This window comes from Bidens hawaiensis, unplaced genomic scaffold (assembly GCF_021521415.1).
Source record: "Bidens hawaiensis isolate Kalapana, Puna unplaced genomic scaffold, B.hawaiensis_p1.1 tig00000459_1, whole genome shotgun sequence".
NCBI lineage: Eukaryota > Viridiplantae > Streptophyta > Magnoliopsida > Asterales > Asteraceae > Bidens > Bidens hawaiensis.
Window position 1 is genome coordinate 504321 of NW_027491031.1, and position 144179 is coordinate 648499.

At 35.8% G+C, this 144179-nt stretch overlaps 8 protein-coding genes and 5 pseudogenes across 13 annotated transcripts; 10 read left to right on the forward strand and 3 right to left on the reverse strand.

Annotated features, from left to right (window-relative positions):
* The first annotated feature begins 13171 nt into the window (after nucleotides 1–13171).
* LOC143629510 (protein disulfide-isomerase LQY1, chloroplastic-like) lies at nucleotides 13172–50841 on the forward strand. Its single transcript, XM_077098772.1, has 5 exons — nucleotides 13172–13179; nucleotides 44988–45254; nucleotides 45984–46035; nucleotides 46315–46471; nucleotides 50678–50841. The coding sequence occupies exons 2-5, from the start codon at nucleotides 45003–45005 to the stop codon at nucleotides 50697–50699; spliced, it is 483 nt and encodes a 160-aa protein (XP_076954887.1). The 5' UTR covers nucleotides 13172–13179; nucleotides 44988–45002; the 3' UTR covers nucleotides 50700–50841.
* Nucleotides 27357–34495, forward strand: LOC143629488 (auxin response factor 5-like). Its single transcript, XM_077098760.1, has 13 exons — nucleotides 27357–27822; nucleotides 29171–29283; nucleotides 29987–30085; nucleotides 30540–30596; nucleotides 30704–30856; nucleotides 31398–31482; nucleotides 31637–31727; nucleotides 31869–32033; nucleotides 32113–32235; nucleotides 32587–32662; nucleotides 33095–33775; nucleotides 33950–34140; nucleotides 34372–34495. The coding sequence occupies exons 1-13, from the start codon at nucleotides 27741–27743 to the stop codon at nucleotides 34493–34495; spliced, it is 2040 nt and encodes a 679-aa protein (XP_076954875.1). The 5' UTR covers nucleotides 27357–27740.
* LOC143629188 (uncharacterized) lies at nucleotides 34910–36222 on the reverse strand. Its single transcript, XM_077098531.1, has 5 exons — nucleotides 36200–36222; nucleotides 36010–36115; nucleotides 35606–35926; nucleotides 35397–35519; nucleotides 34910–35302 (listed from the first exon to the last, which is right to left on the reverse strand). The coding sequence occupies exons 1-5, from the start codon at nucleotides 36220–36222 to the stop codon at nucleotides 34910–34912; spliced, it is 966 nt and encodes a 321-aa protein (XP_076954646.1).
* On the forward strand, nucleotides 39966–43268 carry LOC143629498 (peptidyl-tRNA hydrolase, chloroplastic-like; annotated as a pseudogene). The gene is made up of 8 exons (XR_013152962.1): nucleotides 39966–40244; nucleotides 41134–41217; nucleotides 41577–41644; nucleotides 41737–41787; nucleotides 41872–41945; nucleotides 42396–42454; nucleotides 42540–42616; nucleotides 42999–43268. The product of XR_013152962.1 is annotated as a peptidyl-tRNA hydrolase, chloroplastic-like (transcript).
* Nucleotides 50842–52728: 1887 nt separating the features above from the next.
* Nucleotides 52729–58999, forward strand: LOC143630045 (endoglucanase 2-like; annotated as a pseudogene). Its single transcript, XR_013153086.1, has 7 exons — nucleotides 52729–52753; nucleotides 53404–53635; nucleotides 54421–54704; nucleotides 55479–55916; nucleotides 56598–56736; nucleotides 57038–57204; nucleotides 58489–58999. The product of XR_013153086.1 is annotated as an endoglucanase 2-like (transcript).
* Nucleotides 59000–61580: 2581 nt separating this feature from the next.
* LOC143629526 (uncharacterized) lies at nucleotides 61581–63212 on the forward strand. Its single transcript, XM_077098774.1, has 2 exons — nucleotides 61581–61803; nucleotides 62779–63212. The coding sequence occupies exons 1-2, from the start codon at nucleotides 61632–61634 to the stop codon at nucleotides 62976–62978; spliced, it is 372 nt and encodes a 123-aa protein (XP_076954889.1). The 5' UTR covers nucleotides 61581–61631; the 3' UTR covers nucleotides 62979–63212.
* Nucleotides 63213–63424: 212 nt separating this feature from the next.
* LOC143629533 (putative folate-biopterin transporter 7) lies at nucleotides 63425–65814 on the reverse strand. The gene is made up of 2 exons (XM_077098778.1): nucleotides 65483–65814; nucleotides 63425–64661 (listed from the first exon to the last, which is right to left on the reverse strand). Exons 1-2 carry the CDS (start codon nucleotides 65799–65801, stop codon nucleotides 63628–63630), a joined length of 1353 nt encoding a protein of 450 aa, XP_076954893.1. The 5' UTR covers nucleotides 65802–65814; the 3' UTR covers nucleotides 63425–63627.
* Nucleotides 65815–68437: 2623 nt separating this feature from the next.
* Nucleotides 68438–71563, forward strand: LOC143629198 (GDSL esterase/lipase At5g33370-like; annotated as a pseudogene). Its single transcript, XR_013152905.1, has 5 exons — nucleotides 68438–69142; nucleotides 69568–69826; nucleotides 70273–70397; nucleotides 70507–70759; nucleotides 71262–71563. The product of XR_013152905.1 is annotated as a GDSL esterase/lipase At5g33370-like (transcript).
* A 3457-nt stretch (nucleotides 71564–75020) lies between these two features.
* On the forward strand, nucleotides 75021–79071 carry LOC143629541 (GDSL esterase/lipase At5g33370-like; annotated as a pseudogene). The gene is made up of 5 exons (XR_013152973.1): nucleotides 75021–75846; nucleotides 76563–76690; nucleotides 77511–77750; nucleotides 77840–78092; nucleotides 78677–79071. The product of XR_013152973.1 is annotated as a GDSL esterase/lipase At5g33370-like (transcript).
* A 2101-nt stretch (nucleotides 79072–81172) lies between these two features.
* LOC143630052 (DNA polymerase epsilon catalytic subunit A-like) lies at nucleotides 81173–96651 on the forward strand (annotated as a pseudogene). The gene is made up of 47 exons (XR_013153088.1): nucleotides 81173–81343; nucleotides 82264–82329; nucleotides 82418–82477; nucleotides 82880–82975; nucleotides 83058–83221; nucleotides 83312–83400; nucleotides 83527–83744; nucleotides 83823–83909; nucleotides 83982–84116; nucleotides 84202–84324; nucleotides 84895–84978; nucleotides 85100–85264; nucleotides 85348–85524; nucleotides 85839–85952; nucleotides 86143–86247; nucleotides 86335–86453; nucleotides 86529–86661; nucleotides 87213–87307; nucleotides 87414–87519; nucleotides 87612–87691; nucleotides 87772–87942; nucleotides 88042–88129; nucleotides 88247–88327; nucleotides 88751–88894; nucleotides 89029–89124; nucleotides 89235–89435; nucleotides 89754–90024; nucleotides 90110–90549; nucleotides 90833–90974; nucleotides 91080–91277; nucleotides 91356–91430; nucleotides 91513–91703; nucleotides 91797–91980; nucleotides 92060–92124; nucleotides 92498–92627; nucleotides 92718–92819; nucleotides 92900–92983; nucleotides 93101–93175; nucleotides 93257–93316; nucleotides 93397–93611; nucleotides 93988–94197; nucleotides 94278–94344; nucleotides 94433–94540; nucleotides 94637–94807; nucleotides 94904–95047; nucleotides 95147–95253; nucleotides 96088–96651. The product of XR_013153088.1 is annotated as a DNA polymerase epsilon catalytic subunit A-like (transcript).
* A 3845-nt stretch (nucleotides 96652–100496) lies between these two features.
* LOC143629209 (DNA polymerase epsilon catalytic subunit A-like) lies at nucleotides 100497–105917 on the forward strand. The gene is made up of 15 exons (XM_077098544.1): nucleotides 100497–100654; nucleotides 101355–101420; nucleotides 101512–101571; nucleotides 101673–102547; nucleotides 102627–102713; nucleotides 102789–102923; nucleotides 103014–103136; nucleotides 103526–103609; nucleotides 103731–103895; nucleotides 103979–104155; nucleotides 104481–104594; nucleotides 104782–104904; nucleotides 104966–105084; nucleotides 105160–105292; nucleotides 105819–105917. Exons 4-15 carry the CDS (start codon nucleotides 102224–102226, stop codon nucleotides 105915–105917), a joined length of 1683 nt encoding a protein of 560 aa, XP_076954659.1. The 5' UTR covers nucleotides 100497–100654; nucleotides 101355–101420; nucleotides 101512–101571; nucleotides 101673–102223.
* Nucleotides 105918–106782: 865 nt separating this feature from the next.
* On the reverse strand, nucleotides 106783–111203 carry LOC143629551 (uncharacterized). Its single transcript, XM_077098794.1, has 8 exons — nucleotides 111117–111203; nucleotides 110717–110776; nucleotides 110015–110062; nucleotides 109099–109398; nucleotides 108395–108493; nucleotides 107421–107491; nucleotides 107228–107318; nucleotides 106783–106973 (listed from the first exon to the last, which is right to left on the reverse strand). The coding sequence occupies exons 4-8, from the start codon at nucleotides 109129–109131 to the stop codon at nucleotides 106863–106865; spliced, it is 405 nt and encodes a 134-aa protein (XP_076954909.1). The 5' UTR covers nucleotides 109132–109398; nucleotides 110015–110062; nucleotides 110717–110776; nucleotides 111117–111203; the 3' UTR covers nucleotides 106783–106862.
* Nucleotides 111204–116106: 4903 nt separating this feature from the next.
* Nucleotides 116107–119198, forward strand: LOC143630063 (hypothetical protein At1g04090-like). The gene is made up of 2 exons (XM_077099165.1): nucleotides 116107–116266; nucleotides 117585–119198. The coding sequence occupies exons 1-2, from the start codon at nucleotides 116125–116127 to the stop codon at nucleotides 119123–119125; spliced, it is 1683 nt and encodes a 560-aa protein (XP_076955280.1). The 5' UTR covers nucleotides 116107–116124; the 3' UTR covers nucleotides 119126–119198.
* Nucleotides 119199–144179: the final 24981 nt, after the last annotated feature.

Consider the following 144179-nt stretch of genomic DNA (forward strand, 5'->3'; position numbering starts at 1 on the left):
AATTTATTATTTGTCGTTTTGGACTTCCACAGAATTTGGTGAGCGATAACGGCACCAACTTTGCTGACAAGAATCTACAAAAGTGGCTGGAAGAACTTCAAATCACCCACACTTTTACCTCAGTGGCGCACCCGCAGGGTAATGGTGAGGTAGAAAGAGCAAATAAGAGCATCGTCGAAGGCATAAAGAAAAGACTCTTGGAACACAGATCCGGCTGGGTGGACGAGCTTCCGCACGTCCTTTGGGCAAACAGAACGCTGAAAAAGGCCAGTACGGGAGAAACCCCGTTCAGTCTCACTTATGGCACTGAAGCCATGGTCCCGGTCGAAATTGGTTTACCCTCACCAAGGGTCTTGATTCAGCCAGAAGACAATGATGCGGAAAGACGGTTAGACCTTATGCTAACCGAGGAACGCAGAGACTTAGCCGCAGTGCGTGAAGAGAACTACAAGCGACAAATGCAAAAGTACTACAACACGCGGGTAAAACTCTGCAACTTCAATGTAGGAGACTACATACTGCGTAACAACGAGGCTTCGAACCAACAACGCCCAGGAAAACTGGCCCCGGTCTGGGAAGGGCCATACATTATCAAAGAAGTTCTGGGAAAGGGCGCATACCGGCTCGAAAGGCTCGATGGCACTCCCATCCCAAGAACATGGAATGGAGCTCAATTACGCAAATGTTATATGTAGATCAATTCCAAACTTGTAAATAAAAGGCCTACAGCCACTTCTAATGGAAATGATTCTCCTTTCACAATGTGTTGATAACCTTACCTTTATACTTATGAACCACACTGATGTGCGGGTATTCAACGCATAAATATGGGAAGAAGTAAGTCGTTACGTGTGGAAGGCGGCAAAACCCGCATAAACACAAAACGGTAAAAATTTCAAAAGAAAAGGAAAACCTTCACGCAGGTCAGTCATAGGTAAACTTTGGTCATCCCACTAAATGAAAGTGCCGGTCCTAACCACACAAATCATGATAGAGGAAACTGAACTAACCTATTGACAACCGCGCGCCGAACGGTTAACTTATTCAAAATGCTTAGAAAATTTCTAACAGAAGAATGAGGAAAACCTCCACGCAGGTCAGATGTAGGAAAAGTTTAGCCATCCTACTAAGTGCAAGTGACGGTCTTACCCGCACAATCACGAATGAGGAAGCAAAACTTCAACCTATTATCTACCACGTTCAAAGGTTAACTTATTCTAAACACTTAGAAAATTTCAAAGGAAATGATGAGGAAAACTTCCACGCAGGTCAGATATAAGTAAAGTTAAGCCATCCTAAGTGTAAGTGACGGTCATACCCGCACAATCATGAAAGAGGAAGCATAAACTTATAATCTGCCACGTTAAAAAGTTAACTTATCTAAGTACTAAAGAAATTGCTAAGTTAAATCAAAACATGCGTAAAATAAACAAGGCAAGGAATTAGCACATAATCTTTATTCCATCAAAATTCAAATATTACAAAGATTGCTGGGTGCATACCCGCATACAAAAGAAGCTATACAAAAATAAAAATCTACACTAATGGTGGAAAGGGATCTTCAGGATCAAGCTTCAGGACCACTTCCACTTGGACCCGCACCATCAGTAGAGCGTGGCGGTTCAAGGAAAGCTTTAAGGATAGCTAGCCCATCATCAGCAGCAGCAACTTCGTTCACCTTCTCCACCACCGGATGCGGGAAGGCGGCATACTGGTTCACTACTTGGTCAAACAGCTTCAGTATCCACATCATACAAAGGGAAGTTGGAAGGCGGGATGCCTTTCTCAACGAACCCTAGACCAAGCAGGAAGCCGGCCTTTTCCCCACCCTCATGAGAAGCGTTGAGGGCTGCGCTCATGGCATCATCGTATGATGTGTCCGTAAAGACTCGATGCACAACCTACAAGAAAAAATACAAGTGTCAAAACCTTTTCTATGTGCAAAGAAAAGTGTAAAGATATGAAATTACGCATACCTGAGACAACGCTTCTCGAAGAAGCCATTCCTTGGTAACCAGAGCTTCCTGGAGGGCAGCTTGAGCTTGGTTACGGGCGCGTTCGGCTTCACTTTTGTTGAGGTTGGCAAGCAACACTTCTTTAGCCGCAGCCTCTTCAACGCCCTTTAGCTTCCGCTCAGTGTGGTCAAGCACCCCCCTCTGGTCCAAGATCTCTTGGAGCTTCTTGGCGTCTTCCATCGCCAAGGCATCATGAGCCTGTTGGAGCGCCTCTAGTTTGGCTTTAAGTTCCTCATTCTCGAGGCGTAGAGGCTCAGCAACAGCTTCAGCCTTGGTGGCCCTTTCAGTTGCGTTCCGAGCAGTTTCCTTAGCCAGCCGAAGCTGTTCGTTAACAGCTTGGGCAGCCTTGGAACGGGCCTCGAGACGGGCCTGAACTTCAACTTCAAGGGCCTTGAAGGCCTTCTCCTTCTCCGCAGCAACGGCGGAGAGCCTCCTATTCTCCTCCCGGACAGCCCGCGCCTGAGCTACTTCTTGGATACGAGCTGCTTTTAACTTGTCGTTTTCACGACAAAGCAGCTCGACGCGCGGCTGCATCCGGGCCAGGAGAACCCGAAGCTCATTGGTTAGCCTACCCTCCTGGTAGCTAGCCATGGCTTCCCCCAACGCACCACTGGGAGCTGCGTGACGAGCCCACTCCACGCACTCCACAGGCGTGCGAAGGGTTGTTCCTCGGCGGATGTTCCATCGTGGAACATACACTTCATTGGAATCCGACACTGCAAAAAACAAAAAGCAGTTAGGAAAAGATGATATAAAAAAAAAGGCCAAAAGAACCCTACGCACCTGTAGGGTCGACAACAGGCCGATAGCCGCCAAACCCATCACCTGAACCGAAGGGAAATCCGTCCAAGAGGTCAGGCAGATGGGAAGGAGGCAGAGGTTGGCGAGAAGCCCCAAGCATACCTGAAGGATCGGCCGTCGTTGCCGATGACGGAGGCATGGTGAAGGCCGCCGCGGTAGTAGAAACCAACGGAGGTGAACTCAGCGTAAGTGAACTCACAACCGTGGTCGCCGCTGCGGAGGAGTCCGCTGAAACAGTCACCGCCGGCTCAGTGAAAAATTCGGTAAATAAGGCACTGACAGCCGGCGGTGATGTCATCACAGTTGGAACAGTTGGCTCAACTGGGTGAGCAACTGAACCAACTGAAGCAGGCGCAGCCGCCTGGGTCATCACCTCAGGTAGGCTGACCAAGCCTACCGTCATGGGTCCGGAGGTGCTCCTCCCCGCTCCACCCTGGAATGCGGTAGCATCCACGCCTGCACAAAGAAGATAAGTATTAATGATGGAAAGCTATGAAGTTAAAAGTAAAGGAAGTTTGTACTTACGGGTTTTCTTGAGCCTAAAAGTGCGAACAGGCGGGGACGAACCCGATGGAGCCGGCCTCTTTACGCCGCTCACCGTCGTCATCCTGGGCTCTCCGGAGGTGACAGTCGTCGCAGCCTCCGGAGCAGTGGTCTTATCACCACCAGGGTTCCCCGCCACCTCCTCGCTCTCGGTCTCTGAATCAGACCGAGGCACCGGATCGGCAGTGGAGGCCACCTTCGCCTTCCTCTTCCCGCCGGCAGCCGTCTTTTTCCGCACCAACGGAGGACCATCTGCGGATTCCTCATCAGAACACAAGATTAGAGGAATTCCAGCAGATGTTTCAGCATTGAGGGATCGAGGGTTGAATAACTCCTTACCTGGCCGCCTGGCGCTCAGGATCTCGTGGCCTGGCGGGTAGACCTCCACGAACCGATCCGCCGTCTGTTCAAGGATGGGCAACTCGTTCTCATCTAGAGCACGAGTACCCATCCGAGCGGGACTATCAGCCTCCCGCGGATGCAGGAGCGACTGCAAGTCGTTCCCCTCTGAAATAAAAGAAACAAACAGTTAGAAGACAAACCTATATAAACAAATAAGAAAGAGCATACCGTAAGGAACAGAGTTCAAACCGTATTCGAGGACGATGGGAACCTGTGACGCCTCCTTCCACACCCGGCTCATCCCAAGCATCACCATCCCAGACTCCGCAAAGCGGTATACCGGAGTCTGGACCCGGGAGATCTTGGCGAACCACTCCGCCTCCTGGTAGTTGAGGGCGTGAAGGGCGGGGAGTGCTCTCCCATTCTTAAAGGTCATCGCAAGGGGGATGACGCGAGCGGAGATATAAAAAAACTCACGCTTCCACGACCGAAGACTGCGCTCGGTAGCGCAGATCTTCAACCCCTTGATCCGATTGACCAAGGTGTACCACCCCTGGATGCACCTCCAAGAATAGAAGGTCATCAACCGGTCAGCATGGGGCTCCACGCCCAGAATGAGGCACACCCACTCAAAGTGGCAGATCTTGGCGATCGCCATCGGGTGTACCTCCGTCAGATGCACGCCGTGCCTCTCCAAGACACGGTATACAAACTTCGTCAGTGGGAACCTGAGATTCCCATAAACGAAGAATGCAGCGTACACCCCTATCTTGCCCTGGGGGGCATCGTACACCGTCTGGTGTGGCTCCGGAAACTCAGGCTCGAACGACTCGAGCATGAACTTCCGGACGACGTACCGATACAGGTCGGCCGGAAGAGCACACTGGCACTCGCCAGCTGTACTCTTATCGTCCTTATCAGAAGTGGACGAAGGATTCTCGACGAACACGTCAGACTCCTCGGCAAAAGAAGACATGTTTGGATGTACAGAAAAACGATTTCAGAAGAATGCTCGACGGAATAGTGAGTATTCGCCGGAAATCGTTTAGAAGATGAAGAGAAGTGAAAGTGTGGATTGCAAAGGACCCTCTCCCCCTTTATATACTCATCGCAATTAATGCGATGAATTTAATGCGGAAGAGAGAGAAATCGCAGGTGCAATGAAACTATGACACGTGGCAATGAGAAAGCTGGCAACAGCTGTTGAAAGGACGCGTGCCATTAATTTCGCGGCCACGCGCCCGAAAATTCGCTCCCAAGCGCCTGAAAAAGCGCCTGGAATGACCATATACTGTCACGTCGCCATAACTTCCTGCACCTCCTGACACTGTCAGAAGAAACCGTCGGACGACGTCTCAACAGTTTGGACTGTTCTTATCCTTTCACCAACTCTTCGAATTTCAAAATTTCAAAAAGATTCAAAAGTAAGCGGGAAAATACCCCTTACCTTGGCAACCAAGTAACTATAAGACAGGTGCGAGTATAGTGTTAAGGCAAAACCCTTCACATACTTAGCACCCGCAGGGAATTGACGCCAGGAATACCTTGGAAGTAAAGTAACCGTAAGACGAGTGCGGGTACAGTGTCAAGGCAAAACCCTTCACATACTTAGCGCTCCGCAGGGAATTCAAACCAAGAAGGATCTTCTGGGCCATGCTTGCGGAAACGGGAATAACATCCCCGCATAGCGGGAACGTCGAGAACTATATTGTTTGAAACTCCAAGATGGAATTGGTGGTTTTAACATAATTGATCACTATGTTCAAAACTACCAAAACCTCATGGAGAATCCACACAAGTGGGACTCAACGCTCCTGACTTGCGAGGAGGTTACAGACCTACCCGCTTCATACCCAAAGATCAAGCAGAAAAGTCGGGAATTTCTGCGTGACATTAGGAAAACCGCGGGAAGAATCCCCACGGAAAACCTTAAAACTAAAAACCCTTTTCAAAACCCCTTGATAAAGTCCAAAAGTTCACCTCACTTATTAATAATTCATGAGAAGAACATTGGACTGGGGGGACTTGAAGAGGTAGGTCCCAGCAGAGCCCAGTTGGACCCGCAAGACTCACCTTGAAGAGGGACGTCTGCGCAAGGACCAACTGCTTCCGCAGGACCCACCATGCTCAGAGAAGACCTTACGCGCAGTACGCCAGCTGTTCCCGCAGGGAAAGCCTCCCAATGGTGAAGTACCCTGCTTGTTCCCACAGCTGCGGATACAAGCCATCAGGGAAGGCTACCCGCACTGATAGCAAGGCTACACGCACAAGGCACTAACTCGATACTTCAGTAATGTCACCTGAAGGAATGAGCAAGGCGGGAATACTCCCGCCCAAATGAGCCAATCCGTATGCTTCTGGAAGATCTTTTGTACTATACCTGCCAAGGTATGGGCAGAATAGACAATCTGACCAAAACAGCCCATGAACCAATCACAGGGTGACAGCTCACCGACAACAGTACGAGGAGGAGCACCCTCTAGTACTGTTTGTCACTATTAGCCGCTGCCTACTCACCGACCCTCACTGTGGGACGTGCGTAGCCTACAGTTGGTGGAACAGTGCATAGCCGGCAGTAAAGGAACAGTATACAGCCTGCCTTGTCACTATCGGCCGCAGCCTATCCACCAACCAGCATGGCTTGTGCGTAGCGTAGCCCACTGTTGGTAGAACATGGATACTATTCAGCCGGCTGTACCTTCTTGGAAACCTACCTTCGGCTATAAATACTCCAACACCTTGGAATGGTAAGGACATCATCTGATATCTCATTATCTTATCTTCTCTAGTAATCTCTTAATATACACTTATATTCAGAGCAATCTAGTCTGATTCTCACGCCGGAGGGTGGTCACAAGGAGGAACCCCCCCTTCTCAGTGACGAGCTTACGGTGTCTGTTTTGCAGGTAACCTGAAGAACAAATTTCTTTGCTGGACCTCATCCTCGTGGGAAACATCTATTTAACCCCCAGATTATCCGTAATTTGCCCGGGGTCACTTAGTGTTTCTTCACAACGGAATCTTTCAAAAATCTCAAAACAAGTCTTTCCAACCAAATACAAATTTCATATACAAAACGTAAATGTCTAAAACAAACATAAAACATGGGATCAATGTCATTCTTCAATTAGGTAGTCTTCTCTGCAATGCCAATCATGCCCTTAAGGTTCAAACATTTCTACGGTTAACCTAATGCGCATACTATAAAGCATGCACACCAAGTTAAGCATGAGAATGGTGGGACCTTAAGAACATTGCATATTGATATATGACGATTTATGTGAGTTTTTTTTTATATTTATCTTTTTCACCGAAGGTTGTGTTTTATTTAAGGTTCACATCTTGATAAAGCTATGAGATGTGTTTGATAATATACTTAGTTGTTTTAGTTCATATATTTAAAACATCAGACACGATGTTTTTCTTCATATACATAATCTTGGTGTTTTGTGTTTTTGTCATTTGTATTTTATTCATTTGTCTTTATAGCCTATCAAACAACATAAAACAATGATTAATTTTATTCACGGAGAATAAAAAACCAAATAATATAATATTAATGATTCATTTCATTACCTATATAGAAAACAGAATGCAAACTCTGGATACCTAATGATAACGTAAACGCATACTAATAAGGGAAAATTCTGAACATAGTCCTTTTTAAGAGAGAGAATTTGAAAATAGTCCAAAAAGTTTTGCATTCCCAAAATAGTCCTCCGTAATCTATCTCCTACGTGAGATTGGGATTCGTGACGTAAGTTTTGGTTGTCCTATTACACACTGACACGTGTCACTTCAAAGACAAAGTTTCAGAGAAATTTGACTTGCCCGATAGTTTTCAAGTCAAAATAGTTTTCTGAAAAACCATTGTGTTGGAATGAAATTTGTCCGTCACGTGAGGTTTCAAAGTCATAGTTATCCGCGTTTTTTTGAAATTCATCTCCTCGGACGCATTCCAAATGAATTTCGTCTACTACGTGAAATTTCAAAAAAGATGGAAAAAAACGATACTTTTTCAGTGAACTTAGTTTTGTTATATGATTTTCAAAAAAATTTAAAAAAACGATAATTTCCCAACGAATTTAATCTCCTTAGATGATTTTTATAAAAATTTTAAAAATATGGCAAGTATTAAGAATGTGGTGGGTGGTGGTGGATGATGGCGGTGGTGGTGGAAGATGGCGGTGCGTGGTGGTGGTGGATGATGGCGGTGGGTGGTGGTTGATGATGTCGGTGGGCAGTGGTGGTGGTGGGCGGTGGTGGATGATGGCGGTGGGCGGTGGTGGTGATGGTGGTGGATGATGGTGGTGGGCGATGATGGCGGTGGGCAGTGGTGGTGGATGATGGCGGTGGGCAGTGGTGGTGGTGGATGATGGCGGTGGTGGTTGATGATAGCGGTGGGTGGTGGTGGTGGTGGATGATGACGGTGGGTGGTGGTGGTTATGATGGCGGTGGGTGGATAAATTTACTTTTTCTAATATATATTCTTTTAATGCAAAAACAGATATGTTTCATCAAAAAACCATCGAATTAAAATACTTTGTAACAAAATCTATCTTTTTTAACAACACGTCTTTTTTGCAAAAATAGACGAAATTCATTTGAAATGCGCCCGAGGAGATGCATTTCAAAAAAACGCGAAAATCATCTTTTTTGAAACCTAACGTGACGGACAAATTTCATTCCAAAACAATGGTTTTTCAGAAAACTATTTTGACTTGAAAACTATCGGCCAAGTCAAATTTCTCTGAAACTTTGTCTTTGAAGTGACACGTGTCAGTGTGTGATAGGACAACCAAAACTCACGTCACGAATCCCAATCTCACGTGGGAGATAGATTTCGAAGGACTATTTTGGGAATCCAAAATTTTTTGGACTATTTTCAAAATCTCTCTCTTAAAAAGGACTATTTTCAAAATTCTCCCACTAATAAACATAATATACAACAATATATTTATTTTGGGGAAAATTCCCAAATTAGTCCAAAATAGGAGAGAGAATACCAAATTAGTCCAAAAGTGATTTTAATTAACAAACTAGTCCACCAAACTAATCGGGAACGTGAGATTGGGAATCGTGACGTGAGTTTTCGTAACCAGTCACATATTGACACGTGTAAAGGTGACGTGAAAGTTGCGACCAAATCTGTCTGAGCCGATAGTTTTCTAGCCAAAAACATCTTCTGAAAATCCATGGTTTTCGAAAGAAAGTTAGCGGCCCCGTGAGTTTTCAAAAAACGACCGAATTCGCGTTTATTTGAATTTCGTCGCCTTCGACGCATTTCGGGTGAATTTCATCTACTTCGTGAAATTTCAAAAAATTTGGAAAAAAAATGATATTTTTGCAATGAAGATTGTCTTGTCCGATGAACTTCAAGAAAGTTTTAAAAAACCGATAAATGTACAAAAAAATTTTAAAAAAACGATAATTTACCTATGAATTTTATCTCTTCCGTTGATTTTCATAAAAAATTTTATAAATCCGAATAATGTGTATTTTAAGCTTGTTATGTTATGTATTTCTTTATATGTTGTTCCATTTCAACAAAAATCTCTTGTAAAACAATGAAATTTAAGAGAGGTGATAGGATTGAAGTTGTTGATATGGGTTCCGGGTTTATAGGCTCGTTTTATGATGGCAACATAGTGTCACGGGTTGGGAAGAAGACCTAGATCGTTCAGTTCCGTTAACGTCTTTCCAATTACCACCATAACAAACGATAACATTATCAAATTCCATAAAATCAAAACATACAAGTCATCCATGGTAAATGAAGATGAGAGGATACAATTCAATTATTAATTGTATAATTAAATTTAAAGGATACAAAAAAGATATTTGTATACAAAAAACAATCGGATTCAAAATATTTGTAGAAAAAGTCATCGGATCTTATAACGTGGGCCCAATTATCACGAAAATGATAAGTTTGATATTAAAACCATCGAAAAATATGAGTTTAATATCAAAACTCATCGGATCTGACAACACTCATTTCAATGCAAAAAAACATGAGTTTCATATCAAATTTAATCTTTTTCTGACAACTATTCTTTTTATGCAAAAAAAGATAACTTTCAAATAAAAACCATCAAAATTATATATTTTGTATCAAAATCTATCTTTTCTAACAACTTGTCTTTTTATGAAAAAAAAAGACGAAATTCACCCGAAATGCGTCGCAGGCGACGCATTTCAAATAAACGCGATCACCGATTACTTTGAAAACTCACGGGGCCGCTAACTTTCTTTCGAAAACTATGGTTTTTCAGAAGATGTTTTTGGCTAGAAAACTATCAGCTCAGACAGATTTGGTTGCAACTTTCACGTCACCCTTACACGTGTCAATCTGTGACTGGTTACGAAAACTCACGTCACGATTCCCAATCTCACGTTCCCGATTAGTTTGGTTGGACTAGTTTGGTAATTAAAATCAATTTTGGACTATTTTGGTCTTCTCTCTCATATTTTGGACTAATTTGGGAATTTTCCCTTTATTTTGTGTATAAAATATTCCTAGGTTGCGGAGCCCTTCTACATTTAAGCCTTGATAGTCAACTGACTGAGTGAATTAATGTCATGTTTTACACATGCTTTTCTTTTTAATTTTTATTCATGATCCATCTAATCGCATTCACTAACCTACATTATCATCATGTCATGTCATCTACTTCCCTTAACCCAAATATTCAACTATCCAAGTACACGCTCATTAAACTCGTAGGAGTTAAAAAATAGAAACACTAGGTTCGAATCTTATTTAATATATTGCTACAGTATTGTTATTAAAACAATTATTTTTTTGTTTTATGAAATATACCGAGTTTCCGTATTTTAATCATTGTAAACCAAAAAAGATTGCAAAAATAATTTATTGATTCTATTATTAGCAATGATACTTTTATCAATTTTGTTAACGTATGTTTACCATTTAGTGTATACACCGTTGATACCGCCACAACATGCGGGTTTTGTTCTTTTATTGGTTCACCACATATTTTTTTTATATATGTTAGTTTTATTTTTGTTTTAAATATATTAATTTGTTGTATTGGTGCATTGACAAATACATTTATTGGTTTAGTTTGGCGTTGTAACCCGACACCAACCGAATCCGTGTTAGTTCGCCGCCATAACACACATGTTTTTTTGGGCGTGACGCTTGTTTTGGTTTAGTTCTGGAGTCGTAACCCAAGACCGACGAATTCGTGTCGACTCGCAACTGTAATGACTACCGTGTGTGTTTTAACAACCAACCACACGTTTTTTTACATGTATTTTTTATCATATGTTATACAAGTGTCAATACTATTATGCACGTTTACATTTTAGGTTTATTATCATTACTATTACGAACCTAATCGATAGATACCGAATTTGCATCATCGCATCTCCGGGTTTTATTATCTAGTAAGATGTTAAATTTCAAGCTCAATATGTTTTAATATGATTAATTATAAGTATTACAATATATATCAAGTTGAATAAAACTTTTCTTATCCGAACTTAAGTGATATAAAAAGCCTAGGACTCCAAAAAAAAGCCTAGCAAAGCCCAGCCCAGATAACATCATAAGCCCAATAGTACTTATCATTAGGCATGTTCAAAACGGTTTGGGACTAGGAACCGGAACCGGTTCCTAACCGGTTCCTATATTCAAAACCCCCTTTTAAACCGGTTCCAGGCTCGAACCGGTTAGGGAACCGAACCGGTTCTCTCACCCTCGGACCCCTAACCTATCTAACTGGTTCCTAACCCGGTTCCTGTACCGTAACCGGTCAAAAAACGGCTATTTTTGACCCCAACGGTCAAAAAACGGCCAAAAAAAACGGTTAGGAACCGGTTCCGGATGGTTCGGTTCCAGAACCGGTTCCGGTTCGGTTTCGGTTCCTACCCGCCACCAGTCAGAAATGCAAGAACCGGTCACGGATCATCGGGTTGAATCAGATAGGGTCCGGTTCCTACAAAAAACGGGTAGGAACCGGTTCGGGTCCGGTTCGGGTCCACCGGTTCGGTTCCAGGAACCGGTTTCGTTGAACATCTCTACTTATCATACACAAGTGGTACTCTGGTAGAGGTGAACAAATCGGGTTTTTCCTAATACCCGGGTTTGGGTATGAACTGGTTTCAGGTATGATCGGGTATTGGAAAATCGGGTAGGGTTCGGGTAGGGTATTGAGGAGAAAAACTCAACCCTATGTACCCGGGTAGGGTATGATCGGGTTCGGGTATTGGAACCGGGTATGACCGGGTATTAATACCCGGTTTTGAATTTGTAATTTTTTTATACATTTTTTAATTTGTTTAAAATTTAAATTTGCTTTGTAATGAATTAAACTACATTACAAAGACAATAAATCCACTTAATTACAAATTATTTACTTAGTAATATACATTTTACAAAAAACTTAAACATAATAGTTGTGAGTAAACATATAAAAACTCATGTATTAGAAAATTGGTATCGGGTATAACCGGGTATCGGGTATAGGGTATGACCGGGACCGAGTATTTACGCGTATAAATCGGGTACGATTCCGGGTACGGTATTGACCTCAAAATGCATACCCTATCCATACCCTACGGGTAGGGTCCGTTCCGGTTTCGGTTATAGAATATCCGGGTATAAAAAAACCGGTTCCGGGTATTTTTTCAGGTCCGGTTCCAGATACGGGTTTTTTTGCACCTCTATACACTGGTACTCAATGTTACATAAAAATTCTAAAGACACCACATCACTTATGTAGAAAGTGGTAAGCAAAATATACGGAAACTCATTGCACGTCTATACAATGGGTCTCAAAATAGTGGTACTTCATGTGTCTTTGAAATTTTGAATGCCCAGAATGAATATTGGAAAAATGCCCATATATAAAAAAAATTACCTCTCAAAATGGCCCAATAAAACATATTATTAGCCTATTAGGTTATTTACAAGTCCATTACTTCATTGGCATTTCTTATAAGCCAAGATCACTTACTAATGTTATATATATATATATATATATATATATATATATATATATATATATATATATATATATATATATATATATATATATATATATGAGTATCATTACAGAACTATAAAATTATTTAAGAACTTGAAGGAACCCATGAAAACTAACGTTTTTTATAAAAATTTTTGTATGTTAATGTTCTTTGAGATTAGTTTTATCATTTTTTATACCTATATCTACAATTACAATTTTGAAAATTAGTTTTTATACATATCTATATTTTGTTTGACACCTATGTAAATTTATTAGTACATAAATTTTACATATATGTAAACTTGTGATTAGTATATGTGATAAAAAAATCTATACTATATATAAAGCATGAGTGAGGGACCTCTTAATTTTTAAGAGGTACTAAACTTGTTGCTTTTAGTACAAACCATGATGCATAAAATAAAGACACTTTAGGGGCAATTTTATCTTTTAACAATTTTGTCTTTTAGCAAAAGCAAAATGTTACGGTTTTTTAATTTATTCAAAAATAATTACAATTTTGGTCCTTTAACTTTAATCACATTTTATTAACTTATATAATACTTACATATATACCCCCCCCCCTTATTTTAAACCAACTACCCCGATGACATTTAAACGTTTATAACTTTTTCGCACGCTAATATTTTTTTTAAAACATTATATCATAAAAACGAGTATTTTATTCTCTTTAATTTGAGTATAGTATTGTTATATCTTTTTTCATTTTAAAAACTTAACGTGTTACATGATTACTGTTAGGGCACGGAAATTTGATACTGTGGATACGTTATCCTGACATATGTTCTTGGATCAGTTATCCTTAGACAGATCCTGTCAGGATCAGTGGTCCTCAGTACTTGGTATTATTAAGAATTGTTTCTTGTGTGTAGGTTGTTATTTAATAAGTATAACGACACCAAGACTTATTCAACCTGATATCTCGCTATTGGACTTGTCAAACACGTGGTCAAATGGCTGTAACACGTTTAGTGGGAGAAGTGGCGGATTTATAGGACTTCTTGTTGTGTCACAAATAACTGAGTACTGAGGATATGTTATTCTTGAATACATGTCTGGATCAATTATCCTTCTGAAGAGTTCCAGAGCTATGTCACGATCATGGATCCTCGGTATTTGATGCTGTTAACGGTTGTTTCTCATATGAATGTTGATATTTATCAACATTAACAGCTCCAAGGACCAGGTCTGCCTAAACTTTCGCTACAAGACTCCTTTATGCACGTGTTCAAAGATATGGAGTGGATAGTGGAGGATTTGCGGATTTTTAGGACCTGTTTGTTAGTTAGTTATTAATTATTTTCTTTATATACTGAGATTATGATCGATTAGGAGATTCATTCATCACTGTATACACACACTCAGAGCATAACCAAACACTCTCTGTACACATTAGCAATTCTTGTAACATCGATCTAATCTCCACAACACTTGTAACCGATTTTTACCATTAATAAACTTGACGGTGATAGTTTTCACCGTCCGGGGATTTTTTGTGCCGGAGATTACTATAACCACGTACTATCCGACCAAAGGTTACCTCGTTGATCCTTGACTGAAGTGATTCGACTAAAGATTATCTTGTTAATCCTTGACCGAAGTCATTTTATCAAAGATTGCCTTGTTAAGTTTTGACCGAAGTAAGATTATCGTAATTAAGGGTTTTTTCCCTCGTGATCAAATCACGGTGTTCATCTCTATTTCGTTCATATAATCGTTGTTATCATTTTAGCACTAAACCTCACATAACATATTTGGATACATTATCCTTAGCAGATTTCTGTCCAAAACAATTTGGCGCCCACCGTGGGGCAATTGGTGCTATAATCCATATTAATCCCATCAATTTTTGATTTTTCATACCCATATTACTATCAATGGTCTTTCAATCAACCTCTGCTTCATCAACCATGCCATCATTGGTTTCTCTCTCATCAAGAAATTTGTCACCGATTCCTCCGCCAATCACGGGAGTACAACGAACTGCTGCTGCTGGGAGCAAGACGCAACTACCAGTCTTCCAGAGCTCAAAAGCCGCTGCTGCAGCCCCGGTGATTAATACTAACAATGATGTTTCATCTATGTTTTCGCAGGTTAAAGCATATATGGAGCAACAGAACAAGACCAACCAGAGGATCCTTCTTGAGATAGAAGATCTCAAGAAGACTAAGAGGCCAGCGGAGGATCACACTCCTCTTATGCCCAGGGTGCTAAATTTCACCAGTCCAGGATCTATGGATCAGTTCTCGCAAGGATCATCTATCCTTCAACAGGGGTCCATGGGTCAATAGGCTCAAGGACCCTCAACTTTTCAGCAAGGATCATCTATCCTTCACCACGGGTCCATGGGTCAACCAGCTCAAGGACCCTCAACTTTTCAGCAAAGATCATCAATCCTTCACCACGGGTCCATGGGTCAACCAGCTCAAGGACCCTCAACTTTTCAGCAAGGATCATATATCCTTCACCAGGGGTCCGTGGGTCAACCAGCTCAAGGATCCTCAACCTTTCAACAAGGACCATTGATCCTTCAACCAGGATCCTCCGGATTATATGTTCAAGGATCCTACAACTTCCAGCCTCAAGGATCCTTCTATCAGGGTCAAGGATCCTTAGGAGTTCAACACCAACAATCTTCTGAAATCCATGAAGGAGATATAATCCCCATGCAGACCATAGCTTATGATGGACCAACTCCTGTAGCAGACGCTTGTTACATCAGCCACTCTTCTGGAATGCCAACTTTCACGCAAAAAAGAGGCAACTTGTATGATCCTATATCCTTATATGCTAATCGTGGTTCCATGCAGGATGCAGGTATCAACCAAGCTATGGCTAAGGAACTGCAGAAACTCAAGGATATGATTCCAGCGTACCAGGGGTGATCCGTCCAATTCCTGAGATACCAGAAGGAAGCCACAAACTTTCCAGATTTGCTCCACCAATCTGTGACGCGGAGATCCCAAAACGCTTTCGAACCCCCAACATGAAAGTGTACGATGGTACCACTGATCCTAAAGAGCATGTAGCCCAATACAGGGAAAGAATGGAGATCAATCCAATTCCCGAGAGACTCATGGAGGCTTGTCTGTGCAAGGGTTTCGGATCCACACTAACAGGATCTGCATTAAAATGGCTGCTAAGTCTTCCTCCCTTTTCTGTTATTTCTTTCTCACATTTAGTTAACTTGTTCAACATCCAATTTTCTTGTAGTAGGAAATTTGAGAAGTTAACTAGTGACTTATATAGAGTTGTCCAACCTTATGATGAGTCCCTTAGGGATTTTGTTACAAGGTTTGGCAGGGAGACCCTAGAGATTCCTAATCTTGATATAGTTACAGCTGTTGAAGCATTCAAGATGGGACTTCAAAGGGGCTCCCCATTTTATAACGATCTTGTGATGACTCCATGCAGGACTTTAGATGAAGTCAGAAACAGGGCACTCAGATTCATAAGACTAGAGGGTGATAAAAGGATCTAGGAAAGATTGGGTACTTCAACAAAATAGGAGTCACCCGGTAAGAAATCAAGGATCTAGGATCCTGAAGAAGCCCCTTAGAAAGCAGCAACACCACTACCAGATGCGCACGTGATCAACTTCGTCTCCAAAGGCGCAGATATATTTTGAAGTTCCTCTCCGACAGCAGAGACCCTCGTTGAGAAGAGCGAATTGAATAATGGGGAAAGACCGCTTATCCCCACTACGTCAATAGCTGATAAAAGAATCTTCTTTGAACAAGAAGATAGTATAAGGATCCATGATCCTCATCGAGATGCTCGCATGATCAATTTCATTTCCGGAGGGTCAGACATATGCGGCACTTCTTTCTCTGCAGCTAAGAGGCTAGCCAAGGAAATAAAATTGGATGGCGGGTACCAACCGGTTATATTCACCACTCTGACCACTGACAAAAGAATCTTTTTCGATAAAGAAGACAAATCAAGCATCCAGGATCCTCGCCACGACGTTTGATTATTACTTTATTTATTGATAACCATTATGTTCGCAGGATCCTAGTTGACGGTGGTAGCTCAGTCAATATCATCCAACATGATGTACTTCAGAAGATGAACATACCAGATCCAGACATCAACCCAAGAACATCGGTGCTAGTTGGTTTTAGTGGATAAACCAAGAAAACAGTGGGGGATATCAACCTCCCGATATACATTGAAGGGTTAAATTCTTATCAAAGATTTTGTGTAATTGATAACCTTTCTTGTTGCAATGTTATTTTAGGCAGACCTTGGCTACATGGAATGAAAGCAGTGGCTTCTACATACCATCAGTGCATCAAGCTTCCTACCCCTTGGGGAGTAGTAAGGATAGACGGTGATCAAGTGGAAGCCAAGAACTACTATTCTTCGTCAATGAAGTCGACAGCCAAGCAGACTGTGGCATAGCAACCACAACAACATCCTAGGGACGTTCTGGAAGCTCGGGAGAAAGACTTTAAAGAATTATACTTCGATCCCGAGGATCCAGACATAAAGGTGTTCCTAGGATCCAGTATCCCCAGCAAGATTGAGGAGGATTTGGTATCCTTCTTAGGGCGAAGAAAATCTACCTTTGCCTTTAAGCATTCAGACATGACAGGGGCAACATATCAAAGACTGGTCAATATGATGTTCAAAGACCAGTTAGGCAAGACCATGGAAGTTTGAATGGACTCAAAAGCATGAGGATGCGCTAAAGGCTCTTAAGGATTATCTATCCTCAGCACCAGCCTTGATGAAGCCAATTTATGGTGAGCCGTTGTCTCTATACTTAGACGTTTCAGGTAATGCAGTCAGTGCTATTCTGGCCAAGGATCATGAAGGTCCACAGCATCCGGTATATTATGTAAGTAAAAACCTCTTAGACGCAGAGGTCAGGTATTCTCACATTGAGAAATTAATTCTTGCTTTGATTATTGCCTCAACCAAGTTGAGACATTATTTTTAAACACCATACTATTATTTTAAGAACTATCTATTCTGTTAAGGATATGCTTAGAAAGATAGAGTTGTCAGGAAGGATGGCCAAGTGGTTTATGAAGTTGAGTGCATATGACATTCAGTATGAGCCTAGAATAACCATTAAGTCACGAGAGCTTGCAGACTTTGTGGCTGATTTCAGTAGCAACATGCAGAAGGAAGCTGATTTGGAAGTTTAGCAACTAGAAGAAACAAAGGATCCTTGGACCCTCTTCACAGATGGAGCATCCAACGTAAGAGAAACATGATTGGGCATCCTACTGAAATCGCCACAGGGGGACATAATATCCCAGTCCATTGCATGTGCATTCCAAACCACCAACAATGAGGCAGAATACGAAGTACTTATCGCAGGTTAACTTTTAGCCAAACAAATGAGGATCAGGTATCTTCAAGTTTATGTAGATTCTTTATTGATAACTAACCACTTTAATGGCTCGTATGCTGTTAAAGGTGAGAAACTAATGAAATATTTAGATGTTGTGAAGGAGTTATCGAAATCCTTCGAAATATTTAGTATTACACAGGTACCGAGGGAAGAAAACGCTGGGGCAGACGCCTTGGAAAACTTAGCCTCATCTTTGAAGATTCCCGAGGATTTGAAGATCCCAATAATCCACATTCTCGCGCCAGCAATAGGAGAACAAGAAGTTGGGGAGATAACGAATGATAAAGAAATCGTGCTCTGGGATCCTTTATCCTCAAACAACAAAGGATCATGGATCCATCCTATCAAGAATTATATTCAGACTGGAGAAATTCCAGCCACAGAAAATCTCAAGTCCTTCAAACTCAAGGTATCCCAATATATTTTGTTAAATGATATGGTATACAGAAAATCTCTTTGTAAGGCCCCTCTCCTGGTGACCCTACTTTAGCGTCGGATTTACTCATAAACACAGTTCTTCAAATCAGAGTTTATTAAAACTTTTCGCGGAATATAAAACATCAATCATTTGTTACAAAACATTAAATCTTTTCTTTGATACCATAACACAAAACTTTATATTTAAAACATCTTTACTTCTTTCTTCAGATGCCAGCCGTTCAATCCATGCCGTGTGTCATCCTCATGCTAACTCTATAATCAGCTCACCTGCGTGCATACTAAAAGTCAGCTACGCTGAGTGAGTTCTAGTTAATCGAACGCCATACAATACATACACATACATACATATCCGTAGATACATATCCATACTTCACTAGTTACCCTTCTGTTCTACATACATACTTGCTACCATACATACATACATATCTACAATCACTAACCTCAGTCTACCGAGAGTACGTTCATAGTTCACCGTCTATACCTGTACTCAAGGTCGTGAACACGTACAAGGTTCGCAGTCCTTACCTATGTTCACCATTTATGGTACGTACAAGGATCGCGGTCCTTCCCTATACCATAGTACATCCACAACACGTACAAGGTTCGCAGTCCTTCCCTATGTTGCAACCTAATTCATAGCACGTACGAGGTTCGCAGTCCTCCCCTATGCTACAAAATCAGCACGTATAAGGTTCACAGTCCTTTCCTATGCTGACGCCTATCTACATTACGTATAAGGTTCGCAGTCCTTATCTACGTTACATATATCATCTACTTCACGTATAAGGCTCGCAGTCCTTAACTACGCCATCACCAGCCGAGTTTATGTCCGACAGAAGCTAGATGGATTTGCCATCCTAACTTACTATGTCGAACATAGAACTCACATGCCATTCGTGTACCTATATACACATACTTACATTATAACATAAGAACACTCTAGGCATTCTTTACCTCATTCATTTAACAACCATACCCCTTGTCGTTACGTGCAATATCCGAAGATCGTTCATGCCCCGACAAGTATTCATTTGAAATATTCATACATCTTCGATATATAATATTCGTACCTTTATTTTTAACCTGACAGTACGCGCAATATCCGAAGATCGTTCGCGTACCGACAAACAATCATTCATATCTATCACACATATCACATATGACATACACTTATCACTTAGGATAAATGTATTAACAACACATCGAGTATGCACACAGCCCCGAAAACATAACAAGGAATGGGGCTAGAAACTCACCTGAACACGGTTACGTTCACCGTTAATCGTAATCCCTTTCTTCAGTTGTGCACGGCTGACTGTATAACAAGTATACGTATCAAACAACTATCACTACTCATATCATCTTTCCAGTCTTAACTACTACCCACAACGAACGGGGGTCCGGGGGCAGCGCCCCTGGCAGCGGGGTCTAGGGGCGGCAGCCCCTAGCAGGGTCCAAGGGGCAGAGCCCCTGGCTGGGGTCGAGCTGACTTTAGGCTAAGTTTATTTCCATTAACTGTCTTAACACATTTTTCATTAGATTTTTAATTTATTTTCTAATCGAACTTGACTTTAGGCTAAGTTAAACCTTAGGCAAACTTAGCTTTAGGCGAAGTTGTCATCAGGCGAACTTAGCTTTAGGCGAAGTTGTCATCAGGCGAACTTGGCCTCAGGCAAAGTTACCAGTTAGGCGAACTTAACTTTACAGCGAAGTTGCCATCAGGCGAACTTAGCTTGCAGGCGAAGTTCATCAGGTGAACTTAGCTTGCAGGCGAAGTTCATCAGGTGAACTTAGCTTGCAGGCGAAGTTCATCGCTTTGAAGGCGAAGTTGCCCAGTTGCAGGCGAAGTTGTCCAGATCAGCCGCTGTTCGGTTTCTGTCCAGCATTTTGAGCGATTTTAACACCCTTGCTATGGTTCAATATCACCCACTACGCTTCCTGACCATTTTCGGTCGCTTATACACTAAAAAGCTTGGATCTTTAAACTTCAAAGATCAAGAATCATACCTTTTTGAGCTTGTTTGGATCTCGTTTAACTTGTTAACACACTAATCGCTCTCTCTCTCGGATCTGCCTGTTCCTCTCCTCGGCCCGGCGGCGGTGTAGATGGTGTGTGTATTTTTGGAGTGTGTGTGTAGAAAGTAAGGAAATGAAGATATTTTTGGGTTTAGGGGATATTTATATCCCTGAAATCCCATGGACCTAAGGCCCATTCTCATTTAACCCGTCTCCATTAATCCAACACTAGCCCGACTCATACCAACTCCTACTCTATTATTTATTTCCTGACAACCCGAGTAAACTTTCCCTCTATTAGTAAGTAATATAATTAATATCACTTTGAAATTTCGGGATGTTACACTCTTGCAGGTCCATATTTGAGATGCATTGAGGATCCTGAGATCCAAGAAGTACTCAAGGATTTTCACGAAGGAGATTGCGGCAATCACACATGTGGAAGAGCATTATTTTCTAGAATACTTAGAACTGGATACTTCTGGCCAACAATGAAGAAGGATGCAGTGGAGTATTCAAGGAAATGTGATGCTTGTCAAAGACACGCGAATATCCTTCACCAACCAGCGGAGCCTCTATATCCTATATCCTCCTCATGGTCTTTCACGAAATGGGGTATGGATATTGTAGGCAATCTACCAAAAGCACCAGGTGGAAAGGTCTTTATGCTTGCTATGACTGACTACTTCTCCAAATGGATTGAGGCAAAAGCATTTGTACAAGTCCAAGAAAGGGAAGTAATATCTTTTATTAAACGAAATATTATAACTAGATTTGGCATTCCCGCTGAAATTGTTTGTGATAACGGTTCCCAGTTTATCGGGAATAGAACCACTAACTTTTATCGGGAATAGAACCACTAACTTTTGTGACAGTTGGGGCATCAAAATGATTACTTCAACTCCGCTTCATCCTTAAGCCAATGGCCAAGCAGAGTCTAGCAACAAGATCATCATCAACAATCTAAATAAGAAGCTAGGATCCAAGAAGGGAAAATGGGCTGAAGAACTTCCTTATGTTCTTTGGGTAGACAGAACTACACCCAAAAATGAAACATGCCAGACACCCTTCTCTTTGGTGTTTGGATCAGAAGCAGTAATTCCCACAGAAATGGTGGTTCCTACTGCGAGAACCAGCATCCGTGATCCTGAAGCCAATGAAGAAATCCTTCTTGAAGACTTGGATACTATAGAAGAACTCAGAGAGCTAGCCAAGATCAGAATGGCAGCATATCAACAAAGGATAGCTGGGGCGTACAACAAAAATATCAGAATAGGAAGATTTCAAGAAGGAGATCTAGTTTTAAGGAAAGCCTTCCAAAATACTACCAATCCGGCCGATGGAAAGTTAGCACCCAAATGGGAAGGACCTTATCAGATTGAGTCGGAAGCAGGAAAGGGGGCATATCATTTGCTCACAATGGAAGGCAATAGACTACCGAGAGCATGGAATGCAGTCCACCTCAAGAAGTACTTTTTCTAATCAGGATCCCATGTCCTGAGAGGATGTATTATCCTTAGAGAATCAAGGATCCTAAAATCGGTAATATCTATCTAATTACTTATTCATTTTATATTCTTATTATTCTAAGGATAGTGTATTTTTAACATTTATTTTTTCCAAGTTTTTTAAGTAACAATGCAGATTTCAATAAGAAGTTCAATGTCTAAGAGGTTGGCCACCTCTCCCTTACATTCAAGGTACTATCCTATCTCTCTCGGCTTAGCCCACGTTTGGATATGACTCCCGATGGTCATGTCCTCTAAGGTTTAAAGGTTTTCACCTTTCTTATAAATAGAGTTTCTAAACTCTCGCCTGGAGCGCACGTTATCCAACGTATGGTCTGGGGCAGCAGGACCAGTACACGCTTAGTGGCTGAAAATTTCGTTGCTTTCGGCTATATGGAGGATCATACGATATATGGTAGACGTACCATTTCCTAAGGTTTTAGGGGTTTTCACCTCTTCTCAAGGGCCATGTCGCCAGTTTAATCCTAAGGTTTAAGGGGTTTTCACCTCTTCTCAAGGGCCATGTCGCCAGTTTAACACCAGATTATTGGGCTTGTCCCCAGAATATTTGTTGGGCTTGTCCCCAGAATATTTGTTGGGCTTGTCCCCAGTTTATTTTATGGGCTTGTCCCCAGTTGCACGGGCTTGTCCCCAGAATATTTGTTGGGCTTGTCCCCAGTTTATTTTATGGGCTTGTCCCCAGCTTAACGGATTTGATCCCAATTAATAATATGAATTATTTGCAGCGAATTTTCTAAGTTATTACTGAAGATCGAGAAACTAAGGATCCCGGATCTTAAAACTACTCTTGTAAGGAACATTAAGAGTTCAATACTTCTGGTAACTTAGGTCTAACCAGACCTTACGGTATGATTTCTGTTTATCGGTTTACACTTATTTGATTTCAGTTTATATCTTCATAGATATAAGGATTCATTATTCTCAATCTATTTTTATAAGGATCTGAGATCCTGGTTTATTTTTGCAAAGATATTTTATCCTAAAAACTTTTTACTAAAATATATTATTTATTAAAACTTTCAATGAGACTTAAGCTATATCAAACAAACTTTCAAAATAACAAGTAACAAGTAAGTAGTCAAAAGATTTATATATTAATTAAGATAAGCCACGAGGACTTATCCAAAATTCTTACCCCGGACTTCACCATACGAAAGATGGACCATCCACCCAAGTTAAACAGGTGTTACTAGTTGTTCGTGATTTGCAGGGAGAAGGATATACAGGCGGAAGTGAAGTTTCCATGGAAACTCCATTGATATATGATAATTATATCTAGCTTGTCAAATCTCATCCGTTTTTGCAGGAAGTCTGAATTCAAAGGCAAAATGACAGATGTGATCTTATCACAACCGCCATTTTGGGGGAAATTGTTAGGGCACGGAAATTTGACATTGTGGATACGTTATCCTGACATATGTTCTTGGATCAGTTATCCTTAGACAGATCCTGTCAGGATCAGTGGTCCTCAGTACTTGGTATTATTAACAATTGTTTCTTGTGTGTAGGTTGTTATTTAATAAGTATAACGGCGCCAAGACTTATTCAACCGGATATCTCGCTATTGGACTTGTCAAACACGTGGTCAAATGGTTGTAACACGTTTAGTGGGAGAAGTGGCGGATTTATAGGACTTCTTGTTGTGTCACAAATAACTGAGTACTGAGGATATATTATTCTTGAAGACATGTCTGGATCAATTATCCTTCTGAAGAGTTCCAGAGCTATGTCACGATCATGGATCCTCGGTATTTGATGCTGTTAACGGTTGTTTCTCATATGAATGTTGATATTTATCAACATTAACAGCTCCAAGGACCAGGTCTGCCTAAACTTTCGCTACAAGACTCCTTTATGCACGTGTTCAAAGATATGGAGTTGATAGTGGAGGATTTGCGGATTTTTAGGACCTGTTTGTTAGTTAGTTATTAATTATTTTCTTTATATACTGAGATTATGATCGATTAGGAGATTCATTCATCACTGTATACACACACTCAGAGCATAACCAAACACTCTCTGTACACATTAGCAATTCTTGTAACATCGATCTAATCTCCACAACACTTGTAACCGATTTTTACCATTAATAAACTTGACGGTGATAGTTTTCACCGTCCGGGGGTTTTTTTGCCGGAGATTACTATAATCACGTACTATCCGACCAAAGGTTACCTCGTTGATCCTTGGCTGAAGTGATTCAACCAAAGATTATCTTGTTAATCCTTGACCGAAGTCATTTTATCAAAGATTGCCTTGTTAAGTTTTGACCAAAGTAAGATTATCGTAATTAAGGGCCTTTTCCCTCGTGATCAAATCACGGTGTTCATCTCTATTTCGTTCATATAATCGTTGTTATCATTTTAGCACTAAACCTCACATAACAGATTTGGATACATTATCCTTAGCAGATTTTTGTCCAAAACAATTACCATTAAAAACCGGCATATGAATCGGGCGAGTTCGGCCGTTCGGGTCATGGGTCTAAAAAGTTAAGGTTGGAATGAGTCGATACAAAAAGGTTAATTTAGTTTGGGTCGGTCCGGGTTTGGGTTGAAAGGGGTCAAGTCATAACGAATTTCGGTTAGAACATTGTCAAGTGGAACGGGTTGCGGGTCAAGACGAGTTCAATGTAGCGCTACGTGCGCACCGACACCTGACTTAGCATGCACCGTCGTTGTGTGACGTGCTTACTAACACCGGTTAAGATTCCAATGTCGCAATATGAGCATACTATCATCGAGCTACGCGCGTATTATTGTGAAGTCACGCACATACAGAGACAGTAACACCGGTTACGCATCTGATGTCATGTTTGCGTGCATACCTCGCCGCATCGCGCGGGCACTCAACTAGTTTTATATAAATTATGATAAAACTACTCTTAAATAATGTTAATATATAAAAAAAATTAAAAAATTGTTTGGTTGTTAAGGGTTCCTAAGAGTTCTTAACTTTTTTAGAGTTCTTAAATGATACCAACCCTATATATATATATATATATATATATATATATATATATATATATAAGGTAGGGTTAATGTAAAAAACAATATTTTTTGTGAGAAGAATAAGAATAGATCTAGGCCCTTGGATCTATGATCTAGTGGTTGAGATTGGTAGTTTCTAAATAATTGTATTGTTTCATATTTACATTGTATAGTGTCATATTTAGGTGGTTTGTTTTATTTTAAAGCTCTTCTCACACTTCTCACAAAATATTTGTTTTTTATTTGAACTCTTTTATATATATATATATATAGAGAGAGAGAGAAAATTGTTTAAATAAAAAGAAGTTGTTTCCTAAGAATGGTAAGAACCAATAGAATTTTGACATTTGGCATTAAACCTTATGGTGAAAGAACAAATCTAGGAAACTATGTCGGTTATAATGGTGAAAGAGTATTTGTAGGAAACTATGACGGTTTTTTATAATTTTAAATCTCAACCATTGATTGATATGATCCAATGGCTATGATTTATTCCTAGTCTTCCTAGAAAACTACTTGTTTTTAGGATAACCCTCCCCTATATATACATATATATATGTATGTATGTAACTTTTTTTTTGAAACTTCATGCCATCATCGAGACCATACCCTAGACGTCACTCGAGCCCTGTATGAGGTCTGAGACGGCCCTGACATTAAACAAACATTCTTTTCAGTTATTTGTAAGGGTGTGGTGTGACTATCTCAAGTTACTTATTGAAAACTCATACAAGAGGATGACCGGAAGTAAACATAATAAGAGGAATGGGTCTCAATCACGTTTAGCAAACGAGACGGTCTTGGGTCAACTTGACGTGTTAGCAATTTGACCTCTTTACTTTTAAACTTTTAATAGAGATGTAATGGTAAAACTTCTTTGTTGATGTATTTTATGTCAAAACATAAAAGCTAAAAAAGAAATGGATGTCTAAGTTAAACCTGTCATATTAGTTTAAGTTAAATTGTTTTTTAGATTATAATTTTTTATAGTTCGTGTTGAGTTCAATCTTCAATTCATAAACATGACCCTATAAAACTAAATGTATATGTACTGTTATATGTCAACGGAAAAAGATAAGTATTATAGACAAATTTACACATAATTGACTTTGAGCAAAAATTTCATGTTTACAAGCAAACTTTTGTTTGTAGTTAATTGGTCCGTAACACAACTATTTTCTATACAATATGTCACATATGATAAGCTTCATAATATCTTATTATATCCTTTATTTATGCTACAATAAAAAAATCAAAACCACATCTACACAAACGTCCACGTGGCTTGATAGGTTGGTTAAAATTCCCATATTATGGTCTTGCACCTAAACTCTTGGTTGAGTCTTTGACCATCTTTTATCGTTAAGACTGTCTCCATAATATTAACTTAATAACATACACATTCAATGACTCAAATTAAAATTTTCCAGCTTTTTCAAAACACTAAATACTCTTATGTAAATAATGTTACAGATCCATATATTTTACATTATTACCATTTTATTTAAATTTTGTTTATCTTAATCAAATTATTTTTAATACCAAATGAAATTATTTATACACTTTTTAATTAACCTTATATAAAAACAATACTATGTTAGTCAAAAAATTAGTATAGTTTAAAGTATTGTATAAAAAGTTTATATAAATGATGTTTTGTAATAAAGTTATTACATTCTACAGATTACTATGTATAAAATTATCTAAAAGTAAAATGTAAACACGATGTATAAGTAGTTGAAGCACTTAAATCAGACTAAAAAAGTAAATGAATTTTTGAATTGGCTCTACGTCGCCCTTGTGGAGGGCGAATCCACATCAGCTACGATCAAAGGAAAGAAAACCCTAACTTGGATGATCTTATATAGACTATTAAAAGAGTTTCTTTTGTTGAACGTACATAAACAAATATAAAAAAAATTAGTTACATGAATTTTCTAAAAGATAAACTCATACTAAAAAACTGTTCACACAAAACATTTATTTTAATTTATAAAAAGACAAGTTACATTTTAATATTCTAAACTTTGTCTTAATTTATAACTTTAATAGCACTTCCTTCTTGATCTTCGTCAATCCCATTTGTCATCTCATTTGTTTTTCACACATTGAAGCTACAAATTCCATCACTTGGTACATTTTTAATACACAAAAGATAACACTTTTTTTTGTCTGTATGTGGAGTGAAAAATCATGAAATCAATATTATGACCACCTTCACATAGAAAGGTGGTTTGTTTTTCAATGGAGGACCCTAAATATATACATACATATTTATGCATGCATATATATTAAAGATAGTACTCAATAAACATAGCACTCTTCTACTTTGATAAATGTGAAGAAAAAAAACAGCCCTTTTATTCTTCTTATTTATTTTATCCAATTGTTGTTATTCTTTGTTTTAAGTAGCCCCACTTTGAATTTGCAGGTTTTTGTTCTTTGGTTTTGGATTTTTGGGGCATGCTGTTGTTAATATTCCTCTGTCATTTGTTTTCTTTAACTTGTTTCTGACAACAAATGTATGATTTTTCCAAATGAGGTGCTTCAAAACATGTTTTTTGAGTGATATCTTTGGTTGATTGAGGTGGGTTTTGGTCAGTTTTGCCCCTATGATGGAATCAATGTGATCTTTATAACTTTATTAGGTGATCATATGAAGTATTGTTTCAAAGTGTGATATGAATATTATTGGAGATAAGATTGGTGCTCAAAGTTTGTTTGAGGAGATGATATTGTTGAAGGAAAAGCAGGGTCAAACTGGTTAGTATCTTTTACAAATTTAGCAAATTTTTACGGTCTAGCTTTCACCGGTTTTCTGCCTTTAATTCTGTTAAAAACAAACTGTTTTTAACCTATATTATCGGGTAGAAGGGGGAAGCTTGTATTGTGGCCCGAGTTGGCTCCGACCACCTCCATTTTTTTGCTTAGCAGTGTAAATTTACGTATTTTTTGTCTGAAAAATTTTATATGTAGTGTAAATTTTCAAACTTTTGTCAGAAAATTTTGAGCCCGGCCACCCTGGTTTATGAAATTTTTTATACATATTGAGTCCAACCACCCGGCGTTTTCATACAAGCTTCGTCACAGTCGGTTAGCACTTAGTAGAGTATTATATAGGTTCCGTGAGTTTCGGCTCCTCATGATTAAAGAAAGATTAGCAAATTTCATGTGTTTTATGAAGCAGTTTATACTCGAATTCAAGAATACTAGATTATTCTTTGTATTTGGTTCCATAATTTAAGTCTAGCAATATGTCATAAAATGTACATTTATGCGTTTGATAGTTATTTTATTCTAATTTATGGCCATATAACAAGGTAATACCAATTTGTGCAACTTACTAAATACAATTATGATTTGTACATTGATTCTCTGTAATCTTCTTTTTCTTTCTTTTTTTCCCCTCTAAATTAAACAATGTTACAAGAGAAAAGTCATAAACATGTCCATTTTACGGTACTTCAAAAAAAAATGTATCTGCTTTGTTTTCACCAAAACTTCCCTTCAAAAAGTAAATTATCTAAGTCCCTTTTATTTTATATTTTCAAGAAAATTTTGACAACTAATTTTTTTTATAACATTGTAAGATTAAATAAATGATATATTTATATCTATATATGGCTATTATCATCATTTATATTACAATAGATCAAAATATTAATTATACCTTATATATATAGTTTGGTAATTGTTGATGGGCATGTACTAACTAAAGGGTTTCATTGGAGTGTATATATAGAGAGATAGATCTCTTAACCCTAACACAATCCAACCAAGTTGATAACCATGTCGTCTACAGGTAACATGAATTTTGATTCGGTTTTCATGTTTTGTTAAAAAAACTTGTTATAATTGTTAAAATTCATATTTAAAACTCTAGTGTAGAAAGTGAATTTTTTGTACGATTCACGTATATTCTATGTTTCATGCCTATAGAAGTAAGATACATGGACATGTTCTGATTTTAGAATTATATTTTTCTTATGATATGAAAACATTGTTTTGGTTTTATTGGGGTTGATGACGTTAGTGGCAGAGAATGATAGGGAGAGTTGTGTTTGAAAATCTTGTAGTATATGTAACAGTTCTGATTTTATCCATATTGCAGGGGTTAAAAAGACAATAAATTCAGAATTATGGCTTGCATGTGCTGGCCCATTGGTGTCCTTACCGCATGTTGGAAGCCTTGTTTATTATTTCCCACAAGGACACAGTGGACAGGTTCTTTGTTTTTTTTTTTTTACATAAATCCATTTGTTTCAAACTTATTTTAATTATATATTGAGTTTTTAATCATTTTTAAAAATGCTCTTTCAACAATATTCAGGTTTAAACATGTTTAGCTAAAATGGTTGAGTTCGGGTTAATCTGGCGGGTTTGCATGGTGGCCCACTAAACCGTTTGTTTTTAACTTTTTTTAGAAATTAAAAGATAAATTGACATAAGAGTTTATAATTTAAACATAATTATGTTATATACATATTTATTTTGTTGTAAATATGTCATGTTAATATGAAAAAATTTAAAATGTATAAAACATATGGGTCAAATTTTTGGCCTTGCGTCGGGTTGGACCTGCGAACACGACTTGTTTACTATCTCTAGGAAAAACAAGGGTATATAAGTAATTTTGCACTACCTATTAATAACCAACTACCTTTGTTCTAGCTATTGCAACTCTGATTATTTGAATCCTAAATCATTTAGTTATAGCAAACAGAAGTAGAGTAACCAAACACTTGAAGTTGAATATTGCTATGCATAATTATCTTATAGCAACTGTTTGCATTAATACCTCTATGGTCGAAACGGGACCGCAAAAGAAAACAAACAAAAATTTAAAACAGTTTACATTCTTGAGCTATTTGATGTAGACATGTTGCGTGTTTTTTTTTCTAACACGCGATCAAATTTTGTTCATTAGGTGGCGGCCACAACAAACAGAACCGGGACAACTCAAGTTCCTAACTACCCGAATCTTCCTTCCCAATTATTGTGCCAAGTTCTAAGTTCTACTCTACATGTATGTTAGTCAACGGGTCAAAATGGGTCACCTTAAATAAGTCAAAAGGTCAAAATGCGTCATCTTAAGTTAGTCAACATATCAAATTGAGTTACTTTATATTAGTAAATGGGTCAATGACTACATGTATTTCATCAAAGTTCATAAAAGTAACTTACAGGTGGCAAAACGCGTGGGTTGGGTAACGGGCCAAAAACGACTAGAAACACTTTTTGTCCAATATTTTGTTAATTGTTTTACAGATAGTTAGTGTGTGAGATATTAATATATAAACTTTTGGTATTTTAAATAACAATATAGTTACTTTCAATATAATGTTTTAGAAGGTTTTACGAGTTAAAAATACCTTTTTTACGAGTTTGACCCGTTAGGTCAACCTAGTCCTAAGTAAACGAGTCAACATTCCAGCTAATAATTTTTCTCTTTTTTCTTAATTTACTTATTACTGAAATAGGCAGATAAAGATACTGATGAGATATATGCCCAAATGAGCCTTCAACCTTTAAACTCTGTGAGTTTTTGTTACTTTGAAAAAAACCACAAATAATATATAACATCTTGCATATATTAAAAATGGGCTTTCAGTGATTAATGTAAATGATGGATTTTATAATTCAGGAAAAAGATGTTTTACCCGTACCGGATATTGGAATGAGACCGAGCAAACATCCAAGTGAGTTCTTTTGCAAGACTTTGACCCCGAGTGATACTAGCACGCATGGCGGCTTCTCGGTGCCTCGTAAAGCAGCAGAAAAACTTTTCCCACCATTGGTGAGGTTTTGTTATATGTGGCTAGATGGACGGGTCAGGCGGGTTGGGTAACGGGTTAAAACAATAGTTTTGGTATGGTCAAAATGGGCCAGACAGGGTGGACAAAACACTTTTGTCCTTTTATGTTTATTTTTTTCAATAAATTTTTAGCGTGTCAAATATGACTCAACACTTCTTTGTCGAAAATATTTAAGTTAAACAGTTTGGATAACAATTCACAGTATATTTGGTACGGGTCAAAACGGGCCGGGCTATATAGACCTGTAACACTTTTCCAGAGTGTTTTTTCTATAAATAGTTGGTGTGCAAAATACCGTTACAAAAGTTATATTATGTCAATAATAATGTATATTTTAATACAGTGATTTAGGAGGTATTATGCATCAAACAGTCAAACACTTTGTGTCTTTCAACCCATTTGTTCTATTTCCTTTCTAAGATATGTTTTTATTCACCCGTGTGACCCGTTAGAGATAAAAAAACACAGCCCAAATATACCAAGCAAGTAGTTAGAATTTTTGATTAAATTATAGTGTTTCAGGATTTTTCAATGCAGCCTCCAACTCAAGAGCTTGTTGTCCGAGATTTGCATGATAATACATGGACATTCCGTCATATATATCGAGGTGAAAATATCTCATTTTTACATTTTTCATGCTGCCATGTATGTAAATTATGGTCAATATACCAAAAGCTTAATATGAAGAATATTTTTTTATTTCCTTTTTATTGATCATGTATATATTATATAAATCGTAACACCTAAGCTTATTTATGCAGGGCAGCCAAAACGTCACCTTTTGGCTACAGGTTGGGGCATGTTTGTTAGTGCAAAAAGGCTCAAGGCAGGCGATGCGATTCTATTTATCAGGTGACAAAATGCCCGGGTTGGGTAAAGGTCAAAATGACTGGTTTCATGTTATGTGTCCAAATGGGCTGGCTGACATGGCAACACTTCTTTTCCTTTTTTTGTCAACTTTTGACCTACATTTCCCATTCAATATTATTGCAGGGATGGAAAATCACAATTATTATTGGGAGTGAGGCGTGCAAACCGTCAACAAACAGCTTCACCGTCTTCGGTTATATCTTCTGACAGCATGCACATAGGAGTGCTTGCTGCTGCAGCTCATGCTGCTGAAAATCGTAGCCCGTTTACGATATCGTATAACCCAAGGTAGTCTGTTGTAGCTCGTTTTCTTGAAGTCTAGATTACATAACAAGAACCGACATTTTGATTATCATGATTATTGTAGGGCATGTCCTGCGGAATTCATCATCCCGTTGGAAAAATACCAGAAGTCGGTTTGTGGGAATGGACTACATGTTGGTATGAGGTTTGGAATGATGTTTGAAACCGAGGATTCAGGAAAACGAAGGTACATGTATACATGTAATGTTTTAAACTTTAAAAGGTTAACATTTTTCTTAAGTAGAGATGGCTGTTTTGAATTTTGATCCATTTACTTATAAATGGGTCGATTTTTGGTTATGGTTGATGTCTATCGGGTCGAAAGTTTAATCCATAAAACGTTCTAAATCATTTATTCAAAATATTAGATTATTATTGAAATAATACAACTTTTAGTCATATACTCATATTAACACTAACTATGTTGAAAGTTGGGTCAACCGAACTAAACCTAACACATTTCTAACGGTATAACCAACCTTTCGGTTATAATAATAGACTGTTCAAATGTGAATTGATCATCTTGTTGTTTATGTAGGCATACGGGGACAATTACAGGTATAAGTGATGCAGATCCATTAAAGTGGCCTAGCTCCAAGTGGCATAATCTTCAGGTTTGTTTATCATTTATATGAACCAATTCATAACACCAAATATATTGTTTTGTCATTTCATAACAGTAAATGAAATAAAATCAGTTACTTATTAACTATCAACCAATTAAATATGAATTTTTTAGTGTTTTGAAAGAGTTTAAAATATATAAAATGTTGAGCTTTTCTATATAATTCTAAGAGAGAATACACACTTAAAATTTCATCTTTATCATATCTTACAGTCTTACACCATTCAAAGTTCTAAGAATATTATATAAACACATTTTATAATAATTAAAATAAATTCAGCGTTGTAGAAATATTATATAAGCACATAATATTTCTAATGTCTTATTAGGGTAAATATGATATTTTTTAAAGTTTGAAGTGAATTTCTATATATGACAATAACATAGCATACACATTCTCTCTTATTATTGTGCATATCAGGTGCAGTGGGATGAACCAGGATGTAGTGATAGGCAAAACCGAGTGAGCCCGTGGGACATTGAGACCCCTGAGAGTCTCTTTATTTTTCCTCCACTCGCTTCAACACTAAAACGACCCTTCAACTCTTGCTTCGTAGGAGAAACACCCGAACCGGATAACACTGTGGCCCGTCCTTATATTCAGGCCACGGAACCCATAAATGCAAACTTTTCAAACCCATCATTGTTAATCAACACGTTAACAAAACCTCAACCCATAAACAATAGCAGGCCCGTTTCACCCGTTACCCAAAAATCCATTGCAGCCTCAGAGACAGTCATACCCGAACTGCCACCTCTCGAACCCGTCATTAATCCTCAAGCTTCTGTAAACGAGCTGCCCATTTTTAATCATTTGTCGCCAATCGAGCAGCTTGATCCTTCTTTTTGTGGTGTGGTCCCCGCCCTCGGGATGGAAACATGGGATTCACATGATGATGTTTATAATGGGGGCAGTTCGGTAGTGGACCCGTCAGTCTCGAGTGCCGGGTTGGATGAGTTTTGCGGGTTTGAAGATGGTGATCACAGTGATCTTTCGGGTTATTTGGTGAACAACAGTTTTAGCCCGGGCCATGTGGATATTATGCAGAATAGCTCGTGGCCGCAAGCGGGCCCACCTACTCGTATAAGAACCTATACAAAGGTGGGTATCTTTGGGAATTGACACATTCATAAGTGTAAAAGTAATGGACTACATTTTAAACACTATACTAATAATCTAATGCATTAATATATATTTAACAAAAAGTAAACGGGTCGAATTTGTCACCATCATGCGACACGCCTATATGAAATTTTATTTTTTTTTGTTTTGCAGATTAAAAAGGCGGGATCGATAGGAAGATCGATTGATGTATCGAGATTCAAAAACTATGACGAACTGTGTTATGAGATCGAGAGGATGTTCGGGCTTGATGGGCTGCTTAATGATTCTAGAGGTTCTGAATGGAAGTTGGTGTATGTGGATTTTGAGAATGATGTTCTTCTTGTTGGTGATGATCCATGGGAGTAAGTTACTTTTAAATTTGTATCCATATTTGATAGCTACTTAATTACTTATTTATGGATGGTTGATGTGCATTATGTTTTAATGCATAAAAGATAAAACCATCCAATAATATTGTTCAGAAGATAACTATGCACACTAACAAAGGTGAGCATGGTCGTTTGATACCAAAAAAAAACAAAAACGACCATGCTAAACCATGGTTACTTCTAATCTTGATGAGTTATATGCAGGGAATTTGTGGGGTGTGTTCAATGCATCAGGATTCTTTCGCCTCGTGAAGTTAGACAAATGCGCGACGAAGAAATGCAGCTTCTGAACAACAGCACTGCGGAATTGCAGGCGCTAATTGCATGATGATATCCTTAGGAGGCCTATTTTTGTGTTATATATGAGCGCAAGTTTGTTAATGTCAGAATTTCAGCTTGTAATATTTATTACCATATATGTTCCACAAACATAGTAAGGCCGAAGGCGCATGGATTTGAGTTTTGAGAAAAAAAAAATGTTTTTGTGGTGTTATATGCATGATTAGCAGTGTCACTAAGTATATAACAAAATGATAACCTGATTTTTCGTTTATGAGAAACCTAAGATATATGTAGGAATTAGGATTACAAGTACGGTTCAAAATTAAACCTATGACCTATGTACGAGTATTCTATACGATAAAAAAATATTAAAATTGTCAAATAATCTCCGGCCAAAAAATATATTAGAAACATTAAATTATTTCCAAAATGTATTATCTTACAAAAAAAAAGTGCATTATTAAAGAAAGGGGTCTTCGTCTTCTTCGACACTCTTGAGTGCTTTCTTAGCAATTTTGTATTTCCCTATATGTTGCTTCTCATTCCCAATAACATACCTTTCTATGAAAAACTCGATTCCAGATCTAACGGATTCATATTGTGGGGACCCGCCTATACGCTTGAATGTATTCCAGACCAAATTATCTGCATACACAAAGACGGTCTCAAAAAACTTCTTAAAATGCTCTATTTTTCTAGTACCGAGTTTTGTTGTGTCGTGTAGATCTGCTTTTTTTAGAACTGCAAGCGTATGTGTAAAACTGGACACCATTTCTGCTACAAATTTTACCAGGTGTGTTGATCTCATTTCCTCCATTGATTCTAGTTCTGTGTATTGATCCCATATGCAGTACTGGAAAATAAAATAAAAAATTACATATATTGTTAAAATTGTCTTATTAAATACTGTATAAATGTTTTTGTAACAATAATATTTATTGAATTACCTGTAATGTGAACTTGTGGTTCTTGTCATGAACGCATAACTTTGAAGCCAGAACACAATAATATTTATTGAATACTTTTTCCTGCAGACCGCACTCCAAAACGACCCGCATGATCTCTCTATCCTACAATATCATGACAAACTGATATACAAAAAGACTATTATTTTTTCAAGGTTCAAATAATAAGAAAAGGATAGATAGACAGATACCTGCTTCCCTTGCAAATCCAACCTCAATAGTTTCTCAAACGCATCAATATAATCATCCGCGTTTGTAATTATATAAAATATTGCCCTTCTTGTATCTGTATTCATTCCTTGTCCAGCAGCAAGTTGACGCATTTTTTGAGCTTCTAAGCTTTCTTTATTGATTTTTTTGGTGACACTTACAATATTATTATTATTATTATTATTATTATTATTTGTAGTTGATGACATCATCTCTCCCGATAACCACCATTGACCTTTTTTCTCAGGGTCAAGAAGCTTGCTCCATTTCAATCCCCGGATTAAAATACTTTCTACCCTCAACTGTGAGAAAAAGTATAAGAATGTTAAAAAAAAACTAAAAAAAAAAGATAAGAAAGATAGATTTTCTTCTTTTTATAAATGACCTTCTGAAGCCACTTTTTGATGCAAGTATGTTGCAAGGTATCCTCTTTAGCCTTCTTTTTGTTGTTCTTGATGTCAAATATGGTTTCAAGCATGAACTCCATCCATCTGTCACGCGTGTAGAGAATAAAGTTATGGGTAAATTTAAAATCAACATAAACTATCAATAAATAATGAATTATTAATGCATACTCTTTTACTTCTAGTGTTTCCATCAGATGCAGTCTTCAGTTCTGTCACCTTGTTTTGGATGCTTACAATAAAGTTTTTCATGGTGATCGGATCGTCACTCCTCAATCTCATCCCGGAACCTAATGAATGCAGATAGCAAGTACGTATAAATCGACATACTGGTAAATTTAGACAACTCAATTAATAAATCAATGACGTATTGAAAAGCTTACAATTAAGAACTGTCAAGATAGTGGAAACATCAACCTCTGTCAACCGTGAGCTCAACATCAACATGAAGTCGTATATTAAATCACTGAAATGGTATTGTAGCATGATGTTGGATCAAGTTGGATCAAGTTTTCATACATGATGTTGGATCCACGAGTCAAACTTTTTCTTATTTTTTTCTAACCGGGCTTCTTTTCGTCTCTGTCTACGAGTTTTATCGCCTGAATCTTTACCTGCAGCTAGAAAATTATTCGTACTAACTAACTAACATATGAAGTGCAAAAAAAATATAAAATAAAAAAAAAACTTACTCATTATAACTTAGAAGAATTCCACTGTAGTAATATCAGACTGCATTTTTGAAAAACAAGAGAGGTATTAGCTGCATTGCATTTATCATGAGTGGTTCATTAGTAAATAAATTAATAAAACCGAAAAAAACTGAAGATATATAACATTATATTAATATATTGTTATGTGTTAAAGACAAAGGTGATCATGAGTCAAACAGTACGGTATATCCTTTGTTTGTACTAATTGTTTTGCAGAATTTGAGTTTTTAAAATAACAAAAGGTTATATATTTATAAGTTCTTGAAATATAATATATTTTGTTCAGGTTGTTTGAGTGCATATTGTGTATTCTTTGTAGGACTGGCCAACCGGTCGGTCAGGCAGGTTTGGGTCAGGGTCAATTCAGGAAGGGTCTAGGCAGTTAATGCGAAAAAATAACGGAAATCGGTCAAGGACGGATATTTGAGATATCGGTTATCGCGGTGAGATATGGGACGGATATATATATATATATGTAGCATATTAAGACTAATAATTCAGTATACTCTCCTACCAATAACAAAATTAACCTTTTGCAACTTGCAAAATGCTAACAATCATAGCAAGTAGGAACAAATTAAGACTTAAAACACTAACATTGAACATATTAAAATGATTTATTAAGACTGAAAACGGGAATATGGGTGATATATTGGTCAATATTGTCGGTACCGATATTCTGATATTTCGAGACCGATAACCAATATAACACCAATATATTGGTTATTTCGGTTCAGGTCAGTTCAGTAAAATAAACGTGTTATGATCGCCGGCTTTCACGTGTCCAAGATTTAACTTTCTGATTAATTACGATGTACAAAAGTTCAATCAGGATATATAGTTAGCTTATACGAAGGTCAGGTGGTGTCACACGATGGTGTTGGTGTGCATAAGATTGCTGGAACACTAGTGTGGTTAATATGTTCAGGAGGAGGGTGTACGAGCCAAATTAAATACTGAGAATTAGGGTTCAGGGTTTATTGTAGAGGATTATGTTTGTTTTGTCAGTTGGTTATGTAAACGATTTGATAATTTTGATTTTTGACTAGTTTAGTTATAGGGACCGAGCTCGAATTTTGTATGGAAATCTCTTTTACGTTTTATGTTTTAACAAGCCTCGTGCATTTAGTTTTATATCATTTGTAATTCCGTGTATTAATTTCACACTCCACAACCGTGTTTTGACTCGTTTAAGGTATTACACAAACTTGAGCCGAGCTTAGGCTCGTTTATGTTTTCTCAAAATATATAAAGAAAAATAATTAAAAAAAACGTATCTATACTATATAATAAATAAAAGTTTATAATGCCACATGGCATCATACAAATGCATTCTTACAAAATTTTCCCACCTCTCTCTCTTATTAAATATATTTCCATTTTTATTAATAATTTTATATTTAACTTTTTTTTTCCTTCTTAATCAATTATTTTCTCTTTCTTATAATCATTTTTTAATTTAAAATTTTAATATATTATTTAGTTTTATATAAATATGTCGTATTAGTTATTAGTATTAAGCTTTTATAAATAACAAATTCTCACGTTAATTTAGATAAAATGATTAATTTCAAATAAAGAAATTTTAACTTTATGCTTGTGTTGCAATGAAGATTAATAAAAGCTGAAGTCAATCACTATAAATGCTTTGATTTGTTTTTGAGACAACATATTTTAACGCATGGTAGGTTATGTGTTTCATTATTTAAAGTTGAAATAAAAAACAAAACGAAACTACTAATTTTGATATGTAGGTTAAAATTACAAATATTGTATATAAAAAATATTTAGAGATTTGTGAATTTTCAACAACTTTTTATTTCCATATTGTGTAATATGCAATTTATTCAACCATATATTATATCTTCATATCATTCGAACATATTTACATTATGTTATTATCTAAACAAATTTATTTATTTTAACTCGTGTTTTACATGGGTCTTAATGCAATATGCCATTACACATGAGTGATCCTTACAAAATTTTCTCATTTCTCTCATGCTAAATATATATATTTTCTTTCTTATTAATAGTTTTATATTTTATTCTTTTTTTTTTTCAATCTATTATTATTGAGTGAACTGTGGTTTTCGTCCATATAGTTTGTCGAAATCTACGGTTTTAGTCCAATAGTTTTCCCTCATCTCTCTCATATTAACTTAACTATGTTGATCCATACAAAATTTTCTCTCATCTATCTCGTATTAACTACATTTCTCTTTTTAATATTTCATTTTCCATTTTTAATAATTCCACCTAATTTAAAAGAATTAATACCATCATAAATATGTTAATTTGTTTAATATGAAATGTATTGCATTAGTTATTAAAATTAGATTTTTATAAGTAACCAATACGAAACGGGTGAGTTTATTTAACCGATTAAAGTATCAAACATTGTTCATGTCAAAACAGTTTAAGATTATAATAAGTTTTGGTCCACGAGTTGGTTTAAAAAAGTTTCCATTTACAACTAAGTTTTGATATAGAAAATAATAAAGAAATAATTTATGATTTATGAATTTTCTAACAACTTCTTATTTTCACATTGCGTAATGTGTAATTTTTTTAAGTATAATATATCTTTATATATGTGATACATTTTTTTTTTATTTCACGTTATGTTATTATTTAAGAAAAATTATTTATTCTAACTCGTGTGCTACACGGGTAACTAACCTAGTATATTAATTAATAAGTGATAAACGAGTTGAACTCAAACTCTCGTAAGAGAAAACGAGCCAGACTCGCGCTCTGTAACATCCCGCATCGGTTGGGGGGAGAAAAACAAAGTAATCTTTATAAGAAGGTGGATATCTTCTCTACCATAACGCATTTTTGACGCTTAATGATAGTGGATAAGAAAAGAACTTTATAGTTAAGTATGATCAAATGAGAGTGGTATTATGATGACTGACCTCCTGGAAAGTTCTCTCGGGTAACCATAAACAAATTCGTTAGACTACGTTGATACGTCCGGATCAAAGCAAACAATATTAAGTCCTGGTCTTGGATTTTATGTTTATTTCGGTCTCGGGTCAGTTAGGGCTTATACTTGCTCGTGTTTAAGCAGACCGGTTCAGAATTTTTTGGGCTCAACATACCCACCCACCCACCCTTTTGTGGTTTAAATTATTGTCACAAATTCTATAATAATATTCCTTTATAACCACCATGACATTGCCACCGGAATCCTATCATCACCGTCGTTACCGTCACCATCATCCACCATCTCCACCTTTAACCGCTGCCACCGGTTATTCCTCTCATCCTCATCTTATTATTTTAAAAATAACATTTCAATGCATTCATCATCTTCTTCATCCACCGCGGCAGCTCTTAATTCCGGTGCGTCTGCCTCCGGTACTACTGTATTACCATCAACGGTTAAGGAGGATAATAATAATAATATTATTATTAATAAGCCGCCGAAACAATATCCGTGGCTGATTGTAGGGCTTGGAAACCCTGGCAAGCTGTATAACCGCACACGCCACAATGTTTGTACTCTCTATATCTATATACACATGTATCTATTAGGTTACTTTATGAATTTGGATTGAATTATTGGTTTTCTGTTGAATAATTGTGAAATTACTATGGAATTGTTGAATTTATTTAGGGCATATAGTTATAAGGTGGGAACCGGAAAGGATAATGATGAATGATTTGTCTAAGTTAGGAATGTTTGCTTGTTACCATTTAGATCGGCTCGGAGCTTTTATCTGAAGCTCGAACCTGGCTCATGAGTCGTTTTTCAAGCTCGGGCTCACCTCGTTTATTATTTATTAATTAAGTTATATAAAGGTTTTAATTTTTATATATTTTGAAAAAAACCTTAAACGAGCCAAAGCTAAGCTTGTGGCTGTGTAGTGTGAAATTAGTACATAGAAGTCTAAAAGAGCTAAAATTTAAAAATACACGAGGCTCGATGAGCCCAAATTGTCTTCTCATACAAGGCTCGAGTTTGAGCTCAATAACTATACAGGCTTTAATTGAGGCTTAGGCTCGGCTCCTATCGAGCTTTTTATTGATCTGATCTCGAGTAGCTCGTGAGCGGCTCGGCTCGTTTGCACCCCAAGGTACCGACTAGTGATCAATCGGGATTAGTCGGGTTGCATATGTAATATTTTTAAACTATACACATACACACAGTTATATATAATATTTCAAAATCAGTATCAACTTTTTAAATACTTCCAAGATTTTGACCGAAATTTGACCAATTTTAAGCCCTTATCATGACTGTAGCATCAAACCATTAAAATTTTAATCAAATTAGTGTAGCAAAATGGCTAGCTGTTTATGGTAAATAATTCAATAAAAAAGATGCTTTTGATATGATTTTGGATGTATAAGTAATATTAAGTATGTGATTGAAACTTGCAGGTTGGTTTTGAGATGGTGGATAAATAGCAGAAGCTGAGGGTATCTGTATGAGCAGTGTTTCCTTTAAAGCTTTTTTTGGCAAAGGTATGTGATTGATTTCATCGTTGTTTTTATAATATGTATGGTCTATAAACATTTTCTGCATTTCTCATAAGTTATCATGTCAAAGTTTGACATACAAGCTCAAAGTTACTTGTTACAATACGGACAGGCAATTACAAAACTAAATGTTTTCATGAATTAGAATCTACAAGTATCCATTTTCTTAAAATCAAACTAAAGCGCTTACTAAAGCCTTGATCTAATTGTTTATGTACCATAGTGTTATAAATGCATAAACTCATTCTTGATGATGCATTAGGGATTTCAGTATTAGATCTCTGACATTTGTTTTTATTATTATTATTATTATTATTATTATTATTATTATTATTATTATTTAGGATGTATTGGAAATACTCCGTTGATTCTTGCTAAGCCACAAACTTTCATGAATGCTAGTGGTGAGTCTGTAAGTAAGCTCATCTGATCATACACCGGTTTCTGTACTTCTTTTCTTTTTATTTTAAAAAGGTTTATTAACTTTTTGATCTCTTTAAAAAGGTTGGAGCAATTGTTTCCTTCTATAAGATTCCACCAAAGCAAGTACTCTTGGTAAACTCTCTACAATGTTTTTGTTTTTTTGGTATCATCTTTTTATATACTTTAAACTCATGAGTCATGATACATGACTTGCAGATTTATGATGACTTAGATTTGCCTTTTGGAAAGTTACGGTTATTGCCAAAGGGTGGACACGGGGGACACAACGGGTAAATGCCATCACACCATTGCCTGCCGTTATAGCTGTTTGGTTTTTAGTTTAGATAAGTTCACAAGTTTCAAGTTAAATAATTAATATGACGATCTAACCCAGAATACAAAATACACATGATTAATAACTATACGAGACAAATGGGCCAGTCGAGCGGGTTGGGTAACGGTTTAGAAAATTATATGCGCATGGGTTGGATCAGTTCGATCGGTGATGCTTTTTATGTTATATATAATTACAGATACTATCAATAAAATGATAATCCAATTTTAGTGAAAAAAAAAAAAATTTAACGTAAATACATGGATGACCTTTAAAGCACTCAACTTGTTTCGTTTTTAGTTAATATCTATAATTGTATTCCTTCTATTATTATTATTATTATTATTATTATTATTATTATTATTATTAGTGTTTCTTGTTACTAATGATGTTTATGTTGTTGAAGGATGAAGAGTGTGATCAATCACCTTAAAGGGACACGTGACTTTCCTCGTTTAAGAATAGGTTATTGATCATCTTTAAATTATTTTTACCAATTATCTTTAAATTATTAATATATTATTTAGTAATGAGTGGCTGTCATCTGTAGGCATTGGGAGACCACCTGGCAAGATGGAAGCTGCTAGCTATGTTCTTCGAAGATTTAACAAACAAGAAAGTGAGGAGGTAAGTGACATACTGACATAGCATTAAAAGGTGGCAATTTTGACCCGATTATATACAGATGGGTTTGGGTCATATATTTTGTATAATGGGCCACACGTGTGAGATTAAAAGTTGCAACTAGAAAGAAAAACGAAAAACGGGTCAAAACTATGTGAAAAGTATAATAATGGGTTGATCTTGGTTTTGTTTGATCTTTAATGGGTCAAATGGGTTCAGTGGGTCCAGTATTGAAAGTCAGTTGAAATTTATGCATACAATACAAGTGGTTTGATTTGGGGTATACTGTAACGGGTTAAAGATGTAACTACAAGGGAAACATGTCAAACGGGTTGAAATCATGCTAAATGTATATGAATAAACATGTCACCGCGTGTTTTTACAGCTGGATTTTACATTTCAAACTGGCATTGAAGCGATTCGGATTCTTTTACTCCAAGGTTTTGATAAGAGTGCAACATTTGTGAATAGTCTGAAGCCCGTGAAACAGATTCAATAATATGTTTACTACAAAAAGATAGACCCTAGAGCATTTTGAGATGATTATTATTTATCAACATTTTTTGGACCTATACCACAACTGTGCATTGTTAGGTATATGATTAAACTATTATGGGAATGATGAAATTGATTGGTATTAGTACATGCAAGTATGTCAAATAATCTCTTATCAAATGATAGGGAATAATGTTTACTTAAATGTTTTATGGTTTCTTTGCCTGTTTGAAAACGTGGCCGACCCATGTTCCATGCCTTTTGCTTTTAACCGTGAGAACCCGTTAGAAAAAACTAACGGGACCTAGTATACATTCCGCCAGCATGTAGTCGTCATAGGGATATGCCCTATGCCTTTGTGGTTATATTTTAAATTCGAAAGTATTTATTGAACTTGAGGATAACCAATGGACAGTAGCTTGTAAAAGGCTACCGCAATGCATGAATCATGGACGATTAACGGTTGTCTCATCATCTTGCCCGGCAACTGTCCCTTAAAAGCTCTAGAGTCGCAAGTGGTCACTCTTTTCTTTCGTCCAAAATTATAGACCATACATCCTTCTCTTTCTTGCGCTTGCAAATCCTGCAAGCTTTGGCCACAGACTGTCCAGGTTCACGACTCCACGACCCAACCACCTCACACGTTCTTTTTCACATCAAATTTCTGGAGGTTGGCAGACGCCATTGCAAATGCTCTAAAGGTTTGACTTGAAATTTTATGATGTCCATGTGATTCGGTTGAGTTGATAAACCATCAACGTTGCAATTGGCCTGATTTTATAAACGTTGTACTTATAGTTACAACATTTTATAACTATATAATTACTCAAATTCGACTAAACATCCCTTATTTATATAAAATATAAATTCTATATGAAAATAATTATTTATTATATGTTACTATAACTAAATTTAGAAACAAGCTATACAAACACCAATGACAAGTCATACGGCTGTATAATGTGTAGAATAGGTTATATGGTCTGCATAAAATAAAATAAAATAAGGTTTTATACGAGCCGTTCTATGTACCACATCCTGGCTGAGAAAGAGTTACGGGACTTACAGGCGTGCAAAACAAAAATCTATAAATGTATGCCGACACCGGACGAGCATACTATATGGAATGATTTTCCATTATCACATTTTCATCGTTTAAGGTGGTATGCAAAAGTTATATAACTCATATAACCTTCCTGTCCGTATAACTTTACTGAAACTAATAAACGTGTTTTTGCAAAAGTTATACGAGCGGTATGGTATAGTGGCAATTTTAATTTATAATACGAAATATCACTAAAATAGCCAATTTTAACCATCATTTTTCAACTTTAGCAATGGTTTTGAAAAAATTCCGATACAGGCACTCTAAAACTGTCGTCCGACAGAATTTCTAATAGATACGACGGAATTCGTTAAAGAACCCGTTTACCTATAAAATCTTGCCACGTGTCAACATATTAATGGATACGACAGAATTTTTTCCGTCTCGTCTCTCTCAAATTCCGTAGGATCCGACGATTCTCTAATGAATTCTGTTAATACGTGGCGAGATTTTACAGGTCAATGATGTTTCATCGGCAGTTGATCGGATCCGATTGTAAAAAATGACAATTCTGTGTATTTTTTTTTCTATAATCATGGGTAAAGTAAAAAAAAAATGAGTATGAAATTAGTTATTTTTTTGGATTTTCGTATGCAAGGCGTACGTGGTTAATAAAGCCAGCCAGCCAGCCAGCCAGCCAGCCAGCCATCCAAAGCCGGTGTGTGTGTTTCTGGTTGAAAATTGGAGTGGCCCCACATGATCCATATTACATACATACATACATTACCTTCAATGTCAATGGCGGACGAACAGATTCTGCTGTGTGATGCTAAGATAGGTAAAGCAAAAATGTCATCCGCAACTTCTCTTCGTTCTCCTTTCATTCATCAGCCATTGAAGCTCTGTTCATCTTCTTCTTCTTCTTCTTTATTATGTTCTCAACAACCTCACTTGGTCTCCTTCAAATGCAAACGCTTTCCTCACCTCATCAAAGCAGCTGAGCTGGATCAGAACACCGTGGTGGCTGTTGCCGTTGGAGTCGTCAGCGTTGCTGTTGGAATCGGCATTCCGATTTTCTACGAAACGCAGATTGATAGTGCCGTATGCTCTTTTACTTTTAACTTCCTTCTTCATTCCTTTTAATTTGATTTTCAACTATAATAATCTCTAATATTGTTTGCTAAGATTAACGAATGAAAATGTGCCATACCAAAAAATATTATGATTTAGTTATTAGCCATATGGAATGTCACAATTGTAGGTGAAAAGTAAAAAAAAAAGAATTTATAGATGATATGATTTACTACGGGTGCAGACGAGCCATACTCGAGCTTCAAATAAAGTTATCAAGCCCGACTGCAAAGCTGAGCTTGAGCCAAGCTTTGGCTTGTTTAAGGTACTACACGAGCTCGAGCCGAGCGTAGGCTCGTTTAAATTTTTTCTCAAAATATATGAAAATAACTAATAACGTATAAAACTTAATTAAATTATACAAGCCAGGCCCAAGTCGAGCCCGAGCTTGAGCTCTTGGAACTCAAGCTTAGTCGGGCTCGGCTCGATTCGTTTACACCCCTAGTAGGAACAACTGATTATCTGATTATGATTCTTCAAAAGTGCAATAACCGTTGAAAAACGCACATCCAAACACTCGTTAAGAGTCTCTGTCTAGTACGTTGTGTTTTGTACACTCATGAAACATTTAAATACCTGAATATGTGAAACTGATGCTAGATACTATTGAAACAAAATCTGAATTAATTATATATTGAATTACAAAACTTATTGGCATTGCATAGACTATTCTTGTATAAATGTATATATTTACTGCAGGCGAAACGAGAGAACACACAACCATGCTTCCCCTGCAATGGAACCGGAGCACGTAAGTAGTTACTCTAGTTTTTCTTAAACTTTTCATTTCTAGTAAATTTATCAAGTTAGCTTATATAATAAACTTTGAATTATCTTTTTGAAGATTCATATTACATAACAAATGAATAATGTATATTTATGTATGCTAATACTGTGAAGTTATGTACTTCTCATCACATTGTAAAATCAAATATTAATGAAACTTATGATCTCAAATAATCATTTAACATTTGTTGCATATGTTCATATGTTATTCTAATTTTGATAGATGCCATTTTTTTTATAACAGAATCATGCAGATTTTGCACAGGAAGTGGTAATGTAACAGTTGAGCTCGGAGGTGGAGAAAAAGAAGTTTCTAAATGCATAAACTGTGACGGTGCAGGTGCTTTGACCTGCACTACATGTCAAGGCAGTGGTATACAACCCCGGTACCTTGACCGCAGGTATGACTATTGACTCGCCCAAAATATGTCATGTGTAGTTTACATATTAAAATTACTTTCAAGGTCAAAAAATTGCCAAAAATTGTGAATAGCAAAATGTCCCTAAGTTGAAAGCTTTTGTTACTTGTAGAGTTGTAGAATGATAAAAATGCATCTTAATGTAGTAGAAATAGTCAACTATAAATGGATTATCAAAGCATATTAATGTTGATTCAGAGGCATTCTTGTTATTTTAGCACCAGATGTGAAAAAAACTGTAAATCCATGGGCATTTTATCATTAGATAATTTTATGCAAAGTTTTTTTAAATGAAACCAAATGTATACTTTGTGGTCTCTAGTAGAGGTGCACAAATCGGGTTCAACTGGAAAGCCCGAACCGGTTCGAAACCGGTTTTTTCACACCGGGTTGTAAAATGGCACCGGTTCCAATCAAGAACCGGTTCGGTTCCCGACCCGAACCGATGCCCATATATGCTAACTTTTAAGAACCGGGTAGGGTATGAACCGGAACCGGTTTTTACGTAAAAACCGGTTCCACCGGTTTTTTTTGAAATTTAAATATTATAGCCGTTAGGAACCGGTTCCAACGGCTATATAGCCGTTTTTGACCGTTGGAACCGGTTTTTTAACTATAAATAGGTTATTTTTTTACTCTAAATAGCAAGGTTTGTTTGTGTACTTGTTAAACCACTTCCAAAACTATAAAACACACTACAAACCACAATTAACCTTAAACCGACAACAAATGGCAACTAATGATGACGTTGTTATGGTGATCGAAACAACAAGATGCCCCGATGTTTGGGTTCATTATGATTTGTGTCTCATGACCGACTCACATGAGTTGGCACGTTGCAAATATTGCTCGAAGTTTCTTAAAGCAGGGTCCAACTCGACATTACGAAAACATACGAATAAGTATTGTCGAGAGAAAAGAAGTTTGGATGCTAAAAAAACGGAAGTGGGAGAGTCGTCCGGCTCTACAACCCAAAAATAAGTATTCCCGGATTAAAACGACGGACTTTGTTTTTTATGTTTAGTTGTTATGTTTAGTATCGTTTATGTTTTAATAATGTTTGTAATAGTTATTTTTTAAATAAATAAAATGTTCGTCGTTATTAAAAAAGTAACAAAAATTAATCATGAGTAACAAAAGTAATTATAATAAAACAAATCAAAACTAAATATTAGTTGAACAAGTTACAAATAATTTTACCAAAACAAATAATTACAACTCTTCTTCGTCTTCATTCTCGTCTTCACCCTCGTCTTCGTTATCGGAAGAAACCCCGTCCTCCGCCTCCTCATCATGAATATGACGCTCTATTGGTATTTCGTCTTCAAAGTTCGCCTTGTGTTGTACACGATCCACCGCATCCAAATGGTCCTTTAGGCAAATGCAAACCTCTAGAGACTCGGGAGTTAGTTTTGTTCTTCGCATAGATAACACCCTCCCACTAAGAGAAAAAACCGATTCGGAAGCAACCGTTGAGGCTTGTACGGCAAGCAAATCACGAGCCATGGCGGATAGAATGGGAAATTCGTTTTGTTTACCTTTCCACCAAGCCAACAAATCAATATTGCGAATTTCGTCGACCGTTGCGCCCTCAACATAGTTTGCTCCACTATATCGACCAAGTTCGCTACTTGGTGTGTTTCCTCTTTGCCTCTTAGATGCCGATTCACGAATCCCATTCATCAAGTTTATAAGTGGGTCATTGCACGGCCTACTAGTTGTTGTTTTTTTCACAAAAGACGATCTCGTGCTTGGACCATACATTTGAAAATAATGGTCATAAAGGTCTTGAAGGTTTTTGTTGAACTTGTCCTTCGCTTCCGTCGACAACTTCGGGTCAATCTCGTGCATACCTAAGTTGTCGAATATTTCTTCAATCGTTGTTTCAACCCCATTAACATTCCAATAGGGGTTTAATGCGGCGGCACAAGTAAAGACCGGCGGTATGTTTTCAAAATATTTTATGAACTTTTCTTTCATCACCGCAACAATATTTTCGAAGAGTTTGTTCTTCTCCGCAAAGCTTTTAAAAACACAAGACATATAGTACAATTCTTGCAAAACCCAACAACTAGTAGGGTAATAGACTCCCGATAATTTTGTTGTTGACTTTTTGAACACGTCAAGATACTCCAACAAATAACCGACTTGGACCCAAACACTTTCCGGAAACATATCGGCCTCGCGTTCTTCAACAAGATTGTTATGAAAAGCTTGTAAAGTTTGGCGTTGGGCAAAAGCACACTTTAACATATGACAAGTTGAGTTCCAACGGGTTGGAACGTTCCAATTCGGCCCCAAATACTTTCTTTCAACCGACTTGCAATAGTTCTTATATTCAAGATGTCTTCTTTTACCACTTTTGAAGACATCTTGTAACATAAGTCTAAAGTATTTTAAATCATCACAAATATTTTCATTGTCAAGACCTATTTGAACAACCAAGTTGATGATATATGCAACACATCGGACATGAAAAAATCCCCGAAACAAGGTGGTGAATATTTAATGATAAATTTTTCAGCCGCCTTAGTATTGTTTGAAGCGTTGTCAAACGAAATCGAAAATATTTTATTTCTCAAGTTGTAAGTCGTTATAACTTCATCAAGTAATTCAAACAATTTTTCGGCGGTATGTGGGAACGGGAAGTTTTCAAAAGCGATGGTGCGTTTCATCAATTGCCATGTCACCGGATCAACCCAATGAGCGGTGACACATATGTATGATTCGGGCAACCCGTGTGGTGCCGACCAAACATCGATAGTTAAACTAACCATGGCTTCTAAAGAATGAAAAGACTCGATTAACTCTTTTTTAGCACACTCCCACAACCTGATACAATGACGTCTTAAGGTAGTACGACTTACATGTGTGTATCTCGGTTGTAGAGTTTCGCGAATCAACGACGTCAACTCCGGGTCATCAAAGTGGTTAAACGGCAAACCTCGTTGAATAACGAACTTTGCCATTCTATCTTGAACTTGAGTCGTGTTGTAACGAAATAGTGTACCATCTTTACCCAAGTCAATTTGATCGGTCGCGCCAATCCCTTTCAACGCCTTGCAATATGGCTTCTCGATGTGCTTTCTCAAAGTAGAGTTGGAATCGTGCTTTAATATTGAACCACATAGTTTGCAACGAGCCTTTTGATAACCTTCGTCATCCACAATCAAATCCCAATTCTTCCATATGTCTTGGTTGCGGTTATGGTTGACTACCGTAACAACCCTTGGGTCCTCCGTAACAGGAACGGGGGCAACAAAAACACTCTTCTTAGCCTTCTTGTTAGTTTTTTTGATGGGTGCCATAATAATATTTAGTTGGATGGTCGGGTAACGGAACGGGTTTGCTAAAGGAGTAGTATTTTAGTTTGTTTTTGAGTTTGGTGGTGAAATTAGTGGTGGAAAACAAGTTATATATAGGTTTGGGCATCAAAAACCGGTTCCAACGGCTATATTACCTTTGGAACCGGTTCCAACGGATCTATTGTCTCTCAAAAACCGGTTCCAACGGCTATATTACCGTTGGAACCGGTTCCAACGGCTAATTGGTGGCTAAAAAACCGGTTCCAACGGCTATATTACCGTTGGAACCGGTTCCAACGGCTACTTTGACTTTTGTTTGACTCTTCAAAAAAAAAACCCGCCGGAACCGGTTTTTCCGGGTACGAACCGAACCGGTTACAATTAAGAACCGGGTAGGAACCGGGTTGGAACTGATACTAACATACAAATATGAGAACCGGGTACGATTTTCGGGTACAAAAATACCCAAACCGGGTATTGTACCAACCGGGTTGGAACTGGAACCGGTTCCGGTTCGGTTCCACCAGTTAGGTTCCGGAACCGGTTTTTTTGTGCACGTCTAGTCTCTAGAAGTTGTTGAAACCATTTTTTGTCCAAAACTATCATTTTTTATATATAAATACTTAAATATAGTTAGTGTGTTGAATATAATTTTAAAGGTTATATTATTTCAATAATTGTATATTTTATTTAAGAAAGAGAAAGCGTATATAAAAATTACACTTTGGGCGACTTTCAACCAGTTTCTCAAAAAAAGATTTCTAATATATTGGTTTGACCTGTTAGAGATAAAACGCAACCCAAATCTATTTATTCATAAGTAAATGGGTCAAAACTGATACCTCATATTGTAACTCATGCAAATTGTGATTCACATCTCCAGGGAATTCAAGGATGATGACTAGATGAAATCTTTTTGGGGGCGGATTTTGGATCATAATCAGAGGGTAATTAACCTTATTTACTGTAAAGATGAATGAACATCTTTGTTTCTTCCATTTTCTCATAAGAACAAACATAATATATATCTCTCTTATAAGCAGCTTTGTTGTCATTTTTGTAAATTTCCTGAATTTGTACAATTCTTGTTGAGTTAATAACTATTGCTCATTCATTTTCTACGTCTTATAAATTGTAAGTAGGAGCCTTCGGTATTCGAAAAATTCGAAATTCAGGTTATGAACTTGTCATTACAGTTACACTTTTATGTTTTGATGTGGCCGTTAACGGTATGTTTTATTTAGTCAATTTATGGTCATCAAATCTTCTTCCTCATGTACGTGAATTTGTATTAACTAAAGTAAATTAACCAAAATCATACTTTTAAATACAAAAATCGTACAAAATACAAACTTTTCATGACTAAATAAAAAACAAATGTATAATTATCAAATAGGAGCCAAAATGTACTTATTCTAAGTGTATTATTATTATTGGATCATAGATTATGTTATGTTGTCATACAGGAAAATGAAAAATAGGAAGCCATTTATGTTATAAAAAAATGGGGCTCGTTAGTGAACCCAGAATATTTATTGCGAGACAATGAGTGGTGTGGTGGACCTCGTGAGCTTGTGGTGATACACTGATGTATATCACCCGTTGTTATTCAACTGATTGGCCAGAGAATTAACCGCAAATAATCCTTTAATCCAGAGATACACCTTACATAATTTTAGTGAAGAAATCAAAACTTTTAGTAGGATAATCATAAGGTTATATTCTTTATTGGTAATAGCTATAGGCTCGTACTCATTTTTTAAATTAGATTTATGTTTAAAATTCTAACAAATTTTGATAAACGGGGGTTAGTGGACTTTCTTCTTGCATATTATATTATAATACCTAATAATATTGCAATTTGAGTGTTCGTGTCACTGTCGCAGTTAGTTTTCACATATATACATATGAAAATTAATAAATAACAAAAGAAATAAGTTGAGGAAGTCGTTAGGTGTAAATGTGTAATACAGTTAAAGCTTAGCAGGACCGGGACTTGAATTTTAATCTTCCTTGGGCCAATTCAATACCGTTTTTTGTTTGTGTTTTTACAACCTTTTTCATTGGCAATTTCGGTCTCTTAAGTTTAACATAACGAACTGAACTGATACCAATCCAACTACGTTCCCACTGTAACGTGCTGATTGAATACCTTTAGTTCATGATAAATAATGCATCCATGGACCATGAATCCTCCGTCCTCCAATCAGGCAACTAGTAACCCTTGCATATTTAAGCCTTTATAAATTTAAAAACCAATTTAAATAGTTTCAGTATGTTTAAATATTTATACTTAAGTCGTCCTCAAAGCTGCCGATGAGCTTGTAGTGGAGTCGTAACAAAGAGACTTGGTGTTTCATATGACTCATGTCTTGTCTTCATCATTTAGTTTCGACGGCACCAGGTGATGATGAGAGACTAGGCGAGTAGGCGGCTTTCACTAGCTGGATCCTTGAACTAAACGAGTTTTACCTCACCGCACTGTCGTATCTTCAAGCGAGTGTTCCCGGGCATTGGTCTTAGATTAGAGTTTTCCCCGGATCGAAAGATAAGCGTATCCCGATATAATGAATTTAAACAGTAACTCATTTGAATGATTCGTTGGCCGTTAAAAAAAAACGTCGGTCCTCAAAGGTTTTGGACAGATAGTAACGGGCCACCATGTTGGGTGTTTAGTAAACGTGAGTCGAAAGCAACTGGCAACCAATAATTTAATCTAAGGTGTCAAGTGTAATCAATAATCAAATCACCAAACACACACACATCAACACAAATTGGTAAATAAAATCCAAATCACAATCGCGCCATTTGTCGGTGCACATATATTTTCTATATTAGCGTCTGCAACTACAAGCACCACACATACATCCAACAACTACCAAGAACCTTCACTAACTCTGACTCTAACTCACCACATTGACTTCAATTCTCTTCAGATCTGTACATTATTATCCTCCAGGTACGTCAATTTGAGCAGAACTCATCCATTTTAAACCCTAATTATTGTATTACATTGAATGTAGGGACGAGACCGGTACCTTACCCAATCTATTGGTACGGTACCTATACTCGTTACAAAATGCCAATACCGGTACCGAAAATGAAAAAGTAACACGACCGGTGCCGCATTTATAAAAAAAATAACTAACATTTTCTATAAAAATTGTGTCGGTTCGGTAAAGTATCGGTATGTATCAATACTCGTTACTGTATATAGAAACCGAATTAAAAAAAAAAAAAAAAGTAATCATGCCTACAGGTTCCGATACCAGTACGTCACTAACATTTTGTAACGAGTACCATAGAGATGAGATCCGGTACCGGACCGAATCTATTGGTATGGTACCGGTACTCATTACAGAATGTCAGTGTTGTATTGGTACCGTTATCGAAAATAATACGGTACCAATAAGTTGCTTACATTTTGTAACGAGTACGGTAGGGATGAGATCCGGTACCGAATCAGGTACTCGTTACAAAATGTGGTACTGGTTTAAAAGATACTGATACCAAATTTCTGGAAAAATAATCGTACCGGTACTCAGTACCAAATGTAATGCATTGTTGATTTTTAGTTCAGATCTGAGGATTTTGCGGAATTAATTTCAGAATTTGGAGAAAATGGGAGAGGAGAAGAAATCTGGAGGATGCATGGGGTGGTTTATAGTGTTGATTGTAGTCGGAGCGATCGCAATAGCATTAGGGCTTACATTGAAAAACAAGTTTCACCACGGTGGTGATGACGGTGATGCTCCTCCGGTTCCTGGTCCTCCGGGAGCCGTCACGCAGAAATACGGTGACGCTCTCAAGATCGCTCTGCAGTTCTTTGATATCCAAAAATGTAAGCTTACGGATTTTGGAAGCAACTTGTTTTTGTGCTATATATTATTGATACACTTCACTTATTGAGTATACAATGATTACATTGTTGATTTGTTGACATTGCTACATAAACTTTAACTCCTGTTTTGTTTGTATGTTTATAGATCTAGATCTTAACTATGATTTGATATCATATTTAACTACTAAAAGTGAGAACACACTTCATGTATTAGAACACACTCTATGTTTTGCTAATCATAACCCTTAGTACTTTTAATTAAATTGTTTCATCTACAAGAGTGAATCTCTCTCTCATGATTAGCTTTCCTCCTCCATTTTTTTAAGATGGTATGTACTTAAATTAAGTTTGTTTTTAATACTTTTTAAAAGGTTAGTAAATGACTAAATGGTCATGCTCTTAATCATAGTCCTAAGGGCTATGGTTGGAAAAGCCGAAAACCTTCAAAATCTGTATATGATTGCTGTAGTGTTTGTAAAAATAGCTTGTAGTTGTGTTTTATAGGTGTAAATAGACATTAAGGGACACACACATAAATCTTATTAGATTTGTGATTATTATAAAAGAGTGTTTGGTTTAAAGCTAGAGCTTTGTCATTCAAAGAAAAGTATTTGAAAGTTATTTTGAGTAGCCAAGTAGCTTACTTTTTTTAAATAGGAGCTATTTTTTTAGCATTTAAGTGTAAGCTCTCTGAAACTTCTTCCCAGGCATACAATGATGGAAAATTTTGTTACACATTTTTCTTATTTATATTTTTGGATTTTTATTCGTTATTTTTTTTGTAGCTGGTAAATTGGAAAACAATGAAATATCATGGAGAGGTGATTCGGGCCTACAAGATGGAAAAGAAGCAAAATTGGATCTTTCAAAGGGAATGTATGATGCTGGAGATCATATGAAGTTTGGGTTCCCAATGGCATACACAGCAACCGTTCTTTCATGGGCCATACTTGAGTATGGTGATCAGATGAATAAAGCTAATCAATTGGATTCTGCTAAAGACTCACTTAAATGGATCACGGATTTCTTAATTAATGCTCATCCTGAACCAAATGTGCTCTACATTCAGGTAACCTCAATCTTCAAACTCATAATATAACTTCACATTTCTATTTGCTACAGGTGGTAGTTTTGACTCGTTTACTTTATAAATGATCTATTTGGGTATGTTTTATATTTAGCGAGACAAAATGTCAATTAAAAGTTTTAGCTTGAAAAGAAACGGCTTGAATGGATTAAAACTCACCCAAAGTGTGTTATAATGCACAAAACCTCTTAACTCATATTATTAAAATTTTCAAACAATGTGGTTCATGCACAAAACCTCTTAAGCTCATATTATTAAAATATGTAACTTTTTTTGGAGAAAAATTGTTCACATTACATGAACCTATCTTGAAAATAAATTTGTTAAGAGTTGGGTTTTAAACAGGTTCAAATCGTAAACTAGAAGCCACATAACCCGTATACTAAATGGTTTGTGTTTAGGTTGGGTTGGGTTGTGGCTAAACAGACTCGAACTGTAAACGGGTCAACCGACATAACCGTATATTAAATGAGGTGTGCTTGCTTTGGGTTGTGGTTAAACGGGTTCGAATGGTAAACGGGCCGATCCACATACCCGTAAATTAAATTGGCCGTGCTTGGTTTGGGCTGTGGTTAAATGGGTTCAATCGTAAACTGTTCAATCCATATATGATATACCTGTATAATAAATAGGTCATGTTTGGTTTGGGTTGGGTTGTGGTTAAACGAGTTGGCCCGCCATACTTCTTAACACTTTCACCTGCTCCGAATTGACTCTTTCTGAGTTTCTGACTCGTTTTAAGTTTCATTTTTTCAGGTGGGTGATCCAGATGTTTATCACAAATGTTGGGATAGACCCGAAGATATGACCGAAAAAAGGCCTCTAACACAAATAAACGCATCGACCCCTGGAACAGAAGTTGCAGCAGAAACTGCAGCAGCAATGGCATCTGCATCATTAGTGTTCAAATCATCCGATTCAACATATTCAAGCACACTTTTAAAACACGCTAAAGAACTATTTACATTCGCGGATCTACATAGAGGCTCCTACAGTGAAAACATCCCTCAAGTTCAGCAATATTACAATTCAACTGGTTATGGTGACGAGCTTTTGTGGGCTGCCAGCTGGCTTTATCATGCAACAAAAGATCAAACGTATCTTGATTATGTGATTGGAAGTAATGGTGAAACTTATGCTAATTGGGGAAGTCCTACTTGGTTTAGCTGGGATGATAAACGACCCGGGACCCAGGTAAAATTGGTTATCCTTTTACTACCTTTACGATTTTACCCTTGCTTATGAATGGATCTATTCGCGTTATGTACTTGTGTTATATGACTATATCTAACGGGCCAAAAAAAAGGCAACTGCCCAAAGTGAGTTAAAGTATACACTTTCCTTTTCCTAATTTTAGCAAAACTTTAGATTAGAAGCAAAATAGAATCCAACTTACATTTTGCTGACGTGTCACGTATTTATGATTTGTGTAAATGTATATTCCACACGGCATTTGATGTGAAATTTAATATTGTTTTCGAATTAGTTTTTTTGGAGAAAACATCATTTCTTCAAATATGTAGTTAAGCTTTATATTTACTTTTATAATTTTTCACATAAGCATCTTTTGTGCATGTGGCACTTGCATGAATGAGTGCCACATCAGCAATTTACATGTAAAATCATCTAAAGTCAGTTATTTTGCACCTAATATAAATGCCGGTTACTAAAACCGTAAAAAAAGTTAAAAGTTTAATTTCTGGTTTTGCCAATTTGCCCAAAGGAAACCGGTCAAAAGTTGCCTTAAGTTTATTTTACTGCATGAAATTCCCTAAGTCATTTTATTCAGTTGAAGTCGATTATTATTATTAGCATAATATAATTTCCACATCATATCTACTAAATTATAATAGCGGAAACACATCAACTCTTCAGGTTCTTTTGTCAAGAGTAAGCTTCTTTGATTCAAAAGCTGCTACCGATTCAAGCCTCAAAAAGTACAAAAAAACTGCTGAGGCCGTTATGTGTGGCCTCCTGCCAAAATCCCCAACAGCAACAGCAAGCAGAACCAGAAGTAAGCATCTCCTTTCATTTATACCATTTTCTGCCACAATCACTCCAAATTACGAAAATGCCATTATTTTATTTTTTTTTTAACTTGGGGGGCCAGTTTTTACATATAACTTGTTGACACGTTACGTTACCTCATCCAAGGTGACTAACTGTCTTTCCAAAAGTTTTAAGGGCGTCTTCGTCATCTGATCTTTTTGGCCATTGGGTGGCTTATAAAGTGGTTTTATTAAAAAAAGTTGAATGCTATACAGTATCCTTTTTTCCCTTTTATTTATATATTTATCTGACCATTAAAAACACAGGTGGTCTTATATGGATCAGTGATTGGAACGCTTTGCAGCATCCGGTAGCTTCTGCCTTTTTAGCCGTGGTTTACAGTGATTACATGCTTACATCACGAACCCGAAGAATCCAGTGTGATTCAGCCTCTTTTTCAGCATCAGATCTTAGGAAGTTTGCCATGTCACAGGTAAAGTTGTGTTTACAGTGATTACATAATATTTGTTTGTTTTGTCCATTTTTTTAATAAATAGCTGATACATTAGATGATCACAAAAACTCTCTACTACAATAATAATCTAGTTTTTTAAAGCAAAATGATTAGGAGAATCGTAGCATGAAAAGTAAAAATCTCGGTTATTTTCAGCCCATCTGATAAAAATGTTATAAAATATATTGTGCAAATATAAATCTGTAATTTTCAGTAAAATGATTTAAGAGTTCGGTAAACATTTAAATGCACTTTAAGCTGATCTTTTTTTTTATCTCAATTACATATATGTCCTAAAATCTCTAATTTTATAATATGATATTAATCCCTTTCAAACACTATAAATATCATATTCACCGATTTCATAATGAATAAAAATAAAATCAGTCTCTTGTAACTAGTTTTTTTTTTTAACATTACGCACCGATATAATTCACAGTTAACATGATCCTTTTCGTTTATTTAATGGATTTGGTAAATATGCTATTTTTGCTGTTTTATAATGTCAAACACGACATTATGAAATTTGAAGGATATGCATGAGATTTGAAACTTTCAGAAGGATATATACATATATGATTTAGCTTAATTTTACACACACAATGATAAACATCATTCTTTCATAACCAATTATATACTGCGAGAATCACATAAAGCATCATCATCATCATCATCATCATCATCATCATCGTACTCAGTATATCCCACCAATAGCAAAGCTATAGTAGGGTCTGAGGAGGGTAAGATGTAGACAGCCTTACCTCTACCCCATAAGGATAGAGAGGCTGCTTCCAGTGAGACCCCCGGCTCGATAGTAGTTTTGCATCAAGCCTTGGACATAAGGCACATAGCACTCAATCATCGGGACACCGGCTGATCGGTGCATGTACCCTTGTCTTTCGGCTATCAACGCCACTACATGATGCCTGATTAACCGTCCGTCACTTTTAACGTTATTTTCACGAGATTAGTAAAATAACGTCAAAATTAGTGCAATTTCACTGTTGCCCACCCGAGGGTTCACACATATATACATCATATGTGCGCACCGCAAGCAGGGCTAGAGAATCACATAAAGCATTAGTACTAAATGCAATAATGATGTAATGAGATGTTTTGGTTCTGATTTGAACGCCTCCCTACCTATATATATACATACACACGCACACATATATATACATGCGTAATTAGACCTATTTATATGCAAATATGTCGAAATTTTTGTCTCTGTCTGGTACTGATGTGATTCTATTTTTGCATTAGGCAAACTATGTGTTGGGAGACAATCCAATGAAAATGAGTTATCTTGTCGGATACGGTGAAAAATACTCGCAATTTGTGCACCATAGAGGAGCCTCCATACCCGCTGATGCAACCACCGGGTGCTAAAGGCTGGCAATGGCTCGATTCAGACCAGCCTAACCCTAACATTGCAATGGGTGCACTTGTTGGTGGACCATTTTTAAACGAGTCATTCATTGACTTACGTAACAACTCTATGCAAACCGAACCGAGCACTTACAACAGTGCAGCCATGGTTGGACTGCTTTCGGGTTTGGTTACAACCTCATCAGTGTCTACATCTTTCACATGATTGTACCATCTTGTTTGTATTATAATTAATATTGTGTAACGGAAATTGTTTGCGTAGGGGTTAGTAATTTCCACGTCGGACGTATACAACTTATGTGATGAGTGTAGATACTGCTAGGTGCCTTGCTTGTTAATGTTGTCACTTGGTTTTTGAGTTGAAATTATAAGCTAGAGTATGAAATTGAACTTTGTGAGCGATTTTGATTGCGTGTGTGAAGCCGCGAATGGTTTTAAATCAGTTGTGTTCGCGAATGGGTTGCACTTTGTTTTGGTATTTTGTTGATGTATGTTTGAGTTCGTTTTAATCACTTTGAAACCGAATATTAAACACCCCTAACACCTATACATGCATTATGCATTTCTAGTCAAATGCATATTATTATTGAGACATGTGGTTTCCCTTGTGAACTCATACATAACACATGCTGCATATCACACTCAACCAATGACCAATGCATTTATATATCCATTCCAGACTTCCACCACTAGCACCGCGCAGGCACGAACCACCATGTCTTCGTCCTCAATGGTTGCCTTGCTTCTTCTGTTATTCATCACATACATTCCCTCCCAAACCATGACCCAACCCAACTCCCCAATAACCCCCACCTTTGCCGAATGTGGGCCCTGTATCATTCCCCTAGCAATGTGTGCACCATTTGTCCAAGGTGTAGCCACCGATCCGTCTCAGTCATGTTGTGATATTTTGAGGCGTGTGAATGATCAGCAGCCACGGTGCTTGTGTCTTTTGCTTAATAACTCGGTTTTGAGCTCCGCTTTCCCTGCCAACACGACACTTGCTATGCGTCTACCATCTATATGCAGTGTCCATTTCGACATTGTCTCGTGTACAGGTTGGGTTCGTCTTCTTATCATAATACTAGATTATTAGTGTCTAGGCAGGGTCGTGGTCGACGGACCCTGGCCCGACACCCGTTAGGTCCAAAAAAAATTTAAATTTATTTTTTTTTTATATATAAAAAAATTATGTATTTTTGATGTTTAAACTCAATTACTTAACTCATTTGAGTCTACTTAAAAAAAATAAAAATTTGCACAACCCAAATCATAACCAAGTCCATTAAATTTAAAATTTTAATTGTTAAAACCAACAAACCAACCCTTTTAATTGAGACCCAAAAAAGTTTTCGCCTTCGACCCAATTTTATTTTATTTTTTACAATTCTCAGATACGGCCCTTTGTCTAGGGGTGTCCATTTTGTTCGGTTCTATAGTTGTTGATTATAATCACCGACATACTAACAATTTTGGCTTCATGAAGGTGCGCCTTTACCATCGATATCGCCTACTCCACAAGTTTCTCTAGGCTCAACCGCCAGTTCTACAGTTGCTTGTAAGTAACTTTAAAAAAAATAGTTTAGTCACTTAAATTCATAACTTAATGGTTGTTAATATGAGATAATATTACTCTTATGTGGCTTTGTACACAGCTTCTCCTATGACGAGGATCAGTCCGAAATCCGGGTTTATGGGATTAGGGATGAATCATAACCAGGCCATGAGGTTTAAGAGGTCATCAAGGTTGAGGATGTTGGGCATAGTGACTTGCATATTGACTGTTGTTGTTAACACTTTGTAGCTTTAAATCATAATATGTTAGTTCCAATAAAACAACTATGGCAATTCTAGTTTAATCTTATAATTGTACTTAATTGGATTCTGATTTTTAGATTTATCTCATATTTTGGCTTATTTGTTGAAGTTATTACATATTATTTTATTTATTTTATTATTCATGATGTAATGATTGTAATCATCCTCTAAGTTTTCTCAAGTGAGTCTAACCATGATGCTTCCAACCAAACTCTTACACATAAGGACGTTAAGGGGCCTTAGGGGCTAATATTACCTTTGGACACTACTGCATTAACAGAGCAAGGGGCTCAAAGAGTTAAAGGCGTAAGTCAAATTTAACCAATCAAAATCAATTGAGCAAGGGCTTAAAGGTGTGGGACCACAAACAAATTCAACCAATTAAATTCAACTTACTCACATCCTTCCTTATATAATAATAAAGATTAAATGCTAATTGTGTTGTTGTTTAACAATTAAACGTTTTACATGAAAAAACTTAATGAGAACTTGTGTCTACGTGATAGTACGTGTTTTTCACTTTTTAGTTAAATTAATACACATAACATAAGACCATGCGTAGTCAAAAACTCGACGTTCGTTGATTCATAAGGTCCAAGTCTTCATAAACACAACCTCTTCTTCACAGGTCCATCTTCGTGACCCAACCATAATTATTGATTGGGGTTTTAATCTCTTTTTTCATATAAATTGATGGGTATTTGTTTGGTAATTTGAAAAAAAAATGACGATAGTATTAGATGATGAGAAGATTTTTGTATTGTGGTTTAAAAGTGAAGACGGTGTTTGTTAGTTTATATAGATAAAACGTTTTTGTTTTTTTTAGTATAGCCCAACGCTATTTGAACGCTATTTAAAAGGCCATTTGAACGTTGTCTCCACAATGTTAACCACCAAAACTCTACACAAAATGTTGGTGTGGGGGGGGGGGGGCGGTGTTCCCTTATTTTTTTGAGCCCAAAACGTGCCACTACGGCACTACGCACTGTACGCACGGTTTAAGATAATTCGACTTTTGAGAAAATTAAAGCTCAGGTTAAAAATTGTACATTCTTTTTAACTACATGGGTAAACAATGTAAAAATTTAATATCATCTTATATTACTCCAATTACCCCCTTTTGTTTATCATTCAAATTTCAAATTCAAATCACAAACTATCAAATTAGGGTTTCAAGTTTCAAAATTAACCAAATTGTCATGGCTTCATCTGCAGATATGAAGGGGTTTTACAAACAGAAGAAGAAGAACGCAGGGATCACTAAACCTTCGTCTTCTAAACCCAAACCGAAGGCGAAAGCCGCTGCGAGTTTCGGAGCGGGTGCTGCACAACCACCTGCTCTTGTAGCCCATGGGTCTCTTGATCTTCAAGGTAAGTAATTGAGTAAATTGATTGTATTTTAAGTTAATTTTTTTATTTGGAATTGGATCGTGTTTTTGTAGTTAGGGTTTCATGGTTTTGCATTTATGTTGAATATTATAGGACGAATTGAATGCCGTATTATAACTTACAATTTTAATGTATTGATCGATTTCATTTACTCAAAACTGATCAAAAACTGTCAAAATGCATCCGTTCGTTCTACGGGTTTAATCGAGTCAGCTCGATCATGGATTGTTTTGAGATTTGTTTCCAAAGCTCGAGCTCGGCTCGTGAGTCGTTTTTTCAAACTTGGGCTCGGCTGGTTTGCTATTTGTCAATTAATTTATATACAGTTTTTATTATTTTTATATATTTTGAGAAAACCTTAAAAGAGCCAAAAGCTCGGCCGGCTCGAGCTCGGATAGTGTGAAATTGATACATAGAAGTCCAAAAGAGCTAAAATTTCAAAATACACAAGGCTCGTTAAGGATCGACGTGCCTAAACGATCTCTCCATACAAGGCTCGAGTTTGGGTTCGATAACCAAATGAGCTTTATTTGAGACTCGGGCTCGACTCGTTTTCACTTCTAGCCTTGCAAATTAATCTGTTTGAATGATCTTATGCAACTGATAGTATTAGCTGTATAGGTTAATGTTGTTTTTCTAGTTTCGATTACAAGAAACCTGAAATTAAAAACATATTCCGAGTTGAAAATAACTTTGATTTACATTCTGACAATTTCACAGTTTTGCTTTTCTGGTGTTCCAAACTTTTGAAGAACTGTTTTATGTGATAGCAGAAGATATAATTGTTTATACGGTGTCCCTCTATACGTGTGTGTGTGTGTGTGTGTTGTGTATACTTGTTTGATATGCAGTATTCAAGTTGTTTTGCCAAATCCATAGCGTTTTATAGACTGATACATATTCAAAGTTTTTATATGTAACTTGTTTTTCTGATGTGAAACATTATTGAATTAACAGAGAATCGCGATGCAAATGAAGAGGTTTTAAGGCAATTCGACATGAACATGGCGTATGGGCCATGTGTTGGGATGAAGAGAATTGACCGCTGGAACAGGGCTTCTACGCTGGGGTTGAGCCCGCCTGATGATGTTTACCTTTTCTTGACATCTGCTGCAAAGGAGGTTTGTGCCGACTCCTTGTGGGATGCTCGTGTTTGACCTTTGTAACAAGCCAACAACAACACACGTATATCGTGCGCGCACTTGGGCTTTGTTGTCACAATCTAAAAACCTGTTTATGTGTTGTTGCCCTGTACAGTTTCTAGCTGTATAGGGTTGTTTGTTATGCTATGCTAGTTATGTTATGGACCTATGGTTAATCTTTATGTTTTAAGCCAAGTATCAATGCTTTTGATTGATCATGTTTTCTACATAACTTTCTATTATGGTTAATTTGATTGATCCTGTTTCTACACAACTTTTTGGGTTATGATCGTGTGATCGATTGTACAAGAATAGGTTTCAGCCGATGAAAATCGCAATCGGCCACACGATTTGGATTTTTGTACCATATGGTTCAATACTACGTCTTCTTCCCATAAATGATGAGGCTCGCTGAAGTTTAAAACAAATAATATGAAACCGCATATTGTATACGCCTTACGCGCTGGTTTAGTCGTGAGAAAGATGCAAACTCATTGAAATATATATAATGCAAGGCAAAAACACAAAATTGTAGGAAATTGTATCAAGATCAATGGTAAATTCATACATAAAATATCTCTATGAAATGTTACATGCACTAGGAACTAATGGGACATTATCTCATACTCTTTTGATAATATCTTTTGCAAGAAGTCTTTCGACTTCAGTTTTTTTTCTTTTCGGGTTCGGGTTTCATGCCCTCAGGGATACACGAAGACCAAAAAAGAGGCAAAACTGTGCACACCGCCTGGATTACGAGTCCTTTCTTAAAACCCGAAAAATTGGTTACTGTGACTCCTACATACGACGCTAGTGCCACACCAAAGTATCCACTTACAATAAACGCTAATGCGACGGTGGACATTAAAAATGCCATCAAAGATCCTTCACAACCCGGTGGACATAGTTTTGCCATTAGAACATTAAAAGGTAGAATCTTGAACATATATAAAACCTCAAGAAATCCAGAAACAAACACTACATACACCGAATTGTGTATACCCAACCTACGATAAAACCCGTTTACGAATAACGCATCCGACAACATCAAGACCGCCAATGTTCCTTGAATCGATGAAATTAGTTTCCGTGGTGGGATAGATTTCAAGTATCGGTTATACACAACACCCCATAACAACATTGTTACTTGACCAAACACCTTTGAAACACCGAGAACCGAGGATTCAATGCTTAAATATTGTGTTTGGTAATAAAACATGCTTCCTGTTAACGCGGGAATCACAGCATAAGATGCTGCAAGCCATAAAATAGGCCGAAGAATCTCTGGTCTTTTTAATACCATAAACAAATTTGAAACTTGGGTTCTGATACCATGTAAAGAATGCTTCTCCGGTAAGCCGAGTGATTTCTCGCTTATGGAAATTGTGATAAAGAACTGAAGAGTCAATATAAACCCGAAGACCAAAAACATGGTTTGTGAGTAAAGCCGATCAACAAAAAGACCACCAAGAAAGTTTCCAGAGATGCCACCGATTGATGCAGCGACCCACGCAAATGATTGGAGATCCGAATCATTCGTGGGTGGTTTTACACATTCGGTGACTACTGCATCATTTGCAACTTCAACTATTGAAGCACCAAGGTTTCCAAGAAGGAGATATGTGGTGATTGTGAAGAATGAAATGGTTGAAGGTGGTGCAGATGCAATGGCAAACCATGATATAGCTTGTAACAAAGCTGCAAAATATGATCACAGTAGTGTTCATCATATTACGTATTATTGTCATAACTTGTCAAATAAGATACGCGTCGTTAAACTTAGTCGATTGTATGTATCATGTATGGATGTCGTAACAACAATACGACACGACACATGATATTTTTTGGGCCTTCTAGTTGGTTTTAAGAACGAAACATGTGTTTCTAGACATTTTAAAAGTGTTTACAAGTAGTAACACTTAGACAAAAGCTGACATTCGAGCTTTGGAGTTTGTTGTTGGGAATCAAACCCAAAAATTATGTCAGCTTTTGCTGAGTTGTCCACTTGTAAATAATTAGAAAAGAACACTTGGTAATTCTTTAAACCACCTTAAAAATCCAAAACTTAGACGTGTGTTACCCATATATATATAAAAAGTGACATGATATTATAAATGTTGAACAAAAGTGTGTTCATGCTTATGACAATATCGCAAACAGTGAAACTTCATTACAAAGAAATTCTAATCTCATTTCGTTTCAAATAGCCGTCCTAATAGAAGTCAGGCAGTCGTTTTGACCATAACTATCTAAAGTCTGACCGTCTATGGTCAGAACGGACGTCTATATATATGCTGACCAACCTCTCTGACCAATAATTTTCAAAATTTGACCCTCTATTGTCAGAATGTTCATCCGGGATATTATTCGAGCGGTTGTTCTAACAATAATTTTCAAACTTTGACTTTTTGTTCAAAACAGTCGTCCAATGTTTTTGGACACGTTTAATGATGTGAATCAAACAGGGATGGTGTAGCTATAGCGTGACCCAAGAAACAAAAACGATCGATATATCATACCTCCACCAGCAATGTACGGAATCCGATGCTGCCCGAACAAATAAAACGAATCCGAAACAAGACCATAAAACGGCTTCGCAACCATCGGAAGACTCGCCGAATTCTGCAAAATCTGCAACGTGGCCGGATCCAACCGGAATCCGTCTTTGAGAAAAAAATTCACCGCCATCCATGGAAAACACCGAAATCCTTGCACCCAAAACCCTAATCCTAACAACATATCACGACGTCGTTTTCCCGATTGTTTATCGTACTTGTTACATGAATCATTGCTTGTTTTGGAGATTGATTCGATTTTGATTCCGGTTTCCGTAGCCATTGTTGTTTACTTCTCCACCGGCGTCGACCGCTTCCGCCGGATAATAAAGGTTCAGAAGATGGTTAGATTGGTTGCTAAATTGGATCAAGAGAATTGGTTTTTGTTGAGATACAAGATGATGCGTGCATGGCGGAGACATGCATGAGTTTTTTTTTAAAAAAAACTGATTAATTTTAACATTTACACTACATTCTTGAGTTTTTTAGTTAAGGGATTACAAAAGAAAAGATAAGAAAATTTTTCTTTTTCATTCTTGAGTTTTTTCATTAAAAGAGAAGAAAAATAATGGAAGGAAAAGTTAGCCTTTTTTCCTTCAAAACTTTCCTGTCAAATATGGCCAGATTGTGAAGGAAACTTTATATCTCATTACCATATTACCAATTTACCTTATCTTAATTCTCTCTTTTTCACGTTGCTATAAGGACATAATTGTAAAATTATAATTTTTTTTCCTATCCTTTCCTTCCAATCTAACTCAAGAATGTAATAAACATTTTCTTTTCTTTACTTTTATTTTAACTCGAGAATGTCTTTTAAGTATGTAATTTATTTTCTTTTCTTCCTCTATCCAATCTTATCATTTCTTTTCCTTGCATTTTAAACCCGAGAATGTAGTGTTAGTAAAGCTATTCATTTATCTTAACATTAATAACCTAATATACATCAAGAAAGTACATGTAGGTGTGTGTATAGTTTAGTTTGGGTCGGTTTAATTTTAGTAAAAATCAATTTTTTGTTTTGTTTAGTATTAAATTGGATTTCGGTTATTTTTGTTTCATTTTCTTTTTTCTATATTTGAGTTTGAAATTTTTGGGCAAGAAAAAAAGAGCGTGAAATAATGAATTTGAGCTAAAAAGAATTAGTGAGTACCTAATTACTATATTTTATAAATTACTTAAAAATAAAAAATGAAATTAAGATATATAAAGTTGGTTCACTTTTTTTCGTTTTTACTACATGTTAAACCAAAACCGAACTAAAAGTTCGTTTTTTTTTTTAAAATATAAAACTAAAATGTCGGATTTTGTATTGGTTTCGCCTTTTTTAGTTTGAAAATGAAACAGTACCCATTAGTCTCTCTAAGACTAAAAATCTCAATTGTGATCTCAAATCACGATTGATGATCAAGTGATTCCTCGTGCAACTAATGTCAAGTATTTGTAATCGTTTGTTTATCAGGAGGACGGGGAGGTGGATAATGACATGGCCCACTGCACTGTGGTTAGTCGGTGTAAGTGGAGAGCATTCACTAGAATATTGTGCGTTAGAACGTTCCCAACTAAATTAAAGAGAAAATTTAAGGTTGTAATTACTATGTTTTATGTGAGAGGCTGTTGGGCCATTAAGAAAACACGTGGATGCAAGATGGAGGTAACAGATATGTGAATGTTATGGTAGATGTGTGAGTACACAAGAATAGACTATAAGTACTCTCAGGAGCGGCTAGTATGTTAGATAAGATAAAGGTGAGAAGAAAGGGTCAAAATGCGCTTAAGCAACCTATCTTACTAATATAATAATTGGAGCCTAACTAAGCCATGTAACTACAAAGTTATAGCTCGAAAACCGTCTTCGTATTCTATGTTTTTAGTAAAGGCCTTTTCTATAAAGTTCATGCTAGCGTTTACGTTTTTGTTTCCTTAAAATAGCTTACATTTTTGTTGGTAAAGACATGCCTCGTGTTTAAGTCGGAATGAGTCCCTAGGAGTCAGGACCACGAGGCATTGCCTTCCGCCAACGGGGAATTATCAAGGATCATATTTGTACTCCACAATATAGCTTAATGGGTTGATTTAGAGCATGTTTTTTTTTCTTTTGAGCAAACCACGAGTTTTTGAAAAACTCCAAGAGCATTCCATTAATATCTTACGACATAGAGAAAAATGCAAATAGATTATACTGAAATTGAAGAATTTTATAAGCAATTAATTATTCTTTGTGAGTCGGATAATACTAGTCTAATACATAAGGTAGTCGGTCATTGTTTAATTATGTTGCAAACTGACTAATCAAATAAAAATTACAAACATAAATTTGTGTGATACAAAATTTCGATGTAGTCTTGCGGTACGGCGCCAATTCGATACTATTAGTGGAAAATACTGAAACCGACTCGTATCAAAACCAAAACTGATTTAGTTAACCCGGTTTCATATACTGGTCAACCGACTGTTGAAATGCTGCTGATCTTAGGTTTGACCTTTACTAAAAGTCAAAGTGACAGTTTGGCCATACTAATTAAGTGTATTAAAATTAAAATTTATTAATTACTTTCTCAATCTTCAAAAGTAGGGTGACCATTGACCATGGTGGCAAGGTGTGAAACCAACAAAATGGTATTTGTAGATTCTCCGTGTAAGTGGGGCCGGTTGACTTGTAGTCTACAGATAATTAATCTTTTCTTTTTTCTGTAACTTTATTAAAAAATTAATGCGTTATTACAATAATAATATTACAATCATCTTTAGAAAAAAAAACAATTAAAATACACGTTTTGACCCCTTTTGTTAATGAAATTATACAACAATGAAACATAATGATCTTACCCTTTTAAAAAGATAATAATAAAGATTTGATCATATTAAATTCACCATTAATTATATCAAATTAAATTCCATGTTTTCATGACTCCAAAATGCTTAAGATTGTAGTATTATGATTCTAACCATCTATATAAACCCATAAGCCATTCTTGTTTTCAATCGCCTCTCTTTGATTTGAAACTCGTCTCTCTTTTCTTCTTCATCACAAATGGCTAACCTTTGGTTAATGCTTGTTTTATGCTTAGCCGCAAGGGTTAGTGCCACACTCGACAAGATTGTCTTTGAACCCCGGGGGTATCATGGCGGCGACAAGGTTATCTTCAACCCTGGTGGGACTCATGTTCCACCTGAGGGAAGTCCTTCACCATCCACTGGAACTCCAGTTGCACCAACAAGGCATCCTGCTAGCCCCACAAAAAAGCAACCTCCGGCATTTTTTGTGTTTGGAGACTCGTTAGTTGATAATGGTAACAATAATTTCTTGATCACGGCTGCTCGTGCTGACATGCCACCTTACGGCATCGATTCTCCAGCTCATAAACCTACCGGCCGTTTCTCCAACGGCCTTAATATTCCAGATGTTATCAGTTCAGTATTTGTTTTATCTCTTTTTTAGATTAAATAAATATATATACTTAATTAACCAAATTCTTGTTAATATTTTTGTCAGGTGAGTATATCGGATCCGAACCCCTTTTACCCTATTTGAGTCCTCAACTCATGGGTCAAAAACTTCTTGTTGGAGCAAATTTTGCTTCCGCTGGAGTTGGAATACTAAACGATACCGGATTCCAATTTGTAAGTCAAAGTTTTATATTTGAAAGACCAACAAATAAAGCCCGGCTACCGGGTAACCCAATGACAAAATGTGACCTATACACCAACGATCACAGACAATATTGGGTAGCCCAAGCCCACCATTTTGACATGGATTGCATTTATTAATATATATATATATATATAATTTATATACTCTAGTTTTATATATTTCGTATATAAACATAAATTCCACTAAACCTTTATTTGATTTAATTTATATTCAATTTTAGAAATATAATAATATGTAGAGGTTAATTTCAATTTTTTTTTTCATTTTTTAAAGAAAATTAATAATTACAAAGTTTAATTGCAAATATTTTTTTCCTTATATACATACATACATATATATATATATATATATATAAAATACTTAATTAATTGTTAATTGATTGTTTGTTTTGTAGATGAATGTTATAAAAATGCCATTACAACTCGAGTACTTCAAAGAGTACCAACAAAAATTAGTTTCTTTGATTGGTGAAGAAAAGGCTAAGCAAGTTGTTAATAACGCAGTGCTCCTCATTTCCTTAGGTGGCAACGATTTCGTGAACAACTATTTTTTGTTTCCCGGCTCGGCTAGATCTCTATCAAATCCTCTTTCTAACTACATTCCCTATCTCATAGACGAGTATCGCAGGATCTTGGTGGTACGTTTTTTTTGCTGTTATACATATAACACATTGTTAAGTATATTGTTTGATGTCACTATTTAATTGCATAAAGCGCTTTTATAGAAATAAGGATAGAGGAAAAGAATTAAACAATTTTTTCATGCGAGTCGTGTCCCCTAAAACATCTCACTTTTGATAATGTCTTGAGTTACCAACAAGGGACAGAGTGAGCCATGAAATATTGGTGGGACTTTAATTTGTAATTGTCGTCGTTCTTTTTCTCCTTTTTTTTGACTCATTTATAAATTTGTATTGAAAGTAGCATTTCAAAAAAATTCAACCCGTGAAATGAGTTTTTTTCCTTTTCGTGCTTTTTAGAGATTTTTAATATTTGCATTAAATATGATTAAAAAAATAGTATTTAGTTATTTACCTAATACATAATCATTAATATGTGATTTAGTATGTATCATTTTATTAACTAAATTTAACTTTTAGTCTTTATAAGGTGTTTACTTTTTGGTCAAACCTTTTTTTACTCGTTTTTATCGTTGACTACATACGCATATGTGGTATGGGTTAAACTTGTATCTATAGACTATAGTTACAATTATGTTGTGCTTGTAGTTGTTTTGGGATAATGAAAGTTCGCGATAACAAAAAAATAATAAATTTGATCATGAGCATTTTGTGAATTGAAATATAGTAAAATTTCATCAAATTACAATGTAGAAACTCTATGAATTGGGAGCAAGAAAGACAATTGTGATGGGCCCGGGACCGATTGGGTGCGCACCAGCAGAACGAATGCAACATAGTTTGACCGGTGAGTGTGCCGAGGATCTACAAGAAGCATCCGCTTTGTTCGAGCCTTTACTCAGCCAAATGGTTCAAGACCTTAATGCCAAGTATCAGGCCGAAAATTTTATCGCTTCCAATAACAAACTCGTCCATGAAGATTTAATCAATAATCCTACGGCGTTTGGTAAGTATTAATCTTTTTGACTGGTTGAATAACGGGCCAAATATCTAAATTAAATAAGAATAAATCCGATCCATAGGCCCTTATCAAGTTTCATAAAACAAATACAAAAATAAAACGTTTCGAGATTTTAACCCTTTTGACACATTTTGTTTTAAAATTGTGAGTAAAACATAAAATATTATATTGTTACCATTTTTATTTTTTTTTTGTAAACTGGGTAAAAATTAAAACCCTTTACTTCTCTTTTATAAAGGGTCACTAAAACCCCACATACAATAACAATAATGCCAAAAAAATAATCTAATTTATTTAAAATAAAGATTTATAAACATGTGGTGCATTTTAAATACATTTTCCTAAGAATTTTCATTTTAGTTAATTTTACCATTTTTTTCTTCATTTGGCATGTTAGAGAAACATATAACACAAATATCAACTAGTAAGATATCTATAATATTTTTTGTATTACCTATAATATCTCATATAAACAACAATTATGTAGGTTTTAAAACATCAAAGGAAGCTTGTTGTGGACAAGGACCACTCAATGGGATGCCTGGGTTTTGCTCGGCGACTTCAAACTTGTGCAAGAATAGAGATGAGTATGTATTTTGGGACGCGTTTCATCCAACCGAACGAGCATGTAGATTAATTGTACAACAAATTATGAACGGTACACAGGAGTACATGAAACCAGTGAACCTTAATCACATGTTGTCAGTTGAATCTAACATGTGACCTTGTATCAAGTGCCCGGAAACGAGGAACATGTCTTGATTTCAATATGTTTTATGTATGGGACGTTATTATTGATGTGATACACATTTCTTATTATTATTATTATTATTCAAATAGATTTTCACCTACTAAGCATTATTTAAAAAAATCATAGCTTCATATCTTTATCGAAAGATGAATATTGAATTATCAGTTGATAAAAGTTATATGATTTGCAGTAAATGTAATGTTATAATCGCAATCAAGTACGATAACTCGGTTGACCTAATATGGAGTTTCATACTTACTAATGTGTTGCGGTAAGGATCTGATTTGTCAGTCGGTAAAAGTCCCACAATTTGTAGTAAACTTATAGCTAGAAGACCGCAATTGGTTTGTTAACATAACATGTAGTTTCATAACTTTTTTAAGAACGTCAAACTAACTAATTACTTCAAAATATTTCGATAAAATCCTGCAAGATTTTAACATTCTACCTCTAGTAGGAGCTAGGATAGAGCGAACGTAACTAATTACCACCACACTCCATTGACCCTCACGGAACCACAAATTTACATATATATTTTTGAGTTTGTAACGATCTAATTAGTCGGACAATAAAAGTCTTATAAGTTGTAATAAAATTAACATTAGAATATCGCAATCAGTTCAGTTAACATAACATAGAGTTTCATACTTGTTTTCTTTTTACGACAAATTAACTGCTTCAAAATACTTCTATAAAGTACTTATGTGTGCACCTCGTAGGATTTAAACTCTCTCTCTCTCTCTTTAGAGAAAAGAATAAACATTTTATCGCTACACCATGTCATGTGAGACCACGAAGCTTTGAATCTATTTTTGTGTGTTTTAAGGATTACTTTACATTTAAAGTGGGACCAAAAAGAAAGTTGGTGGGACTGAAGGAAGCACAGTTACTATGTCGGTGGAATTTATTACAAATGTTATGACAATATATGTCTTGTAGTTGAGAGTTCAAACTGATAATGTAAAAATTAAATACCTTTGACTACTCGAAGTTATATGTACATATAGAGTACATTGTATCTCTAATACACTTCTAAGTTCCTAACTATAACATTAACTTTCATTGCTTTATTTCAACAGTAAACGGGATGTGCTTGAACTGACGAATTTAACTTGTTAACAATATAATTAATTACAAGTAAACTTGAAAATAATTAAATTGTCATTTAAATTATATTTAGTTGCTATGATACTACACTTTTGTTTTTGTAATTATAAAATTGTATTTGATAATGTTTCCTTGTATTCTCATTAATTGCAACCTTATACAGCTATATCAACACTAATGCAATTTACATTTGCGATGATTTATTTACAAACCCTAAATGATACCACCTGGCTACACCATCATCAAAAGTCTAAACCATAGTTATTCGTTGTCACCATTAAACATTGAGTATTCTTCTTGTAATCTACTACTCTAATAAAATAATACTACTATGTGCCACTTGTCACTCTCTCAACCATACTCACATTTTTAAACCCATTTTGTTATTTGGATCCCTTGTGGGTCATTACCCAACCCAAAATAGTCTTGTTCTTATATTTATATATAAAGCAAGTTTGTTCATGTTTATTTATTTATTTATTTTTTCTTTTTTTATTTTAACGTAATGTTTATCCTTAAGTAATAAAATGAAGCAATTTAGCTATAGAAAAAGAACATGCCAAATGAGATTGAAGTGGTCGGAACATTGCTTTATTATTATTTTTTTAGCACTTTTAGGTATATAAAATATAAGTCGATTAAAATACTTTATTCTTTAAAAATTTTCATTATATACATTGACTACAATATCATAAATTTGTTTATCGACATACTAACCATTTAAAGTTATTCTTTTGGTTTGTTTTGGAAGGCTAGAATCATGTTCTTCTTTTCTTAGCTATCATATATATATATATATATATAACTAGCTTTTATTCCCTGTAATACGAGATTGTTTTATATTATTCATTTCTAATATTAATATATTTTTTTGGATTTTAATTTTATTTATTGTAACGAAGTTATTTATATAATTATGATTTGATGATGAAAGAGTTTCGCAAATAAATGAGATGTTATAACCCGGTTTAAAAAAGATATATGAGTTTGGTGAGATCTATGGCCCGTTTTTTTTACTAAAAAATTGTTTCTTAATTATAAATAGTATATTTAAAAAAACCGGGCACTAATTTTTAGTATATTCCTATTTTATAGGATTTTCATATAAAATATTTGATGAGATTAATTTTTAATATAATGAGATGTTATAACCCGTTTAAAAGGTTATCTGGGCTTGGTGAGACCCTTACTCGTGAATTCAGTTTAAATGCAAAATAAACCTTCATTTACAAATAAAGCAATATGGTGGTTTGAGAGAATTTAAAAATATTTCGTTTATGTATATTTAAGATTAAGATTTAAAAGAAAAGATCAAATAAGAAATTTGATTCTCCTAAGAATGCTAGAAAGAAGGGTATTTTTGTCTAATAACTTAATATTGAAAACTCACTTAATTTAATTTCAAAAACCCACTTAATTAAAACCCACTTAAATTTTCACTTATCTCCTACAATCACCACCGCCCACCGCCACCACCTTACCGGAAAAGTCTTCGGAAATTTTGCCGGAAAATAAAACACTATGAAAAACACAATGAAAAAGACACAATGTAAAAAATACAATAGAAAAAACACTATGAAAATAAAAACACAATGACAAAAACACAATGCAAAAAACACTATGAAAAAATAAAACACAATTGTATAACACAATTTTGTAAAACACACTTTGTAAAAACCCACGAATTTTTATATTTATTTTTATAAAGCAATATGGTACTCATATAAAAGATAAAAAAAACACTCGTTTTTATGGTGAAATTGTTTTGAAAAAAAAATGTCGTATAAAAAAGTTATGGACGTTTTAAGATGATGGGGGAATTTGACATGTGTCTTGCATGTGGAGAGAGAAAGTCAACAAATGTGTTATCCCTATCATGCCTTTACCTTTGTTTTACACTTGATGACCTCTCTAATATAATCTCAACCATTCAATTTTCAAATGAATGGACAAGATTATTTCCTATCCTTCCTATGATAACTAATCTCCTTATTATAACTCAACCCTAAGATTTAATACATAATCTTGTTTTACTATATATGGTTGGCTTGTACTTAAAAGAACCCATGTTTTCACACGGACATCTATATCGCTTTGTCAAGATTTACAGGCAGACATTGACTAATTTTGATTATTGATAAACTAGGTATATTGACCAACACAACCGTAAACGTATTGTACAAGTAATTTTTTCTTCTTAGTAAATATTTGTGTAATGTTTTTTAGTAATTCCTATAATTTTTATATAAATTATAATTTTATTAACAATATATGATAATTGTGTTGTCGATTATATTTTGATTAATATTTAAATTTTAAAATATTCACCAATTCCCCGTGTAATACACGGGGCTCAACCTAGTTAAGTTATAATGCAAAACCTTAATGGGCAATGTCTCTCCCTGTCTTCTCATACATATGTTAACCATTAAACCTTATTGTAATTAAGTTATAATGCAAAACCAAATTAAATTGTTTGACTAACATTAAACCGCCTACACATGACCATTATTATTAAATACGCACCATACCCCAACTCACATATTGGCATGTCAACCATATTAAATAGGTTGACATGTTTAATCTGTTTACTATAATAACTCATCAACTTGTTGACACATTTACAAGTAGTCAGCTAATTTGATTTTTTAAATAAACATGTTAAATGATGTGTGTTCTGATTACATGGTTTTAAGTGTATTCAAATTATGATATACGCCTTTAATTCGTATAAGTTTACAAGTAATGTTCATTTCAACAATACAAGCCACGTTTGTGACCTCATGAGGATATGTCAATATTAAATTTGATCTTATCAAGGTATGAAATGTGGTAGTTTTCATATTGAAACAAGTGTTTCTATAAGTAGTAAGTGACCTCACCCTTTGAATACTTTGTGTATATATAGACTCACTTGGTTCATTTTCTAAGTGTACATAATATTGCTACACAATAATGTCTACAATTACACTTGTTATCATTTTCACATTTCTTACTTTCAATGTAGGGGCCGATAACAACCCGCCTCCTAAGCCGAACGTCGATACCAACCGCCGCTTGTTTTTGGTGTTTGGCGACTCTTTAGTGGACAATGGAAACAATAATTTTCTCGCGACATCTGCACGAGCAGATTCACCTCCTTATGGAATTGACTATCCCGGCCATCGTCCTACTGGTCGTTTCTCTAACGGCCTCAATTTACCTGACGCCATTGGTTAACATCCCAACTTCATTTTCTACTCTTTTTTTTACTTCATCACCAACATGCTAAAATTTATAGTCATTTAAAAAAGAAAACAAGACATGTTTATGACAATTGACAACTCAAAAAAAAAAAAAACTATTTCAGGGCTTTGACTTTTCAATTGAGATGACGTGTATATGGTGTTCTAATCGAACCGAATAAGGTCTTTTTATGTTCATCTGTTATGTTTTTTATCGAATAAACGAACGGTTCATAAACGATTAACCGAACAAAATTTCTTGTTCGTGTTCGTTTATCAAGGAAATGAACTTGTTTTGTAAACGGTTCATGAACACAAAAGAACGAACACTCATGAACAATTTGGTTCGGTTACCAAGTTTATGTTTTTTTAACATTCATATTCACGTGTTAATTATATATTTATATTTATCATGCAATACTCATGTATATTTTGCTTTATAGTTAATAATTTTGATTTGAATCAATAAGGTAAGATTAGAAATTTCATTAAAATGTATCAAAAACCTTTCATGAACAAGTATTAACGAAAATAAATATGCGTAAGCTTACACAATTGAACGAACATGGTCTCTGTTCGTGTTCGTTCATTTAGTTAATTGAACGAAATTCCTTGTTCGTGTTTGCTCATATATTGAACGAACAAACATAAAGGAACTTCACGCCAAACAGTTCGCTGAATGGTCAGTTTGTTTATATGATTTTAGGAGAATTAATCGGTGTGGGTCCAATATTGCCATTCTTGGATCCGGCTCTATCGGGTCAAAATTTGTTAAACGGAGCGAACTTTGCTTCTGCCGGGATTGGTATCCTCAACGACACCGGAATACAATTTGTAAGTCAGTTTATTTATTGGTACCACATGAAAGTTGTAAAATAATTTTTAGTAAGTTACTTTTAGAAATTTTATATTGTTACATGATGAATAAATACTTATTTTAGCTTTTTATATGAATTTTAATGATTTATTTTGTAGGTAAATGTTAATTGCGGAACTCGAGATAACTCAATTTAAAAAAATAAAAATTGTTTCGTTGTTTTCATATGTTAATATTTTTTTTCCAAAACAAGAAAGTAATATAATTAGAAAAATATGTAATTAGCAAGAGTGAACAGTGGTTTTCGACCACGTGGTTTGTTGAATTTCGTCATATCAGTCAGAATTTGCTCGTCTCTAAGGTTTCGTTTTCATTGCAATTTTCCTCATTGTTGTTAACATGTTTTTGACTGAAATAACATATTTTAACAAAACACAAGGACAAAAGTCGCAATAAAATCGAAACATTATGGAAGAAAATTGCAACATAGATAGAACCTAAACGAAAATAACAAATTTTAATATTTTAGATTAAAATAGCAAATTTGAACAAACTGTATAAACAAAACCGCAATTCACTCTTAGCAAATTTTACATGTACGCAATACTTCATATTACATTGCAAATGTGTAATTTATGAGATACAAATATGTAAGTACTTTTTTTACTTTTAATTTTTACACTACTAAATAATTAAAATAAATGAATAAAAAAAATTTATAATTTATTTAAATTTAATTCTCTCAAGCTCTCGCAATGACGAAAAGTTTTCAAGTTTTTAGATTTTGTCTCCCTTAGTTTAGCTTTAGATATGGGTTTTTATCATTTATTTTTGTAGGTAAATATTATTCGGATGCCGTATCAGTTAGATGACTTTCAGACATACAATCGTTTGGCGGATCTGGTCGGAACTGAGAAGGCGAAAAAACTGATCAACGATGCGTTGTTTCTAATCACGTGTGGAGGCAACGATTTTGTGAACAACTATTTTTTGATCCCGAACTCCATTAGGTCGATTCAATATAAAATTCCTGATTGTGTTCCATATATCATCTCCGAGTACGAGAAGTTATTAATGGTAATAAATTATCTTTCGTCTATGTACAAGTTATTTATACTTTTAACAGTAATTAACACGCTAGTTGTTTATGAAAATAAATTGCGTAGAGGCTTTATAACCTTGGAGCTCGTAAAGTATTGGTGACAGGAACCGGGCCACTAGGTTGCGTGCCCGCAAGCCTAGCACAACATAGTAGGCAAGGCGAATGTGCGGCTGATCTCCAACAAGCTGCGGGTTTATTTAACCCGCAACTCATCAAGATGGTTAGTTCACTTAACAAGAAGATTGGAGCCAATGTCTTCATAACCGTTTAAACAAATCTTGTGAACTTGAATTTCATATCCAATCCAAAAGCTTTTGGTAATTCCTACCTCTATACATATACTCTCAACATTACTTATTGCTAGGAATAGGATGTGGATTTATGGCTAGACGCGAACCATGAAATTCATTGGCTTAGGTTTAGTTTAAATAGGTTTGCGTATGCTTAGGGTGGAACCCGTGGACACATGTAACTAAACATGTCGTGTCTAGGTCGTCTTGGTTGGTTCATGGGTTGACATGTTTATTTTAAATATAATTATAAAGAAAATGTTTTATGTGATAAGTTAAACATTGTCAAAGTTACAAGTTAAAAGAGAAATGAGAATCATCGTTAAACATAATTGTTTTACATAAATTTGAATTTTTGTTGTATCTTTAAAATTTTAGTGTACAAACATGAAAAACGAATAAAAAAAAGTTAGGTTGAAGGTCGTGCTCGTGTTAATCCACAGACACTTATGTTGTATTCAGATTCATGTGTTTATTATTATTATTTTTTTTTGCTTTGTGTCGTGTTCGGGTTTATGTCAAATTTTCAGTTCTGCGTCAGGTTCGACCCGCCAACATGACTCATTTAACACGCCGTATCAGCTGTAATATTTGACTTGCTTGTTATGCAGGATTTAAGACATCACAAGAAGCGTGTTGTGGACAAGGACCATATAATGGGCTAGGACTTTGCACGCCATTTTCGAGCATATGTACAGACAGAAACGAGTACGTGTTTTGGGATGCGTATCACCCGTCAGAAAGGGCAAACCGACTTATTGCACGAGAGATATTCAATGGTACAAAGTATATGCACCCGATGAATCTTAGCACCCTCATGGTTATGGATTCTAACGTTGTTTGATTACTATATTTTAAGCCATATATGTGAGTACGGTGTTAGTGTTTTTTTTTTTTCAACTTTTCATGTCAATAAGTTTGTTTTCTTACGTTGTTTGTGTAACTAGACCATATTGTCTTGAATCAAAGCAATAAGTTGTATGTCATCTTTCACGTTACAGTTAAAACAATATATGTAAAAAATCGTATAGCCGCCGATAACTCGAATTGACTAGTTCACTATATATGGGTCTGACCAAGCCGATCTTGGAACTTGTCTAAGCTCAAACTCGGCTCGTTAATTCAGGAGAGTTCGAGACATTGGCGATTTGGCGGATCGGATCCAATGCATTATTAAGGGGGTGTTTGGGATTCCTTATTTTACTTCCTTATACCTTATTTAAGGCATAAGGTATAAGTTACAAAATTGTAACTTATACCTTATACACTCACAAAATCCAACTTTCCCAAACACCTTATAACTTATAATCCATAAGTTATAAGCTATAAGGAGCAAAAATAAGGAATCCCAAACAGCCCCTAAGGGGGGGCTGAAAAGCCCATAAATATTTTAAATTCATATTTAAGCCCATTGATAGGTGGTTTTTTTATTTCCTAGGGGCCCACCATATGACGTTGGGCCAGTCTTCAAGTTCAAACTACAACACTTTTTATCATGATAACTATTTTATGTTCAAATTTACTTTTTGTGTATAAATTTATTCGTTTCATTTATTGAAATAACTTGTATGGTTATGCTAATTATCTAGTGATTATTCTTTTATGATTAGCTTCGAGCCTGTCTGGTTTCATGATTTGCACCCAGCGCTATAACTCACCCATATCAATCACATTACCAAAAGAGCGAGAAAAAAACATTCACACTCCAAACTCCCCTACCTTCATTTCCATCTTTTTCAGAAGAAAAAATGTGACTTATTATATTATTGAAAATGATAAAATGAATGGGTGTAAACTGAAAACATAGCCACAATTATCCACCTGACTCCTTCCCATATAATAAGTTACTAAAAGTTTATTATATTATTGAAAATGATAAAATGAGTGGCTCCAAAGTTTAATTTTCAATTTGTATTATTCTTTATTCATTTACATGATTATTAATTATTTCATTAGTTGAGCATATCAGCTAGTTTAATGAATTAGTCTTTAATGTGGGGAGGCATTATCTCGCAATAAAATATTATATGATTTTTTGTCGTTTATTTGTAGAAACTGTTTTTTTTTTATTTATGATCTGTATATAGCGTAAAAAAGTTGGTTTTTTAATTTTATTTTGTTATGTGTTTGAGCTTATGATTAATCTAAGATTTCCGGCCCCCACTACGAATATGTTCAGGTTCCGCAATTGCACATATCCACAACACACAAAATGAAAGATGATAATCGAAGAAGAGGAGGCTCGTTCTGACCCACAAGAGCTCGTTTCGAGATATTTTTTCAAAAACCAAGCTCGACTCGTGAATCATTTTAATCTCAACTTCGGCTTGTTTTATTAATTGTCATGTAATTATAATTATCATGTGCAGTATGATATATACTACTTAGTTACTTTCTTCATATAAATATCAGGCTCGCTAGTTGTCTCAGGCTTATTTATCAAACAAACTTTTATAAGAATCCAATTCAAATAACCAACGAGCAGCCTCGACTCATTTACACCCGTGGATATCATATAATCCACCTAGGGATGATAATGGGTCGGGTTTAAGTATTCCCAAACCCATACCCGATTATTAAAGTCCGTCTCAAACCCGTCGGGTTTTAATTGGGTAGTTACCCGTCGGGTTATCGGGTTTTGATAAAATACCCGTCGGGTATACCCGACTCAACACCTCCGGGTTTTAACAAAATATAACTAATCGATTACAATGATGGTTACCATAAAGATAAAATATCTTAAATAATTGACATAAACATGTTTCGACAAATATTATATTTATGCTATCGGGTAATCAGGTATATTAGAAATCCCAAACAGACCCGTGAAAAATTTTAAAAGACGTCCCAAACCCTAATGAATCAGGCATTATCTGTCCCATTTATATTGGGTTTCGGGTTTACCCACCTTTCGGGTTTCCACCCGTATCTTTACCATTTTCTCCTTTTGGCCCCAATATCACATTACCAAAAAAGGGCGGGAAAACATTCAGACTCCAATCTCCCCGCCTCCATTTCCATCATTTTCCTACTTCAACCTCTAACTCTAACCAATCAATTCAGATCTCATTCTCATTCAAATCAACCACAAACACACAATAATAATAATGAAGGATGATAATAATCGAAGAAGAGGAGGTGATCGCAGCAGAGACACGAAGATCTCTAAGAAGCAGAAGCTCATTCTCTCTGCCGACGAGAAGCTCGAGTCAAAGTTCGGCTTCGATGTGTTCTCCGAAGGCGATAAGCGTCTCGGATGGCTACTCTCTCTCACCTCTGTAAGTGTTTACGGTTAATTTTATTCAATTGATGTTTCGTTAATACTCGTTGAATTGATTTCGATTCTATTGTTCGGATACCTAATTTCAGTTGATGTTTAGTTAGAATTCGTTGAATCGATTTCGGTTATGTGTAGTAGTAAGTGTGCACAGTTCTATTGCGCTAAAACCTAATTTAATTCGACCTAATTTAAATTGATGTCTTCGTAGAATTCGTTGACTTGCTTTCGGTTATGTGTATAGTAGTAAGTGTTTACAGTTCTATTGCTCGAAAACGTATTAAAACGTAGTTTATTGATTTTGATTATGTGTAGTCGGCTAGTCGCAGTGTGTACAGTTATATTGTTTTAGAATCTAATTTCATTTGACCTAATTTTAATCGATGTTTTGCTAGAACTCGTTGAATTGATTTCGGTTATGTGTAGTCGTAAGTGTGTACAGTTTTTATATTGCTTTAAAACCTAATTTCAGTTGATGTTTCGTTAGAACTTAATTACTTGATTTTGATTTTACGTAGGCGTAATTGAGTACTTAAAACTTAATTTCATTACACATAATTACCTTTGATGTTTCATTCGAACTCATTATTGATTTTGATTTTGTGTAGTACAGTCCTATTGCTCTAAAACCTAATTTCAGTTGATGTTTTTGTTAGAACTTGTTATTCATTTCGATTTTATATACAGTTATATTGCTCTAAAACCTAATTTCAGTTGATGTTTTGTTAGAACTCATTAGAATTGATTTTGATTATGTGTAGTACAGTTCTATTGAATTAAAACCTAATTTGAATTGAAGTTTTGTTTGAACTTATTGACTTGATTTCAATTATATGTAGTTGTAAGTGTGTACACTTCTATTGTTTTAAAACGTAATTTCCTTTGAAGCTTCGATATAACTCTTTGATTTTTTTTATGTAGTCGTCATTGGAGGATCAGGATACACAGAATGTGTATAGCTGTGTTGATTTGTATTTCGTCTGTCAGGTGATTTTTTTTTTGTATAATTTGGGTTAGAAATCCAGAATTGATATTGTACACGAGCGTCTTCTAACTGTATTTGATTTGATTATAGGATGGTTCGACGTTTAAAGTCAAGCATAAGTTCAGACCTTACTTTTATGCTGCTACAAAGGTATGTTCATATGGAGATTGGATCTTTGTGTATTATTTTTTGTGTTTATAGCAGTGTTGTAGAACTCTCTAGGCGCTAGTCAGTCGGTGGGGTACCGACTAGTGATTAATCAGATTGGAATTTTTAATGTAACTGTCAGGATTTTAATTGATATATTATGTGCACATTTTTTATGTAATTTTCAGTTACACACACATTTTTGTATGTAAAATTTTGTAACAGATAGGTTTTAACACATCCTTGATCCATTCAAGACTGAAATCGCCGGAAATGGTCGGAATTACGGTCGATTAGGACCGATTAGCGATAAATGTCATTGACTAATCGCTGATGTTTTTTTAAAAACATTTTTTACAATTATGGGTTATAGGTTAATTTAGGTCTTTCTGTTGAATCTTTTAGGATACTATGGAAATGGATGTTGACGCATATTTAAGAAGACGATACCAAGGGCAAATTGTAGACATTCAAATAGTGGAAAAAGAAGACCTTGATCTAGTAAGTCAGCACACTTTGATTCATACTTTTTATAATATCAAATTGTCAAACTGGAACTTAACTTTTTTGATTACAATGACAGAAAAACCATCTTTCTGGACTACAAAAAACTTACTTAAAGATATCGTTTGACACGGTACAACAACTTATGCAAGTAAAGAATGAACTGATGCATGTGGTTGAAAGAAATAAAGAGAAGTCAAATGCTGCAGAGGCGTATGAGTCCATAAATGCAACAGGAAAAAGGTATGTTGTATCTGTTACAATATCTCTATTTTTCTGATTAAATAAGTAACCACTCCAGTTGTGACATGATTTTGATTACTGGGTTTACAGCAAAGTGCGATTTCAAGATTGGGTAGATTGCATTACCGATCTAAGGGAGTACGATGTGCCTTATCATGTCCGTTTTGCCATTGACAATGGTGAGATATATGCATACATACATAGATACATATATGCATACACACATACACACATGTTTTCATTCTATAATTAATTATGAATATTGTATATGTCACTTTCTTTCACTCTGAAATTCTATCTGCCAGATATAAGATCCGGGCTGTGGTATGATGTAAATGTGTCAAGTGATGGAGTTTCTTTAGAAAGGAGACATGATCTTCTCCAACGTGCTGAAGTTCATGTTTGTGCATTTGATATAGAGACCACAAAGCTTCCTTTGAAATTTCCAGACGCTGAGTATGATTTAGTTATGATGATCTCATACATGGTTGATGGTCGTGGATATCTGATTATTAATAGAGAGGTGAATACATTATTTCTTTGCTTTCGTGTGACGCTTGTAAGTTCATTATCTGATCTTATTTTTTGCAATTGCTTTTAGTGCGTTGGTGAAGATATAGAGGATCTGGAATATACTCCAAAACCTGAATTTGAAGGACACTTTAAAGTCACAAATGTGAAGAACGAGGTGTGATTTCTCAACATTCTTTTACTTTTAAATTTCATGCTTTAGAGCTTAAAGGTTTATGTTTTTATGCAGGAAGAACTGATCAAATTGTGGTTTTCTCATATGAGAGAGGTGAAGCCTGGTATTTATGTCACATACAACGGAGACTTCTTTGATTGGCCATTCTTGGAAAGCAGGGCAGCTTATCATGGGTTGAGAATGAATGATGTATGCTACACACTTTTGTTAATATAATTGAAGATGGTGTTTTATGTACTTACTATTAACAGCAATTAATCTTTTCCGCCTACAGGAGCTTGGCTTTCAGTGTGACAAAGTTCAAGGTGAATGTCGTGCTAAATTTGCATGCCATTTAGATTGTTTTGCATGGGTCAAACGTGATAGTTATCTACCTCAAGGGAGCCATGGTTTGAAGGTTCTTATTCAGATTTACTGTTTTCTTTTACTATCATATGTCTTCTCTTCATTTACAGATATTTGAATTCAATGCCCAAACATGCTACCAATGCAATGAAAGTTACAAATACCTAATTAAAAACATTAGAATATTTTTAAGTAAGATTGAAAAAAGTACGGAATTCATCAAATTGATAAAACTTAGGGAAACTTTAACACAAGAGGATCAATAAACATGCTGCCAATACAGTGAAATTCACAAACACCTAATTGAAAACATTGGAAAACTTTTAAGATTGAAAAAAGTAACAGAACCCATCAAATTGATAAACCTTAGGGAAACTTTAATACATAATGATCAAGTCATACATGCTAATGGAAAATTAGGTATTTTAATGTCCATAATCAGTTATTGTTTATTAGGACAGCACAAGACTTGTATGGTTTACATACATAGGATACACTATATATATATATTTGTGTATGCATGTTTTTTTTCTCGCCCACTAAACACACACCCACACACATCTATTTCGTTTGGAGATATGTTGTTAGGTGTTAATAAACCTTTTATTTATTATGATATCAGGCTGTCACGAAAGCCAAACTGGGTTATGACCCCTTGGAGGTAAATCCTGAAGATATGGTTCGTTACGCAATGGAAAAGCCTCAGGTACACGATTAGTAGAAATGATCTTATTATCATCTGTGTGATTCCTGATTTTTGTGAAGAATTTTAAAGTTAATTAGAACGATTCTTACATTTTTATATTTGGAAAACTCTGTCATTACAGATGATGGCATCCTATTCAGTATCCGATGCTGTGTCAACATATTACTTGTATATGACTTATGTTCATCCTTTTATATTCTCCCTTGCAACTATAATACCAATGACTCCTGATGAAGTGTTGCGTAAAGGAAGTGGGACCCTCTGTGAAATGCTTCTTATGGTCCAGGTGTGTGATCTGGCTTTTCATTTTTTTAATGCACGTGCTTTAGAACTTATAACCTAATGTTTTGCTCTTTAATATACTTGTAGGCATACACAGCAAATGTTATATGTCCTAATAAGCACCAAGCTGAATCAGAAAAGTTCCATAATAATCATCTTCTTGAGAGTGAGACATACATTGGTGGCCATGTAGAGTGTTTGGAAACTGGTGTTTTCAGATCTGACCTTCCAACTAGTTTTAAACTTGATTCATCTGCTTTCAAGGTATTTCTAATCATCAATACAATTTTTTTTTGTGGGGGGGGATGCTTGTTTGGATTTCTATTTCCAATAATGATTCAGTTACAACAGTGTCCTTGCTTCATTGTTGCACTGTCTTTTCTTCATATTGTTGATGCTCTCAAATATTAGCATCATGGAACTTAGAATATATAATGTTATGTGACTAGATTATGGCAGTAACTATTATTCTTATTATAATATTATTCTATCCATCAAATATAAACAAGTTGAAGTTGTAGTCCTTTTAGTAAGATATTTAAGGTTGTGCAAGAAGTTTGATTTATGTCTCTTTCCAGCAACTTATCGAGAATCTTGATCGTGATCTTCATTATGCTATTGAAGTGGAGGGTAAGATGGATGTTAAAGAAGTTTCAAACTATGATGAGGTGAAAAACGCTATTATGGACAAGGTATTATCAGAACCTGTTTTCTTTCCTGTTTATTTACTAGTTGTGACAAGGCTGGGAAATAACAAAAAGTTTCATGGAACATTGAGTTTCAATAGTTGCTAATCTTGTTGTATACTGGTCAATTGAAGTCTACAAAATGTTTGCCCTTGTAATTATTTTGAAAAATTTCAACAATTTGTATCTGGTGCAGCTTATAGCATTACGAGATGAACCTACACGAGAAGAATGTCCCCTTATTTACCATCTAGATGTTGCTGCAATGTATCCCAACATTATTTTGACAAACAGACTTCAGGTTTGCACATGAATAATTATTTAGAAGTTAAATTGCATATTAAGATAAAACTTTTTTACTGAAAACTGTACTTTTGTGCAATGTCAGCCACCATCAATAGTTACAGATGAGGTTTGCACTGCATGTGATTTCAACCGTCCTGGTAAAACTTGTCTTAGGAATCTTGAATGGGTTTGGCGTGGTGAAACATACACAGCCAAGAGAAGGTACCTGAATTTACTCTACTCTTACATGCTACTTGACTCTAATGGAAATCTACTAATTTTAAAATTGCTTATCAGTGATTACTATCATATCAAGAGGCAAATTGAATCTGAGTTTGTGGATGGACCCCAATCTAAACCGTTTCTTGATCTGCCTAAAGCGGACCAACAGTTGAAGCTGAAGGATCGTCTAAAGAAATACTGTCAAAAGGTATCGCAAAACTTATCTTTTTTAGTGTGACGTCTAATTTCAATTTGACCCATTTTTATACAAATGTGTTGGTTCTGATTGTCTTTAATCTTTAATGGGGTCAAAACTTAAACGTGTAAAATATAAAAAGAGTGGGCTAAATAGGTAATAGATCATAAGTCTCAAGATGATTTTTTATGTATAAAATATTCTATAAACTATTAGATTAAGTTTTATAACAAAAATATGTTTTTATAATCATATTTGACATACAAATTGTTATCAGACAAAATCTTAAAGTTCTAGGCGAAAAAGTGTTGTAGGTCTATCCTACTTTGACATGCATTAATACAATCCTTTTTCTCAAACCTGTTTAACATGTTACCCAACGCTTCTTGATATGTTAACAGTAAAAAGTTGAGAGAGACACAGCTTTTGGTTGTACATAAAGCTTTTCTGGTTCATTGGTTGTACATAGAGCAATGCTTCACAAATGAGAAGTTGCTTTTTCAAACTGAGCTGACCTGCTTATTTTCTGCTTCTAATGAGAACATTTTCTGCTCCTATTACAGGCATATAAGCGGGTGCTTGAGAAGCCCACCACTGAAATTCGAAAAGCAGGGATTTGTATGCGTGAAAATCCGTTTTATGTTGATACTGTTCGAAGGTAAGCATTTTATTGAGACACAAGATTCTTGTATTAATATTATTTTTGTTTAAGTTTATTTATGTCTGTATTATGAGATCATAACCTGTTATTTTGTTGTTCAAAGCTTTCGTGATAGACGATATGAGTACAAAGGGCTCAATAAAGTATGGAAAGGGAAGTTGTCAGAAGCAAAAGCTAGTGGAAATCCTATAAAGATTCAAGAAGCACAAGTAATTCTATCTTTACCGTATCTGTTTTTGTTAATTCCAAATTTTCTGTATTGAGTGATGGTATTAATTAGTTATTTACTACAATATTGTAGGATATGGTGGTTCTATATGATTCACTACAACTTGCTCACAAATGTATTCTGAATTCTTTCTATGGATATGTCATGCGCAAGTTTGTTCTTTTCACTTAATCTCATCTTTTGTTTCCATTTAGTTTTCTATCTAATTTTAGACAAGATGATTTTGTTGCAGAGGTGCACGATGGTATTCAATGGAAATGGCAGGAGTCGTTACATATACTGGAGCAAAAATAATCCAGAATGCTCATTCACTTGTTAAAAAGATTGGAAGACCTTTGGAATTAGATACAGATGGTATATGGTGTGCTTTGCCAGGGTCATTCCCTGAAAATTTTACTTTTAGGTAAGAGTTTTTTTTTCCGCATCTCATTATTGTGATTTGCTGACGTGGCATAACATTTTCAGATGTAGTTTTTAACCTTTTGAAATAATTTCATTACAGAGACTCAAAGAAGAAGCTTACAATCTCATATCCATGTGTTATGCTCAATGTTGATGTGGCGGTAAACAACACAAATGATCAATATCAGGTTTGTTGGATCCTATATATATTTCCTTTTCTTTTCATATTTATAGTTCCTCCACTATTTAAGGGGTTTATACTTTTTTTATATTGTGTATGGCTCTCATTTTTTGGTTTTCATCAGACTCTCAAAGATCCTATCAACAGAACATACACAACACACAGTGAATGTTCAATTGAATTTGAAGTGGATGGACCATACAAGGTAAAAAAGTGCAATCTTGAAAGTAGAGGTGGCGTTTTTAACCCATATATTTGTAATTGGATTGATTTGAGTTATAATGTATTTCTATTAGGTCAAACAGGTAAAATAGTATTTTTTTAGCCAGTAGGAAACCTGTCAAAAGGTTGAAGGTCACTCAAAATGAATTTCTGTTATATATAGTCTTCTAAAATAGTTTATTATAGAATTAGATTATTATTGAAATAGTTTAAATTCCTTAAGCACACGACAATAACTGTTTAAAAAAAAGTTAATTTCTTGGACAAAATGTAATTCGAAACAGTCCAACCTGTTCAAAATGCTCAATCTTTTGCTTTCTTTACTAAAAATGACAACCTTTTTGTCAGTTAGTTGGATTAGTCATGATATTAAATTTTGACTTTTTTGTACTGTTTATGAATGTAGGCTATGATTCTTCCTGCTTCCAAAGAAGAAGGAATATTATTAAAGAAGCGGTATGCGGTGTTTAATGAAGATGGTACTCTTGCAGAGCTTAAAGGTTTTGAGATTAAGAGGAGGGGTGAATTAAAGCTCATTAAAGTTTTCCAAGTAATATCTTTATCTAGTATCTTTGTTTTTGACTTAACGGTTTCCTTAATTATTTCTTTTTTGCTTCGACACATTCACTTAACTCTATATCTTTTTGTGCTTCGACACATTCACATAACTCTATATCTTTTCAGGCCGAGCTCTTCGAAAAATTTCTTCACGGGTCTACCTTAGAGGAATGCTATTCTGTAGTTGCTTCTGTTGCCAACCGCTGGCTTGATCTTCTTGATGTATGTAAATCAAATTTCTTTAAGTTTTATGCTTATGTTATATATATATATGTGTGTGTGTGTGTGTGTGTTTATGTATATATAATATCACTGATGAGTAAACATTTTAGAATCAAGGGAAGGATATTGCAGACAGTGAATTGCTTGATTACATTTCGGAATCGAGCACTATGAGCAAGTCTTTAGCAGATTATGGTGAACAGAAATCATGTGCAGTAACCACAGCTAGACGTCTTGCTGATTTTCTTGGTGATGCTATGGTTAAAGATAAAGGCCTACGTTGCCAATATGTTGTTGCATGTGAACCACGGGTAAGCATCCCATTTGGCTAATAGCAAAATGTTTGAATTGAAGTAATCTTTTGGCATGCATTTGGTAATGTTGATTATTTAAATAATGTGAGGAAAGTATTTTGATTAAAAGCTTTAAAGATGAGATAATATAAGCTAAATAATTGCAATCTTTATCATTATACTGTTAATGGAGTCTGCATGCTTTGCTTGATTTTGTTTCTTTTGTTAATATTTTATTTTGACTCTTAAAAACCTAATATCTGTTTTGTCTTTCTTTTTGATATTTGTTGATTTAAAAGCTAACTACTGTGCAAATGTCAATCTTAATGAGAACAGGGGAACCCAGTGAGCGAACGTGCTGTTCCTGTTGCCATATTTGAAACTGATGCAGGTAAACTCTAGACCATTACACCTGTTTTTTTTAAAACTTAAAAGTATGCTAATCTTTCATGTTTCATTTGCAGAACTTATGAAGTTTTATTTGAAAAAGTGGTGCAAAATATCATCAGATTTTGGTATTCGTTCGATTATTGACTGGTCATATTACAAACAGAGGCTTAGCTCTGCTATACAGAAAATTATCACTATTCCTGCAGCAATGCAGAAGGTACAGTGTTTATTATAAACATTTGATGCAGTATTGCATATCTTTGGCATGTAATCGTTAATTTTTGTTTTCTTTTCTTTTTTAGGTTTCAAACCCTGTTCCAAGAGTAGTTCATCCTGATTGGTTGTACAAGAAGGTTCGTGAAAAAGAGGACAAATTGAGGCAAAGAAAACTGGTTGATATTTTTAGTGCTGTGAACAAGGAAAATAAAGATGATCTGAATAATGATGCGAATGGAGAAAATCATGAACCAAATGAACCGAACGTTGTGGATTTGGAGGATTTTGGGACCAATGGTAAATCTTCTGGTGTTGGACCTAGACCTATTGTTCGTTCTTATGAAACTAACCATAAGACAAGTGGTCAACGGGCTGATAATGGTCAAAGTAGGAATCTGCCAGAATCATCACCACAACCTGTTGATGTTGATATTGAAGATATAGACAAAAATCTGGATTATCAAGGATGGCTTAATTCGAAAAAACGAAAGTGGAAACAAGTTCGTGAAAGAAGAAAGAGACAAAGGTACCTTATTAGCACTTGCAGAATGGTAATGGGTCTAAATGGGAAGAAACGGGTCGAGTTGGGTTGGGTCAACCAACACATATTTTTGTCTGTTTTATAGAGTGAGTTTAAATTAACCAGTCATTAATTACAACAAAAGAAGAATTATATTACAACCATAATCTAAATCTTTGAATAGAAGCGATTGCGGAGGTGGACACTATGGGCATATTTAATCACCTTGTTTTATGTGACTCATTTGACCAATAGAGATAAAAGACAACCCACATTGATCCATTGGCAGGTTGGACACTTGGGATGAACCTAGTCAAAGAAAAGGAGCTACTGGTATTCCTAGTGGTGTGGCAAATAGGAGACAAGCTGGATCCGGGGTCGGTTCGTTATTTAAAAGGCAGGAACAAGCCCTTATAAACAGTCACTGGCAGGTAGTTAAACTTCTTTAATTATTTATTTATTTTTTTATTTATATTTTTTTGCTATTTGAACTTTCTTTTTACCCATTATACATCTTAAGCCTTATTTTTTACCAGATAATTCAACTTGTTCCAAGTTCAGAAAATGGACAATATTTGGCTTGGGTTGTTTGCAGTGGAACCATGCATAAGATTCCTATTAATGTTCCCAGAGTATTTTACCTAAATTCTAAAGCTCCAGTGACTGAAGAGTTTCCTGGAAAACTTGTGAACAAGAGTCTTCCTCACGCCCACCATCGCCATAACTTGATTGAGGTATATTGTTTGTAATTAAAAAAGAAAATATGATTAATTTAGTAACTTACGAAGCTTATTGATCGGTACCATTTGTAGGTCATAACTGATGAAGATCAGTTTAGAAAAGAAAGCAGGAAACTTGCTGCTCACCTTGCAGATCCTGAAGTGGAGGTTCGTATAAATTAAATAAAAATAGTTTAGAAACTCTTACCAAACATGCTTGTTATATGCTGCTTGTCCAATTACATTTCAGGGGATATACGAAACAAAAGTAGAGCTTGATTTCAACTTCATTCTTCAAACCGGATGTGTTTGTAAAGTGAATGAATCAGCTAAGAAACGGAATGCAAAAGATGGATATAGTTTAAGTGAATTGCAAATGAAAACCACTACGGAATGCTCTTATCTAGAGTCATCAATTTCTTTCTTTTACTTGTATCATGGGTAAGTTGCTGTTTTTTTATTGTTTAGTTTGTTCGTCAATTGACATATATAACAAAAAAAGAGTATTTTTTAATTCTCTCCATTTCTTTTCAGCATATCCGAACCGCGGGGTATATATCTATTATATTTTCCTTCAAGGTCAACCATTCATGTGGTAATGCTCAGTCCCGTCCAGCGTAAAGAGTTGACACCACATATATTAGAGAAACTCTTCCGTGAAGCTTGCCAAGCTTTATCAGTCGAACCTCCCATGCATAGAGATGCTTTCACTTTTAAGGTCTTGGTTTCACCTTGCTGTGTCAAATGCTCGTTTTTTTTAAATTTCTAAATAAGTTTTATTGCGTTGAAATATTCAGGTGGACTATGTTGCAAATCCTAAGGATGCTCAGAAAATCTTACAAAGAGAAATTACTGAATTCAGGTATTACATCTTTTATATATCATCACTAGAGGTGGTAAGATAGGCGGGCTGGGTAAAAGGTGAAAACAGCTTCCGATACGAGTCGGGTTGGGCTGGGCTTGCTCGTAAACATTTTTTTTTCTTTTTAGTTAGATCATCATTGTGTTACTTTTGATTACAAAAACAAAGTTATTGATTTAATAATCCAAAATTTTTAAAACGATTTAGGCAGTTGTATTCTTTAAAATTGGACTTGCAGATACTTTTGGCCGACTTACCTATTTTTTATTTATGGGTCAAAAGTACCACCATCAGATTTTTAAACATAATACAAAAAGGAAAAAAATATGCAAAAGCTGTGCTTTTATAAAAAGAACTTTTTAACTGTTCACAGATCTGAACACGGGCCTGCAATTGCTATACTTGAGTGCCCGAATGTTGACTTAATGAAGTCCGCTGTGGAGGCTCTTGACGATTTCCCGTGCGTGAACATTCCTTCAAATGCACGTGATAGTCAATATCAGGTAATTGACTAGTGGTACAACCTGCTTTCAGTGTGAGCTGACTTTTTGTTGGATCTAGGTTAGTTAATTTTACTTTCTTTTTCCATGTAGGCTCTTGGCTGGCAGAATGTAGCTGCAAAAATTGGTATGCGTCGTTGTGCCACGTCGTCCCGTTGGTTAAATGAAAAAATATCTCTTTCCAGATATTCCCATGTAATCTTTAGTTCATGAGTATATCTAATTTGCATTTCGGTTATTTTGTTTACGAGTTTATGACTATTCTATTTTAACAGGTTCCATTAGGCAATATTGACGTAGATTGGCGTATACAGACCACAGATATCTTCTTTGCAAGAGAATTACGTTATCAGAAACAGGTTGTCTATGGTTCACATATATACATTTTCATGATTAGTAGCTTTTTTGTATGTGCTTCGAAGATTGAACCTATTTGACGGTTTATATAAATAAGAGTTATTCATAACATTTTGCAGATGCTTTGGGTATCAGATAATGGTATTCCAGATCTTGGAGGAGATGATGAAGAAGAAACTTGTTACTTTGATGAGGTGTGTGTCAGAATTACATAAACTATTAGGCCAATATTTATGACTTTTTGATAATCTTAATTGTTTTTATGTGGGAAACAGGTCAATCAACCTGTTCTTGTTTGTGAGGGTGCTTACCGAAAAGTGACGGTTGAGCTAAAGGTCTGCAATTTGTTGATGTAAACTTTAATCTGCATAAAAAAATTCAAGATTTGTTAGCAATAGTTTTCTAATGTGTGCAGATTCACAATCTGGCTGTTAATGCTTTGCTATTAGAGTTAGACCATGATTTGACTTCTGCTTCACACGAACTGTCGGATTTGGATGAGGCCACACCATGTGTACTCGCATTTCGTGCCCTCCGAACATTGATTCAAAGATGCCTTGCTGATGCTGTTTCATTAGGCAATATATTTGCTGATGAATTGTTGCAACATTTATACAGATGGCTCTGCAGGTACCATCACTTTGCGTTTTAATGGTGGCAATAAGACCCATTTTTTAAAGAATGAATTGATTTGGGCAAGACTATATTGTATAAGGGTTCATTTGGGCCATTTCCAATCAGTCAATGGTCTAATTTGGGTCTACTTAAATTAGTCAACGTGTCAAACTGGGCAAGACTCATTTCAACCCGAATTCATTTTGGCTAGAACCCGTTTTGACCTGAAGACTATTGATGCTTTATAAAAGACTTGGACCAAATTGATTTTTTTCTAAAACGGCCTTTTTTACCTGAACCAGCCTGATCTGTCCAGTTTGCTGGGCATGCTGCTTATTGACTTCACTAACTACTTATATCTGTTTTCACTTTCTTTTGTCTTGTGATTCAGTCCACGGTCAAAACTTCATGATCCAGCTCTTCTTAGAATGCTTCAGAAAGTCATGCAAAAGGTGCTTGCACTTCTGCTATCTGAAATTAGAAAATTGGGTGCCTCGATAATATTTGCCAATTATTCGAAAGTGATAATCGACACCGGAAAGCCAGACTTATCTGCTGCGCAAGCTTATTGTGATACTTTACTGGAAATTCTACAAAAAAAGTTAGTAGTTTGCATTTTCTTTAACTTTTAAAGCAATATTAAGTTTATTTGTATTTATTTATTTATTTTTTGTGTTTTAGCAACTTGTTTAAGTGCATGGTGCTTGAACCCACACAATTCTGGCATTCACTGCTATTTATGGATCAGGTTAGCTAAATTACATCAATTACAGCAACTTTTGGTGCTCCATTTATTTGAGTGTAATGAGAAATTACCATTTTACTCTTGTCTACAGTACAACTATGGTGGAGTTCAACCTAAATCAGATCAAACGGACGATGACTCAGAAGTGGCGATAGCCTCACAATGGAATATTGCAGAAAACCTGCCTAATGAGACACAGGTAATTGACATATTTCTTATCATTAACATGCAAAAATTATAAATTATATGATTGTCAGTTGATACCGTCATACCAATTGATCTCTTTTTTTCATAGGATCACTTTAATTTAATAGTATCTGAGTTTTTGTACCACCCGTGGGAATTTGCACAAGATCAAGCCAATAAAAGAGCAAATGTAAGAGATGCTGACTCATGCACTCCATCAATTACTGCAGCAGCTGCCGAAAGTATCCAGTCATGCATGACTAAACACATTCAGAAGGAGGTCAAAGTTTAAAATATTAATTTTAGTATTGGTGGAATTCACGTATATTTTGGCTTTTTTAATCATTAGCAACTGTGTTTTTAATTTATTTTACAGATTATACCTGACTTTACAAAAAGACTAATGAAAATAGTTGCTGCTCTTTATAAGAGAGAAAAAGGCAAATCTCATGCACTTGAATTCATTAAACACGTGTGTGCTGTGCTTGCACTAGACCAGAATGTGCAGGATGATATTCGGGTATACTTTGTTCAATTTTGTTTTTTTAATGTATTGGTCACCTGATTTTTTTTTATTTGCAAATGTTATTATTTCGTTAATGTTTAAAACAAACTGCAGATCATGAAGAGGAATCTGTTAACATTAGTGCATGTAAGGGAGTTTGCTCCAGAGGCACAGTTTCAAAAGTGTTCGATTTCGTTTACTCTACCAGATGTGATTTGCAGGTAATATAATAAAAGAGTTTGTTTGATATTTTTTGCACTGTATCATAATTGGACTGCTCATTGACTGATTTAAAAACTAATAATATAATTAAATTAAAATAAGAATTAACTTAAAAATATCTATTTTGTTTGTATAACTAATTTAAAAACAAAATATGAAACAATTTTATCTTTTGGCCTGGATTTGCATGTTTCTTATAAATAATAAATAAAAATTTTTTATCTTGTTTTTAGTAAATTCATAAGTTATAGTTAATTTTATATATAACATAATGTGTTTGGATCAAATACAAATTAAATTAACGTGCTAAACATGTTAATCAAGTAGTGTAATTATAGTGTAGTGTAATTACAGCATAGTGTAATTACACTACGATGCAATTACATAATTACACTATTTGTGTATATAATTACACTACTTCATTCACACAGTTAGCACGTTAATTTAATTTGTACGTTTTCTTTCTTTTATATATATAATAAATATTTATTATATAAATGTATATTTAATACATCAATAAAAAAATATATAATAATAGGCTTTTTCAGCCTCACAATCGGTGGGATTTTACTGGGTATGATTGATTGATTGATTGATTGAAACTAGCTCGATCTTGATAAGTGAAGCTCGGGCTTGAGCTTGTTTATTAAACAAGCTTATTTTAAGGCTTGAGCTCGGCCTCGAACTCATTTAAGCTCGTCTCAACTTTGAGATTTTAACGAGCCTGTTTTCGAGTAGCTCCTGAGTCATCTTGGCCCTTTGACAGCCCTATTGTCATTGTTTGTGTGCACTGTCAGTGTCAGCGTATCTAATTTAAATCACCATTTTGGCAGCTACTGCAATGACTGTAGAGACATAGACTTGCGCGAGGACAAGGCTTTACTAACTCAAGAGTGGAGATGTAGTATTCCGCAATGTGGTCAACCTTACGACCGCGAGAAGATGGAATACGATCTTCTTCAAATAGCGCGCCAACAAGAGTGTGTTTATCATCTTCAAGACTTGGTTTGTCTAAAATGCAAGCAGATAAAAGCTGCACATTTGGCAGAGCATTGTGCGTGTGCTGGAACGTTTGCTCTCAAGGAAAACGCTACCGAATTTAGAGGCAAAATGGAAGTATTGTTGAATATAGCCGTGCATCAAAAGTTTGAGTTACTTAAAGAATGTGTTGCTTGGATTCTAGAAGTAAATTTAAATACAGATAACTGAATCTGTATGACCTTCTCAACTGGGTTCGCGTTAAGAATGTAAGTAACTCGAGTTCAGGTTAATGTCTAAGGTATTGATTATGTAGTTTTAACTCCTTAAGAGTAAGAGAGTTAACTGTAAATCACATTACCATAATTCTTTTTTCAGGAAGATAATTTTGTTGTATACTTATTTTACTCAAATTAGCCGTGTTATGTGCGAATGTTTTAGTCGTGTCAAGTTGTACTAAGATAAATAGTTTGTGTAAACTGTAAAGTTCTAAGTTTGCCCCATCACAAGTTATTCAAAAGTATGTTAAATCTGCAATTAGAGGAACTATTTATGTAATGTACTGAAAACAAATCTATTAATTTTTAGAGTTATATTAATATCTCATTAAATCTTGAACATTCCATCTCTTGTATTAGTTTTTCTAATTGTAGAAAATTTGAAATGTTGACATAAGATTTACGCTATTTAAGTTTTTTTTTTTTTTTTTTGTGTACAACAAATTTCATGCCCACATGTCAATTTGTAATTACTTAAAACTATTAAAACGACGTCTTTCATGTAAATTATACATTTGTTATCTTTTTATTGGTTTTTTTTTTCAATAACACGTAAAGTTAAGCTAGGAAAATTTAATGATTCAAATGATCCTTATTTGTCGTTTGTTAATTAAGAGTAAGAAAAAGGTACATGAATAGAATTTAATTAATAATTACCATTAAACAAAGAAAATTATACTTAATAATCCAAACTATATATAACATTCTTTGAACGACAAAAGAGAATATATACATTCAACACGTCCTATAATCCAAACCGTAATTCAATAAATGATAATAATAATAATCTATACTCTCAACATGCACAATAACATTTTTAACATTTATTATTGTTGCCAAGTACAATCTCATTCTAATGAGTAATGAAATGTAAATGTGTTTGCCCGTAATGAATAACTAACTAATTTCTATTTTAATCAAGCTGTAAATTGTTTTAAAAACGATATAAAATAAAAGTCAGGATGTAATTGTTGTTGACAAGTTGTAATATTATATACCAAACATTAGTAGTTCGTCATCAACATGAATTACTATCAATCATGGTTGTAAAAATCAGATTATTTCCCGATTAATTGATAGTTTTCACCCCCACCAATTAATTGTCGATTAATCGCTATTCGGTCAAAATCAAACAAAATTGAAAATTTAAATGTATAAAATAGGTATGTATGTGTGTGTGTACACACACACACACACACATATATATATATATACTAGCTTCAGGCCCGTGTATTACACGGGTAATTGATGAAAATTTTAAACTTTAATCATTAAGTGAAATACAATTAACAAAATGATCATATATTTTATATAGTTACAATTTACATTAAAATTACATAAATTACATAACTAAGATTACAAAAATATGTTCCGAATAGGTAAAACCTTAATTTCTTGTACACTACATTTGTGATTTGTGACTGTATTGGTTGGTAAACATTGTTTATCACAAATTTAAATCTTCAGTTCATGCATGCTTGTAACTCTTGATAAGGTAACATACAGATATGCTTATAACTCTTGATATAGCCACGTATAGTTTTAAGTGTGACAAATAAGATTCTTCAAGTACATATCGACCCTAGTTTTAAGGATAACATGTCCATGAAAATAAAAAAAAATATTCATACACGTTAAATATCATAACTTTTAATCAATTAATATAATGTCATTTGGGATCATATGCTCATGTCTTTTCCAAAAATATGATTACCAAAAAACCAGATTACATTTACTTTGATGGTATAGTCATCTTTATAAATTTAGAATTTGAAATTTATTGATCATGATAAATTTGGTGTCATTAATACTCTATGTATGACAATTTTTTACTTGATTTTATATTTTACAATAAACAATTGTATAATCAAGCAACATATAAAACCGGAAATTAAAACATAACATAATGATTTTTTTTCATTTCATATTAATGGAAAATGACAAAGACATACTGGCCTTAAAAGTCATGCTCAAATAACAGTGATTAGTTCTATTACTATTAATGGGTGGCTCCGCGATTTCTTATGGGCATAGGCATCCCAGGTAATTCAGTCTTATGGTTCTTCATTATCCGCATATGGCCTTTTTTTCCTAGGTGCTCATTTTGTATGGGCTTTCAGTTTAATGTTTTTATTCAGTGGACGTGGTTATTGGCAAGAACTTATTGAATCTATCGTTTGGGCTCATAATAAATTAAAAGTTGCTCCTGCTACCCAACCGAGAGCCTTAAGCATTGTACAAGGACGTGCTGTAGGAGTAACCCATTACCTTCTCGGTGGAATTGCCACGACATGGGCGTTCTTCTTAGCAAGAATTATTGCAGTAGGATAATGGCTAGGAGGATTTGAAAGACATTATGGCATTAAGATTTCCAAGGTTTAGCCAAGGCTTAGCTCAGGACCCCACTACTCGTCGTATTTGGTTTGGTATTGCTACCGCGCATGACTTCGAGAGTCATGATGATATACTGAGGATGATCGTGAGACTTGCCAAAAATCAAAATTCTTGATCAATGGAGGAACACTGAGTTAACAGAATATTAGACGATTTAAAGTTGCATAAAGTGAATGTAGTGATTCTTATTTATAATAGTTGAAAGTATTAGATAAGGAATGGTTAATTTTTGAATACTAATCCTGTGTTATTAGTTAGTAGTATGGGAATTGTTGGAATAGTTTATTAATCGATATATATATATTTAAACAACTTATAGGAAAAAAAAAAGCAAAGATTTCGGATTTTTATGGAAGCATGGCAAATGACTTTTAACCGGGTAAACTATTTTTTTTAAGTTAATGTGAATATATGTTTCTGAAACATTTTTGTCTGAGTTATAAAAGAAAATATTGAAAACTAAATATTGATTTTCTTATTGTTAAAACCTTTTATACTACACAAAAAAGTCATATAAATAAATGACATATACTTCATATAGTATATCGGTATACATATGGATTATAATTATGATATTCAACTTCAATAATTTAATGCTAAACACCAAGATATATAATAGGTATTCTCCATGTTTGAAATATTTAAACAAGACGTTTGGAGAAAATTAAGAAAATATACATTTCATGAGTTCAAATGCATATGAGAAAATTTTAAATCCAAATTTGAAACCAATCTTATATAAAATATTATGCATTGTTGCTCAAATCCTAGTTTAAAAATAATTTATAGCTTACCAAAAAAATCCAAATTCTTCAACAATGATGCACATTTATTTTCTTTAATTTGCAATTGCATGTGACTTTCAAATTTTTTTCTAACAAACCTACAACTTAAATTTTAATATTTCCTTATTTTTCTTATTTCACCGTTAGTGTTAATGAATGAATCAATTAAGATTTACATTTAATAAAAATAAACTTGAATTCATATATTGAAATGACTTAGGGCTTAAAAAATAAGGACTATATATTGAAATAAGTTGGAAAAGAAGCGAGGAAAGCTATGTGAATGACAAGTGTAAAAAATAGATAGTTTTTTATTAGAATAGATAGATGTATATTAAATTAAAACATTACATATAACTATATAAGTTCCAATCTGATTAATCCCATATAATTCCGATTGAATCGTTAGACCTACCTCACGTCAAACTATCGTCTAACGATTTCTGTAACACTGCATTAATCAATAACTTTCACTTAAAATGATTAAAATCCAGTTTGTCGTATACTAAATATTATCTAAATAAACGAAACTCATATTTTTTTTTAATTAATTTAGTATCACTTTATTTAATTTAACTATATATAAAATCAAAACCAAAAATATTTGAAAATAAGGAAGACACGTCATATAATTTAAATAAATATTTATAATATCACATTACGAAAACCAAAAGAGCGGGAAAACATTCACACTCCACCAATTCCATAATACTATTTCCTAATTAATCCTATAACTTCAACCTCTAATCAATTCAGATCTCATTCAATTCAATTCAATTCAATCAATAATGAAGGATGATTATAATAATCGAAGAAGAGGAGGAGGCGATCGCAGCAGAGACACGAAGATCTCTAAGAAGCAGAAGCTCATTCTCTCTGCCGACGAGAAGCTCGAGTCAAAGTTCGGCTTCGATGTGTTCTCCGAAGGCGATAAGCGTCTCGGATGGCTACTCTCTCTCACCTCTGTAAGTGTTTACAGTTCTACTGTTAATCTGAAACCTAATTTCAAATGATGTCTCGTTAGAACTTATTGAATTGATTTTGATTTTAATTTTAATTTTATGTACGTAGTAGTTGTAAGTATGTACAGTTAGTTATATTGCTCTAAAGCCTAATTTCAATTGAAGATTTGATAGAAGCTGCTCTAAAACCTAATTTCAAATGATGTTTCGTTACAACTTATTTACTTGATTTTGATTTTATGTAGTCGTAATTGTGTACCTAAAACTTCATAATTTCATTTGATGTTTTGACATTTCGTTGACTTGATTTCGGTTATATATGTGGTTGTAAGCGTGTACAGTTCCATTGCTCTAAAATGGCTATTTTCATTTGTTACAACTCTCGTTGAGTTGATTTCAATTTTACTTAGTCGTAAATGTGTACAGTTCTATTGCTCGAAAACCTAGTTTTATATGATGTTTTGTTAGAACCTTTTCAATTGATTTCGATTTTATGTAGTCGTAAGTGTGTACATTTGCTCTAAAACTTAATCTCAATTTGATGTTTTGGTAGAACTTATCGACTTGATTTTGATTATATGTAGCTGTAAGTGTGTACAGTTCTATTGCTCTAAAACCTATTTTTATATGAAGTTTCGTTATAACTTATAACTCGTTGATTTGATTTATTTTTTTTATGTATTTGATTTATTTTTTTATGTAGTCGTCACTGGAGGATCTGGATACGCAGAACATGTATAGCTGTGTTGATTTGTATTTCGTCTGTCAGGTGATTTTTTTTCTTTTGACTATTTAGGGCTAGAAATCCAAAATTGATATTGTACACCAGTGTGTTATACATGTAATTGATTTGGTTATAGGATGGTTCGACGTTTAAAGTCAAGTACAAGTTCAGACCTTACTTTTATGCTGCTACAAAGGTATGCTCATATGGAGATTGGATCTTACTGTTTTATTTTGTGTTGTGTTTATCGTTTAATTGCCATCTTCTATAACTGTACTGAATTGTTAAAACTTGCAGGACAATATGGAAATGGATGTTGATGCATATTTAAGAAGACGATACCAAGGGCAGATTGCAGATATCCAAATAGTGGAAAAAGAAGACCTTGATCTTGTAAGTCAGTATGTAATGATTCACATTTGTTTTTATAATATCAAATTATCAAACTGGAAACTTAGCTTATTTGATTATAAGGACAGAAAAATCATCTTTCTGGACTACGAAAGACCTACTTAAAGATATCGTTTGACACGGTACAACAACTGATGCAAGTAAAGAATGAACTGATGCATGTGGTTGAAAGAAATAAAGAAAAGTCTAATGCTGCAGAGGCGTATGAATCCATAAATGCAACAGTAAAAAGGTATGTTGTATCTGTTACAATGTCTCTAGTTTTTCTGATCAAATAAGTAACCACTCCAGTTGTGACATGATTTTGATTATTGGGTTTACAGCAAAGCGCGATTTAAGATTGTATAGATTGCATACTGATATAAGGGAGTATGATGTGCCTTACGATGTCCGTTTCTCCATTGACAATGGTGAGAGGTATGCCTATATATACATAGATGCACATATACATGATACGTGTATACACTAGTTTTTCATTCTATAGTAAGTGCCTGTATTCTTTGTATATCTCACTTTCTTTCACTCTGAAATTCTACCTGCCAGATATAAGATCCGGGCTGTGGTATGATGTAAATGTGTCAAGTGATGGAGTTTCTTTAGAAAGGAGGCATGATCTTCTCCAACGTGCTGAAGTTCATGTTTGTGCATTTGATATAGAGACCACAAAGCTTCCTTTGAAATTTCCAGACGCTGAGTATGATTTAGTTATGATGATCTCATACATGGTTGATGGTCGAGGATATCTGATTATTAATAGAGAGGTGAATACATTATTTCTTTGATTTTGTCTCACACTTTTAAGTTCATTATTTGATTTTGTTATTTTGCAGTTGCTTTCAGTGTGTTGGTGAAGATATAGAGGATCTGGAATATACCCCAAAACCTGAGTTTGAAGGACACTTTAAAGTGACAAATGTGAAAAACGAGGTGTGATTTTCAATATTTTACACATTTAAGTTTCATGCTTTAGACTTACAATTTAATTTTTCTGTTTTTATGCAGGAAGAACTGATCAAGTTGTGGTTTTCTCATATGAGAGAGGTGAAGCCTGGTATTTATGTAACATACAACAGAGACTTTTTTGATTGGCCGTTTATGGAAAACAGGGCAGCTCATCATGGGTTGAGAATGAATGAAGTATGCTGCACACTTTTGTTAATTACAATTGAAGATGATGTTTAATGTACTTATTATAAGTAGTGATTACACAATCTTTTTCGCCTACAGGAGCTAGGGTTTCAGTGTGATAAAATTCAAGGTGAATGTCGTGCTAAATTTGCATGCCATTTGGATTGCTTTGCATGGGTCAAACGTGATAGTTATCTACCTCAAGGGAGCCATGGTTTGAAGGTTTTTATTCAGATTTACTGTTTCTCTTCATATACATATATTTGAATTCAATGCACAAATCAGTTACAAATTTACTTATGATTTTATTCAAGAAATAAAAGTTCACAAACACAGACACCTAATTAAAAACATTGGAAAACCTTAAAAATAAAAGTTCACAAACACCTTATTAAAAACATTGGAAAACCTTAAAAATAAAAAGAAGCAACATAACCCATCAAACTGATAAAACTATAATACAAAAAGATCAGCAGTCATTGTTAACGAAAAGCTAAGTATTTCTATGTCAAATAACCAGTTATTATGTATCAGGACAGCACAAGACTTGTTAGGAGATATGTTGTTAGGCATTAATAAGCCCTTCTTTACCTTCTTTATTATGATTTCAGGCTGTCACGAAAGCCAAACTGGGTTATGACCCACTGGAGGTAAATCCTGAAGATATGGTTCGTTTCGCAATGGAAAAGCCTCAGGTACATAATTTGTAGAAACGATCTTGTTATCATCAATATGATTCCTGATTTTTGTTAAGAATTTCAAAGTTACTTAGAACGATTCTTATATGTTTATATTTGGAAAATTCTGTTATTACAGATGATGGCATCCTATTCAGTATCCGATGCTGTGTCAACATATTACTTGTATATGACTTATGTTCATCCCTTTATATTCTCCCTTGCAACTATTATACCAATGACTCCTGATGAAGTGTTGCGTAAAGGAAGTGGGACCCTCTGTGAAATGCTTCTTATGGTCCAGGTGTGTGATCTGGCTTTTCACCTTTCTAATGCACGCGCTTTATAACTTATAACCTAATGTTTTGCTCTTTAATATACTTGTAGGCATACACAGCAAATGTTATATGTCCTAATAAGCACCAAGCTGAATCAGAGAAGTTCTATAATAATCATCTTCTTGAGAGTGAGACATACATTGGTGGCCTGGTGGAGTGTTTGGAAACTGGTGTTTTCAGATCTGACCTTCCAACTAGTTTTAAACTTGATTCATCTGCTTTCAAGGTATTTCTAATCATCAATACCTTTTTTTTTTTTTTTGGGGGGGGGGGGGGGGGGTGCACATGCTTGTTTGGATTTCTATTTCCAATTATGATTCAGTTACAACAGTCTTCTTGCTTCATTGTTGCAATGTCTTTTCTTCATCTTATTGATGCTCACAAGTATTAGCATCATTTGGAACTTAGAATATATGAAGCTATGTGACTAAATTATGGCAGTAACTATTATTCTTATTCTATCCATCAAATATTAACAAGTTGAAGTTGTAGTCCTTTTAGTAAGATATTTAAGGTTGTGCAAGAAGTTTGATTTATGTCTCTCTTTCCAGCAACTTATCGAGAATCTTGATCGTGATCTTCATTATGCTATTGAAGTGGAGGGTAAGATGGATATTAAAGAAGTTTCAAACTATGATGAGGTGAAAAACGCTATTATGGACAAGGTATTATCAGAACCTGTTTTCTTTCCTCTTTATTTACTAGTTGTGACAAGGCTGGGAAATAACATAAAGTTTCATGGAACATTGAGTTTCAATAGTTGCCAATGTAGTATACTGGTCAATTGAAGTCTACGAAATGTTTACCCTTGTAACTATTTTGGAAAATATCAACAATTTGTATCTTGTGCAGCTTATAGCATTACGAGATGAACCTACACGAGAAGAATGTCCCCTTATTTACCATCTAGATGTTGCTGCAATGTATCCCAACATTATTTTGACAAAAGGTTGGCTCATGAATAATTATTTAGAAGTTAAATTGCATATTAAGATAAAACCTTTTTACTGAAAACTGTACTTTTGTGCAATGTCAGCCACCATCAATAGTTACAGATGAGGTTTGCGCTGCATGTGTTTTCAACCCTTCTAATAAAACCTGTCTTAGAATTCTTGAATGGAATTGGCGTGGAGAAACATACACAGCAAAGAGAAGGTACCTTAATTTACTCTACCATTACACGATACTTGACTCTAATGGAAATTTACTAATTTCAAAATTGCTTATCAGTGATTACTATCATATCAAGAGGCAAATTGAATCTGAGTTTGTGGACGGACCCCAATCAAAACCATTTCTTGATCTGCCAAAAGCTGACCAACAGTTGAAGCTGAAGGATCGTCTAAAGAAATACTGTCAAAAGGTATCTCAAAACTTATCTTTTTTAGTGTGACGTATAATTTCAATTTGACTCATTTTTATACAAATGTGTTGGCTCTGATTGTGTTTAATCTTTAATGGGGTCAAAACTTAAACGTGTAAAATATAAAAAGAGTGGGCTAAAAAGGTAATAGATCAAAAGTCACAAGATTATTTTTTATGTATAAATTATTCTATAAACTATTAGATTAAATTTTTATAACAAAAATATGAATGGTTTGATATGTTTGCAGCGTTACCCAACTCTCTGACCTGCTTGGTTTAAAAAAAACACCCTTCTTGCACATGTGGGTTAAAGTAGGTCAAATTAGGATGAAGATATTATGAATGGTTTGATATGTTAACAGTAAAGAGTTGAGAGAGATGCAGCTTTTGGTTGTACATAAAGCTTTTCTGGATCATTGGTTGTACATAGAGCAATGCTTCACGAATGAGAAGCTACTTTTTCAAACCGAGTTGACCTGCTTATTTTACGCTTTTAATGAGAACATTTTCTGCTCCTACTACAGGCATATAAGCGAGTGCTTGAGAAGCCCACCACTAAAATTCGAAAAGCAGGGATTTGCATGCGTGAAAATTCGTTTTATGTTGATACTGTTCGAAGGTAAGAATGTGTCGCAAAATGGAAGTATTATTGAATATAGCCGTGCATCAAAAGTTTGAGTTACTTAAAGAATGTGTCGCTTGGATTCTGGAAATAAATTTGAGTACAAATAACTGAATCTATATGACGACCTCCTCAACTGGGTTCGCGTTAAGAATGTAAGTAACTCGACTTCGGTTTATGTCTTGAAGGTATTGATTGTGTAGTTTTAACTTCTTAAGAGTAAGAGAGTTAACTGTAAATCACATTATCATAATTCTTTTTTCACGAAATTAATTTTGATGTATATTGATTTACTCAAATTGGCCATGCTATGTGCGGGTATTTTAGTCATTTTTCCTTCTATATGTTTAACAATTTGTTAAGTTTGTGAAAAGTTTTAAGTTTATCACGGCACAAAACATAATAAAAAGAATATGTTAAACTTGTATTCTAGAGGGGCTATTATGTATTAGTTTTCTTTAATTGTTTGTAGAAAAAGTGAAATGTTAACATGAGATTTATACAATTTAAGCCTTTTTACAACAAATCTTATGTCCATGTGTCAATTTTAATTACTTAAAATTATTAAAACTGTGTCTATCGCATAATTACGCGTAAATTATTTATACACTTGTCAGCTTTTTATTAGTTTCTTTTTAATAACACGTAAAATTAAGCTAGAAAAGGTCCAAGCGATTTTTTTAGTTTGTTAAATAAGAGCATGATGAACAAAACATATAGAACAATAATGGAAAACTATAAAACACAAGTAAAACAATTATAAAATTATGGAAAACTATAAAACAAAAGTAAAACAATTATAAAATTGAAAGTGAACACGTTATCACTATAATATACACTGCTCAAATATCGAGTATCACTTGCATATTTAGCACGTAAAATAGCGAAATTAAAAGAGCATAAAACACGTTATTAGTTAAAGATGACAAGATTATCAGGAACAATCTCACTTCTTTCCGGATTTAAGTTCTCTTGAAAGTAAGACTAGCCCAATAGTAGCAAAAGCAGACAAAACCGTTGATCCATAAAAGAGAACGAGTAAGGTTCCTCGCAAAGACTGCAACATGCATACAAGATGGTTAATACAGGTTATGCTTGATCTCTAACGGGTCAAACTGGTCAAATGGATCACATGGGTCAAAAGTGTAATTTTACTAAAAAAAATGTGAATCATTTATTAAAAATAATAGATCAATACTAAAATAATCTCATTTTTATAACCAAATTATAATGTTGGATAAGAAGTGTTTAACCAACCCATTTGACCCGTTTGACATTTCTAGGGTCAACTTATTTATTAAATTTAAGCACCTGGCCGATCAACGAAGCATTGTCATTTGCATACTGGAATGTGCTCTCTGGTATGTTTTGAATGCCTTGACATAATTCCCATGAAATAATCCTACATTTATATAGTTTTGACAGTTTAAGATCTTTTAACAGCTTACAACTGTTTCTTGTTACAAGTATGTAATATAATATTGATTAAATGGTAGATAATTACCCATAAACAAAGCCAATCACTGCACCGATGTAAGCTTTCTCTCGTGTTAGCTCAACTTGAAGCTCACCAAACTGCAGAATAAAATATAGTTAATTCAAAATCATCACTCTTAATATCAGCTCTGAAGATTGCAACCCTTTACTTATCACTAATACTTTCAAAGGTCACCCACAACATACTTTCAAATGCTTAAAACATCATAAAGTATTTTGTGCAAAAAGTTGAACTATTATTAAAACAACAAAAGTAAAAAATATGTGTAGGGACATAATTTACCATTTGGCCCATTACTCCAAAATGTAAAATAAAAAGGATACGAGCCAAAAATAACCGAAGTGTATTTTTGGTGCGTAAAACCTCCTAACGTTATTTTATTCTAGAAGTTAAATTACTAGTATAAAAACATAAATTTTGTAACTATACTTGACACAGTAACTGTTAGTTTTATATTAAAAATTCTAGACAAAATCTGCTGGGGTGTCGAACCCAACCCGGGCTGACCCATCTTGCATCAACTAAATGCGACCTGACCCATTTCAACTTGCACAAAAGTTACCCATTTTGACCCGTTACTCAAACTTTATATAAAATGCGTCAAAAGTCCCTAATTTTTACTTTTATTACAGAAAGTCTCCTTACCATTTAATTCAGAATGTTAAATTATTGTAGATTAACATAACTTTGTAACTTCAAATGCAAGCTATATTTTCTATTAAAAAAGGTGAAAACTTTAGAGCCTCGGGTCAACCCAACCTGACTTGTATAAAACAAATTACCCATTGTGACCAAAAGGTTTCGCGTGTCGACCAGACCTGACCAAATGACTTTGACTTACAAAAAATTACCCATTTTGACCCATCACTCAACCCCCTTGTTTGACTTGCATATTTTGCCACCTCAAACTTTTATGGACCAGAAGACTCTAACTTGTTAGTTTTCCATTTGGTTTGCAAAATCATATAATAGTATAATACCTTGAACATGCGAGTTTCGCCTTTTGACTCTTCATTGACTTCTTCAGTTACTGGAGTTGAAGACAGAAACTTCCCAGTTGAAATCATAGCCTTGGAAATCTACACATAAAAATAACAAGTGATTTAATAAAGTGACTTAACGGGCTGTATGAATTAATATATGCTTTGGGTATCTTTCGACTTGTTTGACGCATTTGGCTTGTTTCCCTTTCAACCAACACTTTTTTCTTCAAATTTAAATATTTTCTTTTAAATAATTAATGTGTTATATGATTAATTAAACTCTAAGATTACAACTAAAAATTAATCAATTTTACAAAGTGATTTAACAATACATGAGGTAGCATGCACTAAACATAAACCATGGACGGTTTTCGGCCATATGTACCAAAAATAATAAAGTAAAGTTTTCAATAAACAATTTAGGAGGCAGTATGCAATAAACATACACTTCGAACGGTTTTCAACCATATGTACTAAGAATAATAAATTAAATCTTTCAATAAAAAAATTAGGAAGTAGTCGGCAGTAAAGATATATTTGATCGGTTTTAAACGTGAATGTCCGGTTCCTCTTATTGCTTTTAAATAAAAAAAGTCAGCCCAAATCAACCCATTTATTAGTAAAATGGGTCAAAGTTGTCCAAATCAATCCGTTTATTAGTAAAACGGATCAAGCAAATAGCTAAAGTTTTAGCAGGTTACCCTTTGTAGTTCACCTTGACCATATTGACCCATTGACTGAAACCGCCTTCCAGCAGAAGTCAAACGTTTTCCGAGTGCTAATTAGCAACAAATAAAATATAAATCATCTTAGAGGGAAGTCCTTATGCTAATGGACTTATTTGCAAAGCTTTTGCTTTTACTCTTGCCTGATTTCTTGTTGCTGGACAACGAGTCGACCAACGAAGGGAGATTGTTGACCAAAGCTGTCGAAGTCGATGTATCCGCCGACTCCCAAGCCCGAGATATGTTTAGCAATATCATTCCCAATTCTTGTCCACACTGATGAAATGTCAAGAAAGTGAATTCACATAATCATATGCTCTTTGTTTCATACAATTTTGACTTTTAAAGTCAACTCCTTGTATATGATATCACACAGTTTTGACTTTTAAAAAAATTTCATTTTTTGGTTTGAAAATATGAGGTAACACACAAGTGTAAGGTTAATCATCAACTTCATTTTCTTATTTTAATTTTGTAAAAATATCATTAAAATACACTTTAAACAAATCATAGGTTCTTCAATAGTCAGAATATGTTGTTAATGGTTGAACACTTCACTAAGAGGCCAAAAATTGCAATACTCATTATCATTTTTGTAATGTCAAGAAACTTATAAAGCCAGATATGAGCATGGGTCGGTTCAGTTCGGTCATGTACGAACACTTTTTGGTCATTTAACATATTAATTACAAAAACATAAACGACGTAAAGGTTGGTTATAATATCGGTTCGGTTCAGTTAATCCAGTCATTTATACACATTCAACCTCAACTCAACCATAGAAACTGGTTATCAAAAAAATCATAACTGACCCACCGTTTTCAGCCTTTACAGTTTAGTTAATTGGTTATAATAATTCTTAAAAGTAAATGAAAGATAAGAAACTACTGACCTGTTCCATCACTGGTCCATTCGAGAGATCGAAAGCAGCATCATTCAGCTACACAATTAAAACTCAAACCGGTAACAACTTTATACTGAGCCAAGCTGCTAACAAGCTACTCAAGCTCGGATCAATAAGAAGCTCGAAAATATTATCAAGCCCGAGCTCGAGCCTTGTAAGGGAAGCTCGTTTAGGCTCACCGAGCCTTGTGCAAGGTTGTTCAAAAAGCTTGAATTAAACTAGCTAAAAAACTTGATTTGAAACCACCTGAGCCGAGAGCTGGCTCATTTTTGCAACCGGGCTGATCTCGACCCAAGCTCGGCTCGTTGGCTCGATCTTAGACTTGTTTAGCTTCAAGCTCGAGCGGAGCCGAGCTGCCTCATTTAATATCGAGCTTGATCCCACCTTGGCTCGACTCGTGAACAGCCCTAGCCTTGCTAATTTTAAGTTTGACCTCTTTTGGACTTCTATTTATTAATTTTACAATGCACAGTCGAGCTCAGACCGAGCTTTGGTTCGTTTAAGGTACCACACGAGCTCGAGCTAAGCTTACGCTTGTTTTAAGGTTTTTCCTCAAAACATATAAAACTAATTAAAAAAGTATATAAATTAGTTATAAATAATAGACGAGCCTAGCTCTAGCTTGAGCTCTCGTAAGTTAAAATGAGCCGAGCGAGCATAACACAATATTATTCTGAGAGTCTCACTGACGTCTAGACGAAGATCACGAGGGAGCTGTGAAAAGTAATCAGATGGAAGCTTAAAACTATCCTGCAAAACCACAATATAAGTAATAAGGATAATAAGCATTTGGTATTGAGTGCCGGTACCGTACAGATAATATAAATTCGGTAACATTCGGCACCCACTTTTTAAAGAATTCAGTAATGGTATTTTCAGCACGGGTAAGCTAAGATGAACAATTTGTAACGAGTGTCAGTACCGTACGGACATTATGAAAAAGTGGGTACAGGCACTCGTTATAAAATGTGTATTGATAGCTTACCCGTAATGAAAATACTGGTACTGAATTTCTGGAAGAGTGGTATGGAATTTATCGGTACTAAACGTAAATGTAAATAAAAAAAAGGGTTAATTCATAATTACGTACGGCGACTTCTTGAAGAAGGAGTTGCGGGTCGAGGGATTTGGATGATTCGGTAAGGGCTTTTGTGGCCACCGAAAATAATAATAATAATAAGGGTGGTTTACTATTAGTGAGAATTTGGTTGTTTGGTTTATAATGATAATTATTATTATTATTATTGCGAAGAGTGAAAGAGGAAGAGTGTGGTGGAGGTGGTCGAAGAAGGAGAGAAGAAACCATTTTCTGGTGGTGGAGTGTGTGTTGTTAGCCACTCAAAATGTGACTGTTTTCTTTGTTTTGAATCTTTTGATAATTATTATTATTATGTGTTTTAAACAAATATTAAAAAGACAAAGTTATCCCTATTTTAATGGTAAACAGTTAGATGGGTAAATAATTTAGATGGAAATGGTAAGATTTGTATACAGTTGTCACTATACTTTAGAGTTTAGATGGAAAGGAGAAGTGCTACCCATGACAGTCATTAAGATGATGGTTGTAAATGAGTCGAGCTAGAAGTTAAACTGGTCAAAGAGCGAGCCAGTGAGCCGAGCCTCGGCTCAGTTTCACAAATGGGCCGGCTCGACTCAAGTCGTTTTAAATAAATTTTTTTACCTAGCTTTGTTCAAAGCTTTTATCGAGCGAGCTACGAGCCACAGACTTTTTATATAGCTCTTGCAAAATGTATATATAAGTATTATTGTTCTTTTTGAGGGCGAGAAATGGAATCTTATTGTAGACGGTAATATGAATTTAGGAGTAGGATTAGTGGTTGTATAAGTTCGTCGTTCTAAAAAGATTTGCAATTGTCTACGGATGATGCATACTAGTCGTGGAGAGAGAGATGTCATGCTATCTGGTCATGACTGTTTGTATATGAATAATATGGATTTTATGATAGAAACTGAGAGAGAAAGGGTATGTTGTCTATGAAGGAAGTAGAAAAGACTTATGACTTATGGGAACTAGGAAGAAAAGAGAGCTAGAGGGTTTGTGAGACGAACGTCTAAGTAGACTAATAAGTAAGCGATTCATGAGATGTTCGCGTGAAGATACTTTTGTATTTGGGATAGTGAGTTTTCATACTTTCAAACATGTGAGATTAGATGCAAAATACTATAACATATCAAAATCATGTTAGTTTGGTTAATATATTTTGTTCACAATGTTTCTCATAGCATGTCTTTTTCTTGTTTGATGGCGTTATCATTTTCAAGTTCATCAAACATTCTGAATGAAAGAAGTTTTAGTTTGTAAAATAAAATTATAATGAAAGGTATTTATAGTTCGTAATTAAATGATATTGTTTTGTTAATCAAATAACTTTTTAATATCTAATTTAATACACTAATTAAATGGATACTTAACTTGACTCTAACCAGTGGCGGACCCAGGATTTTCGGACAATGGGGTCCCATTTTTTCGATGTTCAAATTTTTGGGCCTATCGATGTCCGGGTCGGGTCGAGGGGAAAAACATAAAAAAAAGCAATATCATAATAAAACACATAATACGATGTGATTCGAAAAGATAAAAATATATATTACAAATTCTTAAAGATGTTTCCTACGACTTTTCATGTTTTAAAAACGATTGCAAGTAGCTCTCTTATTATATAACAAATGCAAGTATCATTCATATAATTTCATCTCTGATCGCTTTGATTAACATGATATGCACACACTTGCATATAATTTAAACGAGCCCTTTTATGTTTATATCTATAAAAACATAGCTACTTACGTGTTTATTAAAATTTAAACAAACGTAAATAAACGAACATTAATGAACGAACAAAACGCGTATTTGTGTTTGTTCGTTTATTTAAATGAAAAAGAATTTGTTCTTGTTTGTTCGTTTATTAAATAAACGAACTTTTAACTTAGCAGTTCAATAACGTTTGTTTCGTTTACAGGCCTAGATGTCGGTAGCTACAGAATGCTTAAGTTACCATATTGTCCCTCCTCTAACCGACTAGCCACTGCTTTACCTAATATAGATATTGCTTTGGGGGATAAAGTATGACCATTCTGATAGTTGTCTGGTAATCAATTAATCATGTGTTGTAATTTTGACATTAAAATGGTTACTATCAAGCAAGTGCAATAGAAAATATAGTGTTTGGGTGAGCCATATTAATACTGTTTGATTTTGGTTTTGCAGCATTAAGGTGTAGAAAGCCCAAAAAGCGGTAAAAAAACTCGATGCCCGAATTTGGATATGATCAGCAACCTTCCTCAAAACATAATCAAAAATATTTTAAGTCTAATGCCACTTCGAGATGCACTGGTCAAATTACTACCATCTAATTCTGGTGGCACACAGTTGAAGTCTAAACTAATATTAAATATGATTTAAAAAAAACAAAAAAAAACAACAAAAACCGGACCTAGTGAGGATCAAACCAGGGACCTTTCAAAGAAATATAAGGGAACTTTTCATCCAACCAGTTTAACATTAATAGTATAGATTCCAAGTTATAATTTTTATGTGGTCTTTTAAAAATTTAATATACCGTTTCTAGTAAATTTTTTAAATATATTGGTGTCCCGGAACCCCGATCCATACTACGTGAGTCCGCCCCTGACTCTAACCATTATTAATAATATCCCATATTGAAAAGCTTGCATGGGGTCTTCTACCCACCCAACTACAACTCTTAATGTGTGTTCTATATCACAAGTGAACATATACATCTTTTGATCATTTGGATTCTATGGTTGAACACGTTACTACCTTTTATAATTGCAATAGTTTGAATGCACGTGTCTACGTTCGTTCATACACGTCAACAAAAATACCTAAATATTATTTTGTAAAGACGTTGTTAGCCAGAAATCCTTGTGAAGAAAAAAACAATAAAACAAAAAAAAACTTCCAATACTATAAAACTTGACACAAAATATTGATTGCAAAGCCTCATATTTAAACTAACAAACTTTATCACCAAACCATTCAAACCTATCTTGGAAACTATAACCTAATTTGAACTAACATTTACCAAATTATATTGTAATGATGAAAAAAAAAAACACACAATAAAAACTAAAAATAGACTAAAAACTCCTTATTCTCCAAGTCTTTTATTTCATATAAATTTAACCTATTTTTATCATGTTTTGACTCGACTTAAAATATCAGCAATAATTACCTCTCTAATCTGGATGCGAGTCATGATAATTGATTGTGTTGTTTCAATACCCTAGCTCGAGTCATCGACCATTTATAATATATCAAATATAAAAATTATTAAAAAGTTAAGGTAAAACTGATTCGTTCTTTCTAGTGTGGTAGAAAGCCTGAGTTTTTTTTTTAATTTTAGTAAAAACTCCGGTTCAATTCTCACATATAACACGTTAAAAAGACATAGTTGGCAAAATTTGAAATAATCAAAAGTGGAGCTAAATTGAAAGAAAAATGAGTTAAGACGAAAGTGACAAAATGTCGAATATCAAGCTTACAATTCCACATATTTTATTAGAAATTAGTTAATAATTGTGGTACTCAATCATCAAGAAATTATATCCAATCGGGATATAGGGAATAACGAAAGCATATTCCAGGTCAAACTTGATGTCTTTAAAAAACATCATTTATTTTAACTTTTAAATACTTAAAACAAATAAATACTTATTTAGAAAGTCAGTTAATTTCTCAAATAACATTATTTAACTTCAAAAAAACTTAATAGTTAAGGGGAAAAAACTTAAATCGAAAATGAAATCATTTTCAAGTGAACTTTATAGTTAGAAAAAAGTTGGAGTAAAAGGACTCAATTAATAATAAAGGAAAGAAAAATAGACTTAATAATCCAAAGCTATATATAACTCATTTTTTTAAGACAAAAAACAATACATACCTTTAAGATAACCAATAATCCAAACCGTGACTCACTAGATGATACGAACTTATACTTTCAACATGAAAAATAACATTTTTAACCTTTATTATTGTTGCCAAGCACAATCTCAGTCTAATGAGTAACTAAATGTGTTTGCCTCTAATAAATAACTAACTAATTCCAATTTTAATTAAGCTGTAAATTATTTTAAAAACTATATAAATAAATGTCAAGACCAGAGATGAAGTTTATTTTACGTCGGTGTATGATTGTTGTTGATAAGTCGTAAAATTACTATCAATCATGGTTGTAAAAGTCAAATTACTTCTCGATTAATCGATAGTCCTTATTTGGTCAAAATCAATCAAAATTGAAAAGTTTAATGTATAAAGTAGGTGCGTGAGTGTGTGTATATTAAAAATTACATATAAGTTTTAATCCAATTGAATCACTAGATCCTACCTCACCGTCCAACCAACCACCGCCTAACAATTTCTACATCATTGCTATCAATCAATGACTTTAGAAAAAGCTAAAACTAAAATATATCACGTTTAAAAACCTATATAGAAACATAAAATAAAAAAAAAGATAGAATACAATAATCTTTAACTTACTTTAAAGTACAAAAATACCTATATTTACAAAATTGATCCATGAAATCACATCTCAATATCTCGGAATTATCAATACATACCCAACTAATAATCGGTTCACTGGAAAAAAAACATATTTGAATCGTTAATCGATCGATTTTTTACTTTTCTTCACGAAACTCGTTTTGAGCGTTTAGTATTTTTGGCTAAACGTTTTTATATTTTGACTGAACGTTTTGTTTTTTACCTTTGAGGTTTTTGTTTTTGCCTTAAACGTGATTCCCGTGCATTAAAGAACGTTAAAAATTATCGTGCGTTTACCCGACCTATAAAATAAAAACGAAAAACATCTATAAGGGGGGAAGACACGTCATGTTGATGAAAGATGGAAAGCGATGATAAACTTAAGTTACATTACATTACATTACGTTACCTAACACACGCCATTATTTAATTACTTTCTATCTATTGAAGTTGCTGTCGTCTCACTCAAACAAACAAACAAACAAACAAACACCCCTTTGTTGTTATTGTTATTTAATCCACCATCAAATCAATAAAACTTAAGTTTTTCTTTTTCTGGTGGTGATTAAGGATGTTTGGATTTGAGTCTTCTTCTTCTTCTTCTTGTTATTGTTGGTGCAGTGACCCAGATGTTGTTGCTGAATTAGACAATCTCTTACCCCAACAACCAAAACCCTTTTCTCTTCCAGAACCTCTTCCACAATGGCCACAAGGTATTATTATTATTATTATTTGTGTGTGTTTTGGTTGAATTTGATTGAAATTGTTGATGGGTTTTGATTATTGATCCAGTTTTGGTAATTCAACTATGTTTCTGTGTGGTTTGACTTTCTTAAGTTACTTAATTGGATCATAAATGCATAATAATCCATATGGGTAAATCTATTTCTGTTTGATTCTAACATTTATTATTATTATTATTATTATTATTATGTTTATTGTTAGTGTTGTTGGTTGAATTTAAGCAAAATTGTTGATGGGTTTTGATTATTGATTGAATCTGTTTCTTAATCTGTGATCAATTTTGGTAATTTAACTCTGTTTCTGTGTGGTTTGACTTTCTTAAGTGGCCTAATTTTGTGTTAACTTTTTACCTACTATCATAACTGGATCATAAATGCATAATATTCCATATAGGTGATTTAGTTTTTTGTTTTTTTCTTAACTTAATTTGGATAATTGGTGAGTTATGCAGTTGATCAAAGTGTTGCAAGGGTCCAATTTGATTGGATGTAGTTGAATTGCAATCTTTGTTGATCAAATTTGACTTTGACTTTGACTTTTATGCCAAATTTGTGCATTTTTCAGTTACAGATTCCGTATCGACTTTTAGTTTAACAAAGCAGATATCTTTCAATGTTTATAATGTTAGTGTATAGAATTCATAGTTTCATAACTAAAACAAGTTCTTAGGAATTTGGAATTAATCTTTTTTAGATAAACTGCCTTATCAACTAGGGTCAACTATAATTCTGTTGAGTAAAATGGGAAGTCAATAGGAAACTGAAGTAGTTTGACTTTCTGCAGTCAACTAATCATGATATTGATCTCAAAAGTGATAAAATAAACAATTTTGACTTGTTTATACCAATATTAATCATGTAATGCTTATTAATAAGATTTTCTGATTTCATGTTATATAATTATTTAAAACAGACTCGAACCAGACCGAATATGTATCATGAATATGAATTTGGTTGTCACCTTTTCAAATCGGATTTGCATACGAGCGAATACCGAATGCGGTTTCTAGTCAAATTTGTGATTTCGAACCGATTCTACCCAACTATCCGAAATCGAACTTTACATATATTTTTAATGTTTTATAAAAATGTACACATCTATTTTATTTAATAAATATTTTTTATTTTATTTATTTCCTTCATATTTTAGTGTATTTAAATCAACCCGAAATTGGAAATAAAAATCCGAAATAATAGTTTCGAGTCCATTTGAAATTTGAAAGTTTGACCTTTTAAAGTCAAAGTCAGACTCGGTTCATCTTCATAATCCTCAATATCTGCATTGCAGGTCAAGGTTTTGCCACAGGAGTAATAAACATAGGAGAATTAGAGGTCGCAATGGTTAAAGATTTCGAGGTTATAACAAGTTACACCCCGAAAAAATCAAAAAACAGCATCACATTTTATAAACCGGTGTCAATACCCGACGGTTTCATCACCTTCGGTCACTATAGTCAGATAACCAATGAACAGCTTCGAGGCTACGTACTTGTTGCCCGAGATCCCGGAACCACAGATTCCGAATCCCCTCCTTTAAGCTCGCCTCTCGGTTATGATCTGATATGGAATTCCAGCAATGTTTACATTTGGCAACCGGTCCCACCGGATGGTTATCGGGCTTTGGGATTTATAGTCACCATTGATGAAACCGAGCCCGATGTTGAAGAAGTTAGATGTGTCCGGGATGATATTACTGAAAATTGTCAAGTTGATGATGTCATACTTGAAATATCTTCTAGTTGTAAGGTTTGGAACACGAAAGCGTGTAAAACGGGGATGTTTTGTAAAGGTGTTACTGTCGGGACGTTTTTTTGTAGTACGGGTTCGGGTTCGAATGACGAGTTGGATATTTGTTGCTTGAGGAATACAAATCCTAATTTTGAAGCAATGCCGAATTTGGAGCAAATCAACGCGTTGATCGAGCATTACGGCCCCACGGTTTACTTTCATCCCGACGAGGTGTACCTCCCGTCGTCAGTCCCGTGGTTTTTCGAAAACGGCGCGCTTCTTTTTAAGAAAGGAAAATCCGACGGGATATCGATTGATTGTAACGGGTCGGTTTTGCCACGTGGCGGGAAAAACGACGGTGAGTTTTGGTTGGATTTACCAGAGGACGAAAACGACGATACATTCGTTAAACACGGGAATCTCGAGAGTGCCGAGCTTTACGTGCACGTGAAACCCGCATTAGGCGGTACGTTCACCGACATTGCGATGTGGATATTTTGCCCATTTAACGGCCCGGTCACGTTTACGGTCGAGGTTTTAAATGTGAACATCGAGATGAACCGCGTAGGTGAACACGTGGGCGATTGGGAGCATTTTACGCTCCGGATAAGCAACTTCAACGGCGAGCTTTGGAGCGTTTATTTCTCCGAGCACAGCGGTGGCGAGTGGGTGGACGCGAGCAATATTGAGTTTATCGAAGGAAACAAACCGATCGTTTACTCGTCGAAATGCGGGCACGCGAGTTTTCCAAATGCGGGGACGTATATTCAAGGGTCAAGTAAGCTTGGGATCGGGATAAAAAACGACGTCGATAAAAGCGACATGTTTATCGACGCGAGTAAACGGTACCAGATCATAGCAGCGGAGTATCTTGGTAATGTTGTTTTGGAGCCCGACTGGCTGCAGTATATGCGGGAGTGGGGGCCCACGGTGTTGTATGATGGGCGGTCGGAGCTGGAGAAGCTTATCAGCCACCTTCCGTTTTTCATTCGGTTGACGGTGGAGACGCTTATCGATCTATTTCCGGTCGAGTTATACGGTGAGGAAGGGCCAACAGGGCCTAAGGAGAAGGATAATTGGTATGGAGATGAAAGATGTTAAAAGTGTTTATATGTTCATGAATAATGGTTGCATGTTTGTGTACTACTATTAATTCATGTGTTGTGTTGTGTTGTGTTGTGTTGTGTTGATTCTATTGTGTGTTGGATCAATAATTGATTAATGAATGATATATTGTTGTAAAATAGAAAAAGAAAAGAAAACATGTTTGGGTCATTACAACATGTCAATGTAGAGGTGGCAATATGCGTGGATTGGGTTAGACTACGAGTCAAATGAAGGGTTCGGGTTCGGGTTCTTTTTAGGTACTTATAGAATACGTTTGTTTAAATACTTCTGTTTCCCACTTCTATTTTAAGTTTTACACTTAACAAATGCGTTTGTTTCTCGTTTTTGTTTCTCAACTCTTAAATCATTATTACTATTACTAACTTTTTCCGCTTCTTTTTTCACCTAATAAATGTCTTTGTATTCGCTTCTTTACATTTCTAAATTTGTGTTTCAAATATTAAATATCTAATTAATGTTTCTTTATTCAACCCATGTAATACTCGGGTTTCTAGCCTAGATGGTTAATATATCATTTTCTTTTGAAGAGTATTTCTCTAGTTATTTGCACTTCCGCATTGCACGATATGGGAGGATTGCAATTTTGTTACGCGTCACCTATCCACTCCTGACCCACTAAGCACAATATGACAACACCAAAAAATCCGCTCACCTATGCTGAATTGGACCACTAGATGTCGGATCTTCGTCTAACAAGCATGTTCCATCAGGCGATGAAAATATTGCTATATAGACATTCGTATATGGACTTGGCCCTTATATGTTAGTAGTATTGTAAGAAGAAGATCACCCCGATTCGAAAGTGGTCTAGGTTTAACTCGATCTTGAGTTGCAAAGTGAACCCTTAGAAGAGGCTTTACGGTTCCAAAGTCAATGCCTCATGTACTTTACTACAACGGATCAAGTCAAACAGGATCATTACATATTTACATATGTAATTAAGTAATATGTATAAGAAATTGTTTTGGTAGTCTCTTAATGATTCAACTAATAGTCCACCTCTAAATCGGTAAGCACCAAAGTGTTATTTAATCACTAATTTATAAACATACTGAATAGAGCTTCCAAATCATTCTAAGTGATTTCCCAACAACACCAAATGTATATATCATACACATATGTTACCTACCTTGTACGGAAAAGAGATAATATTTGTAACTTATGTTTTACTTTATTATTATTAATTAATTAATATGCGAACATAAGTTCAACTGTTTTAGTATTTGGGGGACGTGGAGGATGGAATGGATGACCTTTGGAAAAGTGGCTATAACATTTAAGTGCGCATGGTTTGGATATTAGTTGGATCTACACTTACAAAATTAATTATTAATTAGATAACATATATCAAGGAATACCACTATGCATAAAGCTTAATATATTAATAAAATTATTGGCTCATTTTATATTTCATAGAAACATCCAAACGATTTACAATGAAGTGGCAGGTAAGCGGGCAACAAGCTGCGCCGCAACCCCTTTTAGATAGTAAACCCAATCCGACTAAAAACAAAGTTTTGATTCTTTTCAAAAAGAGAAAAAAACCAACAACAATATTTATGTTGGATTTTTAGTACATAAACAATTAAATAGAAAATGGTAAAGATCACAGAATCTATTTTAATTTACATGTTACTTTCTATGAGTAGTGGATAGTTTGTACATCCACAAATGCCGACGTGGAAGGAGGGAATCAAACTTGAAACTTGGAGGAGATAAGACAACGGGAGAACATGCGTCATGGTTAGGGATGAGAGTGGGACGTTGTGACAATCGTCAATTTCAGGTTAACTTCGGTAACTCAACTCCGTCAATTCAAACTTAAGATCATTGAATCTATAACGCACACTTCATTACATTTAAACTAGGGTTTAAATGACGCTTAACACTTACTACATGTGTAGTCTTTCGGGAATTGCACCGAAACGCAAACGAGTTGACGCAAACGATTGGTGAATAAACGAAAAACGTCAAAACAATAATTATGTGATAATTATGTGTTAGACTTACGTGTTATGTGATAACATAGTATAAAACGCTAACTCAAGATGCAAACTAGTTGATTTAGGCTAGATAAGTAATACTTAGAAGTTGAGGGACTTGAATGTAACATATTATGTTTATAAATAATACTAAACCAAAACCCTAAAACACTTTTTCTTTTCTTTCTCCCCAACCCCGATCGCGGCAGCCTCTCTCTCCCTCTCCTTGCGATCGGCAGCCACTCACCACCACCATACCACCCTTGTTTGATCTTGGTTTTCACAATTGAAGCATCCTACACTCGTTTCTAAGCACATCTCACGTTTCCCTTGGTTTATTTCTGCGTTTTAAGGTATAAATATGAAACCCTAACTATTGAATATCATATTAAGTGTTCCTATGATTGATTATGTATTGGTTGTTGATATTGAGGATCATATGTGATTTTGAACGGTGAAAGATTGATGAATCGTTGATTGTTTGTAAACCCTAGAGGGTTGCTACTGATTTTCTATGATTAATTATGTGTATTACATGTTTTGGGTTATGTCGTATGCTTAGGATGCATGTTAGATGATTGTTTAGGCTTGCTGAGTTTTTGACAGCAGTGATTGTTAAGATTGAATGATGTGTAACTTGTTGAGTATAAAAGCAAACTGAGCAAATTATGAGTCTACAAGGTATAAAAGAAGAGGTAGTGTTACTAAAACGTGGGAGGAATATAAGTGCAATAAAAAGAATTCTTCCCTAAATCCGTTTGTCCCACCATATGTTAGACAAACGGGTAGTAATGCAACCTTGACATCTGCAACAACTTTTGAGACGAAAGTTCAAAACAGAAGTTGTTTCAGATGCAATAAAGTAGGACACCTTGTTGCTGATTGTCCCCTAAAACAGAGAAAATTTAGAGGTATGAGGCCCCCAAATTTCAGTCATTGGACTAATCCAAGATTTAAAAGAAATCAGTCTCATTATTTCCCAGTAAACTACCAATCCAACAATTATAATTCAGCTAAGTTACTAAGATTTGGATGGCCTCATAGACAGTCCTCTAGAAGATTTCCTCTCAGAATTTACAGAAACCATCCTCAAACTGACTTTAGGCAACCAAAGTACTGGATGCCGGACAACAGATTTAATCGACCCAAGACCAGTAGGTCTTGGGTCCCCAGATTTTAATCTATTTCTTTAATTGTGCAGGAACAGTCAAACAGAGCTGTAAACAATATGTGGATTGTTGACAGTGGCTGTTCCCGGCACATGACTGGTAACAAGAAATTGTTACGTGACTGGAAATCTGTTCAAGGAGGAAGGGTTAGTTTCGCTGGAGAGAGTGGAGGTAGAATCAGTGGTATTGGAACTGTGACGAATGGAAGAATGAAGTTAGAGAAGGTGAATTTTGTGGAAGAGTTGAAGCATAACTTGTTGAGTGTATCTCAGATTTGTGACAAAGAATACACGGTGCATTTTACTAAAAATGAGGCAATCGTTCTTTATCCTGGTTTCAAGATACCAGAGGCCTGGGTGGTGATGAAAGCTCCAAGAGAAAAGAACACGTATGTAATGGATATGAGGTCAACTGAGATGACAACAGAAGAGTCATGTATTCTGTCAAAGGCAACGGAGTCTGAGTCAGAGTTATGGCATCGAAGAATGGGACATATACATCTTCGCAAAATGAATTACACTGTCAAGAATGGGCTGGTTCTTGGAGTTCCCTTGAAGAATTTTAACTTTGAAGATCAATGCTTGTCGTGCAAGAAAGGAAAACAACACAAAAAACCTCATCACTCCAAGAAGGTTAACTCAATTGTCAGTTACTAGACCTACTACACATGGATCTCTTTGGTCCCGTAAATGTAAAGAGTCTAGGTGGAACGTCATACTGCTTGGTTGTAACCGATGATTACTCTCGATACTCTTGGGTATACTTTCTGAAGGCAAAAGATGAGACAGTTCAGTTGGTAATTAACTTGATTACCAAGGTTGAAAATATTGTTGGGAGAAAGGTTAAGTACATCAGGAGTGATAATGGTACAGAGTTCAAGAACTATCATATGGAGATGTTCTGCTTACAGAAAGGGATAGAACATCAGTACAGCGCCCCGTATACTCCGCAACAAAATGGAGTAGCTGAGAGGAAGAATAGAACGCTAATCGAAGGAGCCAGAACCATACTGGCAGATGCTAAACTTCCCGTGGTGTTCTGGGCTGAGGCTGTTGCCACAGCCTGTTATATCCTTAATCGTGTTTTAACTGTTAAAATATTAAATAAAACTTTTTATGAACTTATGCATGGTAGAAAGCCAAACTTGAATGGTCTCGAACCTTTCGGGTCCCCATGTTCGATATTAAAGACAAACTCTAAATTTAATGAAAAAGCCGATGAAGGTATTTTAGTCGGATATGTTGTTGGGACTCCCAACAGAAGAGTCTTTAATTTATCGAACAACAAGGTTGAGGTGGTCTGTAACACTGACATTACGAGTTACAAATCACCAAGGCCTAGCATGGGACCTGCTGAAGCTTTCGACTATGATAAACTATTCAAATCTTTTAATGTGCCTTACTTGGATTTTGCAGAAGTTGATGAGAAAATTGCTTCACAGATTCTGTATGACGAGGAGGAAAATATTGTGCAACGTCCGCAATACGATGAATGTCAAACAACCTCGTCAAGTGCCGTTGATACTCCTGCTGCCTCCACTGAAGAAGAATTATGCAATCCATTTCACTCTCAACATCAATCACACACTGATGAACTCTCTTCAAATTTTAAAAACAATCTGGAAGTCGGTCCGGTTCAGACTACTGGAATTCACAAAAATCACCCTTTGGAGAACGTGATAGGTAATCTGTCTGACGGTGTTCAAACAAGAAGAAGTTTGGATGAACACACATGTGTTTACGCAAGCATTAAAGACACGGGTATCATAAATGAATGCTTGTACACCTGCTTCATCAGCCAGATTGAACCGAAGAATTATCAAATGGCTCTAAAGGATAGCTCGTGGGTTGAAGCCATGCAAGAAGAATTAGCACAGTTTGAGAAGATGGAAGTATGGAAATTAGTTGAAAAACCACAGAACGTAAATGCCATCGGTACAAAGTGGGTTTTTAAATGTAAGAGGGATGAGAAAGGGATAATCATACGGAACAAGGCAAGACTGGTAGTAAAAAGGTTTAATCAGCAAGAAGGAATCGATTACGACGAAGTGTTTGCTCATGTGGCAAGATTGGAGGCAATTCGACTATTTTTGGCATTTTCTGCACACAAAGAGATGAAGGTGTTCCAGTTAGATGTGAAAAGTGCCTTTCTTAATGGTAAAGTCGATGAGGTGGTGTATGTTGAACAACCTCCGGGTTTCCCTGACCCGGATTTTCCTGATCATGTGTACAAACTGAGTAAAGCTTTATATGGGCTACATCAGGCCCCTCGTGCCTGGTACGCAACCTTGAAAAAAGTACTTGCTTGAGAATGGGTTCGAAAGAGGAAAGATCGACAGCACGTTGTTTGTCAAGAGAAAAGGGGGAGATTTTCTACTCGTTCAAGTATATGTGGACGACATCATCTTTGTTGCATCAAAAGTCACCATGTGTCAGGAATTTGAAGCAGTCATGAAAAAGAGGTTTGAAATGAGCGCCATGGGCGAATTAACTTTCTTTTTGGGATTGCAGGTAGATCAGAAGAAAGATGGGATGTTTATTCATCAAACGAAATATGTCCATGATGTGCTCAAACGCTTCAAGATGGACAATAGCACCCCATTTGACACTCCAGTTTGCGTCAACCACAAACTGGGTGCTGATTCTGAAATTGATGAAGACGTTGATCCCACCCAATATCGAGCAATCATAGGTTCTTTAATGTATCTAACTGCATCTAGACCTGACATTATGTTTGCAGTTTGTCTTTGTGCTCGTTTTCAGGCAAGCCCGAAGGAATCTCACATGAAGGGAGTGAAGAGAATATTGCGGTATCTCAAAGGCAAGCCTAAGTTGGGATTGTGGTACACGAAAGGGGGAGAACTGGATTTGGTAGCTTACACAGATTCTGACTACGGAGGTTGCAATCAGAACAGGAAGTCAACAACTGGTGGGTGTCAGTTTCTCGGAGGAAGATTGGTTTCGTGGCAGTGCAAGAAGCAGACCTCAGTAGCCATTTCAACCTGCGAAGCAGAGTACATGGCAGCATCAAACTGCTGCTCCCAGGTTCTATGGATACAATAGCAATTGCGCGATTATGGTCTGAATTTCACTCAAACTCCTATTTGCATTGATAACACTGCTGCAATCTCAGTAACTAACAATCCCGTCAAACACAGCAAAACTAAACATATTGACATTCGTCATCATTTTATACGGGATTGTGCTGAGAAGAAATTAATTATGCTTGAAAAGGTTGATTCTTTGGATAATTTTGCCGATCTTTTTACTAAAGCGTTTGACCGATCCCGTTTTCAAAATCTTGTTGAGCTTAATGGGATGATCAATCCCGAGTAACCTTGTTTTCCGTTTTAAAAGAAAAAAAATCACTATCGCTTAAAATTATGTCGGTTGCTTAAGTTTGAAGGACACATCTTCGGATATGTTTGGTCCTTACTTCTACTAGTAGATTATGAGGATATCCATTAACCAGATGACTGAAAGTGACCGGGGCGGTTTATGATGGGTTTTTATTCTTTCGCTGAAAAATAGTCGTTCATACTTAGTTAGAAGGACACATACTCGTATGTGGTCGGTCCAGCTGATCCATTGGATCTTCAGGATAGCCGTTTACCTGAAGACTTTGACTTGATCGGGGCGATAGAAATTTAAATTTTTTAGGGAGATGATATAATTTTTCAAGTCTATAACTTCATAAGAAGTTTCTATACGATGTTTAAAAGAAAATTGATCCAACCTCGGAAAGTGACAGAAAAACTGATTCTGTGTGCTCAACTGGTGAAGTTATTAGGCCTAAAAGACTCTAGAACAGCCATTGTATGTTATGGTAGCTTTATATGGTGCGTAAAAGTAGAAGTGATACAAACTAAATCTCCTCGATTTAATGTGGAGAATCATTCTGAGTTGTGCATGTCTCCATATACATCTTTCCGAATGATAGGCAGAAAGGTGATTACCCAGTCATACACGAGCCCGTGGGTGTTCTGATTCCCGAGAAGATAGTGTCAAGTACCTGCAGTGATCCAGATTCGGGACTTGCAGTCGTCTATAATTTGAAGCTGTATTAATGTCTTTATTTAAATATATATATATATATTGTTAAGCCTTCTGAAGTTAATGTTATTTCAAATATCAAGGAAGAGGCAAGAAAGAGAACGGGAAGAAGACTCTAAAGATCGATGTGTGCTTACTGTTTAATCAGACGCTACGGGTCGAAGTCAACTCGGGGTGACTTGGGGAAAGCCAATTACGCTTTGAGAATAGATAGAAGGCATCACAATCTCTCATGTGATGTCCATCTAAAGTTTGAGCTTAATTGAACCTAATCCGTATCACAGAAGCGATGAAAACCATACTAAGTTTTATACCTGCTTACAACCTGTTTCTTTATGTCATAATATCGCTGAACATGGATCTATGTGACAGCCACTTAACTAGTATGATTCCTGTTCGGATCTTTTCTAAAACATGCAGGTTCTCGTCAAGACTGAAATTTGATCCCGTTTATTTTATTACTAAAATTTTCATTGCCTATTTTGTTTTATAGTTTAAAACTTTGTTACTTGGTTCTTTGATCGTAAAGTTTAAATCTTTAACGGAGGATTTTAAAAGGCGGTTGCATTTTGATCAATTTTATAAGGTTCTGTTTGTAAATTAATATAGGCGAAGTTACTGGTAAGCCACATAGGCGAAGTTGTCCACCAGGTTGTCTATAGGCGAAGTTGTCAAAGGGGCGAAGTTAACCATAACTTCGCCCATGTTTTTTCAAAACTATATAAGGTGTAACAGTGGTCAACTTGGTCAAATTTTTCCAAACTATTATCACTCGGCGAACTTATACCCACAAACTTCCAACCCTCGGCGAACTTATTCCTTGAATCGAACCTCTTTATTATCTGTTTTTTTGTCCGTGATAAAGGTGTGTAGGATCGGTGTAACCTGTAATTCATATTAATGGTGATAATCAGAAGCCTTGGTGATCCGATTTGTGACATAGTTTGTGCAACCCTTTAAACACTCGATAAACTATCCGTTTTTACTGTGTTTGTAACCCATTTGGTCTTCTAGATCTCAATTGAACTATCTTTTCATGTTTTCATTCTCAAATACTCCAAAGAAAACCATAATCGGATCTCTGTAATACGACGATTCAGATGGAGGCGAAGTGAGGGCTTAGGCGAAGTTGTACTCAACTTCGCCATATGTTTAACTTCGCCTCCTCAAGATTATTTTGTTTAATTAGTCTAGTTTGTTCTCAGGCGAAGTTAGGGATTAGGGCGAAGTTGTACTCAACTTCGTCATATGGCTAACTTCGCCTGCACTTGAGAAGTTTACCTAAGTGTTCTGATCTGTTTACTCAGGCGAAGTTGGGTTCTGCGAAGTTAAACATAAAATATATCATAACTTCGCTCATGGTAATAGGCGAAGTTATGATCTGCTACATCAATGTTCTAACTTAGACCGTTTGTTGTGCAGATATGGCTGCTGTAGCAGGGGCTGGTGGTGCTGGTGGTGACAACAACCGACAGTTCTTTACGGGTCACAACATGTATATCACTTTGGATCCGGATGCTAGTGGTATAGACGACTATCGTGAGATCATTTCATTCCTCGTTCGCTCACGTATTTTTCACGCCATCACGACTACTCTCCCTATATCACTACCAAATATCGAAGACTTTTGGCGAACGGTAGAATATGACTGTAGAGTTGATCCTCCGGTTATGCGCGCTACAGTGAACAATCAGGAGGTACAGTTCTCGGCAGATCAAATAAGGGTCGCTTTACAGTTCGGGGTTGAAACTACAAATGATCCAACAGATTTTCCGGCTCCATTCAGAGATGGCGTGTTTCTGCGTATGGGTTATTCGGGTCCGTTAGGTGACACTCAACGGAGAAAGGGATTTTTATTAGATCAGTGGCAGTTTCTGATGCACGTGATGATAGTGTGCATGTCGGGTCGTAAAGCTGGTACAGATGGTATGGAGACAACGATGCAATCAGCAATGACTGCCCTGACTTACAACAAGCCCTACAGCTTTAGTCAGATGGTGTTTTATGAAATTGATCGTCAGAGATTCCTACAGATGATTCTGAATCACGTAGCCCCTACGCTGCCTCAACGACGTCCTATCCGTTATGTTGAGAGTATAAGTAAGTGAATTTTTGCGCAATGTAGGTCATCAAGTACTCGTAGCAAACCAGAACTTCGTCCGCGACACACTGCTTTGTTTGGTTATTTGGTGAATCCTGCTTATATTGCTCCTCCAGGAGATGAACTGCGTGACCCGGCACCGCAACAGACTAATGTTCCTCAACCACCTCCTGTGGTTCAACCACCACCTGTGGTACAGCAAGCACTGCCTGCTGATCCTGTTGCAGCTCCGGAAGAACTGGTCGATCTTGAAGTCACCTTTGGAGGGCAAGGGTTCTTTGCCATGGAACAAATTGATCCAGCTGCTGAGGTTCGGGCCCCAGTAGATGAGGCATCTGGTGTGAATGTTTCTATGGTCGCTACGTCTGTGGCGGATTCTGAGAGAACCGACTCCGACTCCTCCACTGACGATATTGCTGAAGCACAACAGATTTTGGTCAGACAAGAACGAATACATGGCAAGAGAAAAAAAGACTCGGATGATAGTGAATCTGACTATGAGGAGGAGTTAGACAAGTTGATATGAAGATCGAAGAAGGTCAGAGCTGGTGAAAGTTCAGGAGTTGGTGAAAGCTCAAGGGTGGTTCGTTTCTCTCCACCCTCGTTATCTGGTATGACTATGGTTCCTGCTTCTATGACTGTGACAGTACCGATTACCTCAAGTGTTTCCGTGGTGACCACATCGTCATCCTTTGGTGTTCCTCCGACCACGTTTCAATTTACAACACCGGAGATAGTCTCCTTGCCATCTCCTAATGTCACTCCATCGGAGGTTGTTGCAAGATTTGTTGAGTCAACATTGGTTGCTACTGCGGGGATGCCTGTTTCAATACCACCCGCAGTTGCTTTTCAGACTACTTCTGATACTCCAGCTAGTTTGGGAATTCCTCCACCTTATGCTCAAGACATTTCGCACATGCGTTTTGATTTTGATGCTACTTTGTCTGATTCTGAAAGGATAGCGGCTCTTGAACGGGTAGTTGCTAAACAGTCAAGAATCAATCTAATCCAGACTCAAGCTATCCAGCGACTTGTAGCAGAAAATCAGATCCAATCGTCCCTCTTTGTTGAACACGATAAACTATTTGATGCTCTAAAACAGTTCTTAGCATCTCAGAGGGATACGAGCTGTAAGGGCGACGAGTTGAGAACCAAGAAGAGACAAGATAGAGACGATGATCCCAATGCATCGAAAGGTGCAGGTGGTGAGTTGCCAAGAACTGAACAAACTCTTGGGACTTCCATATCTCAGGGGGAGTCAACTGGTACATCAGGTGGATCAGGTGGTGAAAATGTCGTTGTTGTTGATGATGAGGAAATGTTGGGTGATGATGATGATTTAACAGATGATGTGTTAACTATTGATGAGATTGAAAAGATAGGAGAACAGATTGTGATTGTAGTGAGATAGAAGAAGGTGAGATTGTGGATGATAGTGTAGAACATGATATTCCAGATTTTGACAAGGTGAATGTGAGTCTAGATATGGATGTGTCAGATGAGTCTGAGTGGGAAGAACAGCCGAGATGGAAAGAAGGCTATGCTCAGTGGTTGGTTAAGACAAAGAAGCCAACGGTTCCAACAATGTTCAAAAAGAGTAACAATATCAAGGGGTATGCTGAGTCAAAGAAAGGTATTATTTGCTGGCTGTATGATGAGCAGTTAAAGTTATTTGTGATTAAACGCTTTGATGGGATTCAGTATTTTAAGAGGACTTTGAGATCGCTCAATACCTTGCCTGAGTGTGAGGTGAAGGATTTGGCTAAATTGGGATTGATTAATAGGAGTGATGACAATATGGCTAGAATAATTGGGAAGATCGTGTGGAAAGAAAGCGTGAAAGAGAAGAAGTTTGAGTTGTTAAAGCCTCAGAAAGGGAAGTTAGTTGAAGATAAGGAAAGGGGAATGCGAGCTGATGGCAAACCTTGGATGGTGATGAAATATAAGCCGATTCGGTGTTTGAAAGAAGTGCCGATGAAGATAATGCCCAAGGATGTTTTAAGAGTCTCAAGTGGTGGTACGTTGATAGTCAAACAGCTGAAGCTGTTATGGAAGATGAGGACGAACAGGAGATTCTGAGAGTGTATGATCCAATGCACTTGGTAAATTTGTCTCAAGCTGATTTGCAGGTACTAAACGATAAGAAGATATTCTACATTCCTGCGTGGAAAGATCAAGCCAAGAAGTACCAGAGGGTGGTCTCTGTCTGTGTAAGACAGGGCGTTCATGCTTGAAGACGGGTGACACGAGATTTTTGGGATTACTAGACACGAGAATGAAGATAGAGATATGAAGCTACTGCCAAGGGGGAGTCTGTTGGTGCATAATGTCAGTAGTTCAGTATCTTGTGTTTTGTATGTGTTTGTAATTGTTTTAGATTGTTTGTTTTGGTTTTGAATATTGTTTTGCATAAGTTCGCCTGGGATGTAGGCGAACTTGGAGGATAAGCAAAGTTATGACAACTTCGCCTAGTATGTTAGGCGAAGTTGTCGAGGTCTATTTATACCTCTACTTCGGCTTATTGAAACAAGTTTTTTCGAACATGTGTTAGTGATTATCGATATCACGTGTTGAAGTGTTGCAATACAATCGAGTTTATTAGTATTGTGCCGTGTGTTTGTTTTATTGGTTCAACGTATTATCTATCTTACGCTCGTATCGTATTACGTGGGGATTCCGCACCCTCGTGTTACGAGATATTCCTGTGTGATCCGGCTGGGAACCTACAAGAAAATAAGTATTATATAAACGACTTCAAAAAATTGGTAGCCAAATCCATTGCAAAGTAGAGAAAATATGTATTATGAAAATAACTTCATATAGTCAGTAGTAAATTCAATACACAACTTGAGAAAACACGTCTCATATAAATGATTTCAAAAAATTTATAGTAATATCCGTAGCAAAATCAAAAAAATAAATATTTAAAACCTAATAAAATAAACTATAGTTCAGATGCTATGGATACCGACTGAAATCGCGTTGGTTCGCCGCTGCAATGTTCGGTGTTTTGTTCTTTTTTTAAAATTTTTTTATGTTTTTTGTGGCTTACTCATTTATGTTTATGATTTAGTGCCGTTAATGCAAACTTCGTTATCTCAAACATTTATTTATGCAATTTACTTAATTAGGATTAATTAAGTGTGTCGGTTATTGCACAAACATTCACATAGCGGTAATTCGGTAATTACTGAATCACTCGAATCTGACCCCGAACGTTGGTGAAATATGAAAATAATATCTCAGGCATATGTTTTTAAATTTATCTATGTGAATTACATGCCAAATGATTATGTGTTTAATTCATAGCTTGCTTCATGAAATTGCTATCCATTGCGTGTAAATTGTACGTGTTTGGCTTTTAAAATATAATTTTTAACAAAAATATCAATGAGGCTCTATTTTATTAGCTTGGGTTAGTATTTTATTCGTAATGTTTCGTGATGATCCGGCTTGGTGTTAAAATTGCTCATTTTAGTTAAAACTCGTTTAGTAAGGGACTATTCATGTAAATGTTGATTAAAATAATATTAAAACAAAACCCCAACCCTAATTCCCCCTCCCACGATCGACGATCTGCCTCCATCCCTCTTTATCGATCCAAACCACCGACAAATCGTAATCATCTTTAATCAACCACAATTCTTGCAATTGGTGGTGTCTTCGAGTGATTCTCGTCATTTCTAACACTAGATGGTAAGTTTTATGCATTGGTTTCATGTTTTAGATTAGTTTTTATAAAACCATATATGATAAATCTCTGTAATATTGATGATTATGATGTTAATTGATGAATTAGAACCCTAGAGATGACATAAACATGTTAGGGTTTGAGTTTTGATGACAACTGTTAGCTGACAGATCTGTTCTCGTTGATTTTTTGGTTTGTAACTCTATGATACTTTATTGTTTTCGATCTATTCTTGATTCCATGATGTTCTTCTTCGAATCTAGTTTCCAGAAAGTTATTATTTGTAATTTTTAGGCGGGTTTTGAATGGTTTTTATGATTTTACAAAACCATGTATCAAAGATGATTCGGGGAGTCGAGTTCTGGTCTGTGTTCCCGACATCATAACTATTTTATGACAAGTCTAAATAGGTTTGTTCCACTTCTAGAACTTCACGTTTTGAGTTAATATTTTAACCCAATTGGTCTTGCTTGATTTGGATTTTTATTGTGGCTTAACCAAGTCAACACTTTTTTTGCGCAATCTGCTGAACTGTTTGTACCTATATATAGTGATTGAATTATTTTGAATTTTTTATGTAAGATAAAATTATAATAAAAATATTTTGAGAAACCTAGTCCATTTATATTACCATTTTAGAAGTTTCATAATTTATTTTCATTATTTGCTCAAGTATTAAAATACACATTTGCATGCTAAAATCTGTCTTGTGAATTCTGAATCTGCTCATGTGTTTTGTGATGAGATGCTTGTTTATTTGGCCAATACATGATGTATGAAACATGTTAGAATTAATTTTCACTTGTGACATTAGTATAATTACCAACCGGTTATCCGGTCAAACTTGTTGCATTGTGAGTCATTACATTTACTTTTTGGTTGTTGTTTATAAACTTATTGAATTGGCTGGTTTCTTTGAATAAGTTGTATGCCTTTTTTGATATAACAGTTTCGATTTACCAGTTTGACTATTACTTTCTTGACGGATTTTGATATTGATTCGTTATATAGGATATGACAGCTTATATAATATGCTTTTAAGTTTGTCTAAGTCACAAACCTAAAAATAAGATCTCCCATCATCAGGTTTAATATTAGTAAAATGACACATGGTTCTTTTGTTTTACTGTGCTTTTGAGGTCCACTTTCTACGATTCGCCCCAACTTCCCGAGGTGTGTTTGTTGTTGTTCGATATAAAGGTACGTCTAATTATAAATGTCATTGTTTAGTTATGTTTAATAGGTTTTGTATCATCGAATGCTAATTTTTTTAACTTATTATAGTTTTATTTGTATGTAGTTTGTCGGTATATACATTATGAATGGTAGTAAGGATAATCATGGTGTTAAGTCTCGGGAGCCCATGATAAAGAGCGGAGTTGGAACGAAAAGATAGCTGAGTTGGAACGAGAATAAAGAGCGGGTTGGAACGAAAAGCGGAAAAAAAATGTCGAGTTGAAGAAAATTGAAGAAAATGAGAGATTATATGCTCAAATAAATGAGAAAATTGAGCTATTGTCATGAAATCGGCTAGAAATATTTTCACCAAGTTAAGATATATGTGTTGATGTTGCAAAACTAAATTTTAGTTTTTATTGTAGTACTTTTGAATATTTTATGTTATTTGGTTTGGATTTTTATCTTTGATATGGTATTTTATAAAATTTGATTATATTTTTTATCTGGAAAAGTGAAAAAAAATATTAAAAAAATATTGAAAACTTCTATACAAAATCTATAGCTAAATATGTAGCTAAAACCTTCATCAATCTGTTTCGAAAGAAGGCTAATTTATGTAGCTACATTTATAGCAAAACTCAATCAAAATCTGTAGCTAAATTTCATAGAAAAAACCATAGCCAATTCCCGTAGCTAAAATTGTTGCTGAGAGTCGGTAGCAAATTCCGTAGCTAAAAAAATTCTGTAGCAAATTTATGTAGTTATTTGTTGTAGCAAAAATGCGTAGCTAAAAGTTCGTAGCTAAAAAAACGTAGCAAAAATCTGTAGCTAATATTTCATAGCTAACAATCCGTAGCCAACAAATTTGTAGCAAAATCTGTAGCTAATGTAACTAAAATAACGTCCCGTTTGGTATCTAAAATCATAGCAAAATTCTGATTCCGTAGCAAAAACTCGTAGCAAATAAGTTAGCTACGAGACTTGTACCTACGGACCAAGTCCGTGGCAAATCTCGTAGAAAACCCTGTTTTTCTATAGATTTGCTACAGATTTGACCATAGCAAATACCTCTTTTTGTAGTAGTGACTATTAAACATGTTATTATATTAATGGTATATTTAATTTGGATGATATTGGTTTTTTAAAGTTCCAGGTGGTGAAGCAAAATGAGTTTCTTTTGTTAGAATATTTAATGAAGTTGATGGTGGTTTAATATGAAAGAACATGTTTAGGTCTTTTTTTGATTTTTTTGGGTGGTTTGGTGCACACTAACTGTAGGTTCCCAGCCGGATCTACACAGAAATATCTCGTTCTTTACGTAGGTGCGGAATCCCTACGTAAGACGATACGAGCGTAGAAGCGATATACGTTAAACACAAGCAAACACACGTTACAATACACAAAAGACACGTTGTATTGCAACTAATAACACGTGATATCTCAATCACCAATTACACGTACTGAATCGTTCTATACAAAAGAGCCGTAGCCAAGCTTATATGGTTATCGACAACTTCGCCTAACATGTTAGGCGAAGTTGTTGATAACTTCGCCTGTTCCACAAGTTCGCTTATAAGAGGCGAACTTGTGAGACAAGTTAACAAAACATTAATACAAATCCAAATAACACGATTACAGACACTAGATACTGAACTACTGACATCATGTACCAACAGACTCCCCCTTGGCAGTAGCTTCATATCTCTGTCTTCAATCACGTGTCTTGTAATCTCAAAAATCTCGAGTCACTAGTCTTCAAGCATGAACTCCTTCTCTGACACAAACCGAAACTACTCTTTGATATTTCTTGGCTTCTTCTTTCCAAGCAGGAATGTAAAATATCTTTTTCTCGTTCAGCACCTGCAAGTCTGCTTGAGACAAATTCACTAAGTGCATAGGATCATACACTCTCATCAACTCTTGTTCATCTTCATCCTCCATCACTGCTTCAGCTATTTCACTATCAACGTACCACCATTTCAGATCTTTGAGCACATCCTTGGGCATTTGTTTCATCGGCACTTCTTTTAGACACCGGATCGGCTTATACTTCATTATCATCCAAGGCTTGCCATTTGCTCTCATTCCTCTGTCTTTGTCTTCAACGAGCTTTCCTTTCTGCGGTTTCAACAGCTCGAACTTTTTCTCCTTTATGCTTTCCTTCCAGACTATCTTTCCAATGATCCTAGCCATGTTATCATCACTCCTGTTTATCAACCCAAACCTGGCTAAGTCCTTCACCTCACACTCAGGCAAGGTATTCAACGACCTCAACAATCTCTTGAAATACTGAACCCCATCATACCGTTTAATCACAAAGAGCCTCAACTGCTCATCATATAACCAGCAAATAATCCCCTTTTTCGATTCAGCATACCCTTTGATGTTGTAACTTTTCTTGAACATAGTAGGGACCGCCGGTTTCTTAGTCTTTACGAACCACTGAGCGTATCCTTTTTTCCATCTTGGCTGCTCTTCCCATTCTGTCTCATCACATCCCGTATCTTGAGCCAAATCTGACTTTTCAACTTCTGGAATTTCATGTTCAATGTTATCCTCCACAATCTCTCCCTCTTCGACTTCATTGTCAATCACAATCTCAGCCCCTATCTTCTCAATCTCTTCCATCGGTAACACATCATCATCACCTATAACATCATCATCCAATACCTCCTCAGCATCCACAACCACCACATCAACACCCCCTGAACCACCAGCTGCACTCGTTGACTCCCCCTGAGATGTGGAAGCCCCAAGAGCTTGTTCAGTTCTTGGCAACTCTCCACCTGCATCTTTCGATGCATTGGGATCATCGTCTCGATCGTTTCTCTTCTTCGTCCTCAGCTCATCACCCTTACAGCTCGTCTCCCCCTGAGATGCCAAGAACTGTTTCAAGGCATCAAATATTTTACCATGCTCGATCAGGAGGGACGACTGAATTTGATTCTCTGCAACGAGGCGCTAAATAGCGTGAGTCTGGATTAGATTTGCTCTTGATTGTTCTGCCACGACCCTTTCAAGCGCTGCTATTCTTTCCGAGTCGGATAGGGTTGCATCGAAATCAAACCTCATATGTGAAATGTCTTGAGCATACGGAGGAGGGATTCCCAAGGTAACCGGCACATCAGAAACAGGTGGAAACGTAACCGCAGGTGGTATCGTAACCGACAACCCTGCAGTGGCAACAACCGTCGACTCAACAAACCTTGCAACGACCTCCGATGGAGTAAGAGTTGAAGGGGGCAAGGACACAATATCCGGAGCCGAGAGCTGGAATGTAGTGGGTGGGATGCCGAAGGAAGATGAGGTAGTCAACACGGGAACACCCGAGGTGATCGGCCCTGTAACTGTCAATGATGTAGGGACGATAGTCATACCAGACAGTGCGGGTGGAGAGAAACGAACCACCCTTGAGCTCTCACCAGCTCCCGAACCTGCACCTGCTCTTTCCCTTCTCGCTCTACGAACCAACCGATGTAAATCTTCCTCAAAATCCGAATCACTGTCATCGGTGTCTCTCTTTCTCTTCCCATGAATTCTTTCTTGAGCGATCAAAATCTGTCTAGCTTCAGCTACGTCATCATTTGAGGAATCAGAATCAGTTCTTTCAGAATCAGCCACTGTCGTAGCTGCCATATCCACACTTGAAACCCGTGCAACCGAGACCTGTACCTCTTCCTCTGGATCAACACGTTCCATATCGAAGAATCCTTGGCGGCCAAAAGCAGCTTCAAGATCAACGTGTTCCTCCGGTGCCACAACAGGTGCATCAGGCAGTGATTGGTGTACCAACGGTGGTGGTTGAGGTGCTCCTGCCTGTTGCGGTGCCGGATCCCGAAACTCGTCCCCACGCGCTGCAACATACTCCGGGTTGATCAAGTACCCAAATAACGGAGTATGTCGAGGACGGAGCTCAGGTTTACTTCTAGCACTTGAGGATCTACATTGAGCGAAGATTCTCTTGCTAACACTTTCCACATACCGAATCGGACGGCGCTGAGGTAACGTGGGAGCCACGTGATTCAAGATCATTTGAAGGAATCTTGGATACATCAAGAACCTCTCATGCGCCACCGCTCGTCTTTGACGGTCTATCTCGTAGAACACCATCTGACTAAAGCTATAACGCTTATTGTAACTCAGTGCTGTCATCGCCAACTGCATCGTCGCACCCATTCCATCCGTACCGGCCTTTCTACCCGACATGCACACGATCATCACGTGCATGAGAAAGCGCCATTGATCTAACAAGAACCCCTTTCGTCTTTGAGTATCCCCCAATGGACCAGAGTAGCCCATTCTTAGAAAAGCACCATCTCTGAATGGAGCCACGAAGTCTGTAGGATCATTTCTCGTTTCATCCCATACTGCAGAGCAACCCTTATCTGCTCAGAAGAGAACTGCACTTCCTGATTGTTAAACGTTGCACGCATAACTGGGGGCTCTACTCTGCAATCATACTCAACCGTCTGCCAGAAATCTTCTATATTAGGTAACGAGCTGGGCAGGGTTGTAGTAATAGCGTGGAAGATACGCGAGCGGATAAGAAAAGTTATGATCTCGCGAAAATCATCAACACCGCTCGCATCCGGGTCCAAAGTAATATACATATTATGCCCCGGGAAAAACTGACGGTTGTTATCTCCTCCTTCGTCACCACCTGCACCACCTGCTCCCGCTACAGCTGCCATATCTGCACTACGAACGGTCTAAGTTAGAGAATCGTCAAGTCAAATCACAAGTTCGCCTATTACCATGAGCGAAATTATGATTTATACTGTATAGGCGAAGTTAGGGGTGGGGCGAAGTTGGAAACAACTTCGCCTTAACTTTAACTTCGCCTGATAACAGTTAATTAAAAATAAATAAAGAGCCAGGCGAAGTTAATGATAACTTCGCCTAACCACAACTTAGCCTCTTATTCTGTTAAACAATTAAATCAACAGGCGAAGTTAAGCGTTAGGCGAAGTTAAGGATAACTTCGCCTAAACTGTAACTTCGCCTGAATCTGAAGCGGCAACAGATTAGACGGCCAAACGAGGTGTCTTTGGTGAATTTGGAGATTGAAGACTTTACAAAACATGTTTTTAAGGAGATCTAGACGATCATGTTGATTACGACCACGTAAAAACAAGTTTGAAAATCGGGTGTTTAAGGTTCGTATGAACGGGGTCCTAAAATGGACCAAAACGACCTCTAAATAACATGATCAACGCGAATTATACGTTACCCCGACCCTACACACCTTTAACGCGGATTGAATTTGAGAAAAAGTAACAAAGATTGATTCACAGGTTAACTTCGCCTAGGGTGATAAGGATAAGTTCGCTGGGTTTTGAAAATAATAATGAGTTTGACTTGAAAATTTCATTATATAGGGTAAAAGTTATACAGGCGAAGTTAGGGTTAACTTCGCTTACCCCTTAACTTCGCCTGTTTTAGCAACTTCGTTTGATATGAATGTTACATAACAGACCCTTATAATTTGAACATTTTGCAATTAACTTTTAAAACTTCCTTTAAAGAGTTAAATGATATGATCAAAGACCAAGTAACCAGGTATAAAATCATAAAACGACATAAGTAGAATAAAATATAGAAATAAAGTACACGGGATCAAATTTCAGTCTCGACAGGGACTACCAAGTTTTAGAAAAGATCCGAACAGGAATCATACTAATTAAGTGACTGTCACACAGATCCATGTTCAGCTGTATTATGACATAAAGAGACAGGTTGTAAGCAGGTAAACACAACTTAGTATGGTTTTCATCGCTTCTGTGATACGGATTAGGTTCAATTAAGCTCAAAAACTTAAATGGGCAACACCTCAGAGATTATGATGTCTCATATCTATTCTCAAAGCATATTTGGCTTTCCCCAAGTCACCCCGAGTTAACCTCGACCCGTAGTGTCTGATTAAGTAGTAAGTACTCTTCGATCTTTAGACTCTTCTTCCCGTTCTCTTTCTTGCCTCATAATTGATAAGTATAACATTATAAGCTTTAGAAGGCTTAAGTAATTATTTTTTTTTTAAATAATAAGATTTACACAGCTTCGAGTAAACTACTGCAAGTCCCGAATCTGGATCACTGCAGTTTCTTGACACACCATCTTCTCGGGAATTAGAACACTCACGGGCTCGTGTATGACTGGGTAATCGCTTTTCTGCCTATCATCCGGAAGGATATATATAGAGACATGCACAACTCTTAAGGAGTTTCCACGTAAGATCAAGGAGATTTAGTTAGTATCACTTCTACTTTTACGCACCATAAAAAGCTACCATGACATACAATGACTGTTCTAAAGTCTTTTAGGCCTAATAACTTCACTAGTTAAGCACACAGAATCAGTTTGTCTATCACTTTCCAAGGTTGGATCAATTTTCTTTTAAACATAGTAAAGAAATTTCTTACGAAGTTATAGACTTGAAAAATTATATCATCTCCCTTAAAAAAAAATTTTAAATTCTATCGCCCCGTTCAAGTCAAAGTCATCAGGTAAACGGCTATCCTGAAGATCCAATGGATCGGCTGGACCGACCACATACGAGTATGCGTCCTTTTAACTTAGTATGAACGACTAATTTTCAGCGAACGAGTAAAAACACATCACAAACCGCCCCGGTCACTTTCAGTCATCTGGTTAATGGCTATCCTCATACTCTACAGGTAGAAATGAGGACCAAACATATCCGAAGATATGTCCTTCAAACTGAAGCAACCGACATAGTTCTAAGCGATAGTGACGTTTTTTTTTTTTAAATAAAATAAAAAAAACGCGGTTACTCGGGATTGATCATCCCATTTAGCTCAACAAGGTTTTGAAAACGATTTTTGTCAAACGCTTTAGTAAACAAATCAGCGAAATTATCTAACGAATCAACCTTTTCTAGCACTATTAATTTCTTCTCAACACAATCCCGTATAAAATGATGACGAATGTCAATGTGTTTAGTTTTGCTATGCTTTACGGGATTGTTAGTTACTGAGATAGCAGCAGTGTTATCTATACAGATAGGAGTATGAGTGAAATTCAGACCGTAATCACGCAATTGCTGTTGTATCCAAAGAACCTGAGAGCAGCAGTTCGATGCTGCCATGTACTCTGCTTCACAGATAGAGATAGCAACTGAGGTCTGCTTCTTGCACTGCCATGACACTAATCTGCCTCCAAGAAACTGGCACCCCCCTGTTGTTGACTTCCGATTCTGATTGCATCCACCATATTCAGAATCCGTGTAAGCGACCAGCTCCAAGTCTCCCCCTTTCGTGTACCACAACCCCAGCTTAGGCTTGCCCTTGAGATACCGCAATATCCTCTTCACACCCTTCATGTGAGATTCCTTTGGGTTTGCCTGAAAGCGAGCACAAAGACAAACTGCAAACATAATATCAGGTCTAGATGCAGTTAAATACATTAAAGAACCTATGATTGCCCGATATTGGGTGGGGTCCACATCTGCATCACTGTCTGAATCAGCACCCAGTTTGTGGTTGACGCAAACTGGAGTATCAAATGGAGTGCTGTCCTCCATCTTGAAGCGTTTGAGAACATCTTGGACATATTTAGTCTGATGAATGAACATCCCATCTTTCTTCTGATCAACCTGCAATCCTAAAAAGAAAGTTAGTTCACCCATAGCACTCATTTCAAACCTCTTTTTCATGACGGCTTCAAACTCCTGACACATGGCGACTTTTGATGCAGCAAAGATGATGTCGTCCACGTAGACTTGAACCACAAGAAAGTCTCTTCCTTTTCTCTTAACGAACAGTGTGCTATCGATCTTTCCACTTTCAAACCCATTCTCAAGCAAGTAATCGGATAGAGTTACATACCAGGCACGAGGGGCCTGATGTAGCCCATATAGCGCTTTACTTAGCTTGTACACGTGATCAGGAAAGTCTGGGTCAGGAAAACCCGGAGGTTGCTCAACGTACACAACCTCATCGACTTTACCGTTAAGAAACGCACTTTTCACATCTAACTGGAACACCTTCATCTCCTTGTGTGCAGCAAATGCCAAAAACAAACGAATCGCTTCCAATCTCGCCACAGGAGCAAACACTTCATTGTAGTCGATCCCTTCTTGCTGATTAAAACCTTTTACAACCAGCCTTGCCTTGTTCCTGATAATTATCCCTTTTTCATCTCTCTTGCATTTGAAAACCCATTTTGTGCCAATCGCATGCACATTCTTCGGTTTTGCAACCAATTTCCAAACCTCCATCTTCTCGAACTGGGCTAACTCTTCTTGCATGGCTTCGACACACGAGCTGTCCTTTAGAGCCATTTGATAGTTCTTTGGTTCAATCTGGCTAATGAAGCAGGTGTACAGGCACTCGTTAATGATACCTGTTTCTTTGATACTTGCGTAAACACAGGTGTCCTCATTCAAGCTTTGTCTAGTTTGTACACCATCAGACAGATCACCTATCACGTTCTCCAAAGGGTGATATTTATGAACTCCAGTAGTCGGAACCGAACTGACTTGCAGATTGTCTTCCAGGTTCGAAGATAGTTCATCAATGGGCGGTTGTTGTTGAGAGTGAAAAGGATTGAAGAATTCGTCTTTAGAAGAGGTAGCAGGGGTGTCGACAGCTGTTGACGAGGAAGGTTGACATTCATCATACTGCAGTCGTTGCACAAAATTTTCTTCCTCATCATAAAGAATCTGCGTAGCTATTCTCTCATCAACTTCTGCACAATCCAAGTAAGGCAAATTAAAAGATTTAAAAAGCTTATCATAGTCGAAAGCCTCAGCGGGTCCCGTGCTTGGTTTTGGTGGTTTGTAACTTGTGATGTCAGTGTTACACACCACCTCAACCTTGCTGGTCGATAGATTAAAGACTCGTCTGTTGGGTGTCCCAACAACATATCCGACTAAAATACATTCGTCGGCTTTCTCACCAAATTTTGAGTTCGTCTTTAATATCGAACATGGGGACCCGAATGGTTCGAGACCATTCAAGTTAGGCTTTCTACCATGCATAAGTTCATAACATGTTTTATTCAATCTTTTAACAGTTAAAACTCGATTAAGGATATAACAGGCTGTAGCGACAGCTTCAGCCCAGAACACCACAGGAAGTTTAGCATCGGCCAGCATGGTTCTGGCTCCTTCAATTAGCGTCCTGTTCTTCCTTTCAGCCACTCCATTTTGTTGCGGAGTGTACGGAGCGCTGTACTGGTGGTCTATCCCTTTCTGTAAGCAAAACATCTCCATCTGGTAGTTTTTGAACTCTGTCTCATTGTCACTCCTGATGTATTTAACCTTTCTCCCCACGATGTTCTCAACCTTGGTAATCAAGTTAATTACCAACTGAACTGTTTCATCTTTTGTCTTCAGGAAATATACCCAAGAATATCGAGAGAAATCATCAGTTATCACCAAGCAGTACGATGTTCCACCTAGGCTTTTTACATTCACGGGACCGAAGAGATCCATGTGAAGTAGGTCTAGAGTACAGACTATTGAATTAATCTTCTTGGTATGATGAGGTTTCTTGTGTTGCTTTCCCTTTTTGCATGATAAGCATTGGTCTTCAAAGTTGAAATTTTTCAAGGGAACACCTAGCACCAGCCCATTCTTGACAATGTAGTTCATTTTTCGAAGATGTATATGCCCCATTCTTCGATGCCATAACTCGGACTCCGATTCAGTTGCTTTTGACAGAAGACATGATTCTTCTGTTGCCATCTCAGTCGACCTCATGTCCATAACATATGTATTCTTTTCCCTTGGAGCCTTCATTACTATCCATGCCTCTGGTATCTTGAAGCCAGGATACAGTACAATCGCTTCATTTTTGGTAAAGTGCACAGTGTAATCTTTGTCACAGATCTGAGACACACTCAGCAAATTATGCTTCAGCTCTTCAACGAAATTCACCTTTTCTAACTTCATTTTGCCATTAGTCACCGTCCCAATTCCAGTAATTCTACCACCACTCTCTCCAGCAAAACTTACTCTACCTCCCTGAACAGGTTTCCACTCGTGTAACAAGTTCTTGTTACCAGTCATGTGCCGGGAACAGCCGCTATCCACAACCCATAGATTGTTCGCAGCCCTGTTCAACTGTTCCTGCACGATTAAAGCAATGGATTAAAATCTGGGGACCCAAGACCTATTGGTCTTGGGTCGATTAAATCTGTTAAAAGGCATCCCGTACTTTGGCTGTCCAAAGTTAGTATTAGAATGATTTCTGTAGATCCTAAAAGGATACCTTCTTGTAGATTGACTATGAGGCCATCCACACCTTCGTGAATTAAATGAGTTATAACCAGTAGTTTGATTGTTAACAGGGAAAATCTGAGATTGACATCTCTGATTTCTTGGTTTATTCCAATGTCTGAACATTGGTGAGTTAGCATTCTTACCATTATAACGATTACCGTTAGGCTTATTCTCAGTTTTAGGAGGCCTCATATCTCTGAATCTTTGATTTAGAGGGCAATTAGCAATCAGGTATCCTATTTGATTACATCTGAAACAACTCATGTGTTCAACTTTCATCTCAACAGTTGTTTCTGATGTTGAGGTAGCATTACTACCCGTTTGTCTAACATATGGTGGGACATACGGGTTTAGAGGAGACTTCTTTTCAGTAGGCTTATACTCCTCCCCACGTCTTAGTAACACTACCTCTTCTTTTGTCTCACTAGATTCGGATGTCTTGTCCGAATTTAATGAGACAGAATTTGGAACAGAAATCTTAACACTCGAAACAGGCTTAGTCGTATCTTTTTCACTCAATTCAGGTTTTTTAATTGAAACTTTGACAGGAACTATCTGACTAATCTCAACATCAACAGATTTCTGATTACTAGGATCATATGTATAGTTA

What these genes read in the sequence shown, in the direction of transcription:
- LOC143629488 (XM_077098760.1), top strand. Translation starts at nt 27,741, where the DNA reads ATGAATATTATTGGAGATAAGATTGGTGCTCAAAGTTTGTTTGAGGAG. An exon ending in ATTCCGTCATATATATCGAG is followed by an intron (nt 31,483 to 31,636) that starts GTGAAAATATCT and finishes TTATTTATGCAG; the next exon opens with GGCAGCCAAAACGTCACCTT. An exon ending in GTTGGTGATGATCCATGGGA is followed by an intron (nt 34,141 to 34,371) that starts GTAAGTTACTTT and finishes AGTTATATGCAG; the next exon opens with GGAATTTGTGGGGTGTGTTC.
- LOC143630063 (XM_077099165.1), top strand. Translation starts at nt 116,125, where the DNA reads ATGTTTGGATTTGAGTCTTCTTCTTCTTCTTCTTGTTATTGTTGGTGC. An exon ending in TCTTCCACAATGGCCACAAG is followed by an intron (nt 116,267 to 117,584) that starts GTATTATTATTA and finishes TCTGCATTGCAG; the next exon opens with GTCAAGGTTTTGCCACAGGA.
- LOC143629510 (XM_077098772.1), top strand. Translation starts at nt 45,003, where the DNA reads ATGTCATCCGCAACTTCTCTTCGTTCTCCTTTCATTCATCAGCCATTG. An exon ending in AAACGCAGATTGATAGTGCC is followed by an intron (nt 45,255 to 45,983) that starts GTATGCTCTTTT and finishes TATTTACTGCAG; the next exon opens with GCGAAACGAGAGAACACACA. An exon ending in CTGCAATGGAACCGGAGCAC is followed by an intron (nt 46,036 to 46,314) that starts GTAAGTAGTTAC and finishes TTTTTATAACAG; the next exon opens with AATCATGCAGATTTTGCACA.
- LOC143629188 (XM_077098531.1), bottom strand. Translation starts at nt 36,222, where the DNA reads ATGGAAACACTAGAAGTAAAAGA. An exon ending in GAAACACTAGAAGTAAAAGA is followed by an intron (nt 36,116 to 36,199) that starts GTATGCATTAAT and finishes CACGCGTGACAG; the next exon opens with ATGGATGGAGTTCATGCTTG. An exon ending in TGGATTTGCAAGGGAAGCAG is followed by an intron (nt 35,520 to 35,605) that starts GTATCTGTCTAT and finishes ATGATATTGTAG; the next exon opens with GATAGAGAGATCATGCGGGT.
- LOC143629209 (XM_077098544.1), top strand. Translation starts at nt 102,224, where the DNA reads ATGCACATATACATGATACGTGTATACACTAGTTTTTCATTCTATAGT. An exon ending in ATCTGATTATTAATAGAGAG is followed by an intron (nt 102,548 to 102,626) that starts GTGAATACATTA and finishes AGTTGCTTTCAG; the next exon opens with TGTGTTGGTGAAGATATAGA. An exon ending in AAGGGAGCCATGGTTTGAAG is followed by an intron (nt 103,137 to 103,525) that starts GTTTTTATTCAG and finishes TTATGATTTCAG; the next exon opens with GCTGTCACGAAAGCCAAACT.
- LOC143629533 (XM_077098778.1), bottom strand. Translation starts at nt 65,801, where the DNA reads ATGGCTACGGAAACCGGAATCAAAATCGAATCAATCTCCAAAACAAGC. An exon ending in TCCGTACATTGCTGGTGGAG is followed by an intron (nt 64,662 to 65,482) that starts GTATGATATATC and finishes CATATTTTGCAG; the next exon opens with CTTTGTTACAAGCTATATCA.
- LOC143629526 (XM_077098774.1), top strand. Translation starts at nt 61,632, where the DNA reads ATGGCTTCATCTGCAGATATGAAGGGGTTTTACAAACAGAAGAAGAAG. An exon ending in TGGGTCTCTTGATCTTCAAG is followed by an intron (nt 61,804 to 62,778) that starts GTAAGTAATTGA and finishes TTGAATTAACAG; the next exon opens with AGAATCGCGATGCAAATGAA.
- LOC143629551 (XM_077098794.1), bottom strand. Translation starts at nt 109,131, where the DNA reads ATGGGTCAATATGGTCAAGGTGAACTACAAAGG. An exon ending in GTCAAGGTGAACTACAAAGG is followed by an intron (nt 108,494 to 109,098) that starts GTAACCTGCTAA and finishes TTTTATGTGTAG; the next exon opens with ATTTCCAAGGCTATGATTTC. An exon ending in GTGATTGGCTTTGTTTATGG is followed by an intron (nt 107,319 to 107,420) that starts GTAATTATCTAC and finishes ATATAAATGTAG; the next exon opens with GATTATTTCATGGGAATTAT.